This window comes from Notolabrus celidotus, chromosome 1, assembly GCF_009762535.1.
Source record: "Notolabrus celidotus isolate fNotCel1 chromosome 1, fNotCel1.pri, whole genome shotgun sequence".
In the NCBI taxonomy this organism is placed as follows: domain Eukaryota; kingdom Metazoa; phylum Chordata; class Actinopteri; order Labriformes; family Labridae; genus Notolabrus; species Notolabrus celidotus.
The window spans coordinates 12,356,084-12,500,262 of record NC_048272.1 but is presented as its reverse complement, the minus strand read 5'-3'; the positions used below and the strand labels follow the sequence as shown (position 1 = coordinate 12,500,262).

At 39.3% G+C, this 144,179-nt stretch overlaps 3 protein-coding genes and 2 long non-coding RNA genes across 7 annotated transcripts; 3 read left to right on the top strand and 2 right to left on the bottom strand.

The window, feature by feature from the left end:
• Positions 1–4,318: 4,318 nt before the first annotated feature.
• Positions 4,319–6,854, top strand: LOC117819524. 2 transcript variants are annotated; one of them, XR_004632562.1, is made up of 3 exons: positions 4,319–4,554; positions 6,257–6,314; positions 6,670–6,854. It is a non-coding gene; the product is annotated as an uncharacterized LOC117819524 (long non-coding RNA). The 2 variants fall into 2 exon arrangements; XR_004632564.1 differs by having other exon boundaries at positions 4,319–4,676.
• Positions 6,855–15,470: 8,616 nt separating this feature from the next.
• On the bottom strand, positions 15,471–18,512 carry LOC117817897. 2 transcript variants are annotated; one of them, XR_004632259.1, is made up of 3 exons: positions 18,278–18,512; positions 16,748–16,844; positions 15,471–16,592 (listed from the first exon to the last, which is right to left on the bottom strand). It is a non-coding gene; the product is annotated as an uncharacterized LOC117817897 (long non-coding RNA). The 2 variants fall into 2 exon arrangements; XR_004632257.1 differs by having other exon boundaries at positions 15,471–16,467.
• A 16,133-nt stretch (positions 18,513–34,645) lies between these two features.
• Positions 34,646–64,970, top strand: nckap1l (NCK associated protein 1 like). Its single transcript, XM_034697735.1, has 31 exons — positions 34,646–34,842; positions 36,734–36,844; positions 37,179–37,271; positions 37,943–37,999; positions 38,860–39,002; positions 39,473–39,563; positions 41,773–41,910; positions 42,573–42,621; positions 43,029–43,185; positions 44,320–44,376; positions 44,500–44,596; positions 44,856–44,965; positions 45,193–45,325; positions 45,458–45,539; positions 45,649–45,707; positions 45,807–45,952; positions 46,071–46,203; positions 47,872–47,991; positions 48,400–48,539; positions 49,313–49,444; positions 51,389–51,607; positions 51,870–52,000; positions 54,770–54,867; positions 55,906–55,999; positions 57,556–57,638; positions 58,252–58,332; positions 59,629–59,722; positions 59,834–59,950; positions 60,566–60,675; positions 62,658–62,747; positions 64,386–64,970. The coding sequence occupies exons 1-31, from the start codon at positions 34,753–34,755 to the stop codon at positions 64,500–64,502; spliced, it is 3,372 nt and encodes a 1,123-aa protein (XP_034553626.1). The 5' UTR covers positions 34,646–34,752; the 3' UTR covers positions 64,503–64,970.
• Positions 64,971–68,553: 3,583 nt separating this feature from the next.
• LOC117817025 (calcium/calmodulin-dependent 3',5'-cyclic nucleotide phosphodiesterase 1B-like) lies at positions 68,554–95,389 on the top strand. Its single transcript, XM_034689470.1, has 15 exons — positions 68,554–68,986; positions 72,966–73,037; positions 76,530–76,643; positions 79,326–79,508; positions 79,975–80,041; positions 80,156–80,272; positions 80,567–80,707; positions 81,704–81,804; positions 84,367–84,492; positions 87,274–87,375; positions 87,598–87,718; positions 90,475–90,556; positions 91,931–92,048; positions 92,425–92,561; positions 92,912–95,389. The coding sequence occupies exons 1-15, from the start codon at positions 68,787–68,789 to the stop codon at positions 93,007–93,009; spliced, it is 1,779 nt and encodes a 592-aa protein (XP_034545361.1). The 5' UTR covers positions 68,554–68,786; the 3' UTR covers positions 93,010–95,389.
• A 1,857-nt stretch (positions 95,390–97,246) lies between these two features.
• On the bottom strand, positions 97,247–134,781 carry LOC117817033 (protein phosphatase 1 regulatory subunit 1A-like). The gene is made up of 8 exons (XM_034689483.1): positions 134,689–134,781; positions 134,361–134,527; positions 118,187–118,247; positions 107,797–107,834; positions 107,574–107,637; positions 105,479–105,661; positions 99,390–99,518; positions 97,247–97,769 (listed from the first exon to the last, which is right to left on the bottom strand). Exons 2-8 carry the CDS (start codon positions 134,439–134,441, stop codon positions 97,693–97,695), a joined length of 633 nt encoding a protein of 210 aa, XP_034545374.1. The 5' UTR covers positions 134,442–134,527; positions 134,689–134,781; the 3' UTR covers positions 97,247–97,692.
• Positions 134,782–144,179: the final 9,398 nt, after the last annotated feature.

The following is a 144,179-nucleotide window of genomic DNA, read 5'->3' as shown; positions in this document are numbered from 1 at the left end:
AATTCAATGGGGGAACTGACTTCCAAGCTTAACAGCCTATCGTATTTCCCCGGTTGCTGTGACTGTGACCATCCAGAGGCATTTTATCAATCATGTCCCTTGGAAATTGTAAATGAACTGTGTGGATCAGTGTAGCCAAAGCTGTTTGGTAATAACTCTCATCACTTTTTTTTTTCTCTTCACCTTCACATGTTGGAAGCCTTTAAGATTCGATTTATAGTCCATATGACATTTAACAACAGTAGAGATTAGAGGCTTCAGTTTCACCACATGTTCACCAGACTTCACTGCTTGTATGAGCTCAGTTTGCCTTTTGCAAACTATGTGACACATGAATGAGTGGACTGATGGTTCCATTTATTGATCATATGTGAAATAATCCGGGGGGGAGCAAACTCAGCACTGAAACCGAAGTGTGAGTGGGTTTGATTTAAGTCTGTAATATTCATTTGGATTTCATCATGTAGATTTTTTTCTCTGCAAGTCTTGGAAGCAACACTAATATACCACTTACAGCATTTTGTTTCCAATCATGTATCAAAGAGTCATGCTTTCATTCAACGGATTGGTCTGGCTTGATGTGGTGAACAAAAAATAACAGACTGAAATTGTTGCAAGTGAAAACCTAGATGTGTTGCACCAGGCTGTCACCAAGCACTGCATTGAAAGAGTAAGGGCCTGTTTCCACTAACAGTGTTTTTGTGCTGGCAGTGCCCTCAACCTCAATTTAGAACGCTTCTCACCAGTACCCACTTCGACTGGGTTGGGAAAGTTTTCATGCAGCACTCCCTACATCTCGTAGTAGTGATTGTTAGGTCTGTTTTAAAATGCCCTGAATGTCTTATATATGCTTTTATCCAATTCAATTTTACAAAGAGAACATATACTGAGAGTTCTGTGAGTGTAGCAACAAATACAACACAAGGGAGATTTTGAGCCTGTAACACTGAGCTCTGAAAACACTGACCTGCAGTAGTCTTATATAACGTAGGTACTGACAGTGCCAAAAATGCTGTCAATGGGGATAGGCCCTAAATTTGATATTTACAATGAATAAACACCCTCTGTTTTTTTTTTTTTTTTTGCCCGTTACTCCCCCCCCAATCCCGAGCATGCCTCAAACACACTTAAAGGGGAATAAAGCTAAAGAAAAAGAGAGGTCTTTACACATTTGAACATTTTGCTAACACAAGTAAAAGAGTTTCATTCTGGCTTTATGTCTGAGTCTTTTCTGTTGCCCAGTGGTTTGAAACCATTTCTTGTAATATCTTTCTCCTCCTTAAAAAGCATGATTTTATAAAATTTCACATACTGTACATCCACATTTGCTATCTGGTAGTGAAAATGTCCCAGATACAGTTGTTGATCTCTTACCTAATTTTGCTGCACATTAACACCAACAACTGTCAATCAAATAAATGGAGTGAAGCCTGCTGGCAGAAATGTGTGTCACACTGCTTTCATGCATGCAAAATAAAATAAAATAAAATCAGAGTAAATATATCACAAGAACTACTCAATTATTACTACTCATTTAAGCAGTAAAAACTCCAAATACCTGTGCAGTGGGCATATAATATATCTCTTGTTATTCTTTCCCCCCACCCTTTAGTAATAACTGTTCCTTAGTTTTTAAAAACAAAGTAATTTGGTCAGTATTTAGCCACTTTAATAACACTCTGCAGGTATCTGTAATCCAGTCTATCTCCTACTGAGAAGAGAAACACTTTGGGCCATGATCAGGGCTGCTGGGGCAGGCAGGAAGCAGGTCACTGTGCCACCGGAGAGGGCTACCTGCCATGATCAGACAAAAGGACAGTGTTCTTGACGGGTCAGAGTTAATATGCTCTACATATGGTAGTGATGGCTTTTAGATAGATAGAGGAAAAGCGAAAAATCTCAGCATATTTGTCTCTCTGTTGGAGCTATTCATGGTGCCTGCCCACAAACATGAATATGTTGCACAGAGAGGTGTGTGTGAGGGCTGGGAATTGGGAAATATAGTGTTTTATTGAGGTACACTTAAGGGAATTCATATACTGCATGTGCAGATGTGTGAATGCAGTTGAAAGTCCAGAGAAGAGTGCCCGTGTATGTGTGTTTCTCACCAGGGAACCTGCTTTCACACACAGAACAGATATTCACTGTATGGCAGAGTGCAACATTGCAAAGCTTCAGATTAAAAAGGCCCCCTTGTGGAAGAAATGCGTGTCAAACCTTCCAGGGAAAAGAGCAGCAATCCTTTAAGCTGATTATGGTGCACCATTAAACAAAATGAATCAGGAATTAAACATTCTTGCCAAACAACTGAGAGGTATCCAGAATGGGAAGGCTGGCGTTATTATCTGTTTTTAATGGGCTTATTCCAGAATAATGGATTTAGACACACAAAAGGGGGTTTCAGTCTTGGAGAGAGCTTCTGTTTGTAGTTGTTTCTTTCTTTCCATCATAAAAGAGACAGTTCATCTGTATGAGAGCTCTGCTTCAGGCAAATGTAATATAAAAAGTGTCATTTGAGCCAGTACATGATCATCTCCCATTATAACATCTTTTGTCACTTTCTTTCAGATCATCATAGACGGTTTTAGATCAGCCAGATTCATTTTAAGCCTCTTTAACAGCAGGAGAAAAATCTCACTGCCATTCTACATCATGTCACTACCTTACTATGCAGGTACATCATGGTTAGAAGCTCCTACATGCCCCCCCCCCCAGTGGATTATGTTGGTAGACCTGCAAACTCTAATCGGCCAGTGGCAGAGGTCCAGTACATAACTCCAGAAATCAGCTGAATGGCTGCTCTGTTCACCTGTGGTGAGTCAGATGGGGATTTTTCCAGTTATTCACATGGAAGCAGGCTGAAGAGATCAGACAGAGGAGCATACAGGGGATAGATGAGGGAGAGGATGGAGTGTTGTAAAAATTTAGAGATCAGAATAAGAGGCCAGACAGAAACGATTTGATCCGTCACATAGGCAAAAAAAACATAATCATACCAGGTATGGCTCTGTCTTACCATTGATTGAATTCTGTACTGCTTCTCCCTGGTCCAGTGGTAAAAAGTGACACTGAGAATATGGATAAATCACTGTGGTTGCATCTCCAATATAACACTGTTGGGGAAAAAACTCAGTCTGGCTGTGTTGGTCTTAATGCTTGCTTCCCTGGCTGCCTTCTTACTAAACAAAACCTCAAGCATGATCAATGACTGAAATTATTGCAGTTCAGAGCAGTAAGTGTCTAGGTGTCCATTGTTGATCTTTCCAAGACTGTAGAACAAACAACTCATTCCCATTAATAATATCTGTAATTTCCAAGAACAGTCTGTTACTTGAAGTATCAGGGTCCCTGCTTATGTCTGCTGCCCAACATACCCTGCAACTGACACTGCTGTCCATTCCTATGGTTGGACACAGGGCCACAGGGCCACAGGGCCACAACTCCATGCCCTGCTAGGCTCCAAGAAGAAGGACATTTATTTGGCATCAAGGAAATTCTGGTGAGCTGTTAGATGACTCAGAAGAGGAAAGCAAATCTTGGCTCTGGCTCTCCTAGGAGGAGACTTAGCGACTTTGACTGGGGATATTGTGGAGAGGTGGAAAGAACACTTTGAGGAACTCTTGGGCCTAATCAAAATATCCTCTGTAGAGTTGAGGTGCAAATATCCTGGGGAAATCTCCACTATATTCTTGGCAGAGGTTGCTGAGGTAGTCAAGAACATCTTCAATGGGTACCCCAAGATGCTGCAGGTTCAGATCATTGCTGAACTGTTTTGGCTCATATACCTCTTCAGTGTCTCATTTAGGTCTGGGACGATGCCTGCTGTGTTGCAAAAGGTGGTTCCCAATTCCAAAAGGGAGTATCAGAGGGTGTGCTTCAGCTACTTCTCAGCCTTCTCTCTGGGAAAGTTTATTCCAAGGTGATGGACGGCATTGCCAACCTCAGATGCAGGGAAAAAAGCTGATGCCATCTTGGCCATGGATCAGTGGACCCCAAAATATCAACTCTGCCTTTTTGCACATGATGTGGTGTATTGGTTTTTATTAATCAATGACCTCCACTAGGCTCTGGGTTGGTTTGCACTTAAGTTTTAAGCCACTTGGTTGAGAGTCTGGACCCCCAATTCTGAGGCTTTAGGGGAATGGTCCCTCCATGTGGGGAGTTAGCTACTGCCTCAAGTATATCTGGGTCCTGTTCACATGTTAGGGTAAAATGGATTGGCAAAATGGAATGAAGATAACAAGAAGAGAAGTGAAAGCAGTGATTATATATTATTGTTACAGAATGTCTGGGTGGGGTACTAACAAATATCCTCCTCATGTTTAGGTTTCAAACAGAGGGAAGCTGGAGAAACTTGTGAAGTTTTTTAGGGTGCCAGTTGTGACAATTCCACCCCTCTCTTTGGAAACTTTCACCAAAGAAGGTTTATTGTGGGAGTAGAACGTCAAATCCCCTCTTTGGCAGCTCTGTTTCTTTGAGTGGGCCAGGATCTTGGATTGAAAAAGTCCCTCTGTTTATGATGTTTCCAAAGGTAAACTCAGCTCTGGAGCAGAGGTATTTTCTGACACTGCACAAACTCTGATGAAATGTGGCTCACCCTAGATGTTCTGTTTGCTCCTTCAAACAGATGAGTTCAGTACAGCAAATGTTTGACGAGGGCTTCAGGTCCTGGCAGGGTAATAAACCATCCTTGGCTGCAACTGTAGTGATGTTTGTGCACTGCATTTTTTTTTTTTAGTCTTGCATATTACATTTACTTGTCATAATAAATGGATGGATCACTCAAATTTCATTATCACTTCTTTATGATTTATTTCAGAAGCATAAAAATGTGATGTCCACATTTCTAGTCTACAATATTTAATGTGACAGCATAAATAATTTGTTGCTAGCATGTTTTTTGGCATAACCAGGCTAGCTAGTGCATTAGGCTAATATTAGTACCATGAATTGTTGCTTTCTATGGCTTACACACTTCAAGGTTAAAGTCCTCCAAGAGTGTCTTAAATAGATTTAATACTAATGTAGTTGATATTATGCTAAAACATTAAGGCTAGGACCTTCACTAGTTGATTTCCCAAGCTAATGACATGTAGATAAAGTTACAGCACTGTGTAGAGCTGGCTAGCCCTGTTATTGCTAATATGTTCAACCGCTAAATCATACAGTTGTTTTTTTTTACTCAAACATTTAGAATGTTTCATTTCAATATCTGAAGACAGGATTTGATTTATGCTTACCTGTTGGTGTTATCAAGATGTATGCAACATCAGTGCTTTTTTTTTTTAACTTAACCTGAATCCTACAAATGTCACCAACTAGCTAAGACATGTTAGCTTTAGATGCTAAGTCTGAATTGATGTTGGGGGGTAGGTTACTTGCTTGTGTTATTAAATAACTTGACATGCTAACATCAGCAGCTTAGTTCAAAGAAAATGAACACATTTCTATTTATTGCTTGTGATTTTGCTAGTTTTTTTGGGAGGCTAACGGGCCATGTCACAGTTGCTAAGCAATGACTGGACAAAGTTTAGTGAAATTGAAGTTTAATATTTCTCGTACTCTTTTTTTTTTTCAGCCTCATTCCCAATTTATTTTACACATAGTATCATGTTGTTATTCTGACTTAAAATTTTTAAGTGTTCAATCATTATAGATGTAGTTAAATAGTCTGAACAGGAATTTTACATTGATTATTGACATGCGTTTACCTTGCTTTACTTCGTGTAATGCCTATTTCAACACTGTAAAGTGCCCAACTCTTGAACAACTTCTTTATCAGCCCGGTAAGCCAAGCAATTACAAAATTACATCACTTAATTTTGTGGTCAGCTCAAAATTAAAACAGAGTTATTTATCTGACTGAATCTCAGACTGGCAGAGGGCAGACGGTTGTTATACCAATTAGAGTTTGGCTCTCTGTGTCCCAGTGTACTCTCCACGCCTGGACAATTACTTTATGCTGTCTAAACTGTGTTGGGTTTCATAACCACATATTAAAAGGAAGCACAGCCAAAAAAGTCTAAAAATAGATCTTGGATAAACAATCTCTAGTTACGTGTGAAGGTCGGCAATCAGTTATCCCATTTGAACTTTTAGTTTTTGGGAAAAGAGAGAAACTAAATGAGCAAGTTGAAGTAAAGGTTTATATACCTCCTTTAGTCTCAACCAAATGGGCTATCGAATTTTGATATAAACTTGTCCTTATAAGAACAACTTTTATACCTCCTGTACATTTCTCTGCTGCCCTCCACAGAGAACCCTCTATATGTTCCTGCTGGAGGAACCTTTTGGTGGAGGTACACAGTGCCCAGGTAGGTAAAAGTCTGGATTGTGAGGTGTTCAGCCCATACAGACAGTGCAGGCTTTTCAAGCAGCTGAGAACAGGCCTGTGTCAATACGGAGTAGGACAAGGTCCTGATTTATCCAAAGTTCTGACGCAGTAGATTTAGTCTGGAACCATACTTTTTCAATAGAGACTAACAGGCAACTGCTGCACAAGATTTCCTAAGGCGTTATATAGGAACAGAAGAGGGAGGGTTACAGCTAAGAGCCCAGGTATAATGAATAGTAAGGCTCTATGTTTCCCTCAGGGCTCTCCTTATGATAACTGCAGCATCAATCAGCCCAAAGTATGTGCAGCAATGACTCCCTGCTTTTATTTTCCAGCACTGAGGAGAGTGGCTTTGAAATGCTCCCAGAGGAAACGAAGAAGTAGAGATCCATACTTGTGCAATACGCTGTAATGAGTGACTCTTTGTGCTACGACCACAGCACAACAATACAACATTCATCCACAAATCTCTCCACACATTTGCTGGAACGATTAAATGAATTTGCTGGTGTAATCCAAAGGTTGTTTTCATTTCTTATCCTCTGGTTCTTCGCTTGTCAATCGAATTATCCGCCTGCCAAAGAATAACCCTGGGTTGGCTGTAGTTTGAGGAATAGAAATATTTATGAGAGATTAAATTAGAAGTACATTCCGTACATTACATTTTTACTTACTCTTTAGTGATTCAAACTATTGTGTGATTGGAGTCCAGTGTTTGGTGGCCCATCTGTTGGTTGTTTGAGAATGGTGTTGTTAAGATCATGTTTCCTGGCAAGCAACAACTTTTCAGCATGTGCAAGCTCCTACAGTCTCCACCCAACACAACAGCTTCTGGTCCTTTTCTCCAATAAAGCATTTCAGTTTTAGTAAACTTGTAAAATTTGATCTTTCATTGTAGGCAGGGATTTAAGCAAGCCAATGTACTCCGAAGTACCCAGTACCGCCAATCCTAAACCACTTTTTAACGCCTTCTATGATGGACATAGTTTTTAAATGCGTTTCAATAGAAAAATTGCTCACTGGTAATGTGTTAACATAGTAATTTATACTTAAATCCTCCTATATATAAAGCTTATCGTATAAAAAGTCTTCTTGGGGTGAAACCAAAAGACTAATAAAACCATTGAATTACTGATTATACTGTTGTAATCAGCGGAGGGAAATGTAATGTTTTCAAACATTTAATGTGGAGGAAAACACAACCTTTTCACTCACAGGCAAGAGAACATCAAAGTCACAAAAGCATAAGGGCTTGCACTCAAGGGAAACACTTGAACATTATAGTATAATTAACTTTTTTTTTAAACCAGTTTCTCTCAAAAATGTTACTGTTGAAACATGAAAACATTAATACAATAAAAAAAAGCTCTTTGGTCAATTTGTTAAGGCTACCACACAATCTGGAATATGAGTGAAAGAAGATAATTGTTACTATGGTTTAAGGATTATGATCATTCCCAGTTCTAACAGTGCAAAGTCCAGAAAAAGTGGAAAATGGTCTCCAAGTTCAAAGCACCTGTCATTGTAGCATCTCAATCTCAACATGCACCTGACAAACTTGAATATGAGACCAGCTTATAACTGAATATTTTTTTAACACAATCTTGTTTAAGTTTCCAGTTCAATTATTTAGTTATTTTACCTCAAATATTTTTTACAATGTGTTATCATATGTACTGTCATGTATTGTGAGTAGTGTAGATTATAGCGCACATTCTGGCTCCAAAATCAGAAATTTAGGTCATCCCGTTACTGACCCAGAGCCATGTTTGATCTGTAGCTGTATTGTGATTTGTACTGTTCTTCTAAGAAACAGTAATTTAGTACATTAATCAAGTGTGTTTGAGATTGTGTGAGGCTATCTGTGCAGTGATTAGAGGCCTTCACAAAGTCTACATTTGATTTGTTTTATTTACTGAAAAACTTCCCCCTTTCCAGTACAACACCTACAGCCTCTTGGATCATTTCCAAAAATTAATCAGGCGTCTTCTGAAAAGAAAAAGTGACACGCTCTACAACCCGGCAGAAGCCCCCAACTCAAAACAAAACACTCTTGTTTCTCTGCAGATCAAAAGTAAAAGATGTGGAGCCTGAGAGAGGAAACAGATTCTCCTTTATCTGCTGCCTCTGTACATAAACTGAGTGAAATCTCTGTGTTGACTTTGGATGAGTATATAAAAGTTGTCTTACAGGAAACAAGTCATTTAGCCCATAACTCAGAGAGGGAGACACAACAGGGAGCAAATATTATCATATATTCTCCTACCATGTTATAGAACATCATCAGGCCTCAAATCCCTAGTTCATATTGCCAGAATTTAGGCCTGAAGTGTTTGCACAGCATTGTCTTTGTTGTGTTAGCATGCTTTGCTAGCAGCATGGCACTTTGGTTGCTAAAGTTAGTTGGTCTATTGGTACGTCATCATGTGAGTTTATGCCCACAAATCGAGAGAACCACTACTGTCATGAGTGGGATTTGGTAACAACAGTATTTCAGGACCTTTCTGAATCAGTGGATACCAGCAGCTCATATTCATGCAGTCTGCATCGCTCACCAACCAACCAGAGTCCCCTGCTATGATGAACGCTGCAGTTTTTTTTACTAACTTTAATTTTCAGAAAACCAGCCGAATAGAGGTGTGTCATTAAATAAGTTATCTGGTCTTACTGTTTTTTATTTCTATTGATACAACCTGTGGTCCACAACACGTTTTTTTTATCTTGTCAAAATGCAACCTGTTAGATGTTGAAGGGGAAGACTGAGCTGAAATAAAAAACGCTAGTCATTACTGTGTCTGCTGGATAATGTTCAGTATTTGTTTAGTCAATCTGACTTGTTAACTATTGATCCAATAGCTGATCAGTACGCTGCAGGCGGAGGAACATTTCTGGGTATAGTGCTAAAACAAAGTGCCTTTCTGATAGCAAAGTAAAGCACTGCACATTTTTTCTTTATAGTGTACATTTACACAAAGATTGGTGTTTTGGTCTGACTTTCTTATCTTGAAATGACATACACTACCAGTCAAAAGTTTGGAAACACATTCTCATTCAACATTTTTTATTAATTTTAATTGTTTTAAACACTGTAGATTAATACTGAAGGCATCAAAACTATGAAAGACAAATATTAAATTATTTAATTCACAAGAAAGTGTTAAACAAACAAAAATATGTTTTATATTTGAGATTCTGTAAAGTAGCCCCCTTTTTCCTTCATGACAGCTTTGCACTCTCTTGGTATTCTCTCATTCTGCTTCATGATGTCGTCTCTTGGAATGAATTAACAGGTGTGCCTTGTCAAGAGTTAATTTTGTGGAATTACTTGCCTTTTTAACCCTCCTGTTATGTTTGTTTCTCTAGAACAGCAAAAATGTTTCTGGGTCAATTTGACCCGGGGCATATTCAATTATCCAAAAGTGTCAGAACCCAAAAAATATCCCAATACACAATTTTTTAATCTAATTGTTAACTCCATTACTAACCATTTAAATCAAGATTTAGTCCATTGTTGTTCTTTAATTCTCACAGATCATGGTTCAATGAGGATAACTCACTAGTTTTTCATTAAAATTAATGTAAAAACTTTTTAATGTACATTGGAAAGCCCTAAATACAAATACAATGTTGATAAATTAACGCGACACCTCTACTGTCACATGCTGCCCAGATTTTTTATGCTGCATTTTGCTGGTTTTGAGGGCATATTTTGCCTAAAATGTACCTTTAAAAGGGTCAATTTGACCTGCAATAACAGGAGGGTTAATGTGTTTGAGACCATCAGTTGTGTTGTTCAGAGGTAGGGTTAGTACACAATGGATAGCCCTATTTGACTATTGTTGTAATCCATATTATGGCAGAACCGTATTATTTGAAAGATCTCATTATGTCTTCAGTGTTAATCTACAATGTTGAAAATAATTAGAATACATAAAAACCATTGCATGAGAAGGTGTGTCCAAACTTTTGACTGGTAGTGTAAATAACACATTACGTGGTAAAGGGGACCTTGTCTGCAGCGGTTGATGGCCTAACTTCTGTGTGGATACTCTGGCTGCTCAGCTAAGGGGCCGAGCTTTGTTGTGTGTGACCAGTGTGAACTGGTCTCTAGTTCAAGACCAATTTGCATCGTAATCTTTGTGTCTGCATGTTTAAATGATTTTCTTTATATTTGCCTGATCTTGCGCTTGTGTCTTTATTGTGGCTTCATTTCCATCTTACTCATCGGTATGTGAAAGTTACTACACAAACAAGTTAACTCTTATGTAAAATATCTTCTTTGAAGACATTATCTTTCAAAATCAGAACTTAAAGTGTAGAACAAGGTCAGCAAATCAGGAGGATTTGTCTCCCTTCAGTTTACTGTGTATCAGCAAATCTCTCGCTCTGGGAAAACTCATCGAGTAGCTTGGTAAAGTCTGCTGGACTCAAAGTAAACTCGACCCTGTATACATTTCTCTTGCCTCCTTTTGAGGGGCTTGGGAGAATAAAGCACAATAAACAGCTGCCCCCCCTCTAAAGGTCCACAACAAAAGCAAACAGCCTCAGCCTGGCTGTAGCTTTATTAGTGGTCAGCTGGTTCCCATTAGAATGGCTTTGTGAACTGCTATCTCCCCGCAAGAATCCCAAACAAACTGACCCTCTGCTCTGTTTGTCTCACTTTAACCTCTCGCTGCATCCGTCAGGCTTTTCTAACCAATATCCCTGGATACCAGCAGCCCCCCCACAAACAGGGGCCGACCTCTGTGACCTCTCTGACCGCTCATGTCGCTACAAAGCCACTTAGGTGTAGCTGCTGTTGAGCGATTTGTTGGACATCTGTTTCTTTTTTGGTCCTATCAGCTCAAACTGTGTGAAATGAAGAAGTAGTTTCTCGGTGAAGAATGTGCTGAAATTGGAAAAAATAGAAGATGAAAACAGACTCTGTCCTTTTTCAACATCAAATAAGTTGGTCAGGCCTGCAGCACTGAGCATCCTTTGTTTAACTCAGGCTCTGGGGTCTTAGCAGAGCTTTTTGACGGACCCATCTGGATCAAAGCTTCATCAGTCCTGCCCTGTACTTCTTACTTCCTGTGATCTAAAAAAATGATAGGCTGAAAGAAATGGGTGGAAAAAAAGGTTAACATATTCCAATCTTTCCACCTTTTTGACAAAAATGTACAAATATAGACTGCAGGTAACATGAGGGATGGTTTAAGTGGTGGTGGGTTTTGGTGCCGGTTACAGGGGGACTCAGAGACCTGACCTACCCAACAAGGCTACCATTCATATTCCACCCCAGTAATGGAGAATGTTTCCCCTCCGACAGTGAAAACAGAGCGAGGGGCAAATCTGCAAAGACAACAGACAGGGAGCGGTCCCCTGCTCGCTGTGAGCCACACTCAGATGTCCACACGGGAGAGAGGAAGCAGACGTGTGCACCACAGAGAGCAGAGCAGGGAGGAAATGAAAGACCTGATCTTGTTCCCTCTGTGGGTAAGGGGATCGTATGGCCTTGGAGGCCAGGGGGACCTGCTCTGGATCCTGGGCCTGGGTCAAACTAAATGACAGCTACCCCCCTCTTTTATTTTAATTTAGTGTATGTCAGTCATATATTTGACATTCTACATCATAATTCAAATATCAATCAAAAAAATCTAATATTTTCCATATATATATTTACCTGTTCCCTTCTTCAGGACTGCACAGCAAAATTTACACAAATGTAATATTACCTCATCTTTTTCCTGAAATGATTTAATTATATAACCACCCACTAACTATACATCATACAGCTACTTACCTGACAGACTCAAAATATTGATTAAAAGAGGGTTTTATTGATTTATTGAAGTTATCAATTTATCCAGCTTGCAAAATAGTCTCTCCCTTCCCTTTTTGGGTGTGGGTTGCTTCTTTTGTGCTGTAGTAATAGCAACCCACTCCGGGAAAGGGCTAGCTAGCTAGTTACGTATTCTTCCTCTTCTGCTGCTGCTGCTTCTTCCTCTTCCCTCTATTTCATGGCAAGTGGCAGCCAGCATAAAGCGTAAAGAACCACTACTGCGTCCCAATATAAACCAATGTGTGACAGTGTGCTTATTTTTAGCACAATCTCAAAATTCAATTTGAAAGCTGTATGTAAATATTTTGTTACTGTTGTATAGCTTACTATCAGATGAGCTAATTCAAGTGTTTTTATTATGATATTACTAATTAAGGTGAGTTCTTTCTCTACTTGCATACACCGCAAACGGTGTGAATTATTTTTTGTAACTCATTAGTTGAGGGTATTAAAGTTACATGTTTCGCATAAATAGGGGCACGGCTGACTTAACTTACAAGCAGGAACCATAGACTGTATAAAATATGGACATAGTATCTGTGACGTCACCCATCTGTTTCTGAAGAGCTGTTTTGAGGCAAATCGTCGGCGGGAGCCATATTGCTTCTGTCGAGCCAGTGTGACGTAAAGAGGTGGAGTTTGAGCCTCCTAACCAACAGCTGCAGTGTTCCCACAGGCAGCTGTGCCTCTCATTGGAAGACTAGTAATCTCAATATCTTTGAAATTGCTGTGTTAGAAAAAAATTCACCCCCTCACAGTGAGAGCACATCGAGAAATGAGCTATCCAGACTACACTCGTCTTTTGTACCAGGCTGTAAATATGTTTATTTCTGCTGTAAAGATCGTCTTTTTCCCATTCATGTGTATGTGACTTCCGGTACCTCCGTAGCCAGCCTCAAGTGGATCCTCGATGAACTGCAGCTTTGAATACTCCCGCATTGGATTCATATTTTTAGACAGTAGGTTGCCGCTTGGCAGGAACACTGCAATTGTTAGCCACAAGGCTAATGGCCTGCCTCAACTCGACCTCCTTGCCTGTAGTTGGGTTGACCGAGAGTTAGGTTGAGACAGCATTTTCAATATGGCGACTGCTGGCGATAAGCTTCAAACTCTGGATTGGAAACCAAAGGGTGACGTCATTGGGGCTACGTCCATACAGCCTATGGCTAATCCACTGAGGGCTACTATAACAACACAGTGTAGCGTTGTTGACTGTGTGGACACAACCCTTTCATTTAATGTAAATCACAAGGACTCTTTTTTTTTAGGGTGATTAAGCAGCAATGGAAACATGATAATTTCTCTTGACCAAATATTCTCTAATTAACATCTTAAACCATGTCCCTTTAGAAATAAAGTGTTGTAGAATATCTGTGTTAAATATATAATTAGATACATAAAATTCAAAGAATTATGCAAAGAAAGGCTGCATATTCTTTCAAGACTACTTTCAACTGATGGGTTTAGTGTAAAATATTGTTGAAAGGGTTGCATGTTTCACCTTAACTTTTTACTGTCAGTACATGTAAAAAAAAAAAGATGGGCACCAGTGAGGATGAGGTCCAGGCTTAGACTGATCAACAGACCGATCACAGGATGTTTAAACTGCCATATTTTCTATCAAAGCACCCCCATCCTCATCGTCTAGCTGTGTTTGCAGAAGCCTGTTTAACTTGGAAGCCATGGCGCTTCTGAAAAGACATGAAGGCGTAGATGAAGCCATGATCAAAAGGTTGAAACAGCTTTGGGTGGCCCCCCGAGCTTCCGATTGCCACATATTGTGTTTTGGAAACACTTTATTTTGTTTGGGAGTCTGAGTCTACTTAGGGCCATGGTGTGAGTCTGGACTTCCTGTTTCCTGATGGGAAGATGTTTCTCTCTTTCATTATCTGTCCCAGGGTGCTGCCTACAGCACTGGACAAACTTGAAGGCCACAACTGTTGATGTTTTTATTACAGAAAAACAACAAAAAGAAACTCGTAATTGGATTTGAAATCAAGGAGGCCACCACAGAGGAACTAATCAGGTCAATAGACTGTATCTCAGGCTGCTGTCAGTGTGTGTAACCGGATACAGCATTATAAAGATGATGGTATAACTCATTGAAACGTTGTATGATACTGTTCACTGCAGTTTATTTGAAAAAAAGTACAGACTTTCACCACATTTCTTTGCATGTGCTATACAATTGCTGACCACAAAATAAATAAATATATAAATAAATATATTTATATAAAAAATAAATGCTGCTTCACTTGGATACTGTTGTGCTTACATAGCTAGAAAATTTTCGTAGTAAGCTTTCTCTTCCAAAATAGTCTGGCTAATATGCCTTTTAAAACCTGTATTAAAAGCTACCATTTTACCATTTTACATATTTAATCATATTCATCCCTTGGTAAAAATAAAACATGCTGGCTTTAACAGACTCATTAGACATCAATACAGTTTGCAAACATTAGGGTCACAGCTATAGACTCTGTAAAACATAGACTGAGTCTCAATGAAGTTACCCACTGGGTTCTGGAGAGGTGTTATGAAGCCCAATGATGGCTGACCCCATATTAGAAATGCTCTATCCAACTAACTTCTGTCTAATCTAGAAACAGTCAAAGGCTATGTTCACACTGCAAGGCTTAATGCTTGATTCCGATTTTTTGCTCAGATCTGATTTTTTGTTTGCCTGTTCACATTACCATCTATAATGTGATCTGTATCCGATTCCAGTGTGAACTGTTTGCGGCTCCGAACTGCCCCGCATGCGCAAAAGAACAGTAACAATTACGTCACATGCAGCTGTTTCACAAATGTGAACATGGAGGAAGTCAGCATTTTTGCCTTTGTTACAAAGATTTTATCCAGTGGGAGCCAGAGAATGACCAGGTGCGGTGGAGGTCAAGTATAAAGAAAAAGAGAGCCAAATTGCTTGTTTTGGCTTTTTTGCGGAGCTGTGGCCGCAAATACAATTGAAAGGTCTATGTGGATGTGGACACGGAGTCAGGAGTGGTGGGTCTGCAACGTTAATAGTTTCACAGAGACAGAATTTATTCAAAACTTCCGGATGTCGAGGGCAACTTTCAATTACATCTGTTAGCGGCTCTCCCCAAGACTCCTTTGGCAGGACACTCAATTGACTTGCTCCATTGTTGCTATCCTCCATTTTTGCAAGGCTACCGCCACGCAGAATTGTGACATGTGTTGCTATAAAGTGATGTGAAAGTATCAAATGTGCATCAAATCTGCCTTGGCCGTTCACACTGAGGTCACATTGAAAAAAATCTGATTTGTATCTGATTCAGGACCACATATGGAAGTGGTCTAAATCTGAAAAAATCTGACCTGGTCACTTGACCCCCAAAAAATCAAATTTGGGCCACTTTTGTCTGCAGTGTGAACATAGCAAAAGAGATGGAGTTGGAGCCTTACTGCCTCACAAACAGCTACAGCATGACCGCGAGTCAATCAAATGAACTATACCCCTATTTGTACATAACTCTTATTCGAAATGTTACTATGTAATATGTTAATAATAATAAGAGTTTGTATCACCTGCCTACAGATGAGGAATCCAAAAAGATGTGGCTGGCATCTGGTAACTTTAATACATCCACATAAAAACTACCGTTGCAAAATAATACAACAAACTAAGTTCCAACTTTAATGAGGTCTCATACGGTACACAAGTAATTAACAACTGTATCAGAAGAGCTTGGTGAGAGTGAGATGGACCTTATTACTATGTAGATACACCTCAGAGCTTGTCTGTCTGTAGCAATGTATTGGCTAATGTAGCTAACCATGATAACGAGGTCATTTCTTCTTATCATCCTCCCGTCCCTTGATAGGTAGAAGCAGAGTAGTGGTCAGGTGGCCAGAGAGAGATAATGCAGGTTAAATGTAGCCTGTATTTTTCATTACTAGTAAAAGCCATAGACAACTTAACAACAAAACTACAGAAATGTAAGAAAAAATCAAATAAAATGACATAAAACAACCTCAAACAGAAACTAGGTGTTGGGCTACAGAAGCTACAGCAAAGTGTTGTGACCCCCTTAACCAACTATCAGCATTCATCTTTAAAGTTTGCTGCAGCTTTGAACTGTATTGAACCTCCTCTAACACACTAAGGGCTGGTTCTCTTTTAGAGAGATGCAGGTATGTGCACCTCTCTAAAAGACGTCTCCTGAGGCATCCTTTCTTTCACCCTCAGACTCTAAAGAGCAGGTTAGGGAGGGAGGAATGTGGTAATTTGAGTTGATGTTGGAGGAAGATGGAGGGGGAAAGTGCAGCTGGGCAGGGTCTCAGGAATTACCTGAGGAATGACAGAACACGGTTTGTTCTCCTCTGCACTGACGGAGCAATATGATTATTACAGTTTACAGGAGAACCAGTCCAGGAGGAGGAGGAGGAGGAGGAGGGTCGTTTAGGACAAGTTAGCTAAATACAATGTAGAAAAGAGAGCTATTAATCAAAAGTTTGAACCCTACAAAATTATTATTACGTTCTACTTTTTTTTTTTCTAGAATGTTTGAAAGGAAACATTATTGCTGTTTAAAATATGTTCATCTAGTTATCTGTATCTTGTATCTTACCAAAATCACAACCTCGCCCAGTAAATACACACAATGGCTGATGATCAATCCAGCGTAATCTTTCTGTTGTGGAAATACCAGCATTATTTTCTCCTCCCTGAGAAGACAATGATATAGTGGTGAGTTGTAATCTATGCGCAGGGAGGAAAACATTGTCAACCGCCAGGACTAGCAATTCTAATATCATGAAGCACCTAACCAAACAACACACTTCCGCTAAGCCTGGCGCTGCAAACACTGGTGACCCAGGTGCGGCTTGGCAGACCAGGGAGGAGCCACTCCATCCAAACAGCAAATGACTTGATTTTATATCATCCACAATATGTAAGCCAGAGAGGGCCGGACAGTGATTGCAAGGTGATAATGGATACAATGTTAAATTAAATTTGAGAGTTATTTCCTTTTTCACTACAACAGCAATGCTAAATGTGTACATTAATAAGAGTTTTAAAGCAAAAAAAAAAGTTATGCTTAAGTTACTTTGGTAAGTAACTAATTAGTTGTATATTGCAGGCACCCAGTTAGTAATTCAGTTACTTTGTTATTACTGCATTATTTTTAACTTATCAACTGGTTGTGTAAATAGTTAAATTTGATTGGTCAACATGAACAACAGTTATTATTTCTGAATAGCAAAAGTGATTTTTAGGTGTTACAAGACTGGTTGAGGGCGACAAAAAGTTACAGGGAAAATAACCTCAGACAGGTGCTGCTGTTAATTTCTGCATATGTTAAGAATGCGAAGGGAGAAGGGCTATTGTGAATTAAAATAAGTTGAATGTGATTTATAGTAAAGTAAATCAGGATAATGTTGAGACTTTACTATGATAAAAGGTTTAGTTTAATGTTAATTTTATCAACAATTTGGCTGATAAGAATACCGTTGCCAAGATAGCAATCGTTAAAACTGAGAGACTTATTATTTTGCTGATTAAATAAATACCTTTTTATTTAACAAAATTCATCTTTAGATCAATACTTAGAGTCAGCTTCTTTGTATATTTAGATGTTATACTGGTAATAAGCGAGATAATGTATAGTTAGTCGTGGCTATGCTAAATAGAACTAAGACAGGGTGAGACATTACTCTGATGCAAAGCTAACATTGCCTCTAACTTATGGTAGCTTGTCCAACACTTTTAATAACAGCTAGCATATCTCATTTTAGGAAGGCTACAGAGCTATCTGTTACTGTGGATGCAGCCTAACCTGTGAATTTAATGCACTTTTTCCAGTGAAAGATATATCCTTTTTGGATCAATAAAATAATTTCTATTCATATGTTTTTTTGATGGGCTGTTTATTAAGAAGGACAATTGTATAAGGGAGGAGCGTCTTCAGAGTAAGACATGTCCCCTCTGCTATACATTATCTCTAACATAACATCTGTGGTCCTACTCCTTTTATAAGTAACTCTGGTGGCGTTGTTGAGTCTTTTTACAATCAGAACACTCTATAGGCAGCGTTCACCTTTCTCATAAAATGTTGTTTAAACATGACAGCTTACATTTTCAGCTAATTAAACTTTACCTGCTCTGCTTGATGTGTTTCTCTTGGCATTCCTACAGAGGCCTGACAGTTTGAGAAGCACATCTCACTCTGTCACACAGAATTAGCTTGTCAGTCGTCACTTCCCTCCTTCTGCAGCCTCATCAGCTGCCGTCCTCCTTGCGATGACAGGTTAATACACACCTGACCTTCAGCTCACTCACTATAGATGCCTCTACAAATATCTGGGGAGAGTGTTACCATGGAAACAGATGGATACTCATGCCTGCTCCAAAAACTTGATGTAATTATGTAGAGGTATTCCTAACCTGTGAAATCACTCACAGAGCCTCTTTTTTTGTTAATTTGTTGCAACAACAATGGGTTTATGTAAGCAGTAAATCACAGAGAGGAGTTGAGTAATGACGAGAAACTGATTTAGGGTCAGTGTCTGGTGTAATTAGGACAGAGGCATTAAACCATACAGAGAGGAGGGAGGGGAGGGGGTTGGATAGATAAACAGAAACAGACGAGACCGGAGTGGAGCTGGGGTTTGAGCCGGCCGCTCGGCTCTCATTCATGGGCGGCTGGACGTGAACACTGGCTCTCTGTGTGCGTGGAGGTGATGTCTACTGAGAGATGCTATCTTTACCTCACTGATACAAAGGCCTCATAGACAGCAGACAGTGGGTCAGAGCCGCAGGTCTCCTGAGCCTCAGCCACTAAGCTACCACCAGGAAGAGTACGCCACCTACAGGTGAAGAGAGAGAGTGAGAGTGATGAGGTAAAGAGCAGTCTCTGTTAGCAGCCGGTGGTGTGGTTGGTGGCTCCTGAGGCTGCTAATATTAGCGCAGAGGATTTATTGATAGTCTGTCTTCTTAAAATAGTCGAAATAGAAGAAGAAAAAGCTAAGTTTTTATTCTTAAAGGTGGTCTACGTCGTCTTGAATGATACACCTATTCTACACTACCAGTCAAAAGTTTGGAAACACCTTCTCATTCAAGGGTTTGTATTTATTTTAATTATTTGAAACACTGTAGATTAATACTGAAGGCATCAAAACTATGAAATAACATATATACAATTATTTAATTAACAAAAAAGTGTGAAACAAACCAGAATATGTTTTATATTATAGATTCTGTAAAGTAGCCCCATTTTTCCTTCATGACAGCTTTGCACTCTCTTGGTATTCTCTCAGTCTGCTTCATGAAGTGGTCTCCTGGAATGGTTTCTAATTAACTTGAGCCTTGTCAAGAGTTCATTTGTAGAATGACTTGCCTTCTTAATGTGTTTGAGACCACCAGTTGTGTTGTTCAGAGGTAGGGTTAGTACACAATGGATAGCCTTTTTGACTACTGTTGTACATAATCCATATTATGGCAAAACCATATTATTTCATAGTTTTGATGTCTTCAGTATTAAACTACAATGTCGCTAATAATTAAAATAAATGAAACCCATTGAATGAGAAAGTGTGTCCAAACTTTTGACTGGTAGTGTATATTTTCAACATTCCATATATCCCTGAAATGCATCCATTGATCCATTGTTTAACACTTTCTGACCCCCCTCATTGGCTTACAGCCTTAAGCCCACCACAAATTAAAAATATTATCTTTTTTGAAGGACAGAATTACTTCCTTAACAGCTTGCCTCTTTATTTTTTCCCAAATGCTACTTTATAAAAGTTTTGAAATTAACCCAGTGTGGACTACTTTCAGCTGCGCAGTAATACAAAATTCGTTCTCAGGCTAATAATAGCAGCAGGATGATGTGTAGGCTATATTGTTCTCATAAAGTCAGTCCCCTTATTTAAAGAACATTTCTATCAGGGAAACAGTTTGGCTAAATGGACATTTTTAGGTAAAATCATTGGAGGTTCTAGTCTTTTCACGTTGTTTGAAGACAACATAATCAAACTGTCTGCTGCCATTAGGCTTATTTTTATCTCATCACATGTCAAACATATTGCAAACAGTGACTGTTGAATATATGACAGAAGTACGGAAAGGAAGGCAAAATGTCAACGGCAAAAATGAAAAACACTCATTAAACCATTCAAAGAATAGAGGCTAACGGGTTGAAAGCATCTTTAGAATAGTGTTACGTTTTAAATATACTCAAGACCATCTTCTCCACTTTGATTTCACATTTTTCTTTTTTTCTTTTAAAAGGAGGGGTTCTCTCTGCCGCAGCCCTGCACAGGTTTGGATCTCTGACTGCTGGAGTTATTTCCTTTTGGCACACCTTCCCTCTCCTCTCATGATGAGACACTCTGCAAGGCAGGAGTGAGAAAGAGAATAGAGACTTAGGGTGAATGGAAAATTCTGTTGTTTTTTTTCACTATGTTCGGATGCCAGGTGTCCCAAACCTTTAAGAGGGCACCCACATCTACAATACATCGCAGGACCTCCCTCAGTCACTCGCAAGATTTCATGTTTGGAGGACTTGTCAGGAAGGAAAATCCACATCAGTGAAGGAATTTCTCTTCACCTCCTCTTCTCCACTTTTGCCTCCTCCCTGTCACCTAGATTTTTTCCCTTCTTCCCACCCTCTCACTTTTGATGTTCCTCTTCATTTCTCTTTCACCTGCCTCTGGCCCAATCATCTTTACTCTCTCTTAGTTCTTTATTGTAAACTCCTCCCACTGTAATTAGGGTATTTTCTTTCTCACTAGTTGCCAGACCTCAGCTGGTGTTGAGTGAGTCTTGGATCATTTTTGAGAAGTGTGCAGTCTTCCCTGAGGCGGCAAAATTGTGCACATTGCTTAAAGAACATGTCTATAAAAAGATTTTGAGTAAAAGTAGAAGTAGACATACTGATCCAGCTTGAAGTAACTGATATATAAAGTACAGGCTGTGACATGTACACACAGTATCAAGTATAAAGTATAGTCCTCTGGAGTATATTTCTTAAGGCTGTTTCTGTGCAAAGCTAGCTGAGCTAAATGCCACTTTAAGGATACTTTAAAACCAAAAATTAAAATGGTTGAAAAGAAATAACTACAATTGATTAAAAGTAACTCTTCTCTAATGTGCATATCAGTTGAAAGGGGAATGTCTTGCTGCTCTGAGTCTGCTACAGTGTCATCTGCAATGTTGGCCGGTTCATTTCCTCCATGTTGTTACAGGTTCTCCACCATCAATCATAGACACAGAGCTCAGACACTTTTTTTTGCCTTTGAGTTTCCCTCTCTTGTCTCTTTAGTCTAGACACATCTGTCCATCATGTCCATTCTGTTATACATAAGTAAGTTGTGCCTGATATGCGCTGATGGATACCCCCAAGGGATCCTCTTTTCTGGGCCTTATTGTTCATGTCTCTTGTTACTGAAATCAGTCTTGAGGTTTGGGAAGTTGGCAGCCAGTGATGCAAAATTAAATGAATAAATACATATAAAGTAGCTATTCTTAAAAACTGAAGAAACAAGCCTCCGTCCAAAAGTTAAGGAGTGAAAAGTAGAGGAATTAGTGTGAAAATGTGAGGGGGAGAACTGCATTGTTGTCATAAAAAAGAATGCTCACATTTAAACAGAGGCCTGAGAACTCGTCTGATCAGAATCAAGTAGGTTTACAAGAACATACAAGAACTCTTGTCTTTGTGTTCTGGTGCAAGAAGTATAATAAAACAAGAAAAACGCTATTGAACATAAGTTACTGTCAGGGAACTTAATTAGAGTAAGATGAAAAAAAATATGAAAACAACTTGATGCAAAATGTGTCAAATAGTTGTAATGAGAAACGTAAGAAAGGTAACAAAGCACATCACCTGAGAAGGCAACGTATACATTTTATTTCAAAATATTACAAGCCAAAAATACAGACTTAATGCTTGTAATGAGTATAATGGCTTCCAATGCAGCAAGCAAAAATTCCCCCCAAAGTTTCTACAGTCAAACCATCTTGTTCAAACAACTCAATCATTACTTTAGTGACTTATATCTGGTAAAAAATGTCTCAATAGACGTTATATAAGCCTTAATCAGTGAACATGTCCAGACCAATGTCTTAATTTCAGAAATTTGACAGATACATTATCCTACCCCATTGGCAGATTTAGTCTCTGATTAAAAGCAATCCAAGTCTTATTTTTGTTTTGTAATATCTTGAAATCAGACATTTATCTGGGCTTGCCAGGTTAGTGGGGCTTATATTGAGTCTATTAAGATTTTTTTTTTTTTTACAAGAAGTAAGGCAAAAATGCTTGCTTTTTGTGTTTTTGTAGTGTTCAATCATTACAGTCCTTCCTTATGATTTTTGATATGAGCGTTATATCTGAACTTGTCAGGCCAAAGTGGCTTTTTAGTGTGAGATATTTTGATGAGTAATGAAACAAATACATTGGGTAAGATTTGAGCTTTTGCAGTGTACTTGGACTTCATACTTCCTTGCTTTGAAATTTTCAGGAAAGGGATTTGCAGCAAGAACTATGTGCTTCACTCGTAAGATATACTCATTTCCATTAGTAAACTCTGTGGTCTGTAGAGACAGTATATTAACACAACTTAATTATCCCCTTAAACACACACAAGCACAAATAACAAATTATGACCAACATGCACTTTCTGCTCCAAGTATCTGCCACAAAGGCTTTCCTTTCACAGCAAACCTCTGCTGAGTCACAGCAGCGCTCACTGCAGTAGTCAAAGTCAAAAGAAAAATCTGCAAATGAAACCAGCTGTTATTTAATCCCCGCTACCAGCTGAGTGGCCGGCAGACAGCTGACCTGTTTCCAGCGTGAGGGCAGGGCGTCTGTGAGCAATTTGCATTCTTTTCTCTGAGGGTTTGACAATTTTCAGCCTGCTTGTTAATAAAATAAAATAAAAACACGTCAGTTTAAATAACACCTGACAATAACAGAGTGGTAAGAGGCTTTGTATTGGGACTAGTCTTTGCAAAAGAGGCTTTTGTTGAGCTGTTGGTAAGATATTTTTAGTTGTGGTCGCTTCATTATCTTGGTCACTAAACTGAGACAAAGTAGTCTGAAAATTAAATGAGCTGGGGGTTTTTCAGAGTGCGAGAAATAATTCCACTAATACAGCTCCAATGTGTGTGTAAAAAGTGCAGTGTGCAGTGAAGGGACACACCCTGGCTAAATGAGCCCTGACAGGCTCTCAGAGAAGCCAGAGTACAGTGCCAGTAAAAAAAAAGTCATGAAGGGAAATGGAAACAAAACCTTCAGACCTTTATTTCCTGAGAGAATTAAACATAATTACACAAGTTTGCTTTTTTTGTAGTCAAGTGTTAACATGAATTGCGCACCAGTTTGGTGTTAAAGGGGGTAACGAAAAGCTCTATTTTTACATCTTAGATTTCACAAAAACAGCTCAGAAATGTGTCTAATCCAGCTATCACATGACTATTTTGGAAAATCTTGCAAAAAAAACTTGATTCCTCTTCCATCTGTGGGAACCTCTGAGCAATTCCATTCATTCTACAGCGTCTGCCATGAATGCAATCCAACTATCAGCTTCGTAAAGTCCTCATTCCTCATCTTTTTTCCTGTATAAATGAACATCCTTTCCACTGTCGTCTCTAATAACTGTCTTTTTCTGCGATTTTTGACCAGACTTTACAGGTCACTTTCCCAGACATGAATCTGAATCAAACAGTTGGTAGCTGAACCCCCGGCCAGGTGAAGGGATTACTGTCCAACTTAATCCTTCAAGAGGTATCACAACCACCCCCTTTCCTTCACTTTAATTCTCTGACCTGTGTTTCTGCCTCTAATGTCTCTCTGCCCATCTCTCTCTCTCTCTCTCTCTCTCTCTCTCTCTCTCTCTCTCTTTGCTGTCTGTGAAGTCTTGCCAGGTTACTGGATTTACAAGCCTATGAATGTCACTCTAAAATGCATCAACTGGAGCTGCACTTGCACACCCTATTGTACTCAGTAAGTGTGTACTTGCATGCACTTATGCCACAATTCTCACCATAATTTACCAGCCCCCTGCTCCCTCCCTCTGTTCGCTGTGTTAACTATCAGACTATGTAGGTGGGCAGTTCTAGTGTCCTGCAGTCACCCTCCTCCAGAGTTTAAAGAGTCCGGCCTTAGGTCATTAGGTTTGTTTATCCCTCTTTCACATTTAGGCTCCTTTAGCTCTTTTTCTCTTTCCTATGTTTTTTTTTTTTATATCACTGTCTCTCAGTTTTTAGTCTTTCACCTTGCTGTCATCCCACCCTCTCTGGCATTGGTACACTACTGCATACTGCTGTCACTTTGACAAGACAATCTGAGGGGAGAAAATTCAAAACGATAATGTCTCCTGACAGACACTTACAACAAACAGGACACTCAGTACAAGATAATATGTTGTAAAGGTCACAACTATTAAACATAATGTCAAGAATTGAAAATATGTAGAAGTTAAAGATCCACCAGCATTGGTAGCAGGTTACAGATCTGTCTCCCTGTTACTGTTCCGTTACTCCAAACATAAACACAGTTACAGTGGCATGAACAAACAACATATGAGAGGCCCTCCCTGTTCTTTTTTTTTTTCTTTTTTACAGCTTTAGGCTCTATAATAAAACTGTACATCATCCATAATTATCTTCAATACATACCAGAGGAAGATTCTTCATGTTCATTATTTGTCTATAAGTTATCTTGCTTGTTCACGTTTGAAACACTCTGTTAAATATGTTTTATGAAATAAGATGTATTGCTATAGAAAAGGTTGCTGTATTATATAGGAAATGGACCAATTTCAACCAAAAACAGGTAAAACAAAGGAGCTCCCCTGATCAATTATTACTTCTTACTTCAAACTAATTCAGCTCTATTTTTCTCCACAATAGAGTATGTTTTGGTTTAAAGCTCCAATAGGGAACTTTAATTTTGTGCTGATTTGGCACCCCTTGTTGACAAAGCCATGCCTATTATTTATTTGCCAGTGATCCCATACATGTGTAATGTCTTTGCTGTGGAAAATACAAAAAAGGCTGTTTCGGCAATGTGCAGTTAATCTCTTCGACTGACACCTACCCCCGCCAATACTTTCCAACATTAAAACCAACTATATAGAAACAGTCAGTATTTATGTTAATGGAGTTGTTTGCTTCTGTTGGTCCTAAACTGGCATCAATATTAATTTTACTATGCTTCATAAACAGCTAAAATCTACACACAGGAGCTTTAAAGTACATTTCAGTTATGGGTCCATCGTGTTGCCTTCATGTACTTGCAGGGATAGAGAGGCCAAGAGCAGGATAGGATACTATCCTATGGAGTCTTGGCACTAGTGGTAGTGGTGGGCATGAAGGATGCAGGATGAGCTGCGGGCCTGGAGCTGGGCACTGATGAGATGGATGGAGGTGACTTGGGTGGCTGAGGGTTGCAACAAGCAAAGTGAAACAATGACACAAAGTGACAATGAGGAGAACAGATTAATTTTTTTTGGTAGTATCAGGATGGTTAGTCAATAGAAGTAGAGGCTAAATCTAATTGGTTTAGTAATAATAATAATAATAATAATAATAATAATAATAATAATAATAATAATAATAATAATAATAATGCATTTTATTTAAAAGGCGCCTTTCTTAGCACTCCAGGTCACCGTACAGGGCAGAGTTTAAAAAACAATATCAAAATTAAGCTGATAAAATCAACAAGGCATGATACAGTGCAATTAAAATACAAATAAAATGAACAGAATCAGATACAGTGCAGTAAAGAGGTGTAATCAGAGTGAATATGACAGTTTAAAAAGATGTGTCTTGAGATGTGATTTAAAAATGGAAAGAGAGTTGATGTTACGGATGTCTTGTGGGAGGGAGTTCCAGAGGCGGGGGGCAGACCGGCTGAAGGCTCTGGACCCCATGGTGGTTAAGCGTACGGGTGGTGTAGTGAGGTGAATGGAAGACGAAGACCTGAGAGTGCGGCTGGGTGTGTTGATGTGGAGAAGTTCAGAGAGGTATGATGGAGCGAGGTTATGGAGGGCCTGAAAGGTGAGGAGCAGGATCTTGAAATCAATGCAAGTCTTGACCAGTAACCAGTGAAGCTACTGAAGGACAGGAGTGATGTGATTGATGGACGGAGTTCAGGTGATGATACGAGCAGCAGAGTTCTGGACCAGTTTATGGATGGATTTGAGAGGGAGACCAAAGAGGAGGGAATTACAATAATGAATGAGTGAAGTTACTAGGGTGTGAACAGGTATGGCAGTGCTGTTGGGTGTGAGGGACGGCGGAGGCCTAGTACTTGATAGAGTCAACGCCGTTATTAAAGGGGACATATCACGCTTTTTTCATCAATATATATTGGTCTAAGAGGTCCCCAAAACATGTCTTTAAAGTTTATGCTCAAAAAAACACTTTGAAATCAGATTTTGGCCTGCCTGAAAAGTCCTCTTCTTCATTCCTCTCTGATCACTGCTGTGTTTTCTTTGAAAGTGATTTATCTGTGAACACTAATGTTCAAACTGAGGTTATCTCAAAACGTTACATTACTGAAAGTACCAGTGATATATTTATTCAGGCTTTCTCTTCCATAACCCCCCTCTCTAGGTTCTCTGCAAATGAACTTGTAGAAGATTTCACTTTAAAAATTACAAACATTATTGATTCCATTGCACCAACTAAATTAAAAGTGGTCTCCAATAAGAAAAAATCGCCTTGGAGGAATACCATGCAGGTCAAACATGAAAAAAAGGAATGTCGAAAAGCTGAGCGCAGGTGGCGTAAAACAAAGCTTCAGGTTCATTATGACATTTATAAAGAAAGACTTCACATGTTTAATCTAGAACTGAAAAAGTCAAGGCAGACCTTCTTCTCAGACATTATCTCCAAAAACAAAGATAATGCACGCGCCCTGTTTGCTACAGTCGACAGGCTAACAAACCCCCCTGTGCCAGTGGCCTCTGAACACTTATCTACCAAGGCCTGCAATGAATTTGCATTCTTCTTCACCGCCAAAATTCAGAAAATCAGACAAGCAGTCAGCACTACTGTACGAGGTACTGGGAATGTGTTATCTGTGTGTCCACCAAAAAACAACTCAATCACTATGACACAATTTAATCCAATAAATTACAAAAACCTACAAGATATAATACAGCATTTGAAATCCTCATCCTGCTGCCTTGACATTCTACCATCACCATTTTTCAAAAAGGTTTCAGACTGCATGACCTCGGATCTGCTTCACAGAGACCGCTCTAGTCAAGGTCCTCAATGATATTCATTTAAACACAGACAACGGCAAAATCTCAGTTTTGGTATCACTTGATCTCAGTGCTGCTTTTGACACAGTTGACCACAAGATACTACTGGACAGACTTGAAAACTGGGTGGGAATCTCTGGTGCAGTACTAAATTGGCTTAAGTCCTATTTAAATGACCGGGACTATTTTGTGTCTATAGGTAAATACACATCTGAGCGGATGAAAATCGTATGTGGAGTACCTCAAGGATCCATTCTGGGGCCTCTACTATTCAACATCTACATGCTCCCCTTAGGTCAGATAATAAGAAACAACCAAATAAAATACCATAGCTATGCAGATGACACACACATTTACATCACCATATCACCAGGGGATTATAGTCCCATACAAACACTGAGTAAATGCATTGAACAAATCAATGACTGGATGAGCCAGAACTTTCTTCAGTTAAACAAAGAAAAAACTGAAATGATTGTTTTTGGAGCCAAGGAAGAAAGGTTAAAGGTTACTGCTCAGCTCCAATCTGCAATGATGAAATGTTCAAACCAAGCCAGATACCTTGGTGTAGTCATAGACTCAGACCTTAATTTCAGCAGCCACATTAAGACAATTACAAAGTCAGCCTACTATCACCTTAAGAATATATCAAGGATTAAAGGACTTATGTCTCAGCAGGATGCAGAAAAACTCGTCCATGCATTTATCTTTAGCAGACTAGACTACTGTAACGGGGTCTTTACAGGACTCCCTAAAAAGTCCATCAGACGACTGCAGCTCATACAGAATGCTGCTGCTCGAGTCCTAACAAGGACCAAAAAAGTAGACCACATTACTCCAGTTCTTAGATCTCTACACTGGCTTCCTGTCTGTCAGAGAATAGACTTTAAAATCCTGCTGATGGTTTATAAAGCACTGAATGGTTTAGGCCCAAAATACATTGCTGATCTGCTACTACTTTATGAACCACCTCGACCTCTGAGGTCATCAGGTACTGGTCTGCTTTCAGTTCCTAGAGTCAGAACGAAACATGGTGAAGCAGCGTTTAGTCATTATGCACCACATATCTGGAACACACTCCCTGAAAGCTGTAGGTCTGCTCAAACTCTCACCTCTTTTAAATCAAAGATTAAGACTTTTTTATTTACCTCTGCCTTCCTATCTTAGATTATTTTAACCCACTTTAAATTAAAATTTTAATGTAATTTTTAATATATTTCTAATTTTCCTTTTCTTTTCTGTTTTATCATATTTGTCATTTTAATTATGTTCTTTTATGCTTGTCTGAATGTCTCCAATGCTTTTAATGTTTTAATGTAAAGCACATTGAGTTGCCCTCGTGTATGAAATGCGCTATACAAATAAAGCTGCCTTGCCTTGCCTTCCTCATCAGAACACTCTGTTTTCTCTCTGACCACGCCCCCTCCGGAAGTGGATGTGCCTCGGCTCTTCAGCACGTTGATCTAATGTTTACATGTTGGCTGAATATACACGTTACTTCAACCCTCTGAATCTGATCCTGACGGAGATGCGCCTGTAGCAGGACCTTTCTGAACGATTGGTCATAGATTTAGTGTTTATTGTTGTTTTATTTATCAGTATGTAGACGTGTGTCTTGGTACACAGCTACGAACATGTAGCTATGTGGCTATGCTAACTAGCGCTAGCACTTATCCATGATAAATAAAAATCATCCACTAGATCTTCAAATCTGCAGACGTGGGGAGTAAAACCGACCTCTTCCAGAAAGGCAGCGGGACCTTTCTGAAGGATTGGTCACAGATTCTGTGTTTCTTGTTGTTTTATTTGTCAGTATGTCGACGTGTGTCTTGGTACACAGCTACAGCTAGGACATGTAGCTATGTAGCTATGCTAACTTGCGCTAGCACTTATCCATGATAAATAAAAATCATCCACTAGATCTTCAAATCTGCAGACGTGGGGAGTAAAACCGACCTTTGTGTTTATTAAGACAGCCTACAACTAGCATGCCTCCCTCCTAAGCTCCGTGTTACCACACATTTGTGCAGGTAATGAAAAACGGGGGAGGGATTCAGTATTATTTTATGCAGTCTATGGGCTGAACAAGCTCCGAGCTCTGACTCCGTGACAGACCGGATATTGTTGTTACGTAACAAAAACACGGAAGTCTGAAACGGCTCGTTTCACACACATTTACAGAAAGGTGTAGAAATCAAAACAGGGGCAGAATGGATTTTTTTCATTCTCGGGGGGTTTGTAGACATGCCAGGGACACATATTTCAGGTAAAGAACCATTAGAAAGTCAATTTTGCATGATATGTCACCTTTAACTAATCACCAGAAGAGGTGGAGACAGGGAGGTACAGAGATAGGGAGAGGGATTGACATGAATGAATGATTGACACAGTCTTCCTGCTTGAACTTACACTGAGCTTCATTTAAACTTGTACCTGTATGAATCTGTCTTCTGACTTTCTGACAATTATTTCCAACTATATTTTCTATCATGCATTGGACAATATCTGAAGTCACATCATATTGAATTAGCACTCTTATAAAAACACTGTTATGTTTAAACAAAGTACACTAAACTACTTAACTTCTACCAGCTTAGAGGGGCAGGGCACAGACTTCAGTCCTCGGGGGAATGGAGTGTACGGGTAATTGCAGCAGAAATCCAGCCAGCATGCAGAAAAATGACTCTGAGAGAATCCTGTTTTTGTTGTAATTTATATGTCAAGCAAATAAAGTGAGTCCAACTCTGGGGAGATTATCATCAGTCATGTTTATTTGAACATGTATGCATGTATACTCAATCATCAGGTATGCACCATAAAGCCTTTAAGCAGTAAAAGTGTTATACTGTATGTTATTGCTGCATGCCAATGTTGTAAAACTCCTTTTCATCATGCTGTATATTATCCTCACTGTCTTGTTTTGCTTTCTGACTTTGTACCATGTCCCAACGTGCCAACAAAGAATGCTGTCTATTTTACCTCCACTATATGTTTAACCATTTAGATGTGTAATTACACGCCATGCGGGATGTTATAGCCGGGGGCTAAAATTTACTCCAATTTTCTTAAAAGAGAAAAGCCACATCCTTTGACAAGTGTAAGGATCAAAGGACAGACAGTTTTCAGGCTCTGTTGGAAATTTGTTAAATATCAAAATATGTGAGCTTCTAACAGTTGGTTTCCCTTGAATAATCTGTTTCTATTGGCAAGAAGTACTTCTGCATTTACATGTAAGTTCTAGATGAACTGAAATAACTCAGCTGTGGCATTTTGATAAGTGGTGGGCTACTTAACTAGCTGTAAGCTGTTAGCTAGCTCTAATATCAGATGTTGCTGTGACTCTGACTCAGACTGAGGTAAAAATGAAATACATGAACACAGCAGTTGAATAAATTTAGCAAACAAAACAATGTTGAAGCACAAGCTTAAGGCAGATCTGCCATACCAGCATTTTTGAGGCCAACAGAAAGCTTTTTGTTAGTGTCTTAGCAAAAAGCCATCACTGCCAGAAGATACGGAAGATTGTTGTGTTTCTATGTTGCTACCGGACAACTGTAGGTAAGTACAATACTCTTTTAGCCCTGTTAGCTCTGATTAGATTTTTGTCAGATTCGGAGGGAAATATCTGTCTTTTTAGAAGCTTAATGTTTGCAATGCTTGTCAGCTACTTATGAGCTCTATTTGACAAATAGTGTATTGTGGATTTTGAGTTTTTGTGAGCCAAACATTTGACAGTATTAATGTAAAATATATTAAAAGAATGGCAGGCATACTTTTAGTCAATCATTAGTTATGGTTAACATCACAAAGATTTGTGCTAAATTCTGCTGCTATGTCTTACCAAAACCAAACCTATTATACTTTGTGTATGTATTAGACTGGCCCATGTGTTTTGCCAACTCTTCCAACATCTGGGCTACAGCTGGAGCTGGGAGCACTTCCTCAAACCCTTCCTCTGTCATAACCTCTTCCTACAGCCCTCCCCACAGACTGCAAAGAACACCCTGTGTCCTTCATTGTCAAAGGCAATTTTATAAGTCCACTTTCAAAAGCTGTATTGTGAATATACAATATTCTGTTGAATATCAATCTTACCTTGAAACCACGATTAATCCTGAAACTTGGGTCTGACTTAAAGGAACAACCTTGATGCCCTTAAATTTGCCTACCTCATAGAACCTTTTCAGTTGACACATCAAATCCCAGGACAACTGTTTTTTGATTTCAAACATAGTGTACCTCAAGGATCTATTCTCTGCCCTCTTTTGTTCTCCATTTACATATTACAAATGAATCAGAAACATGGTGTCTCTTTTCACTTATATGCCGATGACACTCAGCTGTAGGTAGTATCTGATATCAGTCAGAGCTCCCTACACCTGCTCCGGCTGGTCCAAAATGCCACGACTTGTAAATACTAACACATCACTCCTGCCCTTGCCAGCTTACATTGGCTGTCCTTTTTATATTGATTGGAAGATTTTATTAATCTTTTGACCCTGTGTGCCTGGTGTTCCCTCGGATCAGTTGATGCAGCTCTGATGGATGTTCTGAGATCCCAGCTTGTAACCCAAAGGTGAGTGGGCCTTTGCAGTCAGAACCCTGAGACTGTTGAACCCTTTAACATTAGGACAGTCCACATCTCTTATTTTGAATCTTCTCTCAAAACCCTCTGATACAGGAAGGCTTTCCTGAAACCTTAAATCATCTGCTTTTTTCCTTTGATTTCCTGTATCTTTATTTGTCTTTCTGTGTGCTGATTGTATCTGCTTTCTTTTATATTGCTGCATTATGTTGTGAAGAATTTTGTAACTTGAAGAAAAAATGCTATAAAAAGGGTATTATTATTATTATTATTATTATTATTATTATTATTATTATTATTATTATAACTCACAGCCAGTTACCCATTATAATAACCTCCCTTGTTACAGGAGGAATGTAACTTGTTGGTTGCATCTTCAATATGGATTCTTTCTGCGTGACTCAACTAGCCTCAATAGCTATTACCTATGTAAACAGCTTAAGCAGTGCAGTTACCAACAGTTTAAATATCTTTATATTTTTGCTTATAGGCCAAGCCGTATCCCTTTTTCAAAATCATCTCAACATCAAGCTGTCCTGCTGTCATCCTAAACCTAAATAGACTTGTACTTATATAGGGCTTTTCTAGTCTTTCTGACCACTCAAAGCGCTTTTACACTACTCATTACATTCATCCATTCATGCCCATTCACTCACTGATGGTAGAGGCTGCTATAGTAAGGTACCATCAGTATTAGCTAATCTCATTCATCTTCATTCACACCACTGAACAACAGCTGGAGCAATTTGGGGTTCAGTTTCATTCCCAAGGACACTTCGGCATGTGACTGCCCAAGCCGGGATTGAACCTTCAACCTTGATAGATGACCGACTCTACCCACTGAGTCACTGCCGCCTTCTACTAGAATCATCCCAGGGGCCTGCTCACAGACATACAGAAGCTCTGTCTTTTTTCTCAACTCTATATTCCACAGCTTCATTCTTTCTCTTAAATCTGTAATTGTGGTTTTAGAGTAACCTGTTGAACCTGTTTCAGATACAGCCCCAGCCAAGATTCAACTTCTGCATCTGGAAAAAGTTCCTGGTTTGCTGAAAATATGAATCGGGAGGCCAAACGACTTCAAGCACTGCACTGTTTCCCAATGCAGCAGGTAAAACCCTTTTTTCCCCCACTTGGTTCACAGAGGGTAAAAGTCTACCCCCTGTCCACCCTACCCCATCCCCTGCTATGTCCACCCTCCGTACTCTCCCTCCTCCTTGTGTATCCACATCTTCCTGTCTGCTCTCCCGGACAGCCTTGTTAACAAGTCTACCGCTCTGAGCTTATGCCAGTGAGGAAATAATAAACAGATTATTTATTTGAGTCTACTTAACTTCAGTCTTCTCTTTGCTTAGCGCTGGGCTCTCTGTGGTTCACTTTAGTGGCTCTCATTAAGAAAATTACTTTCTCTTAGCTCTACAGTACCCTATTCTGCACCTTTTTTATTTGCACTTTACTGAACCTGTTGCTGAATTCCAGGAGGAGTGATTGGGCTCTTGGTGGGAAAACAGTAAATAACACTTGGTTGCTGAATAACTTCAAGAGCTTCTAGTTTACATGACGGAGTCTTTAGCCTCTGTCATTAAGATGACGGTGAGAATGGCTTAATGTGGAAGTAATATGACCCCTTGGCTGCTTTAATAACCTTCAGTAAGTGTCAACAAACATAAAGACAGAATTTAGTTCTAAATTCTGGCACTGTTATTTTCATTAAAGTGAAGTCAGAAAAAAATCTGGACTCTTGTAAAATGTGTAAATTTGTGTGCGTATTCATCCAAACCTTACGATGCAGAACACACATTGATGAAAATAACCCTACTGTGAAGTCTTACACTTCCTTAAATTAACAATAAGGGTGCTAAATTATATTTGGTACTTTGATATAATGTGTTGTCACAGCTTACAATTTAATTAATGTCCTTTGAGAAAACATTAGATTTTTATATTGGAATTAAGTGCTCAGAAATAAATAGCTTATAAGGACCCAAATTGTCCCTGAATGAATCTTCTTCTAAACCTGCTAGATAACACTGTCATTTTACATTTTGTTGCATAATGAATCCCTTCTGTGCTCACTGAAAAACTGCTCTAGTTGGTTAACAGTGCCATCTTGTGGAGATGAAGAGATTTTCATTTTGTACAGTAAAAAAAAAAAAAGAAAGACCCCCTGTTCCTATTTGTCTTTACTGGCCTGTTATTTTATGAAGCAGAAGTGTTAGATTTGATGCTTCAATAGCATAAATATTATTTATATCTTCCTGTTTTTTGTGTTTTCAGCACAAGAGGAAGTAACCAGAAGTTCCTTAAACAATGGATGCAGTATATTACGTTAAATAGACAGGAAGCAAGGTGTTGCTGTATATTTACAAAGAATAAACCATGTCATGAATTACATATTTTTTCTCCATCATCAAATGTGTTGAGACATACAATAAATTGACTATAATTTCTTAAAATTTGACTGAAATTCTTAATTAGGCTAACTTACCTTAAAAACAAAACCTACTGTTTTGTAAATGTAGTTAATTTTTTGAAATTATACATTTTTTCTTTCTTTCATTTATTTTTTCCGTAAATTAGTTTGAGAGTTTTGAGTTTAAGTATCTTAACACTCTGTCCAACTGAACTCTTGGCTCCACCTCCCCTTTAGGCCCCATGTGACCTGGTATCAGGGTGAGGCTCTGGGTGCACTTGTTTCCGAGGGTTCAGCTGCTACACAGGACCAGGAGGCCAAGGCTCAAGTGGAGGTACAGGTCCAACGGCGCCATGGACTACCAACAGAAACTGGCTGAGAAGCTCACCATCCTAAATGAGAGGGGGAACGGGGTGCTGATACGCATGAACCACATTAAAAAGGTGAGGGAGAGAATAGTGGCAAGTAACAGAAACTGCAAATAAGGAACTAGGCTGTCATCACATACACTAAGCTGTAGTTTAAAAATGTCTACATACAAACTCTTTGAACACTTTATGAAGAGACATTTAAACATTACATGATCTATACAGGGTCTTTACTTTCTTAGAAATAACTTTAAACTGGATTAAGAATAGAACTGTATTTGTTAGTTTCTATTTGAGGATTACATTTCTCTGTTTGAAGGGAAAAACGGCATGACTGTTACAGTTAAATATCCACATTTCTATTTCTAACACAATTGTTACAAGAAGGTAAGCGTGTCAAAATACTTTATCTGTACTTTAATACAGTATTACCTAAACTGCAGACTTGAAGAGCAGGATGCAAAAGTCCCATTAAAAAACCAAGTGATGTTTCTCAAAGTCAACAGACTCTCCAGGAGCTTCAATTCAAAGTGATTAAACAATGTTAGGTGATTGAAAATGTGCACTGTTTAGATAATGTCTTTTTGTGTGTGCACAAGCCTTAGCTGAACATGCAGTATTGTCTTCTAACTGCAACAAGGCTTGTTTTACAAAGAGGAAGTGCAGACAGGAAGTCAGTCTGAGCTGTCAGTCAACTTAAGCTCAGTTATTCTGAACTTAATGCTGCGCGACTCACATAATAGAACTGAAACATAGCAACCAGGGAAATGTGATCAACTGTTCTGAGGTTATAGAGAGTATAATTTAGGATTTGTTCTGACAACTCAGAGGAACGTGGTCATTCACACATCACATCAGTTTAGGCCATTTAAAAAACACCGGCAAGGGAAAGTAGGCCTTTTCCCTGATCTACACATTTACGCTTTAGTCAATGTTGCCTTCTCCTGTTCGGGGTCAGATTCTGGATCAAATGTGGACTGTATTTGTGGGTTCTTCTGGAGCGCTCGCCATGTTTGTTTTGATGTTTTTCCACATCTGCATCTTCCATGCTGGTCTATACCTTCCCCACTGAGACAACATTCAAGCAGCCAATTAGCTCAATACCTCATTATCATAGTGATCATGCCCACTTTGATGATTGCATAGATAATGAGGTTAGAAACAAAGAGGCTTCAGATCCTCCAGAGAGGCTGAATCTCTAATGTTTTTTTTGCAACTGAATTCAAAACCTTGTTTAAGTAAGAACTAGGACATGTTGTAAACTGCTGAAAATGTCATTATATGGGACCTTTAAATTACATCGTTTCAACTGCTTGTCTTTCATCACCTGACAACAACTCAATGTTTTGACAACTCACGCATTTTTGTATGTGACATGCAGAAATTGTTAAACTCTTGCCATGAGAAAAAGTCAAGAAAATCAGCAAATATGCCACCTTTTAATCCTATGTGAGCATGTGCATGCAGTTTTATGTCCGCATTAATCAAGAGAAGTGAAAGCACAATCTTATTTCCAGTCTTTTTAACCCTGCCCAGTGAAGATTTGCTGAGTACAGACATATTTTTAAATCATTTCTGCAGCCAATTCTGACAGTAAAAAGCTGCTGCACGGTTATCTGCTGTCAGCCTGTAAACAGCCCCGCAGGAGCTGCTCGGTGTTAACTATCCTGCTCAAGGTCAGTCTGAGGGTGGGTGCTGAGGGAGATGGAGAAAGCATTAAAACCCACTCTGCTCACAATTTCCCCAGCTCATTTGAGGATACTGTGACTTTCCTCTGACAAGCTCATTTTCAAACCATGGGCTGGATGCCACTCAGAATCTGAAAGAAAAATTACAAACACATCCCTTCAAGACAACCCACAGAGCATGATGGCAGCTGGAAATAAATTAAATATTAAGGATTTAGCTGCCTAAAGTGATGAAATCTCATCCTCACATCTTTATCATTTCCTTTCCCCTGTCACAGAGCTGTGCAGACCCCAAAACAAGACCCTCTTTCCTGACAGAAAAAGCCATGGAGCCTGCAATTAAATACATCAATAAGAAGTTCCCGAACATTGACTTCAGAGGAAACATAGTGAGTATGACTGCAACCTTAAAAACAACTTCAGTTTTATCTTCAGGTTGCTTTAAACAAAGCTGGCACTATCCAGATCTTGTTTTATGGTGATCATGTAGCGCTGTTGTGTAAAAGCAGTATCACACTTCAGGTTGTTATGTTATACTGAATATCAGCACAGCTGTGACTGTCTTCAACACACTGCTTGTGGCCTCATACATATTATGTCTAAATCTCAGCAGTGCTGGTATTCTGTACAACATCCCTCCCACTTACATGATGTTGCTAAAATATCACGCCTCATGTTATCTGACCATTCATGACAGATTCTTCTTTTTCTTTTATTCTGCAGCAAAATCTGACCAACATACAGCGGCAGAAATCTGAAGTGTTGGCAGCCACAACAAGCTACTACGATTCTTTCCTGGATGTCATCGAGTTCAGGGTGATTGTTTTATGATTTTATTTTATTTTTCCTCAAGTTCAAATTTGAGATTGCCATTTTTTTCCCCAATAAATTTCCAACGGCTTGCATCAGCCACTGCAAAGACTCGCAGAAGTGGTTCATATGAAATTTAAATGAAGAAATCCTGAAAAACATTAAATTTGAGAACAAACAAAATAAATGAATATTTAAAAAGTACAAACAAAAACTCGATTAAAGAGAGCAGTGATGGTGTTGACAGTATTCTCTTGCTTTATTTCTCTCTATTTCTATCTGCACAGGTATTATTTTAGACAATTTGAGTTACAGAGTTGATTTACATATAGAGTGGTTTATCCAGATGTACAAAACAATAACTGATGTACCTCTATGTCATTTCTGTCACTGTGGTTGGGTGCAGTTATTCTGTTACTGTCTCCATCCCTTTTAGATTTTTCTGTGATGGAGTTTTAAGCTAGGTCGAGGCATCATCTGTATTTGTTAAATTGAGAATAACTCAATCCTGATGTTCCATAAATATGCAAATGCATAATGATTATAGAGCAACAAGAATCGAAATGATGGGTTTTAGAAATCACATTACAGACTGAAACCGGAACTGACTGTTGCTTTTATGTTGTGCATGTCTTTGTCTTTTTACTAATCTTTTTATTTTTGTCTTCTTTATTCAGGATCACGTTTATGAACTGCTGAACACCATAGATGCCTGTCAGTGTTTCTTTGACATTGTGAGTACACTGTGTGGCTGACTTCATTCACAACATCAGCTCATAATCTGACTCATCCCTCTTCTTTTGACACATGCTGCTACTTTTCCGTGTACGCCTTCCTGCAATGAACGTGCTGGTTGTGTTTTCTCTCCTCTCTCAGCCTCCTCTTGTTTAGTTTGTCAGGTTTTTTTATTATATTAATAAGAGTTGCACCCCTTGCCTATTGCATTATGTATATCCCACTGTATATTTCAGTGATCTCTGTCTCCTGTGATCTGATCTGTGCTGTTAATGTAGGCATTTTAGCATATCATACTGCTTGACTTTATTTATTGCCACCTAGGGTGTTTTTTGTGTCTAGTTCTTTTTAATATTAGTATCATAACACATTTTACACTTACCTCTGAGACTGATGCTCCAGTGCACTTTAGATAGTGGGAGATAGTTAAAAATGATAAATAAAAATCTTAAGGGCCAGTTAAGTGATATTCCCTCTTGTAATCTATCATATTCTTTTTTATCTCTTGGTTTAAATGTTGACTGCTGTTTTCTTTTTAAGCAGAAATGCTGCTGTGTAATTGTTTCAAACCACGATCCCAGTATGCTTTTGTTCCAAACTCCTATAAGATGGCTGAATGTTATTCGTCCATATGTTTTCAACCATTTTTTTCTGTAGGAATCCACAACCTTTTTACAGCCACTTTACAGTCCCGCCCAGTGAGTGTTACTCTGAAGTAGTAGTAGTTGTAAAAATGTCTTTCCTTCCAGCCTTCATATAGTTCCACTACTTCCACAATATGTCCTAGAAAGTCTGAGGTATTTTAAGAGGTTGTTCAACCTTTTCAGAGCCAATGATGAAAGTGAAATTTTCATTTCAGGCATTCAACTTTGACTTCACCAGGAGCTACCTGGATCTGATCATCACCTACACATCTGTTATCATCATGGTCTCTCGCATTGACGATAAAAAAGCACTGGTGGGCATGTTCAACTGTGCCCATGAGATGACTAACGGGAGCAGGTAAGAACATGGGACAGTATTATAAATATGCTGCAGTGATGACATAGATGAGGAGGACAGTAATGTAATAGTTAGATCTAGACGGCACTCTGAATCAAAGAACACGTACACAAAGGTTGTGTTATATGTGCTTATATGTGCAGCTGAACCTCATTAATAATTGAACATCTAAATGACACAGACGTCAGCAGGCCAGCACGAACCTGCCCGGAGTCTCAAGTGGCTCTCTGGCATTTTGAGTCCGCCCACTCTGCAATGATATTTATTTATGCACCACTCAAAACGCAGGATGCTTATCGCTATTGAGACGTGAGCAGGGAGCACAAACATGTGCATTTTAATGTCACATTTGCTGCACCACGACCTACACTTTTTCCACTGAAAAAATCCCAGACACAATGACCCACTTCTTATCTTCCTTCTCCTTCCTGTATTCAATAATATTGTGCGTACTGTATTGAATCCTGCAGTGACCCCTCTTATCCGCGGCTCGGCCAGATGATTGTGGAGTACGAGCATCCGTGGAAGAAGCTTACTGAGGAGTTTGGTCCTCACACAAGGGTAAGCCCTAGACTGTTGAAAACATGGACAAAGTCTGAGTGACATCAATCATGTTGGTTTTCTGAAGAGGTGAAGCCCAAAGATGGCAGTTAGTCCCCATATTGGAAATACTGACTCCAACAAAACACAGTCGACAAGGTGTTTCAATCTATGCAAAAGATGAGTATTTTAAAGCTCCTGTGAGGAGTTTTTAACTGGTTGTGAAACAGACTGAAATTTACAATAATACCTCTATATGCCCTAAAAAGGCAAACCAGACCATCAGTGAGAAAAGTGACTATTTCTATATGGTTATTTTCACTGTCTGAAACCAATGAGTAGGTGTCCGACCAAGTGCTTAACTCCTGCTGATGATACAACCTTTTTTCAATAATTTCATGGCAAAGACTCTTTAACAGAGTGCAGTATGAAATATTTTGTCAAAAACACTAATTACACGTGTAAGGGCCAAAACCAGAAAATACTTCTTTGTCCACAAGGGGTATCGAAATTGACACAAACTTAAAGTTCCTCACAGGAGCTTCAATTTTTTTGGGCTGTAATGGAAACTCGTATCAGAGAACTACATATTTTAGCACTTCTGTATTATTGTTATACAGAAGTGCAATATGTTTAAATATCCTCAACATATTTTATTTTTTCAATAAAAAGTATTTTGAGACTGGATGTAAATACTAAACAATACACTCTTTCATCAATCAATCAATCAATCAATCAATCAATCAATCAATCAATCAATCAATCAATCAATCAATCAATCAATCAATCAATCAATCAATCAATCAATCAATCAATCTTTATTTGTATAGCGCCAAATCACAACAAACGTTATCTCAAGACGCTTTTACAAACATAGGAGCTCTAGACCACACTATGTCAAATTATGAGACCCAACACCAAGGCAGGGTAAGACTCAGTCTGACCCCACCTTAATCCATCATGAGCATTGCACATCGCAGTATTTAGCTAGTTACAGTGGCGAGGAAAAACTTCCTTTTAACAGGCAGAAACCTCAGGCAGAACCAGACTCATGTTAGACAGCCATCATGCCTCGACTGAGTTGGGTCTGGAAAGACAGATAGAGGGGAGTAAGAGAGAGAAGTGATAGTGATGAGACGAGTAGTAGAAGCTGTTGCCGCTGGAGTCCAGCACGTCCGTATCAGCTGGAGTCCAGATCGTCCGCAGCAGGAGGACGTCTACGGCAGCTCAGAGGAATCTACGAGACAATGGAGCTCAGGGACTCCAGAAAGGTCTATGGTTAGTAACTTTAATGGGACAGGCAGAGTTAAAGTAAGTGATGAGGGGGTTGGGGTGAAGAGGATGAGCTAGGATCCCAGTGTGTCAGTGTGCCAGTTCCCCCGGCAGTCTAGGCCTATAGCAGCATGACAAAAGCTGGTCCAAGCCTGATCCAGCTCTAACTATAAGCTTTATCAAAAATGAAAGTTTTAAGTCTACTCTTAAAATCATCTGTCTCACCTCTTTGCCTATGGGTGCAACTTGAGTATACTAACAGTATTTAAGGGTAACCACTTTTACAATGGCACATCTGCTTTACCCTCACATTTAGATTGTGTGGATGATGTTTTCTGTATGGGTTGTGATGCTGGATGTTGTCCGTCTTGCACAATTACAAATACAAAGATAAAGCCTATATTTGGACGTACCATTTTTTTTGCTGCTTAAATATTCAAATATTACAGCCATATTTGATTTCAGAAATCATTATCATAGCTCTGCAGGCTCCTCTCCCAGTGAGGCTTTCCGTCTGATTTAAAAGCTGGCAGCAGAGATTTGCTCGCATTCAGCCACATCACCATTAGTACTATTGTCTCGCATTTATAAGCCTCCTGTCAAAATACAGAGTTGTTACAGACTTCCTTTAAACTAATGTAAGGGGACAAAGACATCATTTGATACAAATGTACAAATGTATTAGGACACATAGTACAAATACTTGACATACTCATAATTTGAATAATGAAACAAATGACTAAGCCTTCTCTTTATTTTTTAAATACCAGGTTATGTGATGGATCATTAATAAATTGAAAAAAGGAAAGAATTGAACCACAGATTTGATGTCTCCAGCTTGTTTCTGCTCAAATTTAATGAGACCTGTTGCCATCTCTTCATATCTCTCCCTTTCACCTCTTCCTCTCCATTTCTATCTCACTCACTGTTTGCCTCTCCTCCTCGATCCCTCTCCCAGTCTGTGACGACGGCGTTGCTGTCTCTGAAGATGGTGTACCCACGCAGGAACCTGCCAGCAGAGCAGTGGCGGAGCGCCCAGCTCCTAAGCCTGCTGAGTGCTCCAGCTGCCATGCTGGACCCGGCGTGCTGCGACACTGTGAGTGTCCGCCCTGAATCACCTCTCCTCCTGTATTTATCTCTGACAGGGAAAGAAAGAGAAAGGAAGTGGTTGTAGTGACTAAATATGGTTTTTGCAGTGATACTAAGCATGAAAAAGGGTGGTAGTGTTGTGTTGAAGGTTGGAAAAAGTCCATTTCAGTAGACAGTTTCCCATTTCTCTCATCCTCCCATCATAGAGCTAGAATTCAGAACATTTATTTTTACCCTTCTCTTTTTTTTTGCACAGTTCTGCTTTCTGTTATCCTCTGTGTTGTCTTTATACATGGCTATTATGGCTCTGTCTGATATCACGTTGACACCCTGTTGCCCATTGCTTCCTAATATTGAAACCTCTAATTCAGCTAAAACAGACAAGTATTATTCTTAGATCTAAAGCTATATTATTAAGTTTATTTGACAAAACAAACAAAAATATTTTTTGGTTGACTAGTATACTTTTCTATGCAGACGATCTCCCACAGAATAGTTTTGTATTGGATTTACTGATTTTTAACACCAAGAATATAGCATCTAAGTATCTGATGGCACCCTTCAGTGAAGGGACATGATTTGACTTCATACTAAGCTTTATGTATGTACATGTAATACTGTATTTTATAAGCCTGTTTTGGCAGGTAATGAGCTTTTTGTTCACCACAGATGGCTTGTGAATACCTATCCATGGAGGTGATGGAGCGCTGGATCTCTAGTAAGTTACACACCTTTAATGATCATTTGTTCTGGTCTGTTGCTTTATGAATTATTCAAACAGTATGCAGCTAGCAGCTTTTGTAGCTGTGATGTATCGACTACATTTGCACTCGTCTACTTTCACAGGTATTGCCAGTTAAAGATGTTTATAAATGTATATTTGACTACACAGGAGTTATGTGCTGTCTAATGTTTTACTATAACATATAAAAAATTACCAACAGTTTCAATTGGAGTTTTGCCCATGTAACTCATTTGAGACTGTGACAGGAGAAGAGGATAAAAATAATCTCAGAGGACAGACTCTTACAGCCAACCTGTGACTATGTCAACACATACAAAGTCACTACGAGGAACCAGCTCCACACACTGTATCCTAAATGTATATGCCTGTGCTCCCTGCAGTCTGCTTCCTGCTGTGCCACAGCAGCCTGAACACAAACCAGGCCTCCCAGGAGCTGTGGAAGATGGCTCTGAGGAGCGGCCTCTTCCTCACCCTCACCAGAGAGGAAGTACTCAACATACACAAAGTCTCCGAGGACCTCTTTGACGGCATCAAAGGGTATGTGAGCAGCTCTGCTACAGTGTACTTTCAGTGCGCTGTCGAGTGAGAGGAATAGTTCGAGGTGATGAATAAAAATTTAAAGAGCCAGATAACAGACAAGGTCTGCAAGATAAAGCACCCTCATGTGTCAGAGGGTTAATAAATGAGAGCTGATTTCAAACATGCCGTCCTCATTTCTCTATAATTAAAACGTCCTGAACTGTTGAGGACCTCTCGTCTAGTCTCCCTGATTGCTCATTAATGCTGCAAAGAGCTGAGCTGAGCCTTCTTGTGAAGTTTAAACTACCTGATAATTTACAGATACATTACAACTTAGGTTTTAGTTTTAACTGGAATTATACTATCCTGTTGCTACACAGCAATATTCAAGTAAAAAATACATCCATCCAACTGAAGGAGTAACTAACGAACACAACTTGGTGCTGTAAATCCCCCTGTGCTGTCCAATGTCAACTCCTGGCTTATTTTGTGGATCATGTTGAACATTTTAAAACATCAGCAGTTGGGTGGCAAACAAAAAGTAGATTTCAGAGGTTTCCTTCTACTTCTCACCTTCAAATGGAATATTGTACTGCTTGCTTCTCCTTTATTTATGTAAATTATTCATTTGAAAAATGCTTGAAGCAACAGGTCTTCATTGTGACCTGTTCACAAGACTTATTTTTATTTTTGTCCCCAGAGTGTGGACATGAAATGAGGAAAAAAGAGTTTTAGGTACACTGCTCCTGCTTTAGCGTTGGATCTGCTGCAGGAGGATTTGGGTCTGAGGTAGCTGGTCTCCTTGGGCAGAGTTGGCCAAAATGGGGCATTAACTTTTGTAGGGGTGGCAAGGCATGATACACAATGGGGGCTTACCCCAAACGTATGAGTGTGGTCTCAAATAATCACATCTACTGTAGCCTTCAAACATTTTTTATCGTCTTGTGTATGATTTTTGAGTTTCAAAGGTAACTTCAAGAGGCAACATTTAAATCTGCTGAACTCAATTCTTTAAAGACTCAAAATGAAGATGTTTGTCCAAAGTCACCTTTTAAAGCACCAACAAAAGAAAATGTTCCAGGTTGAAATGCAAAGAAGCTACCACCAGCCTGTTGACTACATTGTACTGATGTTTTTCTTCATTTTTATCAGATATAGCAAGCGAATTGCAGACATCAAGGAATGTCGTGAGCACGTTTTAGTCAACGGGTAAGACTGGCAGAGAACTTTACAACATTTTTACCCCTTGCATATGAAAAACCTTTGCTACATTCACTATGAAATTAGCTGTGAAAGCTGTATATTCCTGACCTTTTCCTGTGTTATTACCAGAGGACCTCTGCACAGAGAGCGGAGGCGGTATCTGAGAGGAGCGTTGAAGGAATTATTCAACATTCTGGAGGATGAACCCGGACTGCTGGGACCAAAGGTAGAGGGAATGAGGAATTTAAATCATTTCATTACTGCGAGATATAAGTCCAAGATGAATTTGTGGTCATGTGACTGTCGGCAAAAGCTGCCCATTTGATGTGACTTCCATCCTGCCCGCATGTTGTACTCTTCTTGGGTATATTTGGACAGCAGGGGACTGACCCTTCATTTCATCATGACTTTGACCAATCTTAGCTCTGACTCTTTCCTAACATTCTTCTCTCTTCTCTGTTCTCTGTGCCAATCAAATCCCACAGGCGCTGTTTGTCTTCATGGCTCTGTCGTTTTCCCGTGACGAGGTCCTGTGGCTTGTCAGACACTCTGAGAACATGCCAAAGATAAAGGCGCCTGAGGACTACGTTGACAAGTAGGTCATAGGTGCAGAAGATATAAACCAATGTAACATATGGGTGTGCTAAAAATTGGCCGCGAGTGAGTTCTCTCTTTGCTGCAACTCAAGCAGCAACTATTTAAAGTCTTTGTGTGCTGCAGTTTGTTTTAGATTTAACAGTGGCTTATTTTTACACATTTTAAACACAAGGGGAAACACAAGTGATTGTTTTTGGTTTAAATGTGCTTTCCCTGTTTATACAGTCAGATGGCAGAGCTGCTGTTCTACATGGAGAAGCTCAGAGGGCTGATGAAAAAGTACACCCATGTGGTTCAGCGCTACCATGTCCAGTACCTGGCACAGTTTGATGCTTTGGTTCTCAACGACACCATCCAGGTACCGGCAGAAAACACAAGCCTTTGTGTGCATAAACATTTAGGTGCAACATAAAATTCTGTTCAAGTCTCTTAGATCTCTGAGATCCAGACTTTGCAACATGAGTAAAGTAACCTTTGTCCTCCTTTGCAGAATATGTATGTTTGTCCAGAGGAGGAGTCGGTCCTGATGAGTTCATTCGTCTCAAGTCTGTCTGCTCTGTCAATCAAACAAGGTCATTTAAGCACGATATGTTCGCTTACACATACCCCAAATCACTTCTACTTTATATGCATGATGAAAAATGAAGCGGAAATAATCAGATTTTAAATTGTACTCTGCAGTGGAAAACAAGGAGGAGTTTGATTTCAGAGGACTTCGACTGGACTGGTTGAGATTGCAGGTTTGAACTGTTTCTGCACCTCAAAGATTACTGCAGAATGTGAAGATGTTACTTTAGATGTGAAATGTATGTAAACCCAATCATTTCACTTTTTTTTAGGCCTACACAAGTGTGAACAAAGCTCCTCTGCCATTGAAAGACTATCCTGATTTGGCCAAGGTGATGAATTTGATTCAGTTTCACACCAGGGTGGTCGACAGCGTGGAGGAACTTCTGCAGGAGACGTCTGAGGTGTCCATACTCTGGTTAGTCTCTTCTCTTCTCTTCTCTTCTCTTCTCTTCTCTTCTCTTCTCTTCTCTCCTCTCCTCTCCTCTCCTCTCCTCTCCTCTCCTCTCATTCTGGTTTTTGGTTTTCTTTTCCAGCTTCTACCCGCGCGTCTTTGAGAAGATGTTTTTCCAGAGCAGCGAGGAGGTGGCCATGAAGCGCTACCTCATGGCCTTCCCCACCGTCTGCTCTCACTTCAGCCAGTGTGGACACCCTCTGTGCCCAGAAGAGGTCAGTGTTTTATTATTTGCTGACGAAGCTTTTACTGTAATTAAAGGCACCATTGAATACACAGCTTACATGCTACATTGAGTTTAACTTTATGCTGCCATCTTACAGGAAAGACACAGGAGTTAATCATTGGTGACTCTTTTTAACTTGGATTTACTTTTATTTGCTGTTTTGTTCATTCTTCTTTAATTCTCGAGGTACCTGTTTAACTCAGCGTTTAAAGTATGAATCGGCTCTAGCCCTCAACATTGTGGTCGCAGGCTTAACTCCTGGTTTTACTAGTTTTTTCATGTCACCCCTATTTTTTCTCCTGCCAACATTTCCTGTCTCTCCTCTGGTGTCTTTTCAATAATGGCATAAAAAGGCAAAAGCATCTATCAATACAAATTCTTCTGTGTACAACAACTGCTCTATTCTTCTTCTTCTTCTTCTTCTTCTTCTTCTTCTTCTTCTTCTTCTTCTTCTTCTTCTTCTTCTTCTTCTTCTTCTTCTTCTTCTTCTTCTTCTTCTTCTTCTTCTTATTATTATTATTAGTAGTAGTAGTAGTATTATTCAAGCCTGTGCACTTCACACAGTCAAACACTAAATACAGAAACGTGTATGTTACTAGTTTTTCTTGTTTGTGCTGCTGTAGAAACATGGCGATGCAAGATGGCGGCATAAGTGGAAGGGGGACCTTCTCCCATATAGATATGCGAGGCTCATTCTAAGTTGACAAAAACAAAATTACTTTTACATTGAGATGATAACAGACTAATTGAAACATATTTATCAACGCAGTCTGGCAGAAACCTTGTATCTCCATATTTAATCATTATATTTGTATATATTTTAAACAATGCTATTGATCTTCCTTAATGTCTGTCAGTAGGCTTCTAAAATATAACAGATGAAAGTATCAAATTGTTGTTTAGTTATGTGTAAAATGTTTTGTTTTTTTCCTGGAATTTGGTGGTTTTGGACATACAAGGTTTCTGTCTGACAGTGAGGTTATGATTATTGTATTCCATTTCTAACGAGTCTGTTCTGCTAATGCAGCTAATTACCACACACTATCTTGAACATTGTCCTTAATGTATATTTGTTTACAAATCTTTAAATTTTATGAGTTTTCCTTGATATAATGCCTAAAACAAAAGTGGAAGTTTAACCCTCAATATCTCTATACCTTTATTTAGCTCCATTCAGTAAATATTTATACTATTTTTATTATTATTATTTATTTATTTATTTGTTATCTTATTGAAAGATTTATTTGTTTTTATTCAACTTTTGTTTTTTGCACTTTGTGACCTCTATTCTGGAAAGCTGCTATATGAATAAATGTATTATTATTATTATTATTATTATTATTATTATTATTATTATTATTATTATTATTATTATTATTATTATTATTATTATTCATTAAGCTAAACGTCAAAGGATACAGAGGTAACTAGTTCTATTCTTTCTGCAGTTTCTCTTGCACCCATTTGTTGTGAAGTATCAGGAAAGTGAGTTTCAGTGAGGTTAAATCTTTTGCCTTTAATGTTTTCAAGTTAGGAACTTCAGACCTGAAACCTAAAAACAGTGAAGTGTAAAAAGTAGATTTTAACTTATTGGAGAGAATATGCATTCTGTTGTGATGTTTGCACACTCACATGCTGCACATGTTTGTGTGTGCAGTCTGGAGTGATGGAGAAGAAGAGCCTTCGTCTGTGTGTGACCTTCCTGGAGCAGATAGCCAAGCTGACCAGCAGTGTTGTGTTGGAGATTTGTGCTGAACAGTGCAATCTCAATGACAAGGTGAAGTCTGATACTATGTCCTTTTTCCAAAAATTGTATTATCTACTGAGGATTGTTTCAGCTAAACTCCATACTCAAATATAATCTCAGTAGTCACAGCTTGGCGTTGGTGGATTTAGCTTCGGGCAGAAGATAGATTTGAGAATCTGAATAAAATGATAAGACAGAGCTGAAACTCTGGGCTTGATTAATGTGGTGCGGTTTCTGTAATCCCCTCGAGGAAAAAACATGATGAAGCTGTTTACTTTGTGAGTGCTTCCAATGAGAACACCAAACTCCCATGTTCGTTTCTCAGCATGTTACTCAATATCTGCCTGAATGTACCCCCCCTACTTCTTTTCACCTTCCTTCTTCCTTCCTTCCCCTCTTTGCATTTTGCATTCGTCTTTTTCCACTTGATCTCTTTAGTTGCAGCCCATACACTGCGCCGAGAGCATCAGCGCAGCTCGCTACAGGAAGCAGAAGAAGCCGCTGCCAAAGAAAGCCGAGGTCCAGAAAGAAAAGCCAGGCGCTGAGAGCCTGAGGAAAGACCGGACCATCACCAGCAAGTCAGATTCTCATTTTGTCTCCCCAATTATTACCAGCCCCTACTCTACTCATCCCATTCTGTTCCGATCTTTAATTAGAGCACAAACCTGGGAACAGTGTAGACAAGTGAGTGTGATGATACATCCCTGATGTTGGGGTCAGGAAAGCACTTTTAACAGCAGTTGTTCAGGTCAAAGGGAAAATACATGAGCATTTTTCTTTGTCATGTGTAAGAATTAGGTCAAACCAGTTCATGTTGGTTGAAAAACTACTTGAAATACCTACTGACATTTCCAGATGAATCCCCTCAGCCTGTGACACATTTCTTTCCTGAAGACAAAGAGAGGACAGGATTCAATCCTCTCTCCTACAGGCCGTTATTTGTTCTGAACTTTATTACCTTTCACGATGAGTCAGTCAGTGCTTGCAGGTACTGAATCAAACTATTAAAAATAAGAAACAATCTGCCTCTGAGTATTAGAATAAATCCTTTTACTGGCAGGACATTACATTTTGGCATTTTCACTGTTTTGATTGTATTCTTAGGAAAGCTACATCTCACAAATTAAATCTGAGGAGCTGTGAGTCTCCCTCCCTCCTCTCAGTTTTCCTCTCAGATGTCTCCTGTTGGCCTTTTTCACAATGCTCTAACGCTTTGTTACCATATTTGTCTAAGACAAGAACATCCATACCACAGTCACTGTCAAAATATTTGTCTTAAGTTCCTAAAGACATGCATCCTCCTTCCTCTCTCTCTCTCTCTCTCTCTCTCTCTCACTCTCTCTTCTTTTAGCATGGACAAGATGCATATGATGCTGACCGAGCTGTGCTCCACCTACAGCCTCTGCACTGACTTCATTGTGTTTGACCACATCGTTGTGCCCACGGAGTTCCTCATCTCTCATCTGGAGACACGCCTCTCTGAGTACGCTGAGTGGGGATGGGAGTATCATTGTTTTTGTCTGATGGAAAAAAACAGGGTGTTGAAATGAGTTGGAGGTTTAACCAAAGGTCCCTGGGATGATAGGCGAAAAGTCTTACTCCATTGAATGTTGAAACTAATGTAAAACTATACAAAGACATTTTACAGACTAAGCAAAAACTGGATAATTAAAAAGCAACAAAACTATAAAAACCCAACAACAAGGCCAGGACCTGTGTTAAAACTAGAGGACAGAATATGGAGAATCTAGGGCTGTCAAATGATGATGTGTTTGCAATTAATGGCTAGATTTCATTAATCAAACAAGACTAATTGTATTTTTGATCACATGTTTGAATACATGTTGGCGGTGTAGAGGAATATCAATAATTCTCAGTCAGTTACCACCATATGCTGTATAGAAGACGTAGTATCCGTGACGTCACCCATCTGTTCCTGAGCGCTGTTTTGAAGCCAATCATCAGCGGGTGCCATATTGGAAATGATGAGCACAACCAGACTTCTTCCAAGTTTCGCTAACAGCTACAGGATGCCCACCTTTCAATCAAGTCATCCATGTCCTTATTTTGGCAAAACTCATAAGTTTAATATCTTCTAAAATGTAGTTATAAAAAAATCCCCCCAGTTTTTAAATCCCCCCAGTTTTTAACTCTTCCCCATGGGCTTCACATTTCAAAACTAAAAATTTTGACTTGCCAATTGAGTTGTGTGGGACTTTTTAAAGCTAAATATGCTGTAGTGGTGGTGTATTTCCCATCACAGCAGCAGCAAGTAGCAGGAAGACTCTGCAGCAGCTTAATTATGGTGTGCAAAATAGCATGCGATTAAAAAAAACGTACCCCTTAATTTTAGACCTTAACCTCATTGCAATCAATGTTTTAGTGGTGACAGCGCTAGAGAAAACACAGCAGAGAAGAGACAAAAGCTGATAAAAGGTGTGGACAGTAAAGGAGTAGATTTATAGCTAAGAAAGTGAAACATAAATAAGTGTAGTTAAAAAAGTAGCTTTTAAACTAATCCTAAATAAAGAAAACAATGTTTTGCACTTACAGCAGTTCTGTGCACAATTCATGTCAGAAAAATAGCAATTATTAACATCTGCAATCCCTTTCACATTTTCAGGAGCATGCTGTCCATGTAAAATATTTCCCCCTGCCAACACATAAATGTGCTGCCGTATTGTCTCTCATTTTACCACCACAATACCACCATTTCCCTGTTTTTATTCAGCTGACTTTACGTCCAAACTCATTGTCTGGATGCTTTCAAGCTGACCCTCAGTCTGAAGAATGGCTATAAAAATGTTTAACACTCTATACCAGGATGTGACCAAGCTCTGGGAAACACTCAAGCATGTCCAAAACTGCATTTCTCCCTTATTCCCACTCTGGCTCACAGTCCTCAATCATTTTGGAGCTCATACCCTCCATCACTGTTAAAAACCCTGCTTTTCTGTCTGATTCCTCTCAGTGAGGCTGTGTTGCACCCACTTAAAAATCAAAGAAGACATCCATCATGTCCACCTCTAGTTCTGTGTCATTTCAGTGTTAACTGTTATTTAGATTAGGGATTGGTACCAGGGCAACCTGATGTTTCTTTGTATGTGCTCTGCTTAGTCTCCCTGTTTTAGCTGATGATTATCTCCCCTGTCACCCTAAACTTAGTACCCTTGAGTAGCAGCACGCTAGTGATTGGTCCTAACATTGCCAAAATTGTAGATGCAGTCCAGGCAGGGAGCAAAAGACTGAATGAAGGGAGAAAATAAATAAAATTGGAGTGAAGCCTGGAGCAGTGATTGTGCTGACCTAATGAGAGTACAGCACCGTACCACCATGGCTCGTTTAATCGGTTCTAAGGTCCCATCTGTCTGCTCTCATTACGCTGTGACTTGGTGATAAGTGACGTTGGTTAAACATATTTCTCCAGGATCATCGTGAGAATGGCAAATTACAACCAGGCCACCCAGGAGATATCCCGTCCCTCGGACCTCCTGGCAGGGGTGAGAGCTTACACGGCCAGCCTGCAGAGCCTCTCCAGCTACATCAACGTGGACGTCACCAGACTGGTGAAGAACGTCCTGCTGCAGCAGACACAGCCTCTGGATCCTAGAGGAGGACAGACTATCACAACTCTCTTCACAAACTGGTGTGTGATAATCAAGCGAACAGATTCAACCAAATATATAGTGCTTCTTTGACCTCTGTGATGAAGCAATCACACAAAGAAAGGCACAGGAAGCGGTATGCAGTATCAGACAGAAGTGCTTCCTCTTGGTTTCTCTCCGTCTGCTACACTTCCTGCCTTTTTTGTCCTTTTGTGTCTCTCTTTTTCTTTTTTTCATTCAGAAGCCTGCTGCGTAAAGTCTGAGAAAAACTCTGCTTTGATGGTTTGTTTTTGTCACTCTCAGGTTCCTGGAGAGTCTCCTGCGTCAGGCCAGTAACTCCCTCATCGTTCACTGTCCCACGATGCACTGCTTCGTCAGCCAGACAACTGACAACGAACCGGCTTTCAGAGCAGAGGAGTTTTCAGATGTATCAGGTTTGCCCCAAAGCTTGATCACAGAAATGTAATTTGAAATGTGTCATTAGTCATTATGAACCTCGAGGTACATTTTTTGATTACATTTGGATGGATGCTCCTGGTTTTAATAACAAAGATGGGCATGTTACTTTTCACTGCGTTTATGTGTAATTACCTCTGTCTTACACAAAAAAAGTCGACCAAATGAGAAAAACTCTGACAAAACAGAAGTGTGCATGTTGCACTGAAGGATATCAATATGGGTTAGTATCCATTGAAACCACCACCCACACTTTGAGAGAGCTTAACCATGAACCTCTCTACAATTTCCGTTAAATATAATTATATTAGTTCCTCAAAATCACAGGAAAAAATTAAACACCATGTTTTAAAATGTTTAATATTTGCATCCATCCATCCATCCATTATCTTGACCGCTATTAGGGGTCACGGGGGGCTGGAGCCGATCCCAGCTGGCTTCGGGCGGAAAGCAGGGTACACCCTGGACAGGTCGCCAACCTATCACAGGGCTAACACAGAGAGACAGACAACCAACCAAGCAATTTAGAGTGATCAATCAACCTGGTGAGCATGTTTTTGGATTGTGGGAGGAAGCCGGAGTACCCGGAGAGAACCCACGCATGCACAGGGAGAACATGCAAACTCCACACAGAAAGGCACCTGCCCGTAATATTTGCATGATGAGTGCAAAAACAGCTAGAAGAAAAAGATGTTTCTTATCAGGGATTTTCGATGTTATCTGCGTTATATTAGTATTGGCCGATATAGCTTAAAAAGTTAATTATCAGTATCAGCAGATACAGACATTTCTGCTGATGAGTACCGTCGATAAGGTGATAACAGCTTATACACGCCAACTGAAAACTTCAACATGCTGTAATTAAATATTTTGAAGCGTCTAAAGCAGACAAAGCCAAAATAGCAACATAGTTATTTACAATGCATCTGAAGCACAGGTTATGCATGGAGGAGCAAAACAACACTCTTCTAACACTACCAATTTAATCGTGCATCTTAAGAACTGTCTTCCTGATGAGCACATAGAGTTTCTAAAATGTCAGAACAAAGCTATGTGATAAAGCAGTGACCATATTTCTTACTGTATATAGTTGAAGAATAATACATGCATCATTTATGGTAGAGTCACATTTCGTTTGTCTTAATTTCTATCTGTCTCTAAAAGAAGTGGACCGTCAGAAGAGTCACAGGCAAATTCTAGTACAGGAGAGACTTGGTGTTCTTTGCTATTATAAAAAAAGATGCATATGTATCGGTGTTGGTATTGGTATCTGTATCGTTAAAATGAGTTTGAAAATATTGGCAATTTGGATATATGCAGAAATCCAATATTGTACATCCGTATTTCCCACATTTGACTTTTGCAGACTCTTTTTCACACTTGACAGAATAAAAAAAGGCATACTTGCTGTTTTCAAAAGACTAAAACACGTTTATCTCGTTCACTGAGACCCCCACACATGCAGAGGGAGAACTCTTGCTCAAGAGGATGTGAAACCACTTCTTGTGGTAGTGTGTGGTGCCCTCATCCACACTGCCTGTCATGCAGTTTACTTTGACTCTGCCTGGCTAATGTAAAGCTGAGTATTGCATGTTTTCTCCCCAGTGCTTTCCTCTGTGCCTCATAACTAATCCAGCATAATTTTTCCTTCCTCCGCACAGCCCCCACACTTCTGTATGAGACCAGTGGACCACCTTATGACTGTATTACAGCTATATTTACTTCACTCAACACACACATAGTACCCTAGAGTCCACTGCACTTCAATATACAGCCCTCACAATGTCATCATAGCTGCCTATATTTACTCTGCAGTGAGGTATCTGCCTGCCTCGCAGTGACTCACTCGCCCATCCATTAACCACCTCCAATTTTAACCACACATGTCCATATCTATCATCATTCAGGCAGAGTCGTTGAGCTGAGTGAAAGGTCTAATAGCTGCAGTTGTCTCTCTGTCATTGATTCAGCTACTCACACAAATCAGATCTGATCGGTGTCTTGTTATTTTTGTTGTTGGCTGAGAATGAGGCCCTGTACTGGATTCTTGTCAAAAAAAACACATTGCGAGCAAAAAGTGCATCCTGGTTCTGTTGTGCATTTTTGTAAATATTGTTTGGCTGCATGACATCAACATCTGTTCAACTGTTTACTGTAAACAGAGGTGGATGCTGAAATAGCCCGGCCCTAACATTTTGCCCATGGGAGCCAGAGTCTGCTTAGAAGGGATCCGTTAGTAGAGCTGTAGGGCAAACATCCTTCCCCTTCTGCTGACCTGAAAAAACTCTTAATTTACCAGTAAAATGACAAAGATCTCTCTGATTGACACAGTCTACACTGTAGCAGCTTCTCAAATCGGTCTAAAGCAAAAAACATGGTTTCTCATCTGCTCTACAAATCAGATACACAGAGCACATACCCCATTTAATAGCATCAAATAATTAATCAAAACTAAAATTTTGAAATAATAAACACAGTGGGCACAAAGCAGCTTGAAAGGAACTAACTTTGATGATAGAAACCATGTGACAGAAGAAGTTTTTGACGTGTATTTTGGTTTTATAGTTTGACTTGTGTCCCTTCTGCTAACGTGTAGGAGGCAATGTTCATGATCTATTCTGCCGCTAGTCAGAAGGGGGAGCTCCAAATGTATTGACTTCACCTACTGTGGGCTCACATGTTGTTTTAAACAGTCTGTGATGTTATTTTTAGAGATCCTTAAATCATTCATATCATTCTTTGAACAGAGCTACGGGCCCTGGCGGAGCTGATTGGTCCATACGGCCTGAAGTTTCTAAGTGAGAACTTGATATGGCACATCACCTCCCAAGTCAGTGAACTAAAGGTACAGTAGATGCATTTAGTTTTACTTTTAATGACCTTGGTTAAATATATGAAACACTGCATTTGATCCTTCTTGTCTGTGGTAGAAAAAGTTTCAGACCCTGAAAAAGTTGAGAAAAGCAACATTCATGAACAAGCTGTCAGCCTTTATGTTATGCCACCTTTTATTTCTTAAGAAATCATGCATATGTAACCCACATAAACCTGAACTTAGGAAATCAATCTGCGTAGTGTAAGAGGAAAAATGAACAACCTTTGAAAACCCTGTATTTTAATGTTCACATCTAACTTTAGTCTCAAATATCATTTTTTGCTTATTTACAGTGAAAAACATTATATCATCACAACAACAAATATGATAAAATAAATTAACATACTATTTGATACATTTAAATGTATGATTTAAAGGAGGTTAAACACATTGGATGTGTGCCAGGAGTTAGATGTAGCTACCAAGCCAGCTTGCTAACATCTATGAATTAAGCTAATTCAAGGCAATGGTTTTTTAAGTAGCTAGCCTGTGCTTTGTAGTTAGCTCTCTTGCTTTAGATGCAGCTAGCTGTCTCACAGTGTAGTTTGGCAGCGCTTAAACACATTTTATGGTATACTATTTCTACAAAGTAACATAATTAGTGTCTTAATTCAGCTTGAACCAAAGATTGTTACTGCTCACACAAGTTATAGTCAAATATTTAGCACAGTTGTAACACAAACAGTGTCGTTGTCCCCCCCCCCCTTAAGATAGAGCCATAATTGTATTCTTCATTTTCTGTGTATGTTCACCTTTTACATTTTGTGCTTGAAAGTTATCTTATCAAACTTCCACTCTTTCATAACAGTGAATGTTCACATTTAAAAGCGAGTTAGTTCCACTGCACTTTGCCTTGCTCCCAGCTTTGACACTTGCGACTGAAGAAAGGAGCTGAAGTACTGCAGCTCTGAACTTATTGCTGACAGATCTTTCAAATATATGACCTTTCCATAATAACTTAAGGGCAGTTTTATCACTTATTATTTCATCTTCCTTTTCTTTTGTCAGAAACTGGTGATTGAGAATATGGACATCCTGGTACAGATGAAGAACAACTTTGATAAGCCTGAGGAAATGGCCAACTTGCAAAAGAGGCTGACAGGTGAGAAGTGGAGAGAGGGATGTGGGAGGAGATGAGAAGAGGAGGCATAAAGGAATAGATAGGGGGTTGAAAGGGAAAGTAATAGATAAAAGGTGTGGGTGCAGAGAAATGTAGACAGGATGAGATCAGGTGTGGAAAGTACAAAGAACATGATGTCAGGAAGAAGAGAAACGTGGTGAGAATCTAAGAAGGAGTACTAAAGATGTGAAGCAGAAGCCAAAATCAGTTATACCTCAGCTGACATACAGTTATCTTTAGCTGACCAGCAGACCAGAGGGTCCCTTTAGTTCTATGTCAGCTACTTAATGCACTCTATCATAAGAATCTAGGCCATAAATCAAGTTAAAGATCAATTTGAAAACACGGGACTTAAAGATGTTCATTTAAATTTTTTGATTAATTGAATTATGGGCAATAGAATGAGTGGATTCTGACGAAGGGCCGACCTGAAATGTTGTTTTGTAGTGGACTGTTACGTTAAGGCATTTAAAGATTCTGTGAGGAGCGTTGGATTTGCATTGATTTTGTCTTCCACTGTGAACAAAGCGGTACCTTGTACCTCTTTTTGATGTGTCCTGAACAAATTTAAGTAGAAGATTAGTGCAAGCTCTTTGTCCTGTTTATTTCTTCTAGTGTACAGTACACCTTGTGAAAGAGTAATTTTTCAAAGAAGCAACAAATTTTCTGCAAGTGCACTTAAAGTTGCTCTAACTGCCCTGGGGCAAATCTGAAGGCAGCCACTGAGAGAGAAGCCTCTGGTCAGCTGACTGGCAAAAGTTTCAGGACTCACACAGACACCCAAATGGCCTGTGCCCCAGGACCATGAAATACTGTATATGACCAAATATAGACCGATGGACCGCACAGAAAGAAACTAATACATTAAAGAATAAATGTTTAATGAAGGTTGACAGGCGTTTGCAGACTACCAGGCGCACTGTAAAAATAGCAAACTACTTTTATTTAATTATTTTACATTACCTGATTAGTTTATTTTGAAGAAGACATTCTTCTTCTGTAAATGTGTTCTGATAAAAATCTCATCCTGCTGTCTCTTAATAGTCCATATTACTCACAGGGAATCTTTGCTGTAGGGAGGGTTGAAGAGTGCTGCGACTGACTTTGCCCTTCAGTTACCTGGCAATTACTAAACAGAATATAGTAATATTGTATAATTACTATGCAATCAGGGCATCAGTTTTAATTTCAGTCTGCTTCATAACAAGCTAAAAAATCCTCACAGGAGCTTCACATGTACCTTTTTAAGAGTATTTTGGGGGGATTTAAAAATGTAATAATGTTTAACCTCATTGCACTACCTGCGATTAGACAGGCTTGATTTCACAGTATCAGTGAGTAATAGAAGTGCAGGTAACCAATACAGCTGTCGGGTCAGACACTTCAGAGTAATAACTTCATCCGCCCTGTGATGGCATGTTCTCATTCATTAACACAGCACTGGTCACACGTTCAGCCACAGTGCTTCACCAGAGGGCTTTGCTGCACCAGAGGGCTTTACTGCTTCACATATTGATCAGTGTCATGTTCTCTTGTAGGAGGAGAGAATGTGCTGAAGAGGATGACCATCATCGGGGTGATCCTGTCCTTCAGAGCAATGGCACAGGACGGTCTCAAAGATGTAATGTCCAACCAGACATTTTCATTATTTACTCTTATGAGGATGATGACGACATTCTCACAGCCTTGTTTGCAACAGAGTGTAGATATAACCAACCAGGGTTGTGTTATGCTTTTTGAACAAGGGGAGTTAAATTTGTGGTGAAATTTAATTTAATTCAGTTGCTTTGAACTTCTTCACACAGTCTTGTGTTGTCATGTGACCGAAGAAGCTGAGTCCTGTGATAATAAATTAGCAAATTAGATAAGTGATGCAGTTTAAGGCACTGGAAAACGCAAAAACAAGTTTAACTTGACTTTGGTGTCCTTTTTGTTTTTGGTCTTTAGTCAAATTTGAAATTCACATTTGTTTGACAAACAAAGGACATTCTCAGTGATGTATTTTTATTCCTGCAGTCTAAAAATGTATAGAAGAACAGCAAATACATCTTAAAGTGCTGCTCAAATCTATTGAAGAAAAACAAGACATCAAAGGTTAATTGTATTTGAACGCACTGTCAATCTCTAATCATACTGTAATAAGCTAGAGGTCAGCCTCCCCTTATTGCTATAAAGGTCATGTCTTTGCAATGTATGATCTCAACACTACTGGGTTGTATAATCTTGCAATCTAGGTCCTGCGAAAGCATTGCCCGTACATGATGCAGCCCATCGAGTACCTCAGAGACTTCATTTCCCCAGAGGAAGACATCAAGGTAAAACTGCCTTTACACTGTGAAAAAAAGCATCTATATGTGGAAGAAGTGAAGTACACTACACAGGGTCTCTTTGTGCATGATCTATACTGTCAGAGTTTATCAGCATCTCAACAGTTTAGTTTCACTGTGGGAGAATCCAGGTTGAAGAAATAGTATATTTACATTAGTCAAAATAATTTAACATTAAGGACTTTGGGGTATTGACTTATTGCCTTTAGAGGTTTTGAATGCATAGTAAACTGCAACACAATCTGTGGCACTGTGTCATTTATAGAAATAAAATACACGCCAGAGAGGAGGTTAGATCTGAGTGGGTGAGTTGTAGAGAAGCAATTGTGTTTTTGTGTCTCTCGTACCAGCCAAATTAAATTCCTTATCTCCCCATGGAGCCATCAGTGTGACTGTGGCTCATGAACTCCCCCTCCTTCACTTACGTCTGGCCTCTGAGTGAGGCATGACAGCCGTGCCACAGCCGAGGCCAGGATAACCCCAAAGACGTCAGCAGCCCCCTCATGCCTCCGTGAGAGAGAGACTCTGCTGGCTGCTGAAGCTCTACACTCTCAGCCACATCAGTGGAAACTTTCTGCCCAGACAGACCAACCATGCATGCAACCAGAAATAGGGCGAGATCAAAACCTGTGTGTCAACACAGAGACACCCACCAATGATTTAACATCACTCAGTAGAGAATATGTCATAAAAGCAAATCACAGATTAGCTGTTTGTTGATTTTATGGCATTTTGTGGCAATGTGATGCAAATTTAACCGGTTAATAAATTTAACTTACACTCAATCACTCATGCTTCCAATTGAAGCATCTACAAAGCTTAATCCACTATAGCCCTCTTAGTGTGAAATATAGGGTCTTATGTATAAAAGATGTACTCCGCATCTAAGAAGTAAAAGGAGTCAGTTATAATCCAAGTTTGAAATATTCTCTTTTAATTTCTTCCACCATTCCTGATAATGAGTTTAAATAAGGCATGATTATTCTCAGATATTAAATAATGCCGCAGTCTGATGATAGCAAAATTAGCAACAGGCTAAATTACACCTGTGAATGTAGATTTTTATCTGTAGTTCCTAATTTTTTGGGCTCTAAAAGATGAGTTCTGGTCATTTAGCTCTGTAATAGGACAGCACTAGCTACAGCTAACTACAGAGTTAGGTTTTTTAATATGTGTATTTAATCTCAGGGTTTTAGTGGATGCTGATAGGACTCTAAACTTTGCAATGCATTTTGGTTACATTAAGCCAAATATTCAGAAGCTTCAATACTCTCTTCTTCACAGGTGACTCTAAGCGTCTTCCAGCTGGCCTCTGCTGCTGGTCTGGCATGTGATATCGAACCAGCACTTGTCACTGCTATCGCCAGCATGCAGACAGGTATCACTTAAAATATTAGTGCCGCGTCTATAGACAGCGAGTTTTAAAAGCTTAGTCATCGGTAAAATAAAAAACAGAGTGTGCTTTCATCCCTCAATTCTTTCTTTGTAGATAACACGTCAATTGATGAGGAGTACAAGCTGTCTGGTTTGCTGCTGGTCTACATCGCTGTGTCCCTGCCTTCCCTGGCCCTGGACCCCAATTCTTTCTACAGCCGGGAGCATGGCGGTGCATATTCATTCATTCATTTTCAGCTGCTACTGACTGTTTGACAGTAATAGCTCTCCAGATAGTCCTTTACCAAATGCTAATCACTGCTTCCTCCAGTGATTGCTCACCCGCTGCTGATAGTTTATCAAAACAGTGCTCCACCCTGAAACGTCAGGCCTATTAGCATCATCAGTGTGTTTCCAGTGTGACTGACGTGGACGGAAGCAAAGTATGGTGGTTAATGAGAAACACATTTTGTCTGAGAGACTTTTGTTTATAGATAACTCTGTGTGACGTGCATTGTTACAGTTACCCTTGGCATGTGGCCCCAAACTTTTGGCCCCAAGCCTAGACTACAACGTGCAGAGAGAAGCGGAGATTTCTATCAAAGAACAGGGCGGCATTAGTCTCTGATTATTTTACTTTGTCTCTATTTTCCGTTGGCATGTTTGAAATAGACTTACCCTGTGAGCCTGAGGAAGTATGCCCAGTATGTTTCCTCTGAAGGTTTTTCGCATCATCAAGGAAATTTTTCTGGTTGTCGTACCATAAAAAAACTCCTCTGCATTACTAAAGTTGAAAGACATGTCCTCCATATTTCAGCAATTGATACATATATTTTCATTTTCTCAGGCCACAAAAACAACATCCACTGTTTGGCAACAGCTATCAACCAGCTGGCTGCTGCCATGTTCACAGTTCAGAACAAAAACATAGAGCAGCATCTCAAAGAGTTTCTCCTGGTGAGTGGCAAACATTTTATTCATTACACAACTAACATAAAAAAATCAGATGAAGTTAAACCTGGGGTCAAGTGAATACTTGTAAATACAAATTGTGTTTCTGTAGTTTAGATTGTTCTCCTAGTTCAATTTTTTTGTGTCAAATACTGGATGGTGTATACCTTTCTTTTAGGTCACTGGAACAGGGAAAGACGTGAAAAGTCCTATACATTTGAATTGAACGATTGATAGACCTACCTTTAAGATGGGTCCAAACGACATACTGTGCTGAAAGAAACCAGAAAACACTTTGAGTTTTGAGCACAGAGGAAGGGCCTGTGTCCACTATCAGGATTTTTTTGCACTTGCAGCACCATTTCTACAACCAGTGCAGTTCACCGTTTTCAGTGCTCAACATTCTAAGTGCAAAAACACCCTCGACATCAGCTGTTGCTGTGCTCACAGTGCCTCAAAGTTCAACCATTATAATAATGCAGGGCTCCTCAAAGTCACTGACCAATCAAAATTAAGAAGGGGCGGGCCTTCTGATATCAACAATGTCAGCAATGGCGGGGATCCATACAAACAAGGAACCAACCACACTTGTTTATCTAAGGATGCTATTTCCAAGTCTAGCGCTGCTGCAGAAGCTACAACACAGCTTCTATCAATTGCTTTAATGTTCACTTTGGAAAAATTTTATTGAATAAAGGGGAATATGAAGCATCTGAGAGCATTTCAAAACAGGCTTTGCAGTCACCAGAGGGGTATACTACGAAGCCGGATTTGCGGTTATCGAGGTAACTTCAGGGTTAACTCTGGATTTTCAGTACTACGAAGGTGGTTCACTCCTTACCAGGGTAGATAACCATGGTTACTCATGCTGAACTCCTAACCTGCTCCGGAGCAGGTTATGTTCAGGATCAGAGATCAGTTTGTAGTAAACTCCGCCCACTGACCAATCAGCTTGCTCGATCACGGAGCTCTGTGGGCTGATCGCGAGGGGAGGGGGGAGAACTGCGGCCAAGCCCGCATTGGAGAAGAGACAAGCAGGACACTTTGTCTACCTGTATGATTTTATAAATAAAATACTGATGACAGTTATTGATTATCTTTCCTTACATCATATATAAACAGAGTCTGAAGTCAGATTATTCAGATTAAATCGTTTTACTGCATTAAATATAAAACTGCGCAGTCTTATCACTTTGAATCATGCTCTCATTGTTATTAGTCCTTAAACCACAGCGCTCAGTTTGATACCGTCAGGGCTGCAGCTGAAATATTACGTCTAAAACTTACACACACGACACAAGATTAAATCAGAGAAAGATCACTTTCAGGGAATAAACAGAGTTATTATAGTCAGATGATATCTATCTGCACTAAGATGGGAAATAAAACGTCATTAGATAATTCACTCTGTGTTTTTGTCCTATCCCTCAGTTCTTCCTTCATGTTTGAAACACAGCTGTGTTGAAGTTAATCTGGATTATGTGTTTAACTTCTTCATATTTTTCTAATATCAGTGCAGTGTTTGTAATTCATGTCGATGTGCTGACGGCAGTCTGTCCGTGTCTGTGATTGGTCCGGCCCGTTCATGTGAATGCGCTCAGGGTAATCTGGATTGACTCAACATGTTGATAACCAGCTGCGTGTGACAAATTAGCGCAATCTCCTTTGTCAGGTTCAGTGAAGCCGGATCAGGAGAAGATATCTAGGATATGCTGAACTCGCTTCGTAGTATACCCCTCAGTTAGGGAAGCAGGAGCTGTTGGACAACTTTTGTGACATAGCACTGGTGAGAAGTGCTCTGAAAACGAGGTTGCTGCAAACACAACATATGCTGTCAATGGACACAGGCCCTTACTGAATTGTTTTTCAGAAAACACAGATTGACAGAATTCCAGTTAAAAGGCTTTTTCAAGCTCACTGTTGAAGTTGACCCTCTGTTGAGGTCATCAGTGCGAAAACGTTCTGCCTCTCTCTGTGTCATTCCACAGATGGCCTCCTCCACTCTGCTTCAGCTGGGACAAAATGTGGAGAGAATAGAAAGCAAAAACAGAGAGTCTGTCTACCTGATTCTACACATGGTAGGTCTACCAGCACTAAATGTGTATTTTCAAATGAACAATAGGGAATTACAGAGTTTACAGAGAGACTAATGGAAAAACCTCTGACCCTTCATTAATTGAGTTTTTTCTTTACTCTAAACCCTTGTGCCTGCAGTTTTTTCCATAAAGGCTTATTCCTTATCTTTCAAGCACACATAAATTAATGATTCACGGTAAAGTCATTATGGGCATCCTGTTAACCCTTTAAGGTACAAGGGTATTTTATAAAGAAACTATTATCCCAGATGAATGTAGGGCTTGTACGATTTCAGGAATGAAGAAAACTCAACAAACGTTAAAGAACAGCAGCAATGAGGATAAATTATATTAATGAACAGCCTTTTAAAATCTCAAACACATTTAACAGTGGCCTTCTGCTATGAAAACAGGTAAGGTGCAAATGTAGCCTGTTCAAAGATTGTCGGAAAAAAAACTCAATAAACTAAAATTCAAAACACTTGAACACGCTGATTTACTGGCTGATGTGTTTCCTCATTACAATGAACATGTACGCTGAAGTTTCAATCCATGGGCTGTGTAGAAGAAATAAACATTGCCTCTTTGCCTTAACAGTGAAGCAAAGGGGAGTATTTTAGAACTGAGCTCTTTCTCATTGCCAGCAGGGTTTGCCAAAATACATTTTGTTGTGACATGCAAATCTAGGAAAAAAAATACTAAATTGTCTCTCATTTTGTTACCTTTCCTAATAGATATTTGACTTTGTTGCTTGATTTAAATCTTCTTTAATATGTCATATAGTGCAGGGGTTCCCAAAGTGTGGGTCAGGACCGCCTGGGGGGGTCATGTTAAATGTCTTCCAGAATTTTTTTTTTTTTTTTTAAGTTATCTAAAAATAGGACATTTTACTCATTTATAGTAAAGAATATCGACAAAAATAGTAGCTAAACTTGAAATAAAACCTTGAAAATAGAAAATGTAATGAGTTTTCGACCTTTCTTATTGTCAGATGACTCCTAAGTTTAGGGTTAGTGAACAGTTAATTATAAAAAGCAACAGTAGCATTAGGTTAATTCATAATAGCACAAGAAACACAGACACATGCTCATATAGGTAGGCTAATTGTCTGCAGACCAGCTAAATGAAGCCACTTTAAATCACTTTGAGGGACAGTGGGGGTTGCAAGTCTTTGGCACCTATATTTTGGGGGTCGCGGCTGAAAAGTTTGACATAGTGTGTGCTTTTTAAATGAGGGTCCCATTTAGTAAAATAGACAAAAATGTTGAGTATTTTACTTCGTTTTTGACAGGCTGCTACAATTGCAACCTCTAAGGACTGGCTGTTTCAACCTTCTTTTCCACAGATAGTCACTTCTGGGTCCTAAAATGAATAAAAAATGTCAGAAAAGCCAAACTTGTGGCTTGAAAAACCACAACTAATATGTGATTTCAAATCCCTCTCATCTTGGTGTCCCAATTACTTCATATGAAGTAATTCATCTAAAAACTTTCTTTCTGTTTAGGAAATAATACATCATTGACTTGTTTTGAGACATTAAGATAACGGGCTTGGTACAGACATAATTTTTCCCCTAACAAGAAGAAAAATAAACAATAATTCCACTTTTATCATTTATATTTTTATCACTGATTCCGTCAGATTGTGGAGGAGTCTCCGTTCTTGAGCCAAGACATGCTGGAGAGCTGCTTCCCTTATGTCCTGCTCCGAAACGCCTACAGAGAGGTGTACAAGTCCTTCATCATCACAATGGGCTAAGGACGCTGTTAAACTCTTAAATCTTTATTTAACCTTCTTAAATGTGAATGCATATTTTGTTGACATTTCCATCCAGTTTCTTACTCATTTAACTCTGCACATTCACATCAGCCACCAGCTAGTTGTTAACCACGACCCTAGATATCTCTGATAAGGCTTCCTGTCAATCAGCACTTCTTGTAAATGTATGACACAAAAGATCTGCCCTCATTTCACACACTCTAAAGCATCCTTTATCTGTCATATATTTTATTGTAACTTGATGACTTCTTTGGTTAAGTTTGAATGCTATACAATAACAGGTATATACTGATTTACACATCAGTGCCATGACAAAAAGGTGACTGGTTTTAGAATATATTTTGGAATCAAATCACATTTCTTAAGACTTTTTATGGACTGTTTTATTAATAGTTACTGTTGAACATGTTTCCTACAATGTCTCTACAAATAAAGATGCTAATAGTGTACTGTTTATTTTAATTTTGATCTGTGTTCAACAAGTGTCCCTCTTCTATGTCCAGCTCGTCTTCCACCGCCACTGGCCACCTCCCTTTCTCCTCCTCCCTCTATGAGAGTCTTGTCCTCCTCATTTTTCATGTACAATTTCAATGATGCACTCCATCTTTGCAGAACCAAAAGCACTTGTTTCTAATTTTAGTCTCTGCCTCTTTAGTGATGTTACTTTGCAGGCAGCACTGTCCCTCTTTTCTTTTTCCTGCATCTTTTTCTCTACCGCCCTTTTTCCGCAGCTACATCCGTTTGGTTGCCACACTGGAGATGTGCAGTGTGAAAGGGTGTGTTTGTGTGTGTGTGTGTGTCTTTCTGTGCGTTGTTAGGGCTTCAGCTCATGAGGCCATGGAACCCGGTCCTCTCACAAGAGCAGAGGAGGTTCAATTCCCACTACAGGCAGTGCTTACATGAATGAAGCTTCATGAATAAACAAATGACGGATCCTTTAAACAGCACAACACCCAATCAATAAATACAAAATGTTTGTAGAAAGGGTCAAAGCTCTTCCAAACATGGTCCGCTTAAGAGAGATACTTAAACACATAATGGACCCTTATGAGAAAAAAAAAAATGTTATGCAATAAGAGCAAAATCTGCAATTTAAGCTTTAGTTGGTGGAAAAAACTTGATTTTCCTTCATGTATTATTTCTATTGTGTGCAGAGGAAAGAGCCAGATATCATAAGGGAGGTTTTGCTCATTTTTATTTCATCATGCCTCCCATCAAGCTCCAGCCTGACTGGAGAGCTGCCCCCTTTTCTTCAAAGATTTTTAGTGCTTGTGTCGTTTCCTTATCCTGTTAAAGATTTTATGGGATTTTTCTTTGCATGCTGTGAAGGGGAGCGGTGTCCTCATCACTATTTAGAATTTATAACAGTATCTAAATGTTTGATAAACTGTTTATTACACACTATGCTAGCAGTTGTAAGCAGATATGTGTTTATACTCCTCCCTCTGAACCAGAGGTGGGTAGAGTAAACCGAAACAGTACTCAAGTAAAAGTACTGTTACTTTCTAATGATGTTACTCAAGTAGAAGTAAGAGTACTCATAGAAATAAGTACTTGAGTAAGAGTAAATAAGTACCTAAAAAAAATCTACTTAAGTAGTGAGTAACTTGTGAGTAGTATCATATATAAAATTGTACTGTATTGGAAATGCTAATACCAATGTGAAGTGCACACTGCCTTTAATTAAGTGACATAAATAGGAAAATGCCAAAATGAATGCTGTTAGGCATGGTCTACTTTCAAACATTAAAGAAAGAGAAGCTGCAATGTGCACAAACTAATGTACCCGCTTTCATTTTTTAAAACAAGCTAGAACTTCAAACTGTCTGAGATGTCATCAGAACTCCAGAACATTAATACTCCAACATTACAATAAAAAATATATCTATGCTTTCCAAACTTTCTTTTTTAACCTTTAACTTATTTTCAGTACATCTTACTTAAAAACATAACTTGAAAATACTATAACAACTTGGTTGTGTTTAAAAAGGCCATGAACTCAGTCCTGAAGAATCTCTCTGAGGTGACTGTTGGGCTTCAGAAGCAGCTGTTTTTATTAGCATGCTACCTTACTGCTCTTATAAGTTACTTTAGATTACTTTCCAACATTTCTAACATGCTTTTAAGATTTTATGTTAACCAGTATGATCCTAAGCTTACCTAACTGATAACTCATCATGACATGCTTTTAAGATTTAATATTAACTAGTATGATCATTAGCTTACCTAACTGATAACTAACTATAACATGCTTTTAAGATTTAATGTTAACCAGTTTGACCCTTAGCTTACCTAACTGATAACTCACCATGACATGTTTTTAAGATTTAATTGTTCTATAAGCTCAAGATTTCCACCGTATAGATAAAGTAAGCAGCGCATAATGTGACTGTTTCTCCTCGTCATTTAGAAGTTATGAGAGAGTCTGGATGTTGGGTACAGGGTAAACATGTTCCTCCAAAGGGGACGCAGGTATTACGCAGCCTCTCTCCCCAGCTGTAGGTGGAGGCGGGGGCGGAGCTACTTCTCCGTTCATTCAGTGTTGAGGCTATTTATAGCTCTGGATCAGAAGGAGCTGCGTGAGAGATCGGCTGAGTATAAATCAATATAAAATGTAGAAAAAAAGGAACGGTAAAAGTAGCGACTGGACAGCCCAATGTAACGAAGTAAAAGTACATATTTTTTAACACAAATGTACTTGAGTAGGAGTAAAAAGTACTCTGCAAAACAAATACTCTCAGAAGTACATTTTTTTGAAAAAACTACTCAAGTACATGTAACGGAGTAAATGTAACTCGTTACTACCCACCTCTGCTCTGAACTCCACCCTCAAGTGGATGCTGTGTAAATAAATAAGTGTCACAACACAAATTTTAAAATGTCAAATATGTCTGCATGTAAGAAGGACAAATATATAAAGGATAATGTTCATTGAGCAGGCTATTATGTAAGTTAGAATCCCAACAGGGTGACTAGGAGCTGGAAGTGAAGCCAAGGGTTCTTGTCTCTCAAACCGTATATTTCCATTAATGTTAAGGTCAGAGAAGGTGAATAGGACTTCTGCAAGAACATGTGTAGTCATTTCTGTCCTCATCAAGCTCCTGTCTCTTCTCAGAGCTTTGTAGTTGACACACTTTTAAACATAAATGAGGCAAATGTCACAGTTTTAACACTGCTGCTATCATCAGCACTGCTTGTTGTTTAATTTACTTTGTAGAGATTGATAATTTAGAGATGCACTCACCAGCTCTGTTGCCTTGCCTGGATTGCAGGTCAGGATCTAATACAGGAAATTACCCTCCATGTTGTTTAGCCTGTCAATTTAAAACGCTAACAGATACAAACGGTTTTGCCACAGTGTCAACAGGCAGAGGAGGAATATGCACCAGTTATTTCTGCAAATTGATTTGATATGACCTGTTATCAGGTTTTCCCTTGCATTGCTTTGCTATTGAGAATCTATTACCATTGTTATTGGGCTTGACCAATCAGAATCAAGTGCTAAACATAACTTGGTAATGTAAACTAGAAAACCTTTTCTTTAACAGATTTTGACCTGCTATTTTTTAAAAATCTATTTTTTATATTTATTCCCCATAAAATGTTTCTTTTGATGAAAAATTCACACTGTAAATCCTTGATGTGGAAAATCTCAACAAAGGCTGTATCAGTAGCGTGTTGACTAACCTTGACTGACACCTACTTAGTGGCGATCCTTAAAATTGTTAAAATGTTCTTCTTTGCCTTTGAAGGTCACAAATAAAAAGTATTTATTTCAGTCTGTTTCATAACCAACTAAAAACTCCTCACAGGAGCTTTAACATTGTATTTTAACCATAAAGCTAATTTTCCATATTATAATGCCTATTAATGCAAAACAGAGGAGTAGAACTAAGAGTTACTGTTATTATCTGTTGTAAATTGTATTTTCAGTTGTGCTTCTATTCAAACGTGTGTTGTTATAAAACAGTGCATTTCCACTGTGTATTTGAAGGCTTTGCATGCACATGAAGTATTCCCTTGCAGCTCCACACAGCATCATGCCCTGAGCCACTGAGGGCAGCTAATGGTGGAAACTCCGGTCCTGATATAAAGACTCTCTGCTGATTGTGTTGGTGACACAGAGCATCTCCTGCTGACACTGTGGATTACACTCACACCAGCACCCACAAAAACATACAGCAAATTACAGTTCACACACACAGAGGAAAAGAGTAAATGAATCAGAGAGTGTAAACACTCAGCAGATTTACATAGAGCTCTATGTACACACTTTCAAACAGAAGACAATTCACACATGCTGGATTTATAGTTGCCAACAGATGTTCTTTCTTTGAGGCTCACAGTCTCACACATGGTGTTCAGCAGCGTTCAGAGCCAGAGGTCATGACTCCAACCTTCAGGATCCACAGCGCAGCCGATAGACATCTGAGTCCTATGGCACGGAGGACCACACTGGAGAGGTAAGAGTGCCTCGAGGTTTTTCATTCTTTACTCTCCTTGCACTAAATTACTTACAGCATAAAATAGTGGTAATTTCTGTAGATCTGCTGGTTGGACAGGTTGTTTTGGCCTTAAAGATGCACAAAGTTCAGATTTTCTTTAAATGGTATGTTGTGCACTAAGGGTTGATCTATTTTCTTTATCATCATGCAGACATACTGTAGCTTGGGTGTTTGTCAATTAGTCTTAATAATGTAACAAACTCAGTATTTTGGATATCTTTTATGAAAATTTGCTCAAAGATTTCTGTCCTTTTCCAAATACAATACAGTCAGTGCTAGCATGCTAACATATTTTGTGTAAATTATTACTATGTTAGCATGTCATTTTGATCAAGCAAATATATTTCAAGAATTGTTTACCCACAGCACCATCTTGGACTAGCATATTTGCATCATAAAGGAGTTTGGTCTTACTTCAAAGTACTGGAGAGTTTCAAAAACATTAAGTTGATCCACCGAAAAAGTTTGCCCTTAAAGTCAATGTTTCGCCATAGTTTACAATAAACAAGACCAGTCTTCTAAGTCAGGCCTTACGGCTAACGCTAATATGCTTATACTAACATGCTTACAATGTTGATTAAAAGCTAGCAGGCGAAATTGTTGCACATGATTCAGTTAATGTAAGCATGCTAACTTTGACTTACCAGTCGGAAACACAAAGTTTATCTGGGGTCTATGGGACAGAAGTTTTGAAGTTTTTTAAATCTTTCACAAATATTGGGAAATTCCCCAAAGTAGAAGTTGGACAAAGATAATACATTTGTCCCCATTTCAAAGCAATCCATCCGACAAGAGACATTTCAAATAAGCACTGGACAGTGGGCATAGAGGAGAAGATAGTAGATCATCAAAGTCAGTCAGAATGTTTCTCCAGGGAATAAAAATGTCTGTGTAGAGTTTCATGGCCATCAATTCTGCGGCGTTGGAGATCTGTGAGTCTGCCAAAAAACTGAAGGGCTGACAGTGACTTCCCAAGAGCCAAAACAACGTCCTGTTATTCTGTACGATCCATTCTTCACAGAGTCAGGAGTTAACTGCAACCTTTCTTTTGGTAGATACCCAAGATGGATGGATGGGTGGGTGGGTGTGGATGGGAGTGGGTAGGTAGGATGGTAAAAAGATATAGAAACACTGATCTTAAAGGAAGGCCCGTATCAGCTAAGAGTGCAAAACAGTTAAGGATAACATTGTCTAAGACAAAAAAAGTCCTCCTGCATGCAAACCTAAAGTGCACCACCTCAAAAATGTCACTATGCGTGGATACATTTTTGAGGTGTAACACACAACGATGCAGACCACATGCCACAGGATTGGTCCACTTGGTGGCCTATATCTGGAATTGCCCTACATCGGCCGTACATTCCATCTCATCCAACATCTCTTCTTTTTTATTCCTTGCACTAATTGCAGTAACAATAGTTCTGCAAGGAGTGCACACAAACAAGGAGAGGATGTAGCGGCACAAGAGACTGGCGAAACTGGCATTGAGCAGAGTATTGCAGTGTGACACAAACACTCCAATGCAGAAGTGTGTGATGCTTACGATGGTGTTAGCCCCTTCAGCATAGCTACGGCATAGAGTCAACACAGAGCCATAAACTGAGGTTTGATTTTCACTGCCAAACTTTACCAGCAGAGTTCTAAACATAGACATTTCTGGGTGAGTGCCAAATATTGACTCAGCTTTTTTCATGCAAACACATGCACAAAAATTCATTGTAAAGAAATAACCAGTCTTGTCTGCAAGAATCTCAATTTACAGAGTGGCTCATGAAGGGACATCTATATCAGAGTGAGACAATTTCACAATCAGTTAAAAACTTCTTACACAGCCTTTAAGAACTATTCATTATGTCATAGATTTTTAAATGGCACTCAGCCATTGCCCATTACAGTTATGTTAATTTGATCTCACAGGTAGATTGAGAATTGATTGAGTGTGAGATTCATCGAAGAGATCAAAGATACTCAACATTGTAAACTCATGTACCTTTCACCTTTGTTTTCAGTCACAAACCTTCCGACTCAGGTGTAGGTATGTGTTATCTGGTTGTAAAACACAAAAATGACCACTCTCCCCTGACCCCAGCCCCCTTAGGCTCTTGGACATCTAGTTCCCGCATTAAGATGTGATTTATGGTGGCACAGTCGTTTTTTAATTTGCTCTGGCCTTTGAGTGGACAGAGAGAGATGAGAGGGTGTAGCTTTGTCCATCATGATCAAAGACAAACTGTGAGGGTGGAAGATGAAGAAGGAAACAAAGTAAGCAAAGACAGGTCTTAGTGTTTCAGTGGTACCGTTAACTTCAGTAAGTTTCATGAACAGTTAAAAACTCCTCTCAGGAGCTTTCAGATCTTTGGTATACTTGTAGACATACATTGAAAAGATCAATGGAAATCAGGGTAGTGTTCTTACAGTGGTACATTTGTATATCCAAACAAAAAATAACTATTGCCCATCCACTGATATTCTAAAATGGTACAAATCATGAACCTAAAGAATCAGACAAGACAATGAAAGTTGTCCCTATGCTGGATTCACTTCTATAGTCTTTATTTATAGAGTTTTATGAGAGCAGTATGACAACGTGGCTTGGGAAAACCCCTGCCATGTCTGCCTCCCTCCTCGCTCGTCCTGCTCTGGCTGCTGGGTCAGACTGACTCTCTCGCTCCCATGCTCTTTGACATGGCACCACATAATGCAGAAATGAAGAGAAGTGACTTTTACGACACATGATTCTCTGTCTTCCCACTGTCATTTTGAGCTTTTGAGCTTTGTTTAATGTGGAGGAAATGGGGACCAATGCCTTGAAATGCATCACTCAAACTTATTTCACATTGTTGTGCTGATAAAAAACGTAAATTACACTAAAGAATAGTTATTCATACAGTGATGCCCCATGTAAACTACAAATAGAGAAAAGACCACCAAATGCAATAATTATTATTTCTATCGGGTTGTTTTTAAAGTGTGTAACCACTGCCAGGGAGTTGGTGTTGGACGAGACAATTTACAGCATAATGAAACATCCTTTTTTTCGCTTTTACCACAGCAAAATTTAAAAATAAGTGATATATTAACCTGTTAACAGAAGGCAGGATATTATCTTTTTCCCAGAAACATATATACAGAACAAAATCAGCAAATAAATAAAAGGTAACACTTTGTCCACAGGGGGTGCCAAAATTAGCCCATACTGAAAGTTTTCACAGGAGCTTTAATTTTTGCAGAGTTGTTTAAAGCTGTAAGATCTGGGATCATTTCAGTTTTACATGCACTTACACAGGCCCTGATTCTGATGATTATCTTTGTGTAGTGTGGATTTTGTCCAAACCTTCTTCAGCTAAATATTGCAATCAAAAAAAGCTCTTTAAAAGATTTCTTCATATAAATGTATAAGTGCCTTTTTGTGGCCACTTGAATATTTTCTATATCGAGTCAGCACCAGGGAACCTATCATGCTGTTGTGGGTGGCTTTTCGAGGACACGCTTTGTTTATGTGTTTGGCTTCGGGGTGACTCTGGTGGGGTTTCAGTCAAAGACCCTCTGTGTAGCTCCCTAATTTGTGGCTGTGGTGGAAAATTCTCATTTGGGATTCAAATACACACACACAGCTTGAAAGCCTCGCAGTCAACACTTCATCAGCCGGTGAGGTCAACGCACTCACACTTCACACAACGGCTGTACACATATACACAAACACTTACTCACTCACACACACACACTGACACAGTTTGGGCCTGCCTAGCCAATCAGAGGGAAGTGGAGTAGGTCCCCCCAGAAGTGGGTGGGAGAGCTGTTGAAACACAAGTCTGTCTCAGGACACACAAAGTTTGCGTTGGTGGTTTGGAGACTTTTCTGCTTACTACTTCCCTGTTGTAATTTTACTTTTTTCATCCTGTTATTGTTTTTTTTATTGAACTCTGGGGTCCATCAGGGCACAGCTTGAGTGTGGAATGGCTGAACTGGTGCGAATCCGTAAAAAAAGGCTGCAGATTCCCATCTCGAGGTAAGACAGAGGTTCTGACTTGTACAAATGATATCATAGCTGCTTTTATACACATTCAGCCTTTCTGTGTCTGAACAAACAAGGCTGGATTCCTCTCACAGACATGCAAAAGCTTCAAAAGTCTGCTGCAGTAAGTCTGTCTTGATTATAGTCTGTTGTTGGAGTTTTCTTGTTTTGCAGCATTAGAAATATGTGAGTCAAAATGCAGCCTGTTGCACAGTAATGAGAGATAACAGAACAGCCTTCAGTTGCTTTTTGTGACTCATCATATATCTGCAGATTTAGATAACAGCAAAACAAACAATGAAAAGAGTATTCTAACCTTAAAATGTCTCTTTTAAAAAGGATAGCCTCCTTTCTTTGCAGGAGTTTAATAGAATTCACCCTTGAACAAAGTTTACTCTGACTAAACTTAGCATCATGGAAGAAAACTTGCCACTGTGAACACTCATCTTACCCATGCTTTTGCTGTGAGAGGAAAGAGTTGCAGAGCTGATGGCTCATGTGGTTTTGTTTTGGTTAACACACTGACGATAAAGTGTTTGCAGGTTTCAGAGCACTAAAAATTGATAGGAGTATTGGGGATATTTTTTGACAGAAGTTCACACATTTATCGAGCCACTAATGTCAGTTTTAAAGTGCATTAAACAGCACTGAAATAGAAAAATGAAAAATTACCAGATCTAAGATTTAAAGCTCCTGTGATGAACTTTTGTTTTGTGTTGATTTTGGCATCACCCCATGGGGAAGTGGTACCTTTATCTCTCTTCTTATTTTGTTTTGTTAGTGGTGTTTTCTGAGTATAATCAGCTTTCTTTAAATAGTTCATTGTGTGTCTCAAATGCAAAAAAAAGGCACCTATCATGCGACACTGTGTACAAACACTAAAATAACAATTTAGAGATACTCAGTCTTGTTAATCATTTAAGACTTGAATTACTGCAGGCCTGGAATGCCCGTAATATATTGTGGCACTCACCATCGTGAAGACTACAGTACATGCCCAAGCTGCTCTGCAATACTCCTCCTAAACGCTAGCTGGCAGTGCAATTTCTACACTGACATCACCAGTTCTGGGTTTCACTCAAGGGGCAACCTCCGGTCTCAAACTATGAAGCCCATGCAGAAGTGTTATAAAATGCAATACATCAAGAATCCTCTTGAGGCTGGTCGCAGAAACACCGGAAACCACATACACACCAATTCAAAAAGACAATCTTTGCAGCATTAATTAACATGTTTACAGCCTGGTTCAAAAAACGTCTTGGCCCTACGTAGCTAATTTCTCCATTGGCATACACTGTAGGGGCGTAACTTTTTTTTTTTCTAACGTGACGGTTCAGAAGATATTAATATTCTGAGTGTTTGCCCAAATAAGGACATGACTGACTTGACTCCCGGTTGGGAACACATAGCTGTTGGCTAAGAGGCTCAAACTCCGCCTCTTTACGTCACACTCTGCCTGGTTGACTTCCGTAATTCCAATATGGCTGCTGCCATCTATTGGCTTCAAAACAGCGCTCAGGAACAGATGGGTGACGTCACGGATACTACATCCATATTTTATATAGTCTATGGTTTCACTACATTCTGTGCTTGTTGTGCACATGAACAAGCACAGGTCATTGAATCAGACTGTATTATGTTAGAGTTGAAATGTTGTTAATGCAGGTATTATGATGCTATGTAGTGGGTCAATCACAGGGTCTGCAATCAGTATTGTTTTGAAGCGTGGTTAGAAATTTGCAAAGGTGCGGGCCGGCTAAATGCGTAGGCTTCTATATAGATTTAGGACTATGGGAACCTAGGATGTATGCTACAGCATGGATTCAACACAGGAGTATAAACTAGGTTTAAACTGTAGTGTAGCAATCATCTTGTATCTCTGATTAATACCCACCGCCATAGTGCTATAATGCTCTACTACCCGGATGTAAACAAGCAAAGATAACAGATTGCATCTTTTAGTGTAGCTCGGCCCTATTTTGCTGTATTTGGATCTAGAGAATGGAGATAAACTTGTAAGCAGGCTTTGTCTTGTTAAACTGGCATAGTGGACATTAACCTGCAAGGAGGACCGAAGACTGGTGGTGCTAGCTTTGCTAATGTTAGCCGGACTTAGCAAACTATTCTGACTTGTTCTGCTGACTATGTGATCTCATTATTACCCCTGTTAAAAAAACTGTGTTCAATTATGACAGTTTTCTGAGTGTTTTCTCGCCATTAGACTAGTCAGTTAGTCAGAATTTAAGTTTCTGTTTAAACAACCAGAAAATTAGTCACTCCAGAACATCCTGAATATAAATGTGTTATTGCTTATATGATTCAAACTTCTACCTGATATGTACCTACTATAGCTTACGCTGTGTAGTGTGCAGTTTTGGCAAAGCCTGATGTAATTTTGCTCCATTCACTAAGTCTCCCTGACAAGACATTTTCTATACAATTCCTTTTCAGACACTCCTCTACTGCAAATAGTTGACACACAGAAAAGACTGTTATCATGAAAGATTAGTAGAGATTGAAAGCGAGCTATGGTATCCAGATGCATGCTATTTTTATGACTCAACAGCTTTGAAAAGCCAGCGTGATGAACTCTTGAAAAGCTGTGGGAGACTCCTCCCCAGGAGCTGACTCCACAGTGCGGCCTGCGATTGAACACAATCAGTCGACACACAAACAGCTCCACCACATTGTTTTGTAGAAATCTGATCTGTGGCGTGCACGGCATATCAGATAAATCTTCCTTTGGAATATCCTCAGAGAAAATAAAATCCAATCAGAGCAGATTGATTCCAGTTGTGTTGTGTATTATGCTATGAAAGCTGTTGAATTCATTACGGAGATGAGATTACATTAATGCACAGCAGGTGGGTTGCACACGAGGTGACGTGCTTTTTATTGCGCAGCAGGAGATTGATGCATTCCTGCATGTTCTCGATAGTAATAAGATTAAATGTTTCAAAATCAAGCATGAGACAAGATCAGAATGCAGCCAGCACTCAACAACATCAGTTCCATGGAACTCTCTTTGATAAAATGTGCGTTACGTAAGAGCTTAAGCATGGGAAGTTCTCCTCTCATGGAAAATTTGGCACTAATGATGCCCTTTTTGCCACTGGCTTTCTTTGGGCAGCTTAAATCACTTCCAAATGAACTTTTTCCCTTCCTTAGGATTTTTTTTCCAATTGCTCTTGAAGCACCTCATACGCCCCAATTACCTCAGTCAAAACACTATCAAGTGTTGTCAGTTTATGTCCCAATCATGCTCAAAATTGACCTTACTGTTGAAACTTTTGTTGCTGTTCCAAGAGTGATTTCAAGTAAAACTTTGAATCCAAACTGCTGTAAGCACCAGCCATTTTCACCCAGCTGTTCTCTGCTCCCAGTCAATCCTCTTTTGAGAGGTGAAACAGCAGCTTTAGTACTTTCAGAAAGGCCATTTTGTTTTGTGGTGATCACATCCTAACAAATGACTGTGTTTCCTTACAGGCTGAGGAGCATGCTGAAGCTGCTGGAGGAGAGAGATGTCGATTTTGAGGAAATCAAAAAGAATCTGGATTTCACTGCGTCGTTATTGGAGGCAATTTACCTCGATGGAACAAGGTAGAAGAAATAAGAATAACAAGACAATAAACATTTTGACATTTCTTACTCAATTTTGTCTTTGTACTGTATAGCTCTGTTTTAACTTTTTTATTGCTTTGAACCTGCAAAGCAAAGAAAACAACATAAGTCCAGATGATTGTTTCTGGTTCTACAAAAAGACAAGGCTACAAAGTTCTGCAGTTTATTGCTTTATCGCAGCTACTTTATCCTTTACAGGACAGCAGGTGCTGGAGCTCAGCCCAGTCCACTTATTGGGGTATTAATGGGGTATAACCAGGACAGGTCACTAGCTATAAAAGAGACAATGTGTCTGCTGAGAAATATGATCTGTTATAGCCTGATTGCTTTTGCCTGCATGGGGACTTTGAATCAATACCTCAACATGCAATCATCACACTGAAAATCAGATGCCAAAACACCTCTTAAAAGTTCTAGCTCTGTTTCAAATGGATGATTAAAGTCTGTTATAAACTGGCAAACATACACATCTAAAATAAATCCCCTTTGGGAACTTCAAGTAAATACCCCTTGTGAGATTTTTGTCAATTAGCATCACGTACTAACATGACGCTAATGCAGTTACTTTTTAACTCAAAGGATAACACAAAATTGTAAAACTCTGTATATGAATTAAGATTAACACATCCTCTGTCAGAGCAAATCAACAGATAGGTCAAGAAAGAGTATGAGCTTTTATTTGAGGCCTGTTTGTCTGTTTATGCCACCATTTAAAATCTGAACAGGAACAGGCTAGGTGCTGGTCAGTCAGCTAGCTTGTTACAGCAGCTGACACAGCACAATCAGGCATGTGTCTCATATAACTGGCCAAGCATTACATCTGTTGATTAGTAAAGCTAATACAATAATACAGAAATTTGTACCTGAACAGGAACAGAATATGTCTTGTCAGTCATACAGATAGCTTGTTGTGGCAGCATCATAGACTGTATAAATAATGGACATAGTATCCTGAGTGCTGTTTTGAAGCCAATAGATGGCAGCAGCCATATTGGAATTGCGGAAGTCAACCAGGCAGAGTGTGACGTAAAGAGGCAGAGTTTGAGCCTCTTCGCCAACAGCTATGTGTTCCCGACTGGGAGTCAAGTCAGTCATGTCCTTATTTCGGCAAAAGCTGGTAATCTTAATATCTTCTGAACCGTTGCGTTAAAAAAAAATTCACCCCCGTACAGTGTGTGCCGATAGAGAGATTAGCTACGTAGGGCCAAGCCGTTTTTTGAACTAGGCTGTAAACATGTTTATTAATGCTGCAAAGATTGTCTTTTTGAATTGGTGTGTATGTGGTTTCCGGTGTTTCTGCGACCAGCCTCAAGAGGATTCTTGATGTATTGCAGTTTATAACACTTCTGCATGGGCTTCATAGTTTGAGACTGGAGGTTGCCGCTTGGGCAGCACACTACATTCATAAGGACACATGGCAGGTGGCACAGTAATTGTTCAATCTCTATTATCTTGTTTTCATGATCATGGAAAGCCAAAATCATAAATTAAATTGAAATTTGATTGATTGCTCTACCTATCAGCACCCACCTGAGATTTATCTCATCAACGTTTGCATAAATCAAACTGCACTATGTGTCAATATATAGTGAATACAGGCGGTAATACACAGAATTTATGAAGAATGCTGCGATTGAGCTCATAGGTAAAATGCAACTCAGAGAGGGAGCTCTTGGGCCATAAATGCAAGTTTGTACATGAATCTCACAATATATTCAGTGAATAACAACCATTATAAACTTTGCAACAAGAGCACAGTGCATCTGTCATTGCTCATTGAGTCATTATAGGCACACTGTGATCATGAGGCAGCAGAAAGTGATGCACAATCAGCCAAAAAAAAGTTCTTCAATTGACTGTGCAACTACTGAAAGGCAGCTTTATGAGATGAATCGACAGATGGGTACACAAAGTGCTCACACTTTCCTTTTCACACACCCTCAGTAATCTCCTGGCATCATTTACAGCACTCTGCATTGTGTGGCTGTTCATGTTCTTGTGATGCCTTCCGTCAGGAACACACTGACTCCAACCTCCTACCGACCACACCTGAGAGCTTTGGTGGATTGCTGCTGTTTTAGATAATCAGCTGGTGCTCTTTCAACTTGTGCAGAAGAGGAGCAAGAGATGATGCTTTGGTTGGTTCAGTTAGTATTATGCTTAAAAGAACACTTATGAATAGAGGACTTTATACATGCCCTGCATCTTGAGTGTTTCTTTCCTAAGGATCCACATTTTTAACCAATTTCTGTTTTGTGATTGTTGGGAAAAAGTGATACTTGGTGAGCTTGCAAGGGTACTAGCATCTGTTCAGTTCCACATGGAGGGAGATCCAATTTAGCGCTTGTTATTTTCCCTGTTAGGAACACATTTAGGTTGTGTAGTCTACAAAGTGGCGGCTTTTTGTTGGTAGTTGACAATTCATAAGAAATTTGATGTGACCAGGAGCTTTTGAGTACTATAGCCACAGCGGCATCATTGTTTCAAATGTTCTCTCTTATATCAATGCATAGACTTTGTATCAGCTAGGTGAATAGTTGTTTTTCTGAAGAACAGAAACTGATTTTGGTAGACAGTGAGTGATTCTGTCGTACTTTATTCCAGTTTTCTGTTTTTATGTTGTCTAACTTTCACTGTTTGTGTTTGTTGTGTCTCTCTCAGGCAGTGTTTGGAGTCAGAAGATGACCTCCAGCAGCTGCAGTCGGACGGGGTGCCTTCAGAGGTCACTGATTGGCTGGCATCCACCTTCACACAAAGGGTTCGACGGCCTGTGCGACGTTCAGACGAGAAGCCAAAGTTTCGCAGCATCGTGCACGCAGTGCAGGCAGGGATATTTGTAGAGAGGTAAATAATCACAGGTTTATTTTATCTTCTTTTCTGCATAACTTAATGATTGTTGCAGAGTGGGTTAAAGACGACACTTGGATGCATCAGGATGTTTAAATGCTCCCCTGTAAGAAAGCAGCTTTAAAAGAGACAGGCAGTTTTGAAGCTACTTGTCTTAATTAGAGCAATATAGTAAGAGAATAAAAACATTTCATAATGTACATTTCCCATTGTGTATGAGTGATTTACACCTCCCTGCCATAACTCTGTAAGCTCACATGGTGCTGTTACAGTCTGAGCCACAGAAGACACATTCAGCTGAGCTGGAACATGAAACATTAGTGTCCTCCTCTCTTTAAAACATCCTTCCAAAGGGGACAGGGACTTTGTTGGATTTATATAAACAGCTCCTAAGACCAGTTGACTGCACAGTGTCAACATCTGAACTTTAACTGAACTCAACATAAACATTGCATTATTCCAGGATGTTCAAGAGGGCCTACACGGCCGCCATGCCAGACCAACCTGTGCTGGTCGTTAACTGCCTCCGGGTAAGCACCTTCCAGGCTCTGTGTGTGTCATGAGCAATATATCAGCACCACACAAGGGGTGGTACGCACATAAAGTGATCAGCAATAACATCATTTTCCTCTTCTGCTCCTCAGGATGTTGATCGGTGGAGTTTTGATGTGTTTGCTCTGAACGCGGCCAGCTCTGATCACGCACTACAAACTTTGTTCTTTGAGCTGATCACCAGATATGGACTCAACAGTCGTTTTAAGGTCTATATCTCTGGAATCATTGCACTGTAAACACTGAGTACTCTCCATATGTTATCTTGGTATGATATTGGAAGAATGTCATGGATGAAATCCAACATTAAATGAGGACATCTGCCCTTGTAGAGTCATTTTTTTGTGGAAAATGTGTGTTGAAATTCCAGCTATAAGGAGTAAAGTTCTAGCTGCAACCAAATTATAACACTCAAGCTGTTTTAGCTTTTATTGTAGGCATAAACCTTATGAACTTGTGTGGATTTTTTAATAAAACTTTAATGATTTTGTACTGTACTTTAGATCCCCATCTCATGCCTGACAGAGTTCTTAAATGCTCTGGAGAGAGGATACTGCAAACACAACAACCCGTACCACAGCCATGTTCATGCTGCTGACGTGACTCAGACGATGCACTGCCTGCTGCTTCGCTCTGGACTTGTGGTACAATAAATTCAATCTAATACCTTTGTTTTTGGTCAACTTTCTTGTCATATTTTAATGGAGAAGGCCTTTTGAATACATTTCACAAACAAATACCAAAGATCGAAAGATCAAAACTACTATTGAGTTTAGCTTCTTCATAAGTGCTTGTTGGACAATTGAATATCGTCAGGAATTATTTGTACCCAACGTCTCAGGTGGTTGATTTGTGGAGCTTCTGAACATTTCTTGACCTTTTTGAAATCGCTATCTGAGTATCATACATTTGTTTTCACGTCACAAAGCAATTGGCAGGTTTGTGTATCTGAGAGTGGAGACAGGGTTTGTACTTGGCCCTCTTCTTTGCTCATGAAAAGTGACAGTTTCTGTTTTGATGTGAACAATCAAGCAACACTAGTACATATTGCAACACAGAACATATAATGAAAGAAGAATAATATAAATGCTGCAACCAGGGAGGATGAAATTAAATTCATTAGTCATGTCAGACAAATCAACCAATCACACATCTTGCAAACGCTCATAATCCCTTCAGTTTGAAAATCTGCTGACCTGCCCATCCCCATCCCATGGACTAAATTCTGTTTTATGTTTACTGCAAATTTTGTGCAAGTGTTGTCAGGATGATGTTTCACAGCTCTCTGTCTCACTCACTGCTCGCTGAACATTCCATGTGACATCACTCACACTTAAAGGGGAGCTACCCAATCAACATTAACTCTTCATGCACTACATGTTTTTTACCTTTTACAATTTAGGCATTAATTACGTAGTATACAATGATCAAAAATGTACAAATTATGAATTTACAACTATATTTTAAATTAACTTAATGATCACATTATGGCTCTTACACTAGTATTGGGAATTATCCATCCCCAAGTCTGTGTCCTCATGTTGACATTATAAATGGCTCTTGATAACAATAAAACTTGAACCCTGTTACCCTGACAGTATGTTTTTATATCTATTTCTTTGTCTCTTGTGTCCATCAAGCACTGGCTGACTGAGCTTGAGGTGATGGCGTCGTTATTCGCTGCAGCCATCCATGACTACGAACACACAGGAACCACAAACAACTTTCACATTCACACAAAGTAAGCTTTTCTTCTGATACACATTTCATAAATCCACACTTATATAGCACTGCCTAAGTTTACACAGCATCCTGTTGTTAAATCATGAAATAGCAGGAGATATAAGTGAATGTAGAAATAGAAAGTCAGTTTCTCTTGAAGGTCTTTGTGCAGTTTTTGGAGACAGTGGGAGAGAGGCAGAGCTCTCTAAAGCAAACACATCTTCATGGAGGGAACACAGTATTTTTAGATGTTAATTTTACACACAGGAGGGCTTAAGAACGCAGTCTCCTGGCACCCATCATCCTGATCATGTATTTATTTTGGGAAGAATCCTTGTCCACAATAAAAGAACATGTCTTGGTTACAGAAAACAAACAGTTTCCTTTTTAAAAGTCCTGCTCCACCCAAAATATATCTGTGTCAAAAAGTCAACTCCCACTCTCTTCTTTATTTCTTACCTTGTAGAGAACAGCGGCTGTTGACCGCTTGAATTAATGCTGGTTGAAATTGATTTCAGTAATGACAACATTTTATAAAGGATAGTATGAAAGAATGAAACCCCTAAACCTAATATCACAGCAGGAGATACATATCTCCCCTGGCCGCTTGTACGCTCCAACAACTCAACCTTTAACAAAATAGTGAATAAAAAAAGGCTTTATTTCCTGCAACAAAGGGACTCATCAGGGGTCTGAAGCTGTGATTGATGCTGTGAATAAAGCTGCGAGTGAGTTGCATTTGAGTTTTCTCTGTAACATGGGAATATGATTATTTCGGCAATAATCTTTATTTCTTTATTTCTAATCTTTTATTTTTGACTCACAAAAGTTTAAACATGAATCCTGTAGTCAATGCTTTTGACTGTAAATGACAAGTAGATGCCATAGACTGTATAAAATATGAATGTAGTATCCGTGACGTCACCCATCTGTTTCTGAAGCGCTGTTTTGAGGCCAATCGGTGGTGGCAGCCATATTGTTTCTGTCGAGCGATTGTGACGTAAAGAGGCGAGCTTTGAGCCTCCTATCCAACAGCTACAGTGTTCCCGTCTGTCAATCAAGTCAGCTGTGCCTCTCATTGGAAGACTCGTAACTCAATATCTTTGAAATTGCTGCCTTAGAAAAAAACAGTGCAGTGTGCCGATCGAGAAATAAGCTATCCAGACTACACTCTTCTTTTGTACCAGGCTGTAAACATGTTTATTTCTGCTGTAAAGATCGGCTTTTTTGAATTGGTGTGTATGTGGTTTCCGGTACTTCGGGAGCCAGCCACAAGCGGACCCTTGATGAACTGCAGTTTTTAACACTTCCGCATTGGGCTCATATTTTTAGACCGGAGGTTGCCGCTTCGAAGAAACGCCTTAAACCTGCATTATCTCTAACAGCCAGCAGGGAGCAAACCCAGTTATAGAGGTCAATGACAAATTATTCAACTTCTCATTTAATTTATTACCTCAGTAAATATTTTCATTATTTGTTCTTGGTCTCAACCAGTAGTTTTACGTCTTTTGTGTTTATTTAGTGAATTATGAACTAATGTGAGGTGAAATAGAAAACATAACAGGATATGCTTTAGGGCAGCGGCCCCTAAACTTTTTAGCCCGTGACCCCCAAAACAAAGTTACCATAGGCTGGTGACCTACACTGTCTCAAGACGTGGTTAAGCATTGCTTACATCCGAGCCCAAATACTAACAGGCCAATCCAAAAATGAACATTAGAGCAACACAAAAAAACACAACAGCCAACCACCATAATATTATTTTGTTGTAATTTAAGCAAGGCTGAGAGCAGAATACAAGTAATCTTCATGTATAGACTGCTGTGTCAGGACATAGAATATTTAATAAGCAGACGCACGTGTGACTCTGTGAGTTTCAGACTGGCCTAAAGCTCAGACTTTAGTTGGTCTGTGGATAATTTGCCTTCCTATATTTGCACATGTTGCTGTGTTTCCTGCCATGAATTAACCTGCTGCAACTGATGTTTTCGCTTACCTCAGGGGTCAAGTGGCAACAAAGAAAAGTAGATAGCTGATGACATATTTTTATTTGCATGGTTTTAATTAATATGTAACGTCATTTTTTGTATATATATTTACAACAATGGATAGAATATTTAAATACAAAAAAACCCTTTTTTTTTGGTCCTGAACCACACTTTGGGAACCTCTGTTTTAAGGCATGCTATCTTGAATGAAAAATTGCATATGAAGTGTATTATGCCTTTTACATGTACAGTACTGTGGTGGGCTGACTGAAGCATTAAGATAATTACTAATTCAAAAAGTTTTCAAAGTGTGCTTTGTTACTTCTGTTACTTTTACAGTCCAATAAAAGAGATTATGTAAATGAGTGGTCACAAGATGCTTTATTAAGACATGGCTTAATTAACTTCATTTATAGAGTAATTAATAAGACGCTGTAAGTATTACCAAATCAAACCTCTTCAGCACTCTCAAAGAAATCACGACAGACCTAGAGTGACTCTTTTTATCTCATTATCACATCTCCTCTACAGAACTGTTTAACTCCACTTTCATGCACACTCATGCTCTTCCTGTTTCACTGTCTGTGTTTCAGGTCAGATTTTGCTTTGATCTACAACGACCGCTCGGTGCAAGAGAGCCATCACCTGAGCGCAGCGTTTCGCCTCCTGCAGGACGACCAGATGAACATCTTCATTAATTTGACCAAAGAGGAGTGGATGTAGGTTGACATCCTTTTTACCCTTGTTAATTAAGTAGTTTATGTCAAAAAGTAAACAGTTGATGTAAATCATAGATAAATCAAATGCCATTTAAAACTCAAAAATCTATACATTTAAAGATCAAAATCAAGATTTCTTTATTTGTCTTGAGGGAGATTTGTTTCGGATAAAAGGCTGTGACATAGAAATTCAAGTAAAACAATACATACACGTGCAACAAATACATTGACTGCCAAATACTATCCTCCACCCCTCCATCAGACCTCGCTTGTTGGCCAGAGTTTAGGAGATTCACTGATATGAGGATGAATTAGTTTTTTAGATTTGTTGAGGTATCTCCCGTTATGTCCAAATAGGACCCTGTGGCATCCACCTGAGAGCATACTCAGAATACAGAACATGTGAGGTAGAATAAAGGTGTTCTTTTGATTCTGAATTTGTAACACCCATCAAACATTTACAGACAAAGAGATCCATCATGTGCAGAAAATGAACCCAAAGATGAGAACGCATGTGATCAAATGACTCAATGATCTCTTTTTCTGAGAAAGACCAAAGTGCTCTCTGTCTACAGAGCCACACAATGAGTTCCAGCAATTCTCCTCCTGTTTCACAGAATTTACTTGTTGTTGTTGAAGTAGATTTGGAATGTTGGACAGGGACATTTCAAAGTTAGTACAAAAAGAAAAACTGAAATGTATTTACTGTACATTTGAGTTAGACAGTACCACAATTATATTTTTTAGTTGAGACAAATATTTGGAAAAGATTGAGAACCAACTGTGAAATAAACCCACTTTCTGTGGAGCAAAAGCCTAATGTGACTTATTCATCTGTGCCATAGAGCCTTAACCCACACAGCAACACTGTTAACCTTTATCACAAGTTACTTTGGGCATGGCTGCTTCAGTTTGCTAGGAGTCAATTCACAAATTCTAAAGTAAACACACACTATTTTGCTTAATAAACACAAAAAATATACCACAGAGTACTGATTTTGGCTTCTATAAAAAAAAAGCCCACATCCCTTAAATGCCCTGAGAATGAGCACTGTAGAAGATTTTGAATCAGTTCCGCACACCGTCATGCAACTGTACTGTATTTTCCTGATATGGAACAATTAGATATTACAACAAAAAGTGCCTTCTTGCATGCACCCATGGTAGATTACAGTTTTTCTCAGTTACTTTGGTACATTTCTCAGATCAGAATTGAAATTCTCCAAACTACTTGTTCAATCTTCACATCATTGCGTCACTTGTGCACATCAAAAAAGCAGTTTCTCATTTTTTTAAACAAGCTGCAAATGCTTTGGTACATCCATGCAAATGATTATGTACATTTCTCTGCTGTTTCCTACATTATCAAGTGCTTATGTCATGTTGATCAAAATGTATTAGAGATGTGTGAAGCATTAGATCAACCAATGATCAACCAGTTTTCTGACATAGCTCAAAGGTGCATCTCATGAACCATCAACTGGCAACTATATATCTAACCGGAGCACAACACAATGTTACAAAGTCTGACAATGGAAGGACAAGGAATTGGACTGAGTCAACAGCCAGAGAGAAGAAGAAGAGGAAGAGGAGTGAGGCTGCATGGTGGAGGAGTTGGGAGGCAAAACAGAGGAAGAGGCAGAGGACATATGAGCATTCCTAATGAGATAAGAGTCACAATACACTAAGGTGTAACTCTCAATTTACAATAACTGTCATCAAAACTTTAGCCATAGTTTACATCAGAACGTCCCTCCAGAGTACACTGTTATATTGACAACATGACTAAGTAATTTGACTGTCTTATCCGTACACAATGACACAAGGACTTGTCACTGATGGCACTGACATGTTCATTGACACAGATATTTACTTTTGAGAGATGAACTAAGGATTTTGAGCAAGATACTGGCTTTTGCAGGTAATCCTTGGTGTTTTGCTATTTGTACGAATTGTTTTGAGAAATGCACTTACTGTTTTGCAAATGTTGAGGATGATTCAAGAAATGTACCAAAGCGACTGAGAAAAACTGTAAAGTAGTTTAGAAGTGTAATCATTTACATGGATTTAAATGGCCACAGGCTAAAGAGGAACATGAAGCAACAAAGATCCCATGAAGACAAATATGTCTCCATGATGAATCATCCTTTAACGAGATGAGATTCCTGACCCTCTGCATGGCTGCTCCTCCAGCTGACCCTGACCTTTGACCTCTTAATCTAGGATTTCTCCTTTAGGAATCAATAAAGTTTCATGTTCCTATTTCTGCTCAGTGACTCATAGACTTATCAGCAGAGTAGTCGTGATTAACCATGTTTGTGTTTCCTCTGACAAACTCTCAGACATGTTGTCAGTGAGTCAAACTTAGTCATCCATGATTCATGATATTACCAAAATGTTTACCTGAAGTGTCGTCAGCTCGTTTTCTCTATTATTATGTTCTTATGATGAGCGCCAATAATCTATTTCTTCACTAAAAACAGTTCATATTGATAAAATATTAAATGTTTTTGTATTCATTGGAGGATGACGCTTCATCACTGATACGTTATGTGGTGTGCTATTCATGGGAGAGCTCAGTAGATATCAACAAAGATAAACACCCGGAGCATACTGCTTTTTTATGCAGTCAGTGTTACCATGGGAACAAGAAAATCCATCAGGAAATCAGGAAAGGTTATAACCCCATTGACTCTTCCTCTCTGTTGATTTTAAACTATACTTTACTCCCATCATCAGAGGGTGAGGGGTAAATAGTGTGTCTCTTCTGTTTATCTACAGGGAGCTGAGATCGCTCGTCATAGACATGGTGTTGTCCACAGACATGTCCTCCCACCTCCTCCAAGTCAAAGCCATGAAATCCTGTCTACAACAACAAGAACGGTAACACTAATGGGCTGTGCTGCTGGTTTCAAGCTGTGCTGCATAAACAAGAGGTTATACTGTACAGTGATTCTTCAGAGCAGATCCAGCATGTTTAGAAATATCCAGCACTAAGTGCAAATTAGTGTCAATCTGGTTGCTGTCAAGTTTGCTTTTGTAGGCATATATGAGATGCACAACATATCAACAGAAACAAGTTGTGCGTGGTGTTTTATCTTGCAGGATTGACAAGCCCAAAGCTCTGTCTCTGCTGCTTCACACGGCCGACATCAGTCATCCATCCAAACCCTGGGCGCTGCACTCTCGCTGGACCAAAGCTCTAATGGAGGAGTTCTTCAGGCAGGTAGGAGCTCTAGAGGATCTGAACTGACAGTATGACACATTTCTTTCCCTTTTCTAGATTTCCAAGCTTTATGCTAAGCTAAACTAAGAAACTGCTTATTGTATCATCAACTGACGTGAAGAAAAATAGGTATCAGTTTCCTAATTAAAATCTTGGCAACAAAGAAAACAATAAAGTATTTCCAAAACTTTATGAGCTAATTCTTTAAGTGCTTTAACATTTCCACTATGTTGACATTTCTGTCTCCATTCAGCTCACCTTCTTCTCTGAGCTTTGCAGTTGACACACCTTCAAACTTAAATAACATAAATGTCACAACTTTTCATTGTTGCTACTATTACTACTGCTCATGGCAAATCAGGGATGTACTCACAAGTCCTGCTGCCAATGCCTGGATTGCAGGAAAGGCTCTAATATTAAGAATAACCTCCATGTTATTTAGCCATTTAGCCATCTGGTTCAGAATGCTAACAGAAACTTTCGTTTTTTGCCACTGTTAACAGGCAGAGGTGCAATGTACCCGACTCCTTTACACAGAGTGGTTTGTTTTAACCTGTGTTATAGTGTGGTCCCATACATCATTTTTTAAGTGTTGATAATTAATCACTGTTGTTATGGGGTTTTGACCAACCAGAATCGAGTATTTAACACAGCTGATTAATGAAAATAACAAGAAACAGACACTAAAACTCAGTGATACTGTACAGAAACTTGTTCTTTTAAGACATTTGTGATTCTTACGAAGGCATCTCAGGGATATATTTTCTTGCAATGTCCTTAACAAGAGGAGAGTAAAGAAAATGTTCCAAAGAGTCATAACCAGGGTCATTTGTTTTTCAAATTAAACGACAAAATACCTGTTTCTACAAGTTATATCAAGTAGCTAAGTAACTTTCTTTGCTCTTCAGTATTTTGTGATGAAAATAAGAGCCTTCAATCATGCATCATTGTGTGGTTAGCTCCTGTATGTTTGATGTAAAGACAAAGGTAATTAGAAGAAATATTAAAAATTTAGAAAAAGGACCCAAAACATATTTCCCTTTTACTTACTAAATATTTTAACAATGAATCTAGTATCTATTATTCCAAGTTAAGTTTTATCTCCACAATAAATTCTACATTGATCTTGTAGGGACTTTAAATGTGACTGGATCCTGTTGTAAATGAATATAACAGAAAAAGGGAAGACACTGTTTCAAAAGAGAGGCTTTGATTGGTTGGTTCCTGTGAGTATATGTGTACTTATTTAAATCTTAAGAGCCTATGTTTCATTTCTACTCTGCTGTTCTTTTATGTCCATCCTGCTCTGACTGCTTTGATCTGCTGTTTTCTCTGTATGAATGCTTAGTGAAAAAGGTCAGAGTCTAATAACAGCTCTGCTATTTGTAAATGACTCACCTGAGTCTGAAAGGAGAGCATGAACCCTTCAAAGAGAGTTGCTACGTCAGAGCGAGAGAGAATGACATAAATAGCACTTCAGGTATGAAGCAGACAGTCAGAGTGGAGTGTCTCTTTGAAAAGGGTATTCAGTGTTTACTTTAAAAGAGGAAGTTCTCTCAATTGGAAAAAGAAGAAAGGGGACAACAAAGAATTTAATGAGCCAGATATGCATCAAACCTCATGAAAGATCTAGGCCTCTGAATCACTTATTAGCATCAATATGGGATAGTCTTTCACATTTTAAGTCAGGTCGTTCTATTAAACTTTGACGGATGAAGTTCTGGTTTAGTTTGGTGGTGAATTGCGTGCTCCATGTGCAGAGGCTCTTGTTCTAAAGGCAGGCAGTTCAGGTGGCATTTCACTTTATGTCATTCCCCTCTCTCCTGTCAGTTTTCTCCACTATCCACTGCCCTATCCTCTCAGTAAAAGGCAGGTAGAAATCCCCCAAATAACCTTCCAAAAAAATATCATGGAAGAAAATTAACTGACAAACAATAGTGCAACTGAAGAGAGACAGCAGGAAATGTGGGGAGGGAAGAGTGGGGGATATGCAGCAAAGGGTTGAGGCCAAGAGTCAAACATAAAACCTCTGCGAAGAAGACTGTGGCTTCTGCACATGGGCCGAACCACTAAGCTAAACCAGTGTGCAGAATGCAGTATTTTAAAGCATCCAGAGCTACCTGACAAACAAGTGAAACACCTGGCACCAAAGAGTGTTTTGGAAATGTCTCAAGATATCTGCAAACACCACACGTACAGCGCTCCCTTGGATGAAAGTTGTGTGTAGGTTTCTTTACGTTTATTACACAGAGGAAGCTGATACGGGAAAGAGAGCGTGGGGAGTACATGCAGTAAAGGGCTGAGCTAATCTTTTGTATGTTAAACCCACTCATTCATGTCATCTCACGTCAGACCTCCTCATCTTTAAGTGCCACCATTTCTAATCTAATGACTACTGAGTCTTTCCAGATGGCACTGAGAGACTTTACAGATACTGTAGGCTGGTACCAGAGTGGATTACCAGTAAAAGCAACAGTCAGATGCTACAGTATGCTGTCTTTTTTTTACTTGAAGAAGAAATAGACCAGAGCAGGAATTGGGAAGACCTACTGCTTCTAAAATAAGATGTGAGAGATCTCTCTCTGAAGGGCTCTTTTTGGGTTCCTTGAATAAAGCTCTCGTAAGGTTTTCTTTGAAGAATCTGAGAGTCTCTGGTGGCAGGTGTTGAAGTCAAATAACCTTTTAAAGAGTTATTTCCAGCTGATGTGTGGGATGGCCTTTTTGATATCTTCTCTTTGTCTTTCTATCTTTGTGAGGGCGATAGAGAGGCGGAGCTCGGCCTTCCCTTCTCTCCTCTGTGTGATCGAAACAGCACGCTGGTAGCTGAGTCCCAGATTGGTACGTCTCACACAATACTTTACAGAAATCTTATCTTATTCTCATTTCTTTTTCAGAAAATGCTATGATGCTATGACCGCTCTCTCCCTTCCTGATTTTTTAATCTGTGAATATTCATTAAAAATGTGTTCACCAGTCAGCTCTACACTATACAGTATGAAACCTTACACAGTACTGTAGTATAACTGTGATTCCAAAAAATGTTGGGATGCTGTGAAAAAGGTTGGAAAAAAAAGGAATTTGACTGTTTGCAAATAATTTTATCCCTGTATGTATTTGAAAAAAGGCCAAAGATAACATGTCAAATGTTTAAACTTAAAAATTGTTTACCTTTATGAAAATATATTAGAAATATTAGAAATATATCATTTCTAATATGGTGACAGCAACATGTTTCAAAAAAGTTGTGACAGGGACATGTTTACCATGATGTTGCATCACCTCTTCTTGGAACAACACTTTGTAAACGTTTGGATTGTGGAATTTTGAAGTGAACTTTGTCCTGTTCTTGCCTGATATAAGATTTCAGTTGCTCAATAGTTTGCTGCTTTGTCATATGTTTCGTGATCAGCCAAATGTCTTTAATGTTTAGTACCCAGAGTCTCTACTACGCAGCCATGGTGTTACAAGATGTGCAAAATGTGGTTTGGCATTGTCTTGCTGAAATATATAAGGTTCCCTGAAAAAGTAAATATCTCGATGGCAACATATATTGCTCCAAAACCTGTATATACTGTTCAGCATTAACAGTGTCTTACTAGATGTGTGAGCTACCCAAGCCATGGGCATTTATGCATCCCTAAATGCTGGCTTTTCTGTGCACAAATAACAAGCTGGGTTGTCCCTCTCCTCTTTAGAGCAGAGGATGTGGCATCCATGATTTCCAAAAAGAATGTGAGATTTTGATTTGTCCCAGGACAGTTTTCCACTTCTCAGTCCAGGCCCAGTGAAGATTGGTTTGGTGTTTCTTGATCATGGTTCTCATTAATAGTACAGTTTTAACCTGCATTTTTATATGCAGTGATGAACTGCATCTCCAAAGGTTTTTGTAGGGGATTTTGAGCCCATGCAGTGGTTTCCACTACAGAGTCATGTCTGTAACTAATGCAGTGCCGTCTGATGGCCCAACAATCACATCCATCAAGTATTGGTTTTCAGCCTTATCCTTTTTGTACAGAGATTCCTCCAGATTCTCATAATCTTTTATGATATGTTGTGTCGTAAATGATAAGATCCGTCAACACAATTTTTCAGTTTCAACATCTGAAATATTGTCTCACTAAGTAACATAAAAATATAATTCCTATTATTAAAAGCTTAACACCAATGAATATTTATCAAACCATGCTTATACAGCAAAATTTGCTCCTACAGGTTTCATAGACTTCATAGTGTACCCTACGTTCTCTCTGCTGACTGACATGGCTGAAAAGATTGTTATTCCTTTGGTGGAGGAAAACCCCGGTCCACCGGACCCCTGCAACAGACACAGGTAACACACAGACAACACCTGTAGCTGTTTGGAGGGTATACAATGCTACAACTTTAAGTTAGATATTTGTTAGGATTGGTTGAAAATCTTCCAGCTTAGTATCGTCAGACTAGTTGGAAAATGAAAGTAAAGTGGTTTATTTTCAGTCTCAAAGGGAAAATCATTGGTGGCTGACCAAAATGTGTCTGGACAGCACAGTCAATCAAAACAATCAAATATACAGTAGCCTGCAAGGCTAGGTTGATCTGACATCATATTCATGTAGCTTCAATATAACAGACATGGGTTTAGCCTCTGAAGTTTGTACATTTAAATAAAGATAAAAACTGTAAAAACAAAACTGTATTGCTATGACAGACCTGTTATTTCTCCTCAGTAATCTGTGGAAAGAGAGCTCCAGGGGTCTGCAGTGGAGTCTAGCTCATCTCACAGCTGAGCTGGTGAGTTTCCGCTCCACCTGGACGAGACACACTGAAGACAACAAGATCAAGTGGAAGGAGAGTGGCTCCAATGGTATATACTATTCATTTATCCATGTATCTATTGATCCCTGTTAGGAATTAACCACTAACCAGTACTACAAAATAAACCTCTTAAATAGACCTCTTATAGTCCTTATGCTCATATTTTTTTACATCTTCAGAGACATTTCAGACTGAAAATAATATTAGGAAAAATTGGCACCCTCTGCTGAAAACTGCACCCCTTTAGCTCCAAAAATGTGCTCAGTCACTTGATTTGATTTGTTATCTCCATTTATGTTTACACTGATCTCATGAGTAAATGAACAGATACAGATGTTTTCTTTGAGCTTAACAGCATTTCCCAACACCTCTTCCAATCTCCCTCTCTGTGTCCTCCAGGATTTTCAAAGCAAAGTGTGACAAAAGAGCAGAGATCCCGACAAGAGGTGCTGTCAGAAAAATCCCTGCAGGAGCCCAACACAGATACAAAACAATAGATAGAATGTCATGTGTAAAAAGTGCTTTTTTATTGAATATCTTTAAAGGTTGGGGTCAATGTTGAGTCACTGTTTGTAACAAAACCATGCTGCCTTCTTATACCTTTATAAATGCATTCAGAGGAGATGCAAGAGGAGAGACAGTGGCTATGGATAACATCATCTTCCTATGGTAAGATGCAGAATATGCACAGAAACATCCTTATGTCTTATTTTAAGTGTAGTATATGATGATTATTTAAATCAAAATGTACATGCTGGTCATGTTATTTAGTATAGTGCATGTTATTATTAAATTAATTTGCCACTTAAACACTTGTAGGAAACCTTTTACCTTTAATAGTTTGACCTGTACACACAAACCATTTAACCATATAATTCAAAAGGAAATATTTCAATATTATGATGTGACACTGACTGTTTTCTTTTTTATTTGAACATTTTGGGTCAGGTCCTCATATTTAAAGATTATAATCATCATTGTAATAATACTTGTAGCAATGTCCAACTGAAGTCTACTAAATGAGGGATAATGTATAGTGAGTGCGTGGTTATGTGAAATAGAATCCCAACAGGGTGGTGAGACAAGACCTCAACGCAACGCGGGCTACATATGCATAGATGATTGTATAGATTCGAAAATCTTATTTTTTTATTGTAATGGAGCATATTTTATAGAAAACAAACTTTAAATTCTGTAAGTCACTCTCTGAGCAAAAAAATCAAACTTGCCTGCCAAAGAAATTGTAATCAAGCAATGATGTGTATCCACCAACAGCCAAGAGTCCTACTCTGTGAAAGTGCACCTTACCTACACACAGGGGCTGTCGCAGTAACCCTACATAACTGAGCATTTTCTATTGAGAAGGCTCAAAATATGTTGTTCACAGTAAGACTTAAGAGCATCTCCATGGTAAGACTTAAGTGCATCTTGACACATGATTGCATTACTGGGACAGTAATGATTTCAGTCCTCTTGCTCCTCCAGCTGGGGGAGCTGTAGAGCAAAGTGAAAGACTTGGCCCTGGGGTTGCCCTGAGGGCTCAGCTTCAAATCCAAGTTATTATTTGAACATTTGTCAGCTATGCAGTTTAAAGGTCTTGTTCATCATGTTTCCTTACATTCAAGTCAACTTGGCGGCTGTGAATAAGTAAACAGAACAACACATGGGTTTAAGACATGCTGTTAATTATCTTTTTAATGTGCATGAGCTGAACAGTAAAACAACAAACACACACTTTTTATTATTTGTACACATGCATTCAATGTGTCTGTGTGTCCTGCAGAATCTCTGTACAAATGCAAAAAAAAAAAAACATTTCACTCAGTGTAGACTCCATCCTGGAGAAAATGTAAAAAAGTTAGGATCAAAGTGTCTCTCCCTAAAGATTTTGAAAAATCAATCAAAACGGCATCTTTCGGCTTTTACTCTGAAGGATTGCTCTGGTTATCCATCCTAGAATATGACTGCAACATGCTCTCACAGCAGAAATTCATCATCTCACATGGATTCCTCTCATACAGGCATGTCTTAATGTTAACTTCAACTTTATGTCTGTATGGATTTTGTATTTAGAATATACTGTATTGCTGCAGTGTTGCAAAATAAATTTGTTGGAACTAGTCCTTGGTATGAAAAATGTATGTGTTTTTATGCTTCTGGCTCTATCATTGAATTATTTATCCACAGAGAGTCTATTTTTAGAGTAAAGTCAAACTTAGCTAAACTCATCGCTAGCGATGCAGTGATGTTGAGTACTGTAAGATTGGACACAGATCCTGGTTTATATACTTTGCACATCAAAGATATCTAAAAATAGTTAAGAGCTGCACCAATTGTCAAACAAGCCTTTAGTCTGAAAGTTCATACAGAGACTGGATAAGGGGGAAAGAAAAGAAACAGCCAATCACCAATTTAAATGATTTATTGTATCAAACAAATTTAGATTACAGACATAATCATCAATCAATTCAAGTAAAATTGGAACAAAACTCCCCAGATTTAATTCATTTAAAGTACAATATTACCCGTCAAAAACAGAACAAACATTACATGGTCCATAAATACTCAGCAGAAGAAAAAAATGTACACAGGAATGTTTTACTGTCTTTCTTTGTTTGTTGTGTTCATATATGTGTCATTGTTGGCAGCTGGGAAATAAACTGCTCATACCGTGGATCAATAATCTGCTAAAGTGACATCAAGTGTTTTACTTTTGTCAGACCTGTTATGTATACTGTTGAGTTTATGGAAGGATTGTCACATACTCTAGAAATGCTTCATTGATAAAATGAACAGATGGAATATTTTAGTGTGAATGATGCCTTTATGTAATGTCCTTGTTTCATACAAAACTGAAATTAAAGGGGAATGCCAGTAGTTCCAATTTGCGTCCAGTTTTTAAATGTTTGAATTAATCTGTAACAAATAACAGACAGTTATGACCTCAAGTTTAGACCAAAGTCACTGAACATTCAGTGTCATGCGGTGTTCTATTACAGGATTTAGATTCCCAAAAAGTATTCAGATGTTCGATATTTGGGTGCAATTTGGTCACTGGGGTGGGGCTTTTACTTATCAAACAAATTATTTAAAAGAAAATATCTGCTGATAAAAATCACTGCATCTTATCTTAAGAGTTATAAACACAGTTAATTTTCTTAATATCTGATTGTACTACATTTAGAAGTCATAATATCACAGGGGTATTATCAGTAATTTCCTCTTTAATATTAATAAATTACCTCAAAAGCTGGTCAGTAATGTTTTTTTGGGGTTTTTAATAAAGGGAAAAAAGTCTTCTGATATTTGCAGAAATGCTCATTTTTTTAGCCAGAGAGGAAAAGTAACAATTTAAAGTAGCGTGCATATCATGGATATACTGAGGGCTGTACAGGGCGTTGAAGGAAAAGGGACCACGTCATATCTAACTGGACAAAGGGGACTCCAGAAGGTACATTATATCATGTTAAGAGGCTAATTGGCTATTTAGCACTCAAGCTAAGATTGTTCCCTGTGATTGTTTGTTTGGTAGCTAGCTTCATAGCTTGTTCAACAACCACCTACTGCACCAGGTGTGTGGTCGTTCATTGGTCTCTAAAGTGGTTGGTGGTGGATAAGTCTGACCCGTATGTTGTGTAGCAGGCTGCAGTTGGACTGATAGTCAGTCTAAGCTTGTTCAGACTCCTGGCCCAAATTTTCTATTCATTTTTTGGCATATTTTGATTGTTTCAGGTCAATATTGTAAAGATTAAATGCAAACACACTCAAATAAAAAAAGTGGGTCACTAGCAGCTCAATAACAAAAACAACGTCATATGCAGAGTGAGGGAATCGGCAGTGATGTTCATTTAGCCTAAAAGTGGTGAGTTTGTCTTAAAAGATATAGAATCTGATTTTCTGCAGACTAAAACACATTCACCTGTCTGAAAGGTGACACTGCTCTCTTAAGCAGTAACTGTTTAGAAAACCAATAATTTAATTGGTTGCTTGAACCATATGTCTAAGTTCAGTTTGATAGGTATTTCCTTATTCCCACAAATTTATGCAAGATCATCTAAACGAAACCTAGAAACTTGACACATAAATTCCTCCTCTTTGGTTATTTTTTCCCCTAAAAGGGTATGGAGATGAATACAGTGATATAGGCTGTTTGGACTGGAACCAGTGGTTAGTTTCAATAATGACCAGCTGATAATTATTTAGGTTCAAAAAAACATAATTGTCTGTGTCTGTTTGTGTCTGACTCGAACACTAAATCTGTTGTTTTTTATTTGGGTTAGTGCATCTTTTAGAACTGTAATAATCTTTGTCCTAAAATTTGCAGGGGTGTCCAAAGGCTACGTCACCATGTGAGCTTTTTCTGCAATGCACGGTGAGTTGCATTTGTCTTAGATTTCTTATAAACTTAGAAAAACAGCAAATCATCTCTCTTGAGGTGCTAGAGACAGAAGATTGATGCCATTTTTCCTTCAAAAATGGATAGAAGTAATTGATCTATTGATAATTGTGTTGCTAATTGTTATCAACTGGCAAACATTTGACTTATCCTTGCAGTTTTCTTTGATGAAGCTCAATAAAAAACAATTTGACACAGATTTTTTTAGACGGTGTAGGCATGTGTAAATTATTTTTTAGACTGCCAGTCATCCCAGAGGTGTTCTCCATTCATTTCAGCAGCAGCAGTGGGACTGTGATGGGATTTGGATTTAAACGAGACGTTTTTTTCAGTCTCAATTCTCTATGAGATACAAAAACATTTTATTGCTTTGAGATGGAACAAGTTGCAGAAGTCATGGCACATAGTAAATGAAAGAAAAGATTGCACATTTCATATTTGTTGTAGTTTCTGGGGACATTACGGATGTAAGTTTTGGTAGTTTATGACAATGATTGTGTGACTCCCAGTCTCGTTCATACGTACAGTAAGCCAGTTTTACTTTAGTGCAGGGGCAATATATATAAAACAAGTATACATTAATGAAATAATTGTAGTTTACACAGGTTTTTTAAAATGAAATAAAAGTAGAAACCTTTGTTCTCTGGTGGAAACTAAGGCCTGCCTGTAGAGGAACATAGATGCCCTGATGTCAGTAAAAAGAGGATCTGCAGACACAATCTTTTGTCATTGTGTTGGGCTGGCGGAGCAGACTGAGCAGCATTGTGTTGAACAGGAGACCACTCTATTTCTCTTTCTCCAGACTTTTCTTTGTCTTCTCCTCTGCTGGCTGACCCGCACTCGATGCTGCTGCTTTTGTGCCTGTAATATATAGACAGAGACGTAAAAGTCTTGGAGATGGACTGCCTTAGATTTGCATTGTGTAAGGAGATGTAGCCTCCAGATCCCTTTACTGAACCTGCATTGTTTGTAGCAGCCGGCAGGGGGCAAATCCACATGTTGCAAAAAGATGTTCTCACCACCCACTAAGTATTGGCATGGTTAATCTTTTACGAACCTTAATCCCAACCAGAAAACACATTCACTTATGCCAAATGCTACAGCTCACGTAACGATAATAATACCCTGTTACAGGCCGGTGTTTTGGGTTTAGGTGTTACCCTGTTGACTCCATGCGTCAACCTCCGGCTGCGAGAATTGAAGCCAATGCGGAAGTGTTAAAAACTGCAGTTTCTCGAGTGTCTGCTTGAGGCTGGCTCGGAAGTACCGGAAACCACATACACATCGATTAAAAAAAGCCGATCATTACAGCAGAAATAAACATGGTTACAGCCTGGCACAAAAAACAAGTGTAGTCTGGATAGCTCACTTCTCGATCGGCACACCCTATACGGGGGATGAATTTTTTCATAACGCAGCAATTTTGAAGATATTAAGATTAGAAGTTTTCTATTATGAGAGGCACAGCTGACTTGATTGACAGGTGGGAACACTGTAGCTGTTGGCTAGGAGGCTCAAAGCCCGCCTCTTTACCTCTCACTAGCTCGACAGAAGTTAAGTTGAGTTCAGAATTTCCAATATGGCTCCCACCGACGATTGGCTACAAAACAGTGCTTCCGAAACAGATGGATGACGTCATGGATACTAAGTCCGTTATTTATACTGTCTTTGGTTGACTCGCAACATTTTCTGCATGCAAGTGCAATTTCGTAGCCCGAGGAGAAAAGTTCATTTTGAGCATGTGTAGAAACAGACTAAGTGCGTGATTGTTTTCCCTGTTCTCTCCCTGCTCGCAAAACTTAGACCTGCTCACTTGCAAGTAGTGTTCCTGTTTTATAAGCATGTTGGCAGGCACCAGTCACCGTGGTATCCCTGAATTTAATTGGCTACAGCAATAGAGTCCTTCTCTTTTATGATTGGACCGATTGATGAGAGCAGTCAAGCGTCACTTCCTGCTCTGCGAGCAGTGCTCGCCAAGGTGACCACACCTCTATCTGGAATAAAAACTTCACATGTCGAGGAACCAGACACAATATTGGCACAAGAAGGGGCTATACATGTACCACGTACCTTATGTCATTGTGCTAGTTTTACATTCACACCCCTTAACTGCCTACAAAGTGTTAGTAACTAGTAATTTGTTACATCACAATATGATTTCTTAATATATATTTAAATGATAGAAGGAAGAAATAAATGAAGAAATGTCATTACAGAATTCCCACAGTGTCCACTCAGACCCCACCAGCCTCCACACAACTTCATCCAGTAGCAGCTTCTCAGTGAGTGCTGTGTGAAGTGTGGATCAAAGCCACTTCACAGATGTTTGTTGACAAGCCATGATTACATGACACCAAGCCAGGCCTGCTGAACTATTTGAAATATCTAAATAAACCCGGCCTAGTGAGCAGATGGTGAAGAGTCCCCTGAGAGGAAAAGAATGGTGTGTTTATAGCTGGGGCTCTTTTGATTCTCTCTTACCTGCTTGTGCGTTGTTTTGTTGCGTTGAAGGATCTGCTACACTGGCAGCACTGGAGCAACCCTCTTTTTCGTTGGAGAGGGGGCACTCGAGCCCACCCGCAGCTTCTAATAGGCTCTCCCTGGAGAACTCTGAAGGACGCAGAGAGAAGAGATGAGGGTGAGGGAAGTGACATATATAACAAGCTAGTCAGAGAAGAAAAAAACACTTTCCATCAAACAGCAGTGTGCCAGAAGTGTTCAGATTCATTTTTTTGTTACGTAATCAGTCTCTCCAGGAAGTTGCTTTTTTTTGTTCAATCACTGCAACCTTTCTGTAAATTTGACGAATAACCCTATTTCCTATATTCTTGGTGCATCATCATGTGCATCACCAAACTCAATTCTGTGACATGTAATTTTTTTGCTTTATATTTTTTAACTGGTCGCTTCAGTCACTGGTTATTGTTTTCTTTTGTTGTGTTTATCACGATGAAGCATCCTTTCCCTTGTTGTAGCCACAGTCATCAACCCCTCCTGCTCCTCCTCTCAATTTTGTTAATACTGTACATAGGGCTGGGCGATAATTCCAAAATGATAATTATCGTGATATAATTTTTCTCAACATATACGTATATAACAAATGTTCAATAGAAATTTGATATATTTAACCAGTAATTACACCCAACCACTGGAAAGGGAGGGGGATCTAATGTGCCGTAAACGCTAGTTGCCACCTAACATTAGACAGAAGAAGAAGACGACATTGAACAGCCAATCATGTTGCAGGGTGAGAGGTAGGCAGGCTTAAAGACGTTTGGAGCAGAGTCTAACAATGTGTTAACTCAGCGTTAACTATGAACTTAATACAAAAACATTTTGGAAAACAGTCTGTAATATAAAAAGCTGCATCATTTGCATGTTGTTCTTTTGTGTTTATAGTTGATGTTATTATTACTATAGTTATGTGTTTATTTGTATGCCTTATTCTTATGCCCTTGTACAGAGAAAGTACAGTTTACCAAGACAAATTCCTTGTGTGTTCAAGCATACCTGGCCAATAAAGCTGATTCTGATTCTGATTCTGATTTTGATCAGGGATGTTCCAAAGCAACAAAAAAAACAAACATATATATGTCGCAAGAAACTTTAAGAATTGTTAAATAGGCACATCCTTCATTTAGGGAATATGTGTGTCTTTTCACTGGCTACACATGCACTGATATGTTGTGTGAGGCCAAAAAAAACCAAATAGTTTGTCTTTAGATTATGTTTTCAGTTTTTCAAACCAGGTAAAGGGCTGTTAGACAGACCTTGTGTAATTTGCATAGCATTTACAGACTAAAAACTGTTACCTTAATAATTATAATGTAAATGCATGGCACAGTGAGAGGAGGAAAGCACTGTTTGATATGTTGGTCCACACTGTGTGATCCATTTCTATGTGAAAGGCTTCACTAAACTCACCTAACAATATTTTAAAGGACTAGACTCTCTTTTTATCCATATAGTGAATCATAGTGGCATATACATGCACCTCTTAATTACACAATCCCACCAGTTATTTGTTTGGATTATTTTTGGGCTTTTTGCCTCAGACTACTCAGAATACAGTTATGACTGGAAATGTATCTTTCCACCAGGGCTATGAAAGCTTTAGTCCCTGTACTTGGGGTGCCAGCTCTATCAACTGAGCTAAGCCTACCACGCCATTTTTGACATCACAGTGAAGTTAGCTATCGGTTGCATTTACTGGCAGGTAAATTTATGTCACGCCTCAATGCTGAATTTGCATCAATCGGTGGATCACAAGAGTACCAGGAGGCTGGGACCCTCAATTTCCACAGGATGCGCAGCAGCACATTATAGCTGCGCTGCGCACTGTGCAGCCGATACGTTTCCATTTTAGTCAAGGCTAATGTTTACACAGGGAGTGCAGAGGGGCGTCTCAGCTCCGTCTAGGGAGCGGGCCCCTGTGCCGCTCCGCCAGAAATACGCTTCAAGTCTATTTTCGACGGAGCCAGCACGCGTCAATCTGCACAGAAAAGAATGACCTGGACAGGAAGTTAGGCACGAGGATCGCATGCAACATCCTCCAATTTCAAAATAAAACATCATGTCGGACTCCCGACCGTTTAAAGATGGTATAGATCAGAAATGCTCATCGATTATGGATGTAAACTACAAACAGCCACATATCCGTGATCCAGGTCGACTACAACAGGACTTTAAGATAATAACTGTGTCAGACGGTAACAGGACAACAAAATAGAGCAGAATTAATCATATCACACTCATCAAACCTGCACAATCGAAACTTTATAGTTCTGCAGCATACTCAGTGATGATAGAAGCACAACATTAATGGAATACTATCCAAATGAGCATTAATTCAACCACAGAAAGGCTCTGTAACCTGTTGTTTGTATGTAGTTCTCTCTATACTGAACCCAGCTGATCCTCTCTGCTCTGAGCTGGCGCTACACTCCAAACACGTGTCCTGTGTAGCAGGGCACAAGCTGTCGGACGGAGCAAACTCCTGTGGAAATTGCGGGTGAGGATTACCCAAACAGATCATGGATTAGCTGTGTGTCACTGCACCACCACTGAATAATGTCTCATCTCACTTCACACTGTGAATCAATGCCACCTGACATTTTCAGCTGCCTGTTATTGAGTCATGCTGAGTGAATGTAGGGGTTGGTCTTGTGAAGTTAACCCTCCTCCATTGGACTGGTGTTAATGATAATTGATTTGTTTTCCCAGCTTCCTCTCTGCTCCTTTCATCTGGACTCAGAAGTTAATTTGCGGTTCCTCTAAAACATGCGAGAAAGTAGTCTAATGATTAGACTCTAATCATATCGTACTTTTTCATTTCAAGCTTTTACACCCCCCAAAACTAACCTCCAAGTGTGTCCTGGTGAATGAAAGTAAAAACAGATAACATTAATAAATTGGACTCTTCACAAAAGCAGCTCTTGTGCTGCATTAGCACTGTACAATTACTGAATGTGTGTGACCAGTGTGTGCTGCACTCTCATCCACTTTGCTGCCATTAAAGTGAATTATCTGGCCTGAGCCCAGACGCTGACCCTCTGATTTTTGAGAAGTTTTGGCACAGCATGACAGGACACAGTATCTGCCAGTGTAGTTCAATCCGTCTGAGTATTTTTATTCATGGAGTAACAACTTTCTTGGAGAGTTTAAGATGAGAATGTCGATATCTGGCCCTTTGGCTTAGTTTAGTTTAGCTTATCTTAGCATAGAGACAGGAAATAGAAGTAAACACATAGCCTACAAGTTCTTCTAATGCTAACTACAGTGTGTATATGTATTTTGAAATATATTTTAGCCATTTAACTTCACATAACACACTTTTTTGTTTGGATCGATAGAAAAAAATTGCAATCTTATGATGTGGATGTGAATGCTACAGGTGGGATTTTTTTTTAACAAAAACACAGTCAGACTACTTCCAACTGTTTTTAGTCTTTTCCGCACGTTAATCTAATCTTGCTGTTGGCTCAAGCTGTAACTAGAATTTAATGTGCATATTTGTGAGTGGTATCAATTTTTATATCCAGCTTTCCTCAAGAAAATCTCAATGACTCCTTTATTCTTTTCCATCTTTTGTTTCCCCAGCGTCTTTGTTTCACTCAGTTATATCTCCTTTCCTCATAACCCTCTCATACATTTACATTTAAATACATCCCTTCCAGCTATTCTCATGCTGCCTACATAATTTCATGCTTTGCTTTTCTCCCCATTTCCTCCCAATTCTGCGCCCCTCCCTCATATTAATAAGCTGTAGCAGGCTTCATCTTTTCTTTAATATTGTACCTTGGCTTCTCTATTCTCTTGGTAACACCACATCTTTAACAGAGACCTCATGGTGTTCAATATGTTCTTCCTTACCTTTAATATCCTTCTTCCCACTTGTCTATCCTTTCATTGTTTTTGAAGCATTTTTGACACCAGACAGGATTTTTTCAGAATCCTTTATGACCTCTTTCTCTGTGAACTCGAAGAAAGAGCCAGACCGTTACGTCTCATTACTTACAACTAAAGCTGAGGCTCAACGTTTCTTTTCAAAGTAAGGTTTTCAACAAGAAAAGGAAAACATTTTTTAATGATCAGCTGATCAACTTCTTACTCAAATAATATTAGATTAATTTAAAGAGCCTATTTTTATATTTAAAATAAATCATCCCATGAGTACTCAGATTTATCTTTTTAATCTGGAGGTTTGGAAAAACTGCAGCTTCTAACTTAATAATTTGTTTCAATGACAAGCTCGGCTGAGTTCCTTTACTTTAATATCTTTTCATCTTTGCTGACATTTCTCCTATACTGTTAATTGCTTAGTTTAAGGGAGGCCGGACTATTACTTGAATACTTTAGTCATTTTACAAAAGCCACATTTCCCCCAAAATATAACCTGGACATGAATTCTCAGTAGAATGTAAAGGTACAAGATTAGTTCAGCAAAAGTGGAGCTTCCAGTGATGAGAGGGGCAATTATCCCCTAGTTCGACGAGCCAGACAAGAACTGACGTCCTGTTGTGTTGCTACACCTAGCACCTCTGCTGATGTAACTACTGAATAGCTGTAGGGGAGAACGGGGTTGGTTGTCACACTTTCTACTGTTTTGATGATTGCTCATCATCAAAACATCTTTCAATAGTCATTTCTACATTAAATTGAAGCTTAAGGTGTTGGCTTGAAATGTGTATCCCTCTCATTTTCCAACTCATTTAACAAAGAGGCAATTAATTATCAAAGACACTCTGACACATTGTGACAACCAACCCCATCACAGGGATGGTTGTCACACACTATGGGGTTGGTTGTCACAATGGTATTTCAATGGGAAAAATCTTTTAAAAAAGGGAAGAAGGCAGAACTAAATTTTAAAGTTTCATTGCACTGACAAGTGACAGGCCTACATAACTTAATGCATTTTAACATAAAATGAGCAAGGAACATGAACAGGGAACACATATCTAGGCCAGCCTATATAACAACATAAAGAACAAAACAAAATAATGGCCTACTCAACTAGGCTACAAGCAGTCACTGTCTGCGCACTCCAACTAATTTCATTATGCATGATTTTGCCAACATTGGGGTTGGTTGTCACAAAGAGAATGTGACGACCAACCCCAACTGGAATTTTTTGCTAGCATCAAGGCTAACTACCATCTAACAAAAGGTTAGCTAGCTAATAAAATCTAAACTATAGCTTCCCCCTCACACTTTGTAAGGGTAACACTTGTTTTGTTATAAACCCATCGCTTAAAAGCCTAGAAGAAAAATATTGAGGAGCTGAATATTCACAATTTGACATGAAAAACACAAAAAGTCCTCTCATCTCAAGTTCAGCTGTCTTACTCCAGAGAAGACTATGAAGGTGAGCTCTGATCCTAATTCTGGAAATGTCCATACCCCAATTTGAGAGACAGTGCCCTCTGGTGGCGAGATATAACGAGTGTGCCAACCAACCCGTGTGACAACCAACCCCGCTCTCCCCTATAACTGCATCTATAACTTCTAGCCTACTACTACCAGTGTGATGTTTCTAGTTCACATATGTCCAAATGAACTGGGCCTAGGAGGGAAACGACTCCTGTTTTGAATAACTCCTCCAAACCATCCACGTGTGAAAGCACCCTTAACAGTTGTGTGTGTGAAAAAGCCACATCTGTAAACACCAATCAAAAAAAAATCAGTGCATCAAGGCCCACTCTACTTTTACTTACTCCACTTTACTCCCAGAGCAGGATAGTATTGGTGGGAAGCATATTTTGGGGGAGAAAATAGAGTTCCTCGGATTTTATTTAGACCCTGGTCCCTGTGGTGGAAATGTATTAAGTTCATCCAAAAGTCCCTATTCTCTTGGGAAAGTTACTGCAGTGGAAACACATCCTCATTTGTATTACTACTGAGTATTCTCTCTCTACCTACATATCTGACATTACATAAACACTTAATATTCATCCAACTCCATGGAGGGTCTCATTTAAGTGTTGAAGTACTTCTGTTTTTTCAAGGACCTTAAACAGATAAGGCAGCTACAATGTTGAAACAAACCTCAAACCAGTTTTCTAACATACCCTCCATTTGGCAGCGCAGTTTCTCAAAGGCCTCTGCAGTGGCCTCCTCGTCATGTGGGAGCTCCTCCCCAGCGGGGACAGAGTCAGGGCTGGGCCGATCCGACAGGCAGCTCTCTGAGGAGCAATCGTCCCCTGCGCCCTGCTGCTGCCGGTACAAGTGGTGCTCCACCATGAACTGCAGCTCTGGGAGGAGTAAAATATCAGAGAGAGAATAAATGCTAGAAAAGGATGAGGAAAGTTGGTGAGGAGTTAACAAGAGAAGAAGAGCGGGAAGACAAGAGGAGCAGGAGCGGATTGGAGGATACTGTGAAAGGAATAAATAAAGAAGTCATTGGGGAAATACCAGGAAAAGAAATTGGTGTGAGATGTGAGCAGAGAACACAGAAAAAGTACACACAGAGATGAAAGGAAAGGTGGAGGTACAGCACCCTGAAACATTGTAAGTTTAACATTTTAAATAAAGTACCAAGACTTGAATTTACACCCAGCATTTTTGAGTGAGGAGGCAGGTAAGGATGCAGCAGAGCTGAGAGATGTTTAATCACTTTAAACCTCCTTCATCCATGATTTCATTACTCTTAATCTCTTTGTAGGGGGAAAGTAAAGCTCACAGATTAATGACTGGGTTTATGCTACCAAGTGACTCATCACACTCAGAGCTCTTTAGCCATGAAACTAATTGAAGAATAAACATCCTGGAGCACCAACTTTCACTTATCTTCTTTTATTGTTCCCTAGCTTGGGTTTATTTATTGTAATTTATTCTGTTCTTTCACATAAAAAACACCTATGATCACCTTCAGTGTTCGACTTTAATTGGAATGTTGCACAGGAAATTAAGTTTTCTTTGTATCGCTGTGACACAAACAGAGGTATCAGTCGCTGGCTCTCAGGCTCTGCGTTTGCATTTTTGGTCGATATTAATGGTTTTCTTAGGTGGTGCAGGACCCCTGGTGTCCTTGTTTTACAAAGGCTAAATGTTAAACTAAAAAAATGTAAATGAGGAGAAATTCTGCTCAGAGAAACCAGAGATAACAAGATCATGCTGTGGTGGATTCACTGAATTGCTTTAGGACAATCACACAGGAGGATTTCATCATTAAGTGACTGAATAAGTTTGACTTTCTTGAAGTCTGATATCCTGAACTCTTAGTTGACACACTAGAGGTGTTTCCCAATAAAGCAGAGAATGCCATTTTTAACATTCAGTGCAGTGTTTAAATACAATGCATTAACGTGTGTCTACTAAAGGAGCAGGCACAGAAACAAGATACAACAGACGGAACAAATGTCACACTTGTTATTTTACAGCAAAAACACATTAAAGAGATGTAGTGGAAGTATGCTACCTTTTGACATGTGGAACGAATGGTGTAATATTAAAAGTTGATACGAGCAGGTATGTTTGAAACTGTCTTTAAAAAGTGACCATGATGTACATGAGACATATTGACTAAATCTTCCATTCACATGTGCTCCTCAGGGGTGATAAAGTATGTGGTGGAGAACATCAACACAGCTGACTGATGTGAGGCCAAACGTCCTTGGTTTGAATGATGCTTTCTGAGTGTTTCGAACCCCTTCCTTCTACAGTAGTGGATAGAAACATGCATTTTTTTAGTGCTGTCGCTAAAAATGAATTACTGCAGTATTAACAAGTCAACTGCAGAGCACGGTAGGCCACTGTCACAACCACCCCTGACCTCAACCAAATGTAGCTGCGGCCCTCTGGGAACCTTCCTGCTTTCAGCCGGATGACAAAGGAGAACCAGCTTATTTAGATAGGGCAACTTGGGAAATCTGTGCCAAAAAGATATCTTTGAAGCCAGGAAACACTTTGAATTTGAGGTCTCACTTTGCAAGTTACCATTCAGCTATCAAGGCAAAGCTGCTGCCCTCTCCAGGACAGAGTTGTGGAGCATCTCATGCCGGTGCAAGCTGACCTTTGCCCAAGTGAAAGTCCGACCATCTTTGGCTTCAATTGAGATAACTATCCATAATGACTTTGTATAGTCCGTGGTTGGTATCAGCACTGCGATCTAACACATGAAATGCCAGCACACAGGCTGATGACAAGGCTGATAAATGACTCTACCTTTCATCGTTGGCGTTCCTTTCTGCCCTTTTCTCCGCTGTCGAGGAGAATTCAGCAAGGCCGCCTGAAAAACATCAGAATTACTTATCAGCTGGCACAGGGCACTTACAGACTTCAACTGAGATCAAGGTTATTTTTAGAAAATAAACCATAATTCACTGACTTTTATGTAAGCATACATGTTTCAATGAAATTGCCTTTCACAGAGAATGATTTACATTACCTTGTACAACTGGGTTGGCAGACGATCTTCATCTATTTCTGCAAAGAGAAACATAAATACAAGATTTATTAAGTTCTTTACAACATTAAACCTATTGAAAAAATATATTTAAAGCAATACTGACTGAAAAAAGGCCAACATATAAAACACACTGTTCCTACATATTTTTCAGTGTAAGCAATCCTGAGCTAGAGAGCTGCTGTGTCCTCACAGTACAGAACAGAGAGGATGTAAGGTGACCTCCAGCCAGATGCTTCTGACGCACTACGAGCCAATGTGAATAGTATTTGCTCATTTTTACCAAGCATTGTAGGTGGAATTCTTCCTTAGTTTATTCTTCATTCTAATCTTGCAATGAAAAACAGACTCTTGTTGTTTTTGGCTGAAGAAGAGGATGCACATCCACTATCCTCATTTGCACCTGTAGAGGTACACTACCGTTCAAAAGTTTGGGGTCAGACATTTTTGTGTTTTCCATGAAAACTCGCGCCTTTATTTATCAAATGAGTACAAAATGAATAGAAAATATAGTCAAGACATTGAGAATGTTAGAAATAATGATTTTTAGTTGAAATGATAATTTTGTCTTTCAAACGTTGCTTTCATCAAAGAATGCTCCCTTTGCAGAAATTACAACATTGCAGACCATTAGCATTTTAGCTGTTTATTTGTTGAGGGAATCTGAAGAAATTTCACCCCACGCTTCCTGAAGCCCCTCCCACAAGTTGGATTGGCTTGATGGGCACTTCTTGCGTACCATATGGTCAAGCTGCTCCCACAACAGCTCAATGGGGTTGAGATCTGGTGACTGTGCTGTCCACTCCATTACAGACAGAATACCAGCTGCCTGCTTCTTCCCTAAATAGTTCTTGCATAATCTGGAAGTGTGCTTTGGGTCATTGTCCTGTTGTAGGAGGAAATTGGCTCCAATCAAGCACTGTCCACAGGGTATAGCATGGCGTTGCAAAATTGAGTGATAGCCTTCATTATTCAAAATCCCTTTTATCTTTTACAAATCTCCCACTTTACTTGCACCAAAGCAGCTCCACACCATCACATTACCTCTACCATGCTTGACAGATGGCGTCAGACACTCTTCCAGCATCTTTTCATTTGTTCTGCATCTCACAAATGTTCTTCTGTGTGATCCAAACACCTGAAACTTTGATTCGTCTGTCCATAACACTTTTTTCCAATCTTCCTCTGTCCAATGTCTGTGTTCTTTTGCCCATATTAATCTTTTCCTTTTATTGGCCAGTCTCAGATATGGCTTTTCCTTTGCCACTCTGCCTAGAAGGCCAGCATCCCAGAGTCGCCTCTTCACTGTAGACATTGACAATGGCGTTTTGCGGGTACCATTTAATGAAGCTGCCAGTTCAGGACCTGTGAGGCGTCTATTTCTCAAACTAGAGACTCTACTGTACTTGTCTTCTTGTTCAGTTGTGCACTGGGGCCTCCCACTTCTCTTTCTACTCTGGTTAGAGCCTGTTTCTGCTGTTCTCTGAAGGGAGTAGTTCACACCGTTGTAGGAAATGTTCAGTTTCTTGGCAATTTCTCGCATGGAATAGCCTTCATTTCTAAGAACAAGAATAGACTGTGGAGTTTCATATGAAAGTTCTCTTTTTTTGGCCATTTTGAGAGAATAATCGAACCCACAAATGTGATGCTCCAGATACTCAACTAGCTCAAAGAAAGGCCAGTTTTATAGCTTCTCTAGCCAGCAAAACCGTTTTCAGCTGTGCTAACATAACTGCACAAGGGTTTTCAAGGTGTTTCTAATCATCCATTAGCTTTCTAACCCGATTAGCAAACACAATGTATCATTGGAACACTGGAGTGATGGTTGCTGGAAATGGGCCTCTATACACCTATGTAGATATTCCATTAAAAACCAGACGTTTGCAGCTAGAATAGTCATTTACCACATTAACAATGTATACAGTGTATTTCTGATTAATTTAATGTTATCTTCATTGAAAAAAACAGTGCTTTTCTTTCAAAAATAAGGAAATTTCTAAGTGACCCCAAACTTTTGAATGGTAGTGTAGACTGCTGTGTGACGCCAGCTGTTGATTATAGATAAACAGAAACGCAGTTCATTCACAACCCTTGAAGGAGGTCAGGTGTTGTGAATATTTAAGTGTAGTCTAGAGAAGATTTACACCCAGTTTACAAGATAATAGGTGCAACTAGCTTGAACCAAAATAAGCTAAATAACATGGCAGAATTGGCCCGGCTTGTGTGCTGTTTCTCCTCACAGTTTCTTATTAAAGGGGCCGAGCTGACCAGAATCCATTGTTGCTAGTACAATTACAGGTGACGTGTAATTCATACAACCCTACTTAAAAAAAACCAGTGACCAGATCAGCCTGACACTGGTCTGGATCACATTTAATTTGGACCATGTGAAGGGCTGTCTACACACATGCTGGTATTCTTACCCATGGATTCATTCTGCCCATGCTCTGACCTCTGACCCCAGGATGATTTCTTAAGACAATCGCTCAGGCCTCAAATGGGATAATCCTGGACCCCATTGCTATCATTGTCTTTCTAGTGAGTGTCAGCCAAAACTTCGGAGCTCCTGGTGTAGCCAAAACATCAGCGATTAAGGATTTTTTGCCAAGACTTAATTTCCTGCGTGTTCTTTAATGTCTGTCTAGAAACCTGAGGGGCAGGATTAGAGTCAGAACCATAAACTTTATGAAACATGGACATATCTCTGTGACACCACCTATTCATTTTTGAGGCGTCGCTATGAAGCCCAACAATGGTGTGGCCTGATTGAAGGCCTGTTGTAACAGATTATTTGTCCAAGTAATCCTTAAGTGTGTGGTGTCAACATTAATATTTTACTGCTCCCAGCGGAGTCGGCGCCTCCCTGACCTGGGATTGTAAATATTAAACATATTTGATATTTACGATTTAATGTCGAACAGCCTCCAAAGGAATACCCGCAATAACCAGAGAAGAGCAAGTAGAAGTATTTAAAAAGAAGACCAGCTTGTGGAATTATCCCCCCATATTCTTCAGCCAGCTGACGATGCCGATTGCCCTGCTTGTTTGTTTACCTTCTGACGACACGTCTGATCACACAAGTTTCTGTGAGATCTCATGTCTATGTAACTGTTACCACCATGTTAAATGTGTGGTATTGTGGTCACATGGAACCATCTAGTGTTTGTGTGTTCAGAGGATTGTGATGTTCGATTGGTTGGATCTGTCCTCATGCGTGTGGTCTGCCATGCTTTTAAATTGGTTAAAAGTCGTCTAGTGTGTGGCCAGTATAAGATTGGACTGCTGGCTGCAGATATTTTTCCAAAGGGACTGTTTTCCCTGTGTGCAGCCAAAGCTCGATTTAACAGTAGAGGAAGATATTACTGGCATAACAAACAGAAAGCAGAACATTTACAACACCAGAGTCCATTTCTGCACCAACATACTCAGTATTTTTGGGTAGAATCCATAAACAGAGATTAGGATAACTAAGATGTATAACAAAAGTACAGATTTTAAAGGCAAAATGGGATCGGTAGTCATCTGGGAAACAGTTTTAGATACAGTGGGCATAAATAGCTGTAGAGATATTTTGCACAGAAGAATGAGGCTATTCCTCTTCACCACTTCACTTGAGTCATGTGACTCCCCCTGGATAACCAAAGCTTCATCATCTGATGTCAATATATGAAACTCAACTCTTTGGTCACTACATGAGAGGACTAAAATAGAAAAATCACTCTACTGGAGAACTGAGAAACCGTAAACTGCAAATCAATAGTGAGTGTGTTTCACCAGCATCCAACTCTGTTTCAGCAGAGAACTTTTTCTAGGACACCACCTTGTTGCCTGGCAACCTGTGCATCCCTTGGCACTAGAAAGGCACAGAGTGTGTTTGCCTGTGTGCGCTACTGTGTGTGTGTGAGTGTATGCATATGTCATTCCTACTTAAAAGTATTCACTAGGCTGTTCAAATGCCACTGATGTCTCTCTCTCTCTCTCTCTCTCTCTCTCTCTCTCTCTCTCTCTCTCTCTCTCTCTCTCTCTCTCTCTCTCTCTGCACCAGACAAACTGTGTAGTGTAAAACACCTGACACAAAAAACATTACATTCAATTTCAACAAAGATAAATCTCTCCCTGTGAGTGCTTCAGCTAATGTTTGAAAGTGAGTCATATTTTTAGGTTTTCCCAGGAGTTTGAGGAGGTTCTTACAACCATTATGGATTCTGTTTTAAATCAATCCCAGGAAATGGGCCAGCTGAGCTTTTTGAAATTACAGTGCAAAGCTTGAGTTTATTGACTTCATATTTGACAGACAATTGTCAAACTAAATCTTTCTGAAATGCTAAAAGTTGTCACCAAGCAAACCAAACGCCACTTTAAATAAACCTGTATAATGAGAATATGAAGTTTGGGACATTTTATGCCACTAAATATAAATAAGATAATGAAAAATGAAAAAATACAAATACAAGTCAAAGACAGATTTTCCTACACAATAAAATGTATGGTAGCATACCGCGTTGTATTGTATCGTGTCATGGCGTGTCCTATCACATCTTATGGTATGGTATCCTATCATGAAATATTTTAAAGCATACAAGACAATAGTTTGATATCCAGTTTTTAACCCATGAATATACAAACTGTATAATAGTAGTAGTAGAAGTAGTAGTAGTAGTAGTAGTAGTAGTAGTAGTAGTGGTAGTAGTAGTAGTAGTAGTAGTAGTAGTAGTAGTAGTAGTAGTAGTAGTAGTAGTAGTAGTGGTTGCATTTCTTTGAAAATGTTTAAATTAATTAATTGATGTTTTCATTTTTTATTACTGTAACATTTTGGGACATTTATCCCTTATTCAGTGTCTATATGCAGTTGATTTACCGTAATTATAAAGACAATACAATTCTGAAAAAGAATAATAGAGTGATGATAGAATCACCATGACCTGAAGACGAAGTGCAGCTGTAAAGTTCTGCAATTTAACTTGTTCTCACCATAAAAACACATAGTGTTGCTTGGAATTTAGGCCAGGTTTTTATTTTATAGAGGATGAATCAAATGTAGCCAATGATGTGAAATGTAAAAGCAGCAAACACCTATGATTTAATTAAAAATAAGCAGACATTTTTGCAGCTGAAGTTGTTGTAGATGTTAAAGAAGCAGATGTAATTGAATCACATCGTGGGTCAACGTGGGTAAAATGTGGGTTTTATTAGCTGCTATATTCAGATTGTTTACTGTCTGTATCAAGCCCATCTGTGCTGCAGAGTGAGAGAAAGGGCCAATAATAAAAAGCCTCTCTGGCACTGATGAGTCCATCACTGCAACTCCCAGCTGACTGTCAGTCTGACACAAAGCCAGAACAAAACGGGGACCAGTCTTCTGCCTCCACTTTATTTAGCCAAGCTGCTGTATTTTAGCTGCCCGCTGTGGGCTGTGCAGATTTATAATCTCTGTGCTACAATAGAAGAAAATGTGAGTGAATGTAGAAGACTGCTTGACTGTGTTTCAGACTTAAAAGACAGAGATATCTACATACAGTCAGTGTGCTCTTTAGACGGGTGTTTTGTCTTTGTTCTTTCTGCATTTATTTAGAGTTGCTTGGTGGAGGGAAAAAATAAAGTGGGGGAAGAGAAGAAGTCCCTGCCTTCCTTTTTTCACAAACAACAATTTGAGAAAGACTCCCTTATTGTAATATCAAAGAAAAACATTCTTTTTACTCTATTACTCCCTGTTGGTTCAGTGAAACCAGCCGTGAACTGGATTTAAACACAAAAACAATCTCCTGAACAAAAGTCATCATTTGAAAAATCTGCTTTGATTACTGGAATAGCAATCAGGATCACTGCAGCCAAATTAACACAAAGAAAAATCAAACAAATGTAGTATTTAAAATACTAAAAAACAGTTTTATAGATATGTAGATTGTACACTGAATGGAACAGGTAGAATCTTACTTTTCATTACTACTTCATATCTGCAAGCCTTTTCTTGCACTGTTACCCAGGAGGAGCTTGTACAATGTCCTGTGGGAAGTGCATCATGGCTTCTCACACAACAACCTAAAGGCAAACACCTCCATTTACAAGTCTCAGTTATGTATTCTCTGTATGGACGATATGGTAGAAGCAATAGGCCAGAGATGACTTCGTAGAGGGGTAAAAAAGTAACTGAACAAAATGGTGTAAAAAAAAAATCTCAGATTGGCAAATTTTCATTTCCAAACATCACGTTCATAACAAAGTGTGTCATCATAATGATGACTCTCCTGCAGCAGGGATAAAACCAGAACCCTCTGGCTGTAAGACAGTGATGCACTTGATAGACAATGCTCCAACCTAAGAGGGTTTTTCAAGGTCTGATTTCCATAAGACACAAAAACACTGTAAAAGGCAGCAGGATGAGCACGTTGATATGGTTATGATAAGTATACACATGTTTTTGTTATCTGTTTAAGTGTTCAAGAGCAGGCTACAGTCCTCAAGCTGTCGGCCCCAGTTTGATTCCAGCCTGCAGCCCCATCCCGCCTGTCACTCATCACTCTCTTTCTCTCATGTTTTTTTCTGCTCTGTCCTTTATATAAAAACATAAAAGCCCCAAAATATCACTTAAAAGATAAGTTGAAAGGCAAAATTAAACCTTCCAGTGGTTTAAGTTAGCCGAGTAATTTTGTTGAAATTTTCTCTTTCCAGTCATGTCTTGTCCAAGCTTTGCTGTCTTCTACCTTTTTAACTGAAAAGTCCCCATGAATGCAACAGAACGGGATAGATTATGTGTAATGTCATGTATGGATTCTGTTCGACAAGGCTGCACGCTATGAAGATTGTATTTCCCCCAAGTAACCATTTTAATGTTATTGTGCTAGTTTCCGAAAAATAATATAACCCTGTCATCATCGTAACCTGTAAATCTAATTCTCAGTGGGAAAAAGTGCACATACTATATGTAAGAAAGTCATTTCCTGTGTTGATTGTAGTTGATGTCCCTACTGAGCCTTCACAGCCCTTAATTTTTTTTCTATCGTCTAAACAAGAAATGTATGATCCTGTACGAATCAAATGAAGTCTTGACTATAAAATCCAATCAAGATTATATAACTCTACACATGCTAACAGCTTCATATATTTGCAGAGTGTTTCGAGTGGCAGAACACTACATTGCAAACCCACAGAGCAGCTGCTGCTGCATGTAGAGAGGAAGTATCTCACCTGAAGAGCTCTACGTGATTGTTTTACCTGGGTAGGTGTTCATTTGCACCTGTAGAGGACATGTATCAGTGCACTGCTGTTTGAAATTTCATCCATTAAATTTAAGCTGACACAAAAGAAACAAAATACAGGTTAATGAAGTAGATACTTTTCAAGTTATGTGTGCAATAATAAATTCCAAGTACTCCTCTCTTTGTCTCTCTTTCTCCAGGAAACAGTTGAGACCTGAGTTCTCCCAAAAAGCCTCCTCTCTCCCTCTGGTAAGACTGAAATAGGGCTCTCCTCTTCCTCATTATTCAGCCTGCAGCTGCCTCTAAGTCGACTATATGTATGTGGCTTCTCCTCTGATGTGCTATTGGGGTTCACAGTGCACAGGGCAGAGTAATCTGCAGAGCATTAAATAATGCAGGGCTCTGTCTGATGTGGGGCACACCATTACTGCACCAGCAGCGCTCCGCTCCCTCATCTTCATATCTGTTCCTCCCCATCCCCCTCCTCCCCCTCCTCCTCCGCTCTGACACATCCTCATACACTAACACATGCGCTCACACACAAACGTCTAACTGTCTCTGATTGTGTCTGATTTGATGTCTCGCTGCTTGTCTGTCAATCATTCTGTCAAAGTGTCTTTTGTTCGTGTCGTCAGCTTTGGCTGTCTCTCTCATAGTTTTGCATTTTGGGAACACACACAGGGGGGATGCAGCCCAGTGTATCACAGAATTCAAATCCATTAAAATTGAAACACTAATACATTTCTTCACTAATATACAAGCTTTGTTTCGGAAACATGAGCTACTGCTGCCTTAATTTTTTAAAGAAATGCATCCACTAAAAAGCTCAAACTAACACCAAGCTATACATACAACATCTATAGCTCAAAATAATGTGTAAGAGGGTCTAAACTGTGTCAGTATCTCTGTTACGCTATGGGCACATAGTTTAAAGTCAGCATGCTAACATGCTTTGGACAAAGTCTGTAGCTTTAATTGTAACCAATCATTTTACATATAATTTTACAAAGACATGAAAATACACACTTATTATGGTGCTAGGGGAAAAGTTGGGCGATCAGTAGTAGAGTAGAGTAGCATTTACTGTCTGCACCACTGACTGTTCAACAAGACGGAAGACGCATCCCACCACCTCCCACTATCCTAAAGTAAAGCCAAAATACTCCTACAATGGGTGCTGACATCTTGCAAATTTGATGCCAGAGTCTGTGCAGGCGATAGGGATGTTTTTTTAAGGAGCAGTAGTATCAGTGCCCTGCTCCTTCCTTCCTTTTCTACTCGGCTAATGTGATGGTCACAGTGCAGCAGGAGCTATATTTGTCAATTATGCATAATTAATTTAAACTGCAATTAACATTTTGTCATAAATCAGCATAATTAGAACCAAATATGACAGAAAACCATGCTTAAGAAAAAAGTTGACCTGTGTTTTTAAACCTAAAGTTTGACCCATATCCCATCTGTTAACATGGAAAAGGCGTGGTCAGGGAGGCCAGTAGGAGGAGCTCCAGATATGCTGGTTTCACTTTTGAGGAGTGGCTATGTCCAATTTTTATACAGTTTATGAATGCCTGAAAAGTTTCATGGCATGAAGTAGAGAAGTTTTTGGATAGATAATAGACATTTTAGTTTTGCGACAACAAATCCATGCTGCCATCATGGCTGTAAACATTCCTGTAAACAAACTCCAAACTCAGCATGTATGTAAAAGGTGTATTGTCATTGTGCTAAACATGAGGCAGTGCAGTGATGTGTAGTGTTGGTGAAAGCAAATTCATGGTCAGGCTGAAACAATGTAGACTTTGTTGTACCTGGACTGACAAGCGTTAAATGTAAGACTCTGATTGTCAGAGTTTTGACATAATAACTAAGCAGCCAATCAGACCTAAACATTTAGAGTTTGATATTTGATAAGAGTTCCTTCCTTTTAAGAACTCATCATATTATCTAATAAACAAAATGCATTCACTTTCCCTATAAGCCTTTGTACTTTCTATCAGTTTTTTCCTGTTTTTTTTTTCACTTTTTCATTTCTTCACTAAACCAAAGCCTCCACTCGACAGCCTCTGAAGTTTACCGTTTCTCTTTCCTCTCCTCTTGTCTCTGATCTGCTGAGCAGGAGGATTGTTGAGGGTTCTTCCTGCACATTCATTCAGAGATCAAGGTTGACTTTGAGAAATCTCCACACACCCAGCATCCAATTACTGAGACAAACACCCACACACACTCACACACATTAGCAAACAGATCACAGGCAGAGAAAGCGTGTTTTAATCAGACACAATTAGACTGCTGTTGTTTTTCAAGATAAAACCCTAATTAGATGAGCTCTGAGTGATAAAACACTGAGGTTTAAACAATGTAACAGTATCAGTCTCTGCAGCTCTCCTAGCTGACACATCAGCTCTCAGTACGTCATAGTAAACACGGAACACCACCCTCTGCATCTCACCTGGAGAAGATTACTCTCGGTGCCCCACATTCCCAGCTGATCATCTGTTAATTCTGTGCTGGGTCACATTTCTCACTCTCACACACTCTCACACTCACACTCACACACACACACATGCTAAAGTACAGCAGAGGCAAAGAACGAAGCAGGGAGCCAGGGATGACTCATCGAACAAGATAACTCTCCAGAGGGGCACTGTTGTGTTTGATCATCGTGTTCCCACGAGAAGACACACACACGCAAACACACACGCATGAGTGTTCTTGTTGCCGTAATGCAGCAGAAAGAATCATTTGGTGCATGATACAGTTGAGTTGCTAAATTGCTGCACTGTAACTAAGACAAAGAATCATCTGAAAAACTGTAAGTCATATTGTCAAAGGGATGCATGTTTGTGTGTACACTGAACCTGAATTTAAGACGAAAAATGCAGCTCATTCTTTTGGATCTATGTGAAACACAGAGGGTTTTTAGGGGGGTGGGGTTAGGAAAATCTGGTCACTTTTCTACAAATATTCACAGTTTTCCTCAGATCTTAGTTAACATGAGACAAGAATTATAATAACCAGAACTACAAAGACCCAAGCTTTAACTAAAAAAACATGTCAGTGACGTAAAATTTGTGTCTTCATAAACACAACAAACCAAATGAGTCTCCACACCAATGCAAAAATACTCTTTTAATGTATGTGTGAGTAAGTGTCTTTGTGTCTTGGTGCCTTACCAGGTGAGGATTGATCACTGGACGCCACCAAAGTGGCCGGTGTGGGTCGACGTCTTCTGATCTGCAAAATAAGAACATGTCCCATCAAAAGTAAGAAAAACACAACACGCCCATCAGGGATGTTTTGCTGAAGTGGCTTTTCTCAAAGAACTTTTGAGGTGAAATATTGAAGCATTGTCTAATTTATCTACGGCACTTCCTGACTGTAATTTCACAAAAGCTTTGACCTCAAATGACTGTAACCAACCACAATGCCAAGCAGTGTATATGATAGTCACACTTTCTTGGTCGGCCAAGTTAGGACAGTCTGGCTTTGCTCCCTGGGTTCTGGCTGTGTAGCCGACTCAGCATCCTCTTCCTCTCATAAAGCTGGCAGCCCGTGCGATGCATTTTTGGGGCTTGGTTGTCTAACACTTTGAAGTTATCCGAGACTGTTCAGTGTGATGCTGAATCTCACACTGCAATGAGATCGGCCGGGCAGCCTGCCACCACAGACTCGCTTCTTGGCTCATGACTGGAGCGCAGCAGCTATGAAACATTCTGGGATAACACATGGAAGTGTGCACATTTCACTAAGCTGAGCAGTCACAAACCTACAGTAAAGCTGTCAGAACACTCTGAAAATGATATCAAATCAGAGATACAATATGTATAACCTTTGTAGTTTGAAAGTGCCGGGTAAACTGATATTGTTCATTTAATATTTAAAAAGTGAAAGTCTGAACCAGTAAAATCCACGGCCTGGATTGCCACAATGCCTGATCCATGTTGGACCATACAGGCACAGCAGACACTGAGTTGCCTCTTCACTAATGGCAGCTATACAAGATGGCTGGACACACAAATTGGTGGCCAGATTTGTCAGTGACAATTGTCCAAAAATAAGACATCATGCTTTACTCTTTATCTTTGGACCAGTGCCAGACAAGTTCCAGTCAGTTCAACCCTTCAGCACACCTACTTTTACTGATACTTACTGTTGTCTATGGTTGCTATTTAACAACAGAGCCAGGAGAGGGACACTCAGACTAATTTATAGTTGTGGACTGTTTTTCGTTTTTTTTAGTATTTTACATTAAGTCCCTGATAATTTACTCAGTTTTGAGCAGCTGGCACATGTTCACCTGCATACACGCTCCTGTGGTATCTTGTTCAACAACAGTTGCTGCCAGGATGCTTGAAGAGGTGTCACAAATGGTGCAGTTTGCTTTCAAAGGATTTACAGCAAATTAAAAACAAAAGGAGATATGTAAAAGAAACATTGGAGAGTGGACAGGAAGAACCTCAAACTTTGTCCAAGATGCATCCAAAACACTAACTGAAATGCTATACTATGCTATGAGACCAGGATGTTTTGTCAATTAAAATTCTGATTAGTAGCAGGCTTGCAGCTACTTTTATGATCCCACTACAGAATAAATGATGAGTATGCCCAGTAAGGGAGTTGCTGTGCATTTATGCAGGACACACAGGGCTGCAACATCATTGGTAATTTGATTTAAAGTAACCGCCTTTCTTATAAATCCTCAGATAAAGTGGCTCAGATTTTTCCCGGTGACTCTTACTTGACTTGAACTTTAACACTTGGGCCTCAAGATTCAACTGAGACTCCAAGTTTAGTGATTCAACTGCGGCACTGATGGGAGTCCTATAATTAAACACAATGTAAAGCCGATATGTTGTTTGTAAAATCTGACTAGCTGAGGTAAGAAACGCCTTATTGCACATAAGATCTTTGTCAAATCTTGCCATCTTCAGTATTTAGACTACTAACTTGGACAATGATGTTTTCTCCCATAGTGCCTGTAAGTTTTAAAAGATTAAAAAGCAATAAGCAGGTGGGGAGGAGAGCTCAATTTGAAGTACGAAGCCAGTTTTGGGCTCACACCTTTTGTTTTTTGGTTTCAGCCTTCAAACAGCAAAAAATTTGGCTTATATCCCTAGGCTGATAACTAGCTTTTAGGGTAAAAAATATATGCGTTGCTCTGTGAATTTTAAATTAAATCAGTACTGTATCTAAGTCTCTAAAACTGTGGGCCTAAGTTTCTTGAGGAAAACACAGTGATTCATTTTCATCCGCCTCCAGGATCAGGTGATAACCTCTCTCTTTTAATTCTCTTTACATCTGAAAGGCTGTGTTATAGGACTTTAACTGGATTATAAATTATTTAGTCACACTCATACACATGCACACACACAAACACACTTCTCACACACATGGTTGATAGAGTTGCTGACTAAACTGGAAGTCATGTAAGCTCCAGTCGTCCGTGCATCCTTTTTAAATGCTGCTCAAGCACTTACACAGCAGTGTAGTCAACTCCAGTCAGCCATCACCTCCGTCTAGTGCAGCATCACTAGGTATTTCATGAGCCATCTTAAATCAGATAGTAGCAAAATCTCTTGAGAGACAAAACATCAAAGGCTGTGCAGAATCCGAGCCTGCGGTTTTGGAGCAGTGCTGTCACTGTACAATGGAAAACACAGCCATGGGGCGCACAGTTTTGTAGGTGCATTCAAAGTTTAAGTTGAAAAAAAGAGACAGAGGGGAATCAGGAGTGAACATCTTTGCCCTTGGATTGCAATTCCAGGGTGCAGGTGTGACTTTGAGGCTTTGCTGTGCTGAAAAAAATGTGAAAGGAAATAAATAACACTCAACAGAAGCACAAAACACAACTTCAGACTCTATCACTTCATGTTGTCGCTCTCTTTACTGCTTCTTACTACAGCTAGCACACACACACACACACACACACACACACACACACACACACACACACACACACACACACACACACACACACACACACACACACACACTCAGAAATTGCTGTTAGAGCTGTTCCACGTGTTTGACCTGAATTGATTAGCTTTACATTCTAATGACATGACATACAGATGTAGCTGCAGAATAATGTGCTGTAATGAAAGTCAGCACTCTGTAGTGCCTCTGTTGCACACAGTCTAATTGGGTATTCAGGTTTGAAGAGGCTTAATTTCTATTACCTTTCAGATCAGATTCATGGAGAACAGGAAGGTTGTGTGAATGAGAGGAGGCTGTGAAGAACTGTTCTTTTCTTTAGCCAGCAGGCAGAAATGTTTCACTGCTTTTTACACTTTTCTAAGAAAACTGCTGAGCTCATATGCTGAGACACATTTCAGCAATTCAGTGTTATCTCCCTGCAGCACAGCACAACAAGGCTGTGATTAAGCTCTATTGCCTTCTTGTATATACACTTATGTTGAAAATCGTTCATTAGGCTAATATAGAAACAGGCCAGGTTTATTTTGCATCCAGTCAGATTTCTAGGCTTATGTTTTATTTGCTTTGACGGGTACATACAGTCCTCCTTCAGTTAAGACTGAGTTGTATCAGACACTATTCAGGTCAGGCCAATCAAAACCATTTATCCCAAAAAAGGGCGGGTTCAAGCACCCTTATGGCATTTCCATAAGCAACCAATATGGCTGCCACTGATAAAATGTTTAGTACCATCTGGAGCCATGCTTGTAGTAGGGTAACTCTTGGCGCAATCATCAGAACACAAACACTTTTTTGGAGCTTGAATCCTTGTGAACTGGATGTTGAAATCAGCCACCTGGTCAATCAGCCCACGACTACACAACATGTTTAATACAGGTCTTTGCTCTTTGATTACACCCTTGTAAACAAAAAAAGGCTTGGAGGAAAGAACTGAGAGGATCCAGGCTAATTTACAGTGTAGCAACCAAGCAGACTAACGAGCCAGTGGTCTAGTGTCTAATAGTTATCAAATCCTGAAGTTGTTTAAAACACATTTTGGATACTTTACTTTGCTAAATTGAACAGTAATGGAGGCCACAGACTGCACCATGCTGACCACTGACCCCCCCCCCCATGAACAGATCCATAACATCCCTGCTCTGTCTGTCACACTCCATCATCCCATCCTGAACTCTCTCTTGACTGCTGCTGGCATTATAATGTATAATATACTGTATTATATAATTATCTTGCTATATTATATTTTGTTAAATTACATTACTATTCTAAGTACAACCCATGGTCATATTACATACAAATATTCTTCTATTTATTGCTTAATTTGTCATTACCAACCATAATCACACCATGTCAACCTGTCACTACTGAAACATTTTTTAATACTGCCTGTAATTACTGCTATTTAATTTAAATTCCATTTGTAACATTGTATATATCTAAATTGTATTCTAGCTTTATTTATCTATTTTATTTTACTTATTTTTATTTTATTTTTTTATTTATTTTATGTTATTTTGTTTTATTTTTTGTTTTATTCTTTATTTTTATTTTGTACTTATTTTTTTATCTTATTTTTTACTTATTGTACTTATTTTGTACTTATTGAAACTTCTTTCTTGATTGTACTTATGTCTGGGTTGCTGTAACAACTGAATTTCCCCCCCGGGGGATCAATAAAGTAATATCTTATCTTATCTTATCTTAAATACCTAAACACAAGCACCCAAGATGAGCTGTTTCACCACCTCCACTGTCCTCTTATTCGCTTCTTGTTGGGTGTAAATGTCACATTTTTGTCATACTTTACCCACAGACAAATTATAATCTGATAGGGTAAGCAAGATAAAATAGCAAGTTATCTATCCAGGTGACTTTGAGCTACATTGTGACATGACTTGGGATGTAAGTTGCAGGAAACTGATTTTAACACAGTATTGACATGCAGCATTCAAATGCAATTTTCAAAGCAGAGCCATGCAATATTCAGAATTACTATTACAATAACAATACTGACTCAAAATAGCTTTTACATTAACGTCTTGCTAAAATCAATGACCAATTGATTCAAAACTTCCTTGAATAAGACCACAGCAATCGGAAATCTATTCTACTGGCCAAGGTCAGACTTCAGAAATGATCGACCCTCAGCAGACGTCCCTGCGGCTGTAAATAGAGGGTTTTAAGTTAAAAATAAATACAGGGGGACCTTTGTGATCCCAAGCCAAGTCGGGTAATTATGTATAAGGCTCTGTGCAACTCTGTTACACTGAGGATCCCCTGAGTGACGTCTCCTGAGAAGGTGCATCATGCGTATTCAGAGCCCATGTCTATAGATTTGCATTCCTATCAGGTCTTTAGTTCCTGTGGAAAGTTATTATCACATCAAACTTTAAGGTAATATTTGTGCTGGATTGATTTTTTTCCTGCTATACTTTTGTTATTGTGAGGAGCTGTTATACAATATCTGTATCTGATTTTGTTTGCATGTAATGTGAAGCACTTTGAAGATCAGGACAGTAAAAATCCTGCATTGAAGTAAAGTTTTATTCAGCTATCTTGTGTACACTATAATCTTCTAGTCCTGTTTGTGTGTCTGTTTGCGTTTTGTTGCTATTTCAGAAAATCCCCCCCTCAGTCCACATTAAAGCCCAAATGTGCCGTAGCTGTGCAGAACTGATTATGCCCAGAGTCATTGTTATTCTCCTCAGCCGGCAGCGGAGCAAACTCTCCGATCCTTCCCTCACACAAATACCAACCGCTTACCAGACAGGCTCGACCCCTCACACCACGTGTCTGCCTTTCAGCCCACGTTCCATTTAAAACTTCTGTCACATCTCACAACAATGAACAATACTGGCCTTCAAAATGATGGGTGGGCTGGAAAAGCCGTGCATGCCTGATATTCTTGTTGTGTGGGGGCAAAATACCCGTGGCTTCGAAATATAGGCCAGGCCAGGAGACTGCAGACTTACTGCTCTGTTTAATTTTTAATTATTGTGCTTTTTAAAAAATCTGTTGTTAAGGGTCCCACAGACTACACTGCTGTGTTTGCATAAGAGGATGAATAATAACTGCAAAGCCTTCTAAATATTTCAACATTTTCCAACCTTATCTAAACCCAGAGAGTAGAAACCACTGTACCCTGAGCACAGTCTGCACATTAGATGAAGTAGTGAAAGTATGAAAATTGGCAAAAATAAATGCTGAATTTGTGTACATTAAAGCAACTGTAAGGAGCTTTTGGACTGTGCTGATTCTGGTGCCACCTGTGGACAAAGTGGTAAATTACATTTATGTACTGATCTTGTAGTATAGGTGTGTAATGAACTAACAACGCCTGCCAGAAAATAAAGGTAATGTCAACGTGATGTAAAGGTGGGTTACTTTAAGGCATCTCGAGGTGGAGCAATCATGATCACAATCAGGAAAAACAGTGGCGGGACCACCAGATCTACCAGGAGATGGTAAAAATTTAATTCTCATGGCACACAGATGTTAGTGAATTAGAAGTTTTTGTAGTGAGGTAATTTGCATTCAAATGGGACAATTTTGCCCCAAATTAATGCATAATGCGTCATTAAAATATGCACAAACAGCAGCGGTGTTCAAAAATGCAGTACAGCATTTGGTGCATTCCACCCCCTCCAGTATCTTTTTGTCTCATTAGATCATTGTCTAAGGTCTAGAAGGCACAAAAGCTGGACAAACCTTTCGTACATCAGGCCCAGAGGATGAGGTGAAAATTCTACCTCCTACCCTTGATCAATGGTTTTATAACCTTTGCGCTGTCTGAGCTGCTCTGTGACCTTCACAAGAAGAAACTCGTCTACACGAGCCAGGGCCCTGAATCAGAAAAGGTCATACACACCCTGTAAATTACAGCAGAAATGAAGGTTAAAGAAAGCTTCCCCAACACCTTGTCATTAGGTGAACTTTCAGAGATTCAGTGCAACGCGCTGACAGGAATTTGCGAGATTCCACATCCTTCATCCTGTCATTTGAAATATGATCTGGGTATTGTTCAGGCTACAATCAGTGCTCAGCCATTATAAGTCTTTTCAGACTCTCTCATACCTCATTTGGCCCTGAATAGAGGGAAATACTGTATTCATAGGACATTGAATATCTCAAATCATTGATCATTGCTTTCTTTTATCTGAGTCTTTTTAGCCTTCTCATTTTCTATCAGTCTTTGTCAACCTCTCCACAGCAGTCCTTCATGTTTTTAATCAATGAATGTCACACATTCACTGCACTGGAGGTTAGATCCACTTCACAAGCCATACTTTTTATAGCTGAAATCAAAACTTTACAGGGAACGAGACCGACAGCTAAAATAAATCTTTGTTTATTTCAGAGTTTGCACATTTTGTTTTAAATTCATGTCTTGGAAATCCATCTTTCCTTCTAAGGTCTGTTATTGCAGTTACCTTCAAGCGCTAGTATTTGTGGCTTGACTGACAAAACAGGACTTAATGTGTAAAGTACCTTGGAATTGTTTTTTTTCCTCAGTCCTGCCCTATAATTCTTGCAAAACTTTTGCAAGTTCTCAAAATTAAACTGAGTTTCCTCTTGAAATTATTTGACCGTTTTGAGTCAAGAGCCATTGAATGCAAATAAAAGAAGAAAAAGCAGGACTCCAATTTCATGCCAACAACCTTGTTACTGGAAGGTTGTAGAAGCTGCAGCTCACTAGCTACAGAGGCATCTGACTCAGGGGTAGGAGACTGAAAAAATACTACAATACAAAGTTGTTTACATGGAAAGGGCCCAATACAGAACACTCTTTTACAGGGCCCTGACTTCCCAACTCCCTCCTTGCAGGCCCTCCTGCATGCACATTTAAACTAGGTGATCTGGAAAGCATCTGTGTGACTGTTATTCAACCGACCCAAAACAGCACCCATTACTCCGTTGTTCAAATCCCTTCACTGGCTCCCAATTGTGGCTTTCATCAAATTTAAAACCTTGCTTCCAAACCAGCAACAAAAACAGATACCAGTACCCCCTCATCCAGGATGACACTCCCTACCACCTACTTCACTCTGCTGGTAAAATGAGCCTGGTAATCCTATAACAACAAGGCCCTAAGTCACTGGTTAGACTCCTCTCCTTTGTAATCCCCCGTGATGGAACGAGCTACCTCTTTCATTGCCTCATTCAACCTTTGAAAAAAAGCTGAAGACCCAACTGTTTCATGAACACCTCAGCTCTCAATTACCTCTTTTCGACCAACGCGAACCGGCTTGTATTTCCGGGCTGGTGCTCGCACTGGTTCGGAGCGGGTTCGAGCTTGTTGAAATCGTGAACCAACATGGCACCCTTTTGTTTTTCCGCCCGCTCAAGCCCGTGGAAGAGGCACGTCATGATGTCAGATTTACGTGACCGCTTTTCCCAGCAGCGCAAACTTTCGCCCACAACAGCAACGATGGTGGACAACAGCAGCTTGTCTCTTCGGCCGACCACTGCTTTGCCTTGAATCCATTAGTCTCTTTTTGTTGCAGGACAATGGCGGAAACACGTTTGGTTTGTGTTTTTGATCACGGCAACCCTGCCCCTCGACCCTGACGTAAGCGGTTCATGGTTCTAGACCAGCAAAGAGTTGGAGCTGCTCTGGAACCGGTGTTCCCGGCCAGGAGCCGGTTCACTCAGTTGAAACACGAAAAACCGGTTCCCAATTGAGTGCCAGCTCCGAACCAGCCCTGAAACTGCTTTGGTCGAAAGGGGGTAAATGATAATGATGCTAGCAATGTTATTGATCACAATGATATTGATTTTAGTGCTCATGAAGATGTGGACGTTGATGATAGTGATGGTGATAAAATGCAGTTGACAACTAGATGACATGCAATAGCGCAAAAAGATAAAAATTGAGATTGAGTCTAAGCAAACTGAACAGGGGCTTGCTGGTAGATCAACATTCCTAAATGTAACCTTACCCCAACACAACAAAGAGCAGCTCAAATCTACTTCCAATACCTCACTCTAAAACATTCAAGCAAAACAGTCAAGAAAAAAATCATGTCTGCATGCCATGTGGACAGAGGGCTCATGTTTGCTAGATGGCTTAAGCTCCTTGGCCTCGGAAGCAAATTCTTTTAAAGACACACTAATGTTTGTGGATGAAGTTCACAGACAAACCAACCTTTTTATCAGCGTCCTTAAACTTTTGTTCCTGACTCAAAGTAGTAAACAGGAAAAAAAGACAGCACCGTAAAAGTAGAGAAATCAACGTTATGATTGCTCATTTAAGAGTGGACAGAGCAGCTTTGACTACATCTACACGTTAAACCATGTATCTTGAGTTCAATTGCTCTACATTACTTTAATGTGCTTGAGGTATGCATGGTGTGAAAATTAGTGTAATCCACTGCACTCCAAAGTTATTCTGGGGAAATGGCCTTCAGTAATTGTTATGTTCTACAGTGAAGGACAAAGATGGTCCCACATGCCAGCTAAGAGAGTATGAGTGAGGCCGCTGTCAGCAATGATACATCTGCTATAAAAGAGCATCACCTCAAAATGTCAAGATTCATCATGTCAACAAGGAATAGATTGCTTAGGACTGAAGTTTTTGGACATAAATGTTCCTCGTCTGAATCATAAAAGCGGTGAAATAGTTCAATATTTACTGTGTTGTACTGGGACGAAATGTAATGTTTATCTTTTTTATTTATGGTAACATTATTAGCTCTTTTAATCATATTATACATACGCTACCATCTACAATCTGAAAAACGACTTACCTCCGTCTCCTCCCTTTTTCCAAAGTGAAGCCAAAATATTCATCAACAGAGCTGTCTAGTTTGAACCCATGTTCCATCTGTAATATTGGAGTGGGTGGGCTTTAAGACCTATACTGCAGCCAGTCGCGAGGAGAAGCTCTCAAAGTTTTGGCTTCGCTTCAGGGGAGCTTTTGTGCCATCTTTGTTTTTATACAATCTGATGGCATATATTTGTAGCTGTCTGTGAAATTTCAGCTAGCAGCCAGTTAGCTAAGCTTGGCAAAAAGCTAAAACAACAGCCTAAACAAATTTGCCATCACCATCAATGTACACTCATATTTGTAGTAAACGAAAGACTGTAAAAGGGCAAAATTGTTAGTTAACTTAGCATTAAGACTAAAGCAGTTGGACATGGCTAGCCTGGTTCTTCGGATTAAAAGGTCAAAATCTACCTGCCAGCTCTTCTTAAATTCACCAATTTCCTTACTGTCTTTCTAGAACAAGATAGTATGTGTATCCATGAATGCTGATGTTACGTTCTTTTAGAAGCAGCAACGAGTAAGTAAGCACAATTACTACGCCTAGATATGTTTACAAAGCTTTAAGAATTCAAATGGTCAGTATTATTTCTTGTTTATCAGTTTGATCCAATCGGCAACCTCCGGTCTAAAAATATGAGTTCAATGCGGAAGTGCTAAAAACTGCGGTTCATCGAGGATCCGCTTGAGGCTGGCTCCGGAAGTACTGGAAGTCACATACACATGAATGGGAAAAAGCCGATCTTTACAGCAGAAATTAACATGTTTACAGCCTGGTACAAAAGACGAGTGTAGTCTAGATAGCTCATTTCTCGATGTCCTCTCACTGTGAGGTGGGTGAATTTTTTTCTAACGCGGCAATTTTCGAAGATATTGAGATTACGAGTCTTCCAATGAGAGGCACAGCTGCCTGCAGGAACACTGTAGCTGTTGGCTAGGAGGCTCAAACTCCGCCTCTTTACGTCACAATTGCTCGACAGCAGGATCCTACGTCCATATTTTATACAGTCTATGGTTTGATCTGGATCCAGTCCAACATTTAATGCATTGTTCCTTTGCACATGCTACGCTCTTCCACCAGTTTTCATTAAAATCGAGAAGTACAACCAGGCTAGTAGTTCTTCAAAAATAAACAGCACCCAAAACAAAACCTCTTTAGTGTGTTTTACTACAGGGGATTTCACTGCCAGACCTTAAGACTTTTTGGAGTACAGTCCAGCAAACTTATCTTATATCCTTTGCACAGAACCAATTTAGCTATATCCTTGTCTTTATGCTAAGCTAAGATAAGCTATGCTCACCGACACCTTGTGCAAGCTTTAGATTTACGGGCAGACATGAGAGCAATCAACCTTAACATCTAAAGAAATCATGTAGGGAAATAAATAAGCATGTCACAAATTGTAAAACCTTTCAGCAAAATAGTCACATTGTTGAAGCTAACAACATGCTGATAGGAAGAAGAATTGTGAATAATAACAGAAAACAAGATTAGATTGGGGAAAATACTGTCTTTAATGTACTCCACTGGCACCATGGGGTCTCGGCCTCAGTCTGTTTTTGTTGTTAGGTTCACAGTGAGCTCTAATGTGAGGTTATGATAAGGGTGGCACACACTGTGTCTGTGTATGGATAAGAGAGTGAGTTTGCTGTTGTTGTTTTGAGGGTCAGACCTCAGGGAGGCTGTTCTGACTGACGGGCAGTTCTCCACGGAGGCTGATTCAACATGCTGGGGAGGTGTCAGGTTGCAGGGATTACTGAACCGTGGGTGAAGCCCCCCGGCGGGACATTAATCTGTGTGCTTGCAAACATAAAGACAAGCTCATACACACACTTATCTGTTCTTCTCTTACTACAGGTATCCTTTCATTTTTCTACTTCATGTATGACTGTTGCACTGTTGTTGGGCTTTCCGTCTTTGTCATCTTTCTCTCTCTTTATAGACACTACACAAACATAAAAACACACTCTTGAGAAGCAAGAAGTCATACTGTCTCAGATGCCTCACACATATGGCGTACAACAGTTTAAAAAATGTATATAAAATATGAAGATATATATCTTCCTTTCTAAACCATTACACAGTTAAGAAACCGCACACCATGCAAGCTCAGTGGCCACACAGAGTGACCTTAGAACAAATGGAAAATGTGCCCCAAAAGTGGGAAGTCTCAGTGGTAATCAGCCGAGTATCAGCAGTGCTTATTGATTCTGAAAGCTGAAATCTCTCTCGAGTCTCCACAGAAAAAAGAAACTGAATTCTATTTGTACAAAACTAAAAGGAGATCCGTCGACCACTGAAGTAGAGTAAGTAAGAGCCAGCAGACAGGCACAGTGTCCTTGGAACAAATCAACAACAAAATGTGTTTTAAATGTGAGGTCTCAGAAGTCATCAGACAAGCTTTTACCATGCTTACTGTTGCTCTTTTGAGACCTAATCAACCCTTGGCTTTGTAGGCTAAATCAGGTCCTGTCACAACCTTAACCAGCCCTTTAATCTTTCATGACAAAATTAAAAGTATTGGAAAAAGTGCTTCACTTTAGTTTGATTGATTTTGTAGTTTTTCTTATTAGAGGACTATAATGTATAAAATAGGGCCTTTTTAAGTTGGGTTTAAGCACAGACATTCATGCATTATACAAAAGTTTTAACTCTTGATGATATTCAAGCATGTTCAATGCAACACTACATTAATTTAACAATAAATGCTTGTCTTAATGAATGTGGATTGCTAATACTTTAAAATTCCTCGCCTTACAATTAATCACATCTTTAATGGCCATCATTGCTCTTTCCTTTTTTGTAAAACTTACTAGAAAATGTTATTAAACAGGGCCTGCTGTTTACACAGAAGGAAATTGAAAGACAATTGCACTGCAAAGACGCACACAGTAAAAGACCCAAGCTCTTGCATTTAGACGAACAGTCATTTTACAAAATACAACATGGCGATGTTCTTCAGACTTACCTACCAATAAAGCCCTTCAAATGTACCTCAGGCGCCAATATACAGATGCACTGCTTCTAAATATCACATCTCCAATTACACATGTAATGTTTCTCGGCTCAAACAGCTACATAATGAGTTCTACTGCAGCACAAACCAATAAGATTCATTCCTGGATAATCCCACCACACAGCCTTTATGTCCATCTGCTGGCACTTTCATTAAAGTTGTGATCTTTGGAAGATTTCAGTCCCTCAATTGATTAAGCCAGATCTGTAGTTACCTTAGTAACAGCAGTGCAATTTGTAATGGTTGTAGAAAACAAACACTTGTTAAGAAGCTAGTGTCAGAGAGGGAACAGGTGTATGTGTATGCAGTGCAGACGAACAAACTCATACTGCTTTTAATTAGGTCTATGTTTAATTTTTTCCCATGAAGCAGGACAGGTTGTACCAGTTTCATTGTTTTTAAAATCTAAAATAGCCACAGTAGGAGGAATTGGGTTTGCATCAGCAGCTCTGATTAAGGAAGAGAATGAAGGCAAACAGTCTGTTGTTAAAGCCAGCCCCTAATTCACTTCTCCCTGTATAATTTACTGTGCACTCAATAGTTTACTCAATACTGAGCATTAAACTGAGGTTTTTTAATGGTTATTTGTTGTCATAATTTGCGTCATTGCTGACAGAGTCACACAGCAGTTATTTTTGCAGCTCTAATATGTGGAGCATTGTATTTTAAAGAAGGTAGCACAGTAATCTACATGCCTTAGATGCCACTTTTGGGAGTTGTTTATTTCTTCTGTTAGATATCTCCAATAAAAAGTCTCCAAGGTTACTCTGCTGATACTAAAGTATTATATGTGTGGATACAAGTGTATTCTTTTGTGCAGCTACAATGTATTATTATACCTACATTCAGAGGCAGCAGTTATGACAGTTTGAGGTTACAAGCTGAGGAAAGTGATCTGACTTACTCATACTGTATTGAAACTACAATCAAATGACATGTTTTTTTGATCTTACACAAGATCTGAGGACACATAATCTTTTAACTATACATTTCAACAGCAATAATTTTGCATTTGTTTTGAATTTAGAGCAATTTGTAGATATGTCCTCAATTTGAATGATAAGTTTTTGATCTTTCTTTGAGATTAACGATTATAAATAATGCTGACAAAAGTAGTTTTCTCCACATCCTGGAGGAGCATTTATACATATAGTCATTATGGTGTATTAGGACCTGTGTCCATTGACACCATTTTTTCACCTATTTTCTACTCTTCTGAAATGGATCATAGTGAAGTCAAAAGTTCAACATTTCTTCCTTATATAAAGTGGAATATAGGTAGATAGTGTCACCAAAAGTCTCAAAACACCTTCAAAGTTGTACTAAAGTTCACAGGTACATTCCAGCACCGCAGATAATTCACATTAAGCTCCTCACATCTCTGAGCCTCACAAAGTAATAATATCTGATCATACCAGAGGCTCTAACTCAGCCTATAATAAAATGTCCTCACAAGGACAAACACAAACAAAACACAAAAACACCTCTGTACAAAGCTGACACTAACATCTTCTTTCTCTCAGAGCCCCACAGTCATGGTGGAGAGAGGAGTGAACAGCAGAAAGAGAAAGAGAGAGACATAAGGAGGCGTAGCCAGACTCATAAATCTTTGCCAGTTTGACTGGAGGCTCATCAGTTATAAATGACCCGTCCTGTTAATGATATATTTATAAAAATGGGACATGTCTTTTCACTATGTTCTCTGGAGACACTGGAATGCACTCACTGGTGTTTCTTCTAAAACTCAGTTCTTTGCTCTTGTAGCTTTCAGTAATGTTGAGATCATTTACTGATTGAGTGATGGACAACATGTCCCCTTGTCCTCCTGTTGTTTAAGAGTGATCCCAAAATACCCCCTGCAACAGGGGATGACATCATGTACATTTGAAGCCAGACTCTGTGCAGGTGGAATCAACTTTCACAGCTATGTCCCACCCCTTCTGCTAACAAAAAACAGACATTAACTTACCCATAAAACATTAGATTCAAGATCTAGTCTAAATGCTAAAGGAGTCCATTTGAAGCATTGATTATGGAAAGTTTAATGACTATTGAGTGAGTGTTGGTTAAGTTTTCATATGCGATTCCTTCTCTGCCCTGCTAATCTGGTGCACACAAGGGATTTTTCAGAAAGACTATTTTCCTAGTCATTTAAATGGAAATTTAAATTTAAATTTAAATTCCCCTCTATCTGTCCAGTCTAACAATTTATTTTACACATCTAAACACTGGATCTCAGTCTGTGGCTTAACAATGTCAAATTGAATTGCTGAGTGTGCCTACCATTAGCAGAGCTAGCACCATCAGCCTTCAATACCCCTTGCAGGTCAACATACCAGTGCTGGTAATACTTGGCTCCTGTCGAGTGGTCATATGCCTGATTAAACAAATACAGACTACATGCAACTTCATCTCCATTTTCTGGATCAGAATTCTTCCTCCAGTATTGTGTATGAGATTTAATCTGTGCTTGTTTACGTCCGAGTAGTATAGCATTATAACGTTATGACTGTAACCATTAACCAGGGTTACAGCTCCAGCTGCTGGTGAGTGGCTGCATGACAGCTTAGACGCAGTATATGACTCGCCTTTGGGGCCTGGAAATTTAAAAATATTTATAACTTGTTCAACTGAGCAGTAATTCTGGTGCTGACTAGTGAGAGCGACATTCAGTTGACTAAACACACGGCCCTTGTGCACATAGGGTAAAGAGCCAAATTTGTCAACAGAGCTGTCAATCAACGTGTTGTACCCTATCTTAAAACTAAACTAATTAAGGCTTAATTTATCAGAAAATGAATATGATGGCATACATTAGCATTAGGAGACACATTAATTATATTTACCGAAACCATGTTTGAGAACAAAAAAAAATTCTGTGTATTTTGATTTTAAAGTTTGACCCATGTCCCATCTGTTAACAGGGAGGAGGCAGGCTAAATGGGAGCTCCGAATAATTTGGCTTCACTTACAGGGAGCTGTCACGTTGCCCATCTTTTAATACAGATCTTATAAATATTAGTTTAAGGCTATTATCTTTCTTTACTTCCTCTGTTGATTATTTACTTTAAACCCAACCATAACATCCTTGTTTAATCTAATGACACATGAACACATTGCTGATAGTAGTTTAAACTTAAGTCAGTATTTCTCTGCTGAATGAGCCTGCGGCCATTCACTCAAACCAAAACATCAGCAAACCTCTAGAGACTCATCCTTATACTGCAACACCCCTTTTTAACACTGCTGAGCTCTGAGAAGCTGCTGTGCTGAGAGAGGAGGAGGAAAAATCAATCTTAAATTAATCACACTCATTTTATCGCTCCATCGAAGGGACACAGCTTGCTAATTGGGTGCAGGGGAGTAATAAGTCACAAAAAGCATTCTTTCTTAAAAGGGGTCATTTGTAGCCAGACTGGAATCCTGAAATTGTGGACTCAGGACAGTGTCTGTGCTTCTTGTTGCAGTTTTGTTGCTCTGATACATTGCAGAAATGCTTTCCACCTTATTCCTCACATTTTCTGGCCAGAATGAACCCAGATTTACTCTTAATTTGTTCTTTAAATGATGCATACATAAACCTTGAAAAGTCCAAAATCACCCAAACAATATCCTGTCCCTCCTCCTCACCTGTTCAGCTGCCTCAGGGTCCAGGTGGGTGTCAAGCAAGGGAACAGTGAACTGTATCTTCCTGGGGCTCCCGGTTTCCATGGTGATTCTGTCAGTCAAACAGGATGAAGAGATGAGGAGGAGGAAGAAGTGATCCAAGGAAGGGGAATCCAAATGAGACAAGGAGGCTGAGAAAGAAGAGAAGTGGGCTCCACTTTGAGTAAAACTGAGCAGATTAGACTATAGTTCCTGTCTGATTATTCTTTCAATCTTTAACACACTTTTCCCTGATTATCTATCTTTTTTTGTTTCTTTTTCTCTTCAACCCTTTTTTTTCTCTTCGTAGCACCTGCTGGTGTCTCCACTCCGGCTTCACTCCTCTTCCTTTCTGTCTCTCCCGGCTTTCAGCACTCAGACAAGGGCATTCTGGGCAAGGAACACCTCTCCTTCACTCTCATTGGCTGTGCCAGACTCCCCTTCACGTAAGGCCCGCCCCCTCTTCAGGTTCCTCTCTGTCTGTATTGGACGTCTGAGATCAGGGCTGTTCTGCTGCAGCCTCTGCACAGATGGGAGAGCGACACAGATTTTCTCTCCCTCTCTTTCTATCTCCCTCTCTCTCTCTTTCTCTCTCTCTCACTCTCTCGCTCTCTGTTTTTGTTGGATGCGTAGGAAAGATGCTTTGTGAAAAAGTATTATTTAAATCACTTACCCACATGTGCTTGAATATAAGCTCATGCAGAATGAGTCATTGTGCACACCCCAACTTTCTCACATGCAAAAGTTTAATGTAATCAAACCCCTAAGAATATTAAATACAATGCAAAGGATTGCACCTGTGAGACTGACAAACTCATCCAAATGTCTTTTCAAACATTCAATGAGTCCCTGGAAGTTCACATAAATGGAACATTTTAAAGGTGGCAATTATTAGTATGGTAAAAGCACAAGGTGGTGTTGGTGGAGGGGGTCCTCACTTAGCACCTGTTGTTTTCATTAATTTAAAGTAATGAGATGTCTTGTTTTTTATTTCAAATTCTAAGCTGTTTTTCAAAGATTTAAACACGACCTGATGACAGTTTTTACCTCACAGTTGAAAATAAAACACTAAAATAAAAATCTGGGCCAGCTGTTGAAAAGTAATGTGATCATATCAAATCTTAACAATGGGTCATTCAAAAAAGCTGACTATGAAATCCAACTAGATAATGTTTCCCCGTTCTTGGTTTTGCCCAGATAAAATATCTGGTTTGCGTTGTATAAAAAAAAGAATTGGATAAATTTAAAGCTCCTATGAGAAGTTTTCAAATGGTTATGAAACAGACTGAAATTAACAGTGATGCCTCTTTATGACGTACAGTAGCAAACAGGACCATTTATGTAAAGTTTCACAATATCTATTGTAGAATTTCCAATGCCTGTATCTGCTGTGAGGGGGTAGGTCCCACATGTTGACATTTACAGCATGGTGAATAAAAACCCTTTTTAAACTTTGTCCATCAGAAAAATATACAATGAGTGATACATTTTACTGTTAAACAAAAGCAGAATACTGTTTGGTGACTGCCACACATACAGGACAAGATATGTGAGAAATCACTTTGTCCACAGGGGGCGCCAAAATTGACACAGTTCCTCACGGGAGCTATAAGTTAAACAAATCTGGATAAATCCTGATCCCAGCAAGGGGCTGGATTTCAGTGACAATATGACCTAAAGATATTGAAGTTGCCCAAACAATACAACAGACATAATAATGGTGTGGATGCTCTTGGCATTTTTTTTACATATTGCACTTAAACTACTGTTATAATAATAATAATAATAATAATAATAATAATAATAATAATAATAATAATAATAATAATAATACATTTTATTTAAAATCACCTTTCTAAGCACTCAAGGACACTTTACAGAGAGGTTAAAAACACAATAAAAAAAACGACACGATAAAATAAATAAACACAACAAGCAAAGTAACACAAAGTTAAAATGAAACAGTGAAGTTAAACAGGGAATGCAGCTTGGAAAAGATGGGTTTTGAGTTTTGATTTGAATAGGGTAAGTGAGTTGTAACATCATAATTAGAGTTGTGAAAAAGGGAAATAGGATTTCACCTCAATATAAATATATCACTGAGAATGGTCAATACTACTTGGACTACAAACAGACACCAGAACACTTTCCATGAGGAAAATCCAGACCCCTGAGTACAGACTACATTTTTATGCAGAATCTGTCAATAGAGATTAGGTTATCTTTAAAAGCGTGTGCTCAGATTAGATTAATCCTATCCAGTTTTTCTTTGAAAACCAGGACCTGATCCTGGAAGGCAAAAAGTTTATTTCCAAATCTATTTCATGTTTATCCAGATTGAATATTTTGAAAAACCAGGCCAAGAGCTTTGTTCACCCTGCCTTTCCTTGCTGCCGCCTGGCCAGCACAGTCTTTATTGATCGACTCTCAGACTGAGTGTCCCTACATCTCACGTCTGCTGGGCCTTGATACCTGACACCCATTTTGAGCTACATGACAGATGTGTCATCCAGATTTGAAGCACATTTTCTCGGGTGCAGAAAAACATTTATCTTGCAACCATACTCTAAGAATTTTTATTATTTTGTGAGCTTACACAACAACTTGTATTCCTTAAATCTACACTTTTTTTACGGACACTGAGGAGAATTTTTGAAATGATATTGGAGGGATAACAGTCACATTTAGACCACTATGACTGTAGAACTAATGCACTGTACTTTTCTAAGGTGTTTTTCCTTCTTATACCAGTTCACAGGGATCAGACCGGACATATGATGGAAAAAAACAAGGGGAGAGGAACAAAGGTCCCCTTCTGGAATTGAACCAAGACACTGTGACCATATGGCACACTCCCTGAACCAGATGCAGTTTCATCCATTACTCCTCTAATAAACCGGACAGGGCAGAAAAGATCTACTGTAAGCTCTAAAAAGAGAAGATTTCCCCCTGTCATCTGACCCGAAAAGCTCCCTTGCACCCTATTCAGGTATAAATAAATAAAAAGCAACATCAGAATCCTTTTTCTCCTTTTTTAAACCTGACAATCATGCTGTGCTGCTACAACAAACCAAGCTTTTTCTAAAGGACACTTTTTCTTTAGAGCATTGTTGCAATTTTGACACATTGTCTTTCAACAAAGCTGAGACTTGTGCTGATAAAAGTCCAAATGCTCTCTGCAGCTGATTGTTTATTCTCCTTTACAACCTCTGATGTTTACAGTGTCTGAAAAAAAAAAATACACCAGTGAATTTATACATTCTGTGTTCTCTCTCAAGGCAAGCATAACGTCTGTGTCTCTGGTTGAGCAGCTTCAAAGAAAAAAGCCCACAGCCATGAATTCAGTCTCCTACTGGTTGTAAAAGTCCTGTTTACTACAACAAATCCTGCTCAGTGCTTTTTTTAATTAATGTTTTTACATCTCTGCTAATATTTTCTCTGATCTGATGTTGATCATGTATCATATTGAGATGTAAATTTGTTATTATTCTGTGTTTTTCTACAGTTGTAGGAAAGACATTCAAAAAAAAAAGCCACCAACGGACTAAAAACGCTACTGGGCATCATCAAACCAAACCACCCACATACATGCATTAATTTATCCTCCTAATTATCTCTCACAATGGGTGACAGCCTGCTGCATAATGGAAGGTTCTGCTCAGTTATTTTCTTTCAAGAGAACCTCTTGTTGCTCCCTTAAAGGCTCATAATGGTCTCTGCACAATTTGCATGTTGGAACCTATTGTGAGGAGCTGGTTATGAAAGACACAATATTTCATCCTGGTGCCAGTAAAGCAAACAAAAGCAAATCAGTCCATCAGCGGAAAAAAAAAACATGGTCTCGACATTTCCATAGAGCTACTTAACCACGGTTCAGGCAGGACCACTCTCATCAAAGAGATTTCATCATTTGCATGCCGTAGGTCACATTTGGAGGTATGGCTCTGTTCTGGGAGCTCCCTTTCCTTCCATGTGTCTATGTGGAATGCCAAAGCCTGAGGACGGGAGAGCACACCTCCACTCTCTTTAAGTGTATCTAAGAAAAGCCAAGGCAGGTAGAGCAGCAGCAAAGACCTCCCAGGTCAGTGACAATACATATGACACAGGTCAAATCAGACACAGCATTAAAGGAGGTGCTTGGGTGGAGGTGGGTTGCAAAGTGTTTTGTAGGGGAAGCAGCAAGAGAAGGCAGGCTTAAGCAGTTTAATTAGAACACCCATTTTGCTATTTGCCAATTTGGATGCGCAGATGTAATCAGCCGAACTGTCAGCTGAAAGGAGCTGGGGTTAAGAGAAGCTGCTGCACGGTGGGCCGGGCTTGACTTCATGGCCTGCCTGATCTAACACTTCGCTCAATTTACGTCTGACACAGACTGCAACAAAGTTACACAGTGAGCAATACTTTTGGCATTTAAATGTAAGCTTGACACATTTTTTTGTTATAAAATCCTGCACATGCATGTACAGGAAAGCATCAGTAACAAGAAAAGAGACACAACTTTGAACACTGAAGCAGACAAAATCAGCTAACTAAAAGTTCCTATAATCAAAATGTGCTATGTTCAACTATATTTTTATGTTTTTGTTGTTCTTCAGGGAAAACTTAAAGCAGAAACATGAATTTTGCCAGCAACAATCCAGGACTATCATATTCTGTTCCACAGTTCTTGATAACTATCTTAACTCTGCTATTTTAGTTAGAAAAAAAACCACATTGACAATAAACAGATACATAACTCACTATTGCCACAATTACCAGTCACTGAGGAAGAGAGACAGACAAGTAATGGGTCACAATAACACAGTCAGGAGTCTTGTGGTCACGTAAGCAGCTTGACATTTTGTCCAGGCTGTGCTTCTTGTCATCTCAGTCAGTCCCTCCACACAACCACAGATCAATATCCAGTTTGGACCAACATAGCTCATGCCCACAAAGTCTGTCCAGAACTTGGGTGTCATGATTGATGACCTGCAAACCTTTAAGGTTCATGTTGCTTCCATTGCTTGGACATGCTGATTATCCCATCAGGAAGATCAGACCCTGTAAGACAGCTTCTGATTCAGACTGTTGTTATTTATCATGCATAACACGCATTGACTGCTACTCTGTGCATGCACATCCAAACCTCTGGTTTTCAACCAACCCTGAACTCCCAGTATAGTTCTTTCCACTTGCTCTACTCTGCCACTTGCATCAAATTCAAAACGCTTCTGCTTGCTTATGAAATAGCAACAAAAAAAGGTCAACATCCAGGTCTACACACCCTCCAACCCGCTACCATCTGCCAATGTAAGGGGCCTTGTACTCCCATATCAACAGTGACCTAAATCACTAGCCAGACGCTTCTCCTTTAAAGTCATTGTGCAATGAGTTTCCCAGATTCCAACTCTCAGATTCCATTTTCACCTTTTAGATAAAGTAAGCACCCACACACTGATGATGATGAAATTGGGGATGCATAATGGGGATCATCAAATCATTATATGACTGATGGCCTTCTTAATCTTTGAAAAATGTATGATCTGACAATGAATGCAAGAAGTGGCAGTCACTTTTTTATAGAAATGAAATGTCACATATTTAGTGTTATTTAAATATAAAGACAAATTGGTGGATCAAAACAACCAGAATACAGGAAATAGAGGACGCAAAGACACACTCACACACAAACACACTGTATGCTACATTCTATGCCCTTGAATATTCATATAGGAAAACTTGGTGTCAGTTGTAAAAAACTGACTGACATTTATTCCAATCAATAAATGTTTTTATTTGCTTTTATTTTTTATTTTTCTGCATGCCATTTCTTAATCTCATTTGTTTTTACAGCTAAATGCGTAAATGAAAACACACCAGGGGCAGGAAAAGTAGTAAGGGGAGAAATGGATCTGCAGGGCAGCACACTCCTGCAGTTTACCCTTCACTGTGGCATCGCTTTTTTTTCCAAACGAGCTGCTTCACTCACGCTGATGCCATTAAAGCTTGATGTGTGTGACAGATTGTGCTGTGTCATGGTCATGGCTGCTAATGGCCAAGGCCTCCCTCTACACTGCTCAAGATGGCTGCACTCCAAGACGAGGATCATGAGGGAGGAAAGGAACAAGGGGTCAAGGACAGGTTAGCAAGACAGAGATGGATGCAGGTTTATCAAAGATAAGACTACAGATCACATTCTTTAATTCATGTGGCGCTTCACATCAGTCTGTTATCCCTCTCTGTCAGTGTGTGTCTGTTATAATTGCAGCACTCAAAGCGCTCATGTAGACTCATGAAAGTCAGATGAGTTGAGTATATCCTTAAACTCAGCTGTGTGGATCAGAGGCTGCAGCTGTGTGAGCAGCAGCACAGATGCCCTCCTCTCTGCCTTTGTCTTATCTTTTTGTCTCAACACATTTTGTGTTACCTCTTGTATGATTTCTTATTTATTATCGTTGTTGCCCTTGTTGCTGCACATTTCATTGTGCTGTTGAGTGTGCTTAGTGCACACCTCTCATTGGAAGACTCGTAATCTCAATATCTTCGAAATTGCAGCGTTAGAAAAAATTCACCCCCCGTACAGTGTGTGCCGATCGAGAAATTAGCTATCCAGACTTCACTTGTCTTTTGTACCAGGCTGTAAATATGTTTATTTCTGCTGTAAAGATCGTCTTTTTTGAATTGGTGTGTATGTGGTTTCCAGTACTTCCGGAGCCAGCTTCTAGCGGAACCTCGATGAACTGCAGTTTTTAGCACTTCTGCATTGGACTCATTTTTAGACCAGACAGTCTCAATACTGCCCCTTTAGGCCTGAAAGAGCATGAAGCTATGAAATTAGCGCTAGCCACCAACTACTAGTTAAAACAAGGGACAATCTTCAGCGCTAAAAAATAATGCAAATTCAGCAGCACAAAAAACTGCAGTTCTTTAGTTTGAATGAAACTAAAGTTCACAGAAAAGGAAGAAACACTTGCACATTAATCAGCATGAGAAGAACTAACTGCTTTGAGAGAAAGCATGTTCGAGAAAATATTAGCATGACATGTATTCGAAATCTCAGGTTTGACCCATTTTCAATCTATTGAAATGGAGGAGGCTCCCCCTTATGACTTGTACTGCAGCCAGTCACAAGGGGGAGCCCTAAAAGCTTTGGCTTCACTTCAAGAGAGCTGTTACTGTCCAAGTTTTTATACAGTGGGTAATCCCCATCAGAGCCTACATTGATATGCCCATTTTTGCAGCAGAATTACACACTGTTTACAGTCAAAACTTTTGAGAGTTCATCGCTCCAATCCAATCCAATCCATTTTATTTATATAGCACATTTGAAAACAAAATCAAGTTTAGCAAAGTGCTGCACAGTAAGGTAAAATAAGTTAAAACACACAGAACATAAAACACTGTCAGAAAATAAATTAGAATGAAGTATAAGAATCATGATAAAATAAATGAAACACTTTAAAAATAAATCATAAACAAATAAATAGAATAAAAACACTGTAGGAGCAAATACAAATCCAATAAAAGAACAGACAGCGACAGAGACTCTCAAGCTGGGTTAAAAGCCAAGGAGTAAAAATATGTTTTAAGGCAGGATTTAAAAGTCATTAATGTTGGGAACAATCTAACATGGGGGGGGGGGGGGCAGCTCGTTCCACAGTTTGGGGGCCACTGCTGAGAAGGCATGGCCACCCCTGGTTTTCAGCTTGGTTTTAGGGACCACAAGAAGCTGCTGTCCTGTAGACCTCAAAGACCTTGCGGGAGTGTAGCTTTGCAGGGGGTCGGTGATGTACTGTGGAGCCATTACATTTAAAGATTTAAAAACAAACAATAAAATCTTAAAATGAATCCTAAAATGAACAGGGAGCCAGTGGAGGGAGGCAAGGATGGGGGTTATGTGCTCTCGCTTATGGGTGCCAGTTAAAAGCCGAGCAGCAGCATTCTGAACTAGATGTAGGCGTGCCAGGGAGGCCTGATTAACACCTACATAAAGTGCATTGCTGTAGTCCAGTGGAGTCGAAATAAAAGCATGTATCACGTTCATCAGAAACAAGTGTGTGAGTTCACTTAGACTAGGTCCATGCTTTATCCAATCTGGATGCTGTACAACTGTGTTTCACAGAGCTATTGGGAGTTACCTGAAGTCAGAATACTTGTTTATAAATGTGATTAAGAAATAAGCGTATAGCCAAGCACAGATTAATGCAATATAATTTGATTATGACGCTGTGTACCTACCTTGCTTTAAGGTTTATATTGTCATATTGTGAACCTGTTTTCATGTCCTGCCTCTTGTGGTTATTCTGTTAAAGCAAGGTTAGCCAAAAAAATAATTATCATCATCAATATACTTAAACTTTGAATAAATTCCCAAAAATTACACCAATTCAAGTACTTAAAATTGTTAATTTGAGAGAACTCATTTGAGGAAAGTAGCAAACAGAAGTACTTCAGCAGAGATAATTGAGAGGGTCATCTGTCAACAGTTTTCAATTTGCTGTGGTTTTCCTGTGTTTTGTCTTCTGGGCTCATACAGGGGAATGTTGGGTCAGGCTATTAAAAGACTCTTCCTAAGAGAGATTGACGTGCCCTCCTTCACAGTAATTGGCCGCGGAAACCGTGAAAGTGTAGAGTAATTGCATGATGCTCTGTTTTAATTAGCGCTGAGGCTTATTGCACGTTGCTTCCCCAGGTGGCCTGTAAATTCACCACACACACAGATCCAAACAGCCTCCTCTGGTCTGTAGAGAAGTGCTGTGCATCATTTTACATTACACACATTTTCGCTGTGTTATTTAACATTTTACTCCAACGTCACACAGGATCTACACCTTTGAAGTGTTGTAATAACTACATATCCAGTGATCTTTTTTGTAAACATGATGTTAACTTTAATACATGAGGAGCTCTATTTTGCCTTTTTTTTTTGCGTTCTTAGCTAATTTTATATTCCTCTGATATTTAAGCTAGTCTGCCAAAGTCGATTTAATGTGGTGGAAAAACAGCCAGAGTAATTATGTGCTCCAGCAGATGTCCATGCTGTATACGTTATCTCCTAATTAGAGTTTAAATGATCACACAGTTTTGTGTGACTATATTTTCATGTTTTATTCATACAACATAAATGAAGCTCTTCAAATAAACATACTGCTAATCAGTCTGGAGGAGCGGGTCATACATACAAACACATGCAGATGTTGTAAAGTAGTGGTTTCCTATTTTGCATTTTTTTAATTATGATGGTGATGATGATGATGATGATGATGATGATATATGATACCAATATTATGTTGTTGTGTTTCTCACACGCTGACATTTGCCCGTGAAACCATATCCAGATGTGTCTGCTGTCTGTTTTGTATTGATTGATCTTCTATGCAAAGATTCTGGATGGTATAAATCTTACTCTGATTAAGGGCCTATGTCCACTTACTGCACTGGCAGCACCCACAACCTTTATTTTGCTTCATTTTTTTTTCTTTTTTACCTTTATATTTCCTTTTTCTTTTTGCTGATTTCATTTTTTCATTAAAGTAATTGTGCCTCTCATCTGCACTTACCGTTATTAGATTACGAAAGCTTCCCTGAAGTATGTCTTAAATTGCTCTGTTTGCTCAATATTTGCTTCCTCAAGGATATTTTACAAAGAAAATAAGAAAATCAATGGAACGGATATGTGTCCAGTAGATGAGACCTGGAAATTGCCCCCTTGAAAACACAAGTCTGAATAGATTATTTTCTGCCATTGTTGTTGACAAAGATATCCGAGGTCCCACCTCTATCTTGATATTGATTGGTCGTTCAGAGTGAAGTGGCATTGATGAG

Bases quoted from the DNA above. Each gene is read 5' to 3' on its own strand.
- nckap1l (XM_034697735.1), top strand. From the start codon at position 34,753: ATGGACTACCAACAGAAACTGGCTGAGAAGCTCACCATCCTAAATGAG. The intron at 48,540-49,312 runs GTCAGATTCTCA...CTCTTCTTTTAG, and splicing joins GACCGGACCATCACCAGCAA to CATGGACAAGATGCATATGA. The intron at 51,608-51,869 runs GTGTGTGATAAT...TGTCACTCTCAG, and splicing joins ACAACTCTCTTCACAAACTG to GTTCCTGGAGAGTCTCCTGC.
- LOC117817025 (XM_034689470.1), top strand. From the start codon at position 68,787: ATGTACACACTTTCAAACAGAAGACAATTCACACATGCTGGATTTATA. The intron at 80,042-80,155 runs GTAAGCACCTTC...TCTGCTCCTCAG, and splicing joins TGGTCGTTAACTGCCTCCGG to GATGTTGATCGGTGGAGTTT. The intron at 81,805-84,366 runs GTAAGCTTTTCT...TCTGTGTTTCAG, and splicing joins AACTTTCACATTCACACAAA to GTCAGATTTTGCTTTGATCT.
- LOC117817033 (XM_034689483.1), bottom strand. From the start codon at position 134,441: ATGGAAACCGGGAGCCCCAGGAAGATACAGTTCACTGTTCCCTTGCTT. The intron at 107,638-107,796 runs GTAATGTAAATC...GATGTTTTTCAG, and splicing joins TGCCAACCCAGTTGTACAAG to GCGGCCTTGCTGAATTCTCC. The intron at 105,662-107,573 runs GTAGAGTCATTT...TACTCCTCCCAG, and splicing joins AGGAACGCCAACGATGAAAG to AGCTGCAGTTCATGGTGGAG.